The following is a 144,179-nucleotide window of genomic DNA, read 5'->3' on the forward strand; positions in this document are numbered from 1 at the left end:
GCTCAAGATCAAGCGCCTCCCGAAGCTTCAGTTTCGATGGATCTCTCCTTTCGCTCTGTTGGCTAAGTTAAGGGACGCATACGTCAATCTTCTCCTGGCTGCTTCGTCGAAACTCAGCTCCACAGACGCTCTAGTGATGGGCTCAACCTTTGGTGGAGGAATACCACATATGGGCTCGAGCTTTGGTCCGGTCATGAGCAAGGAGTATGAACAGAAGATACTGGTGGAGCTGTATAAGTCGATGGCACAAACGCAAATGATGCTACCCAGCAGCTCATGATGAACTTTTTTCATGAGTGTGCTAACTCTAGAAGATTTTCCAGATCAATCTCTTTACTATTATGTTGATGGAGGTGAAGTCAATCCATGATCGCAAATGATCAGACCTCCCGACGTTTTCTGTTCTTGGCGGTTGCCCTTGTTACACATCGTGCCAGACATCTACTCTCGAAAGGCCACATACTTCTTTCCTTCGGTTATTGCACATCGTGCTCAAAGGCTTCGAATAATTGATCTGTATAGGAGTTCCATTCTCAGCAACTGTCTCTCATGACTATTGTAGAGAATCTACTCAAATACTCATGGGTGTATTTGGTGTTTTCCTCTTTTTACTATGAAGTTTATGATTAATTGGCGTTTCTCTTTCGATTCATGGCATATGGAGTTTCAATTAGATAGCCAATATTCACTCGTTCAAGAACTCGTTGTACTAGCTCTCTTAGTGGCTTAGTTTCTTCAATTGTTCAACAAGACTAGAGCATGAATGGTTAATAAAATATTTTATGATAGTTAGCATTCAGCTTTAATGATAATTAGCACCTACTTTATCATTATGAGCATTCACTTTTAATGATAGTTAGCACCTATTTCATGATAGTTAGCATTCAGTTTTAAAGATAGTTTGCATCTATTTTATGGTTGTTAGCCTTCAGCTTTGTGATAGTTACTGCCTGTTTCGTGGTAGCTAGCACCAATTTTATGGTAGTTAGCCTTCACAGTGTTCATGATTTTTAGCACTTGTTTTATGATAGTGAACCTATCAGTTTTATGACAGTTAGTATTCCCACTACAAGATATAGGCTCTTTTTCGACGAAAATACTGACGCTTTTTATATTTTAAAAAAAATTTCTTACGAGCATAAACGTCGTCGTTATTAAAGTCGTTAAAAGCGTCAGAAAAGAACCATTGCTATAAAGCGTCGCTATATAGCGACATTGTTAAATGTCGCTATATAACGACACTGGTAAACGTCGCTATATAGCGACGATTAACAGAACTTTTAAAAAAGCATTAATGAGACTAAACAGGACCTTAACAAGCCTTGTTTTGTCCCACTAATGCTTTTTTTTATTTTGTAGTTACAAAAAAAAGTTTTTTATAACAAAATTTTCCTTGCAAAAAGGGTGATACAAAATCGCTCAAATGAAATGATCGAGGAACAAAAGCATATACATGTCGAACATATACAACATTGTTTGTTACAAAATTACCCTTTCAAAAGGGTGATACAAAATTGCTCAAACGAGCAGATATACAAAAATGACATACATGGCGAAGAAAATGCAAACTGCTACTACTACTCATTCGAATCGTCCTCGTCCGTGTCCTCGTCTTGTTGGCGTGATCCTTGGTCCTCGTGAGTTATACCTTCTCCCTAATCCTCGTCACGTGCATCTGATCCCTGGCCCTGGTGATCGCTCGCCTCCGGTGATGGGACGCTTGAGCTTTAACCCTAAGAGTGAACCATATAAATTAAAAATTAGATTGGAGCTTAAGGAATAAAACAATTTAAAAAGTGAGATTACAAGTAAGAGTAGACTTATATCATGCGAGCAGCCACCTCGGCCCAATTGACCATCGCTCCCATTGCCTCTTGCTCAATAAACCATGGCTTTGTTCATATGCGAAATGCGTGTCGCGTCTCTGCATCTGTAGGAAGATAACCCATCACAGCTTGCTATGGATCCAAATTACAAGAGTTAGAGTTATCTAAAGTGCATGTAATATATAGTAAAACAAATAGAACAATACATTAAATGAGAAGAAGTAGACTTACCATGATTGCCTCGAATGTCAATCGTCCGTCTACATCGAAGTGTGAAGTACCTACGATGTCCTTTGTAGCCCTCCTCCGACCCTCGAACATTTTGAGATGGTCCCTATTCTGCTTCTTGAAGAACTTCCAATTAGCTTTGTTTGCCCAGCTGGGTTTAGCTAATCCCTTTGTGATGGAAGTACACAAGGTTGATCTACGATGCTTCAAGACCAAACCCATGTGCTCTCATATAATTCTCATTAAACTCCCACTTTGGCGGGTTAGGGTATTTTTGTTTTAATTCATCGATGACTGCCTACTTCTTTTGGTCATCTTGATACCGCCAATCGGTAGCAATGCCGCTCTTGAAGTAATGGCTCATCAATTGCCTCATGGTGGCCATCACTGCTTTGCCATTTCTATCTTCTATTATCTCTCCGACAGCTGTGATTTGATAGGAGAGATCCCCTGATGATTAAGGAGGACTAATGGTAGCAGAGTCAGAAAGAGTGGAAGCTGTGCGTGCACTTCCCACTTCCCAAGCGAGGAGTAGCAGTGGGAGTAGGAGAGGGCAAGGGACCTAACTAATACTATGTCTTAAGACCAAGTGGTGACCTGTAGGAATGTGAGTGTGCTGACTCGTCTACATCTCCCGAGTCAGCACAACATAAGCTGCCCCTCCTACTCTTCCTTCCCTTACGAGAGGCACGCACAGGTGATGACCCCACAGTCGAAGGGGCATGAAGGGACGGCTGGGCAGTACATCCAACCATCAGTGTAGGGGAGGAAATTGTTGAGGTCCTTTGAGATAGCAGAGAGAAGAATCTCGCTGCCCCCTCATCGCTCATCTGTGCTACAAACTCGTTGAAACTCCCAACAAAGCCATGCGCGGCTAGCAAAGGAATTTCCCAAGGGGTAGTCGCAGTGCTACATCTGAGAGGAGTCGGACCAGGGGTAGTCACAGTGCTAGGTTCGAGAGGAGTCGGACTAGGGGTAGTCCCCTCAAGTGTCGCTTGAGAGGAATCAAAGTCCTCTTAAGCATATAGATCATGATGTCTCCTCATGCGAGGCTGTCCATACTTGTCGGACGTGTGACGTGATCCCATGTCTAACATAGACACAAACACGAAAACAAAAAACAAAAACCAAACATAAGCATAGGCATAAGCATAGGTATAGGTAAAGGAAAAGAGGAAGAAGAGGGAAAGGAAAAGAGATTAGAAGAAGGGAAAGAGAGAAAAAAAGGGAAAGGAAAGAAAGAAAGAAGAGAGAAGAAGAGGAAAAGAAGAGGGAAAGAAGAGGAGAGAAGAGGGAAAAGAGAGAGAGTGGAGGAGAAGAGGAAGAAGAAGGAAAGAAAAGAGGGAAAGAAGAGGAAGAAGAGGAAAAGAAGAGGAAGAAGAAAAGAGGAAGAAGAGGAAAAGAGGAGGGAAAAGAGGAGAAGAGGAGGGAAAAGAGGAGGGAATTAAAAGAGGAGAAGAGGAGGAAAAGAGGAGGGAAAAGAGGAGAAGAGAGAAGAAGAGGGAAAGGAAAGAGAGATTGGAAAAGGGGAAAGAGGGAAAGAAAGAGAGAAGAAGAGGGAAAGAAAGAAGAGGAGGGGGAAAGAGATTGAAAGAGGAAAGGAGAAGGAAAGGAGGGAAAGAAGAGGGGAAAGAGAGAAGAAGTTGGGAAAGAGGGGCGAAAAGAGGAAAGAGGGAAAAAGAGACATATGCTCATGTTTATGCATGAGCATATGTCTACTTCTCTTATGCTCATGATAAGCATAAGCATGAGCATATGTCTTCTTCTCTTATGCTCATGCTTATGCTTATGCATAAGAGGAGTCTTATGCATAAGCATAAGAGACATATGCTCATGCTTATGCTTATGTATGAGAGGAGTCTTATGCATAAGCATAAGAGACGGAGACATATGCTCATGCTTATACTTATGCATGAGCATAAGAACATGAGCATGAAAGAGGGAAAAGAGGAGAAGAGAGAAGAAGAGGGAAAGGAAAGAGAGATTGGAAAAGGGGAAAGAGGGAAAGAGAGAAGAAGAGGGAAAGTAAAGAGGGAAAAAGAGACATATGCTCATGCTTCTACATGAGCATATGTCTACTTCTCTTATGCTCATACATAAGCATAAGCATGAGCATATGTCTTCTTCTCTTATGCTCATGCTTATGCTTATGCATAAGAGTCTTATGCATAAGCATAAGCATGAGCATAAGAGAAGAAGACATATGCTCATGCTTATGCTTATGCATAAGCATGAGCATAAGAGAAGAAGACATATGCTCATGCTTATGCTTATGCATGAGCATAAGAACATGAGCATGAAAGAGGAAAAAGAGGGGGGGAAAGAGGAGAAGAGAGAAGAAGAGGGAAAGGAAAGAGAGATTGGAAAAAGAAAAAAAGATGGAAAGAAAGAGAGAAGAAGAGGGAAAGTAAAGAGAAGGAGACATATGCTCATGCTTATGCATGGACATATGTCTACTTCTCTTATGCTCATGCATAAGCATAAGCATGAGCATATGTCTGTTGAGATATCAAGCTCCACTTGTGATATGTAACGGTGACCGTTGTGCATTTATGTCACCCACTTGTTAGCTGTAGATGCGGTTGGTACACCACCCATGAATAATAGCTAGATGACAGCTATCCTTATGTACTCTAGTTCGTGGCTCAGTTAATATGCCACCTTAGTTAGCTGAGTTTGGTTTGAGACCCACATATAGGGTTCTTCTATTTCTTTATACCAGAGTTCTTTTGGCTTATACAGCTAAGAAGAGGAAAACTGTTTTAAGCCTCCACCTTTGTGTGTATTCCCCCATTGTGTATGTGAGAAAGCCGCAAGTGAGACTCCTTCCTTCTCTCCTACTATCTTCACGTGGTATCAAAGCCTGGTTCGTGGTAAGGAGCTCAAGAAAACAAACCAAATTCGCAGTGTCCTAGTAAGAGGACCAGTGTTGCTTTCCTTTTTCGAGTTTGGGAGCAAATCTCTACAGGTAGCACAGTCAGAAAGTGCAAGAGTGCATTGTCTCAGGTTGAGATGCCCTTCGGAGTGTGACTTTATTTTTCTAATTCGAGGCCATTTCGGGGTCCATTTTGGAGGTGGAAGTTCTCTGAAGCACTGAGAAAAAGGCCCTGTTTTTGCTGTGCAACCACTGCTCTACAGGTCGGTATAAAGTTGCCGTAGAAATTGCATCATATGCCTATGCATAGAGATACTGGGAGTTACAAAGTCATCCTTATTATTTGTTGATGCAAAATCATCACTAGGAAGTGATTGTGTGGTCAAATACCACTTTTGTCAGTTTTGCAGATTTGCCCGTGTGAGGCAGAAGCTGTGTTTTTTGCAGTGACAGAATATTTTGCAGTGTTTTGTAATGGCATCTGATTCTCTTTCACAGATTGTCACTGAAAAGCTTGACAAGAACAACTTCCAAGCATGGAAGTTTAGAATGATGAATTTCCTTATGGGAAAAGGCTATTGGGAGTTCATTACAGGAAATAAAGAAGAACCACTTCTTCCTAATGTTCCCAATCAACAGGAAATGCAGGCATTTAAAGGATGGCATGAGAGAGCCAGAAAAGTTATGTACTAGCTGTCTATTAGTATTTCAAATTCTATGATTGTGCATATTAAGGATGCAAGTATGCCAAAGGAGGCATGGGATACTTTGGCAAAAATGTACAGCACAAATACACAAGCCAGGAAAATGTAGCTCAAGCAGGAGTTGCACAATGTGCAGAAAGAAAATATGAGCATCAATGACTACCACATGAAGGTGAAGAAAATTGCAGATGCACTTGCTTCCATTGGGTCACCAGTGGAAGATGATGATCTAGTTTCTGTGACCTTGAATGGTCTAGAAAAGGATTATGCACAGTTCCGGACATCCATTGCCATCCGTGAGAAATTTCCTGATTTTGAGGAGTTGTTTACTCTTCTAATTTCTAAAGAGCAGAGAAATGGTGGTGCATCTTCTTCAAGAGGAACTTCAAAAGAAACTGTCTTCTACTCAAATGCTAGAAGAGGTAGAGGTAGAGGTAGAGGAGGCTGATCTGGAGGCCATGGTAGAAATCACAATATGCAGCAAACTCAAGAAAACCAGTCCTTTGGAGGAGGAGGTGGTACTCTAGAGGTAGGGGGAGCCAAAGAGGTCGTGGTGGATGGCAGAGAGGTCAAAATACAAACAGCAATGTTGAATGCTACTATTCTGGTAAAATGGGTCATATGGCTAAAGACTACTATAAAAAGCAGAATGACATCATGAATGGAAAATTGCAGCAACGGAATTATGCATCTTCTAGTAGATAGGGTGATGACAAAAATGAGCATCTGTTTATGATGCAGCACATGACGAATTCTGTGACAAGTGCAGAAGAAAGCAAAGATGTGTGGTATGTTGACTCAGGTGCGTCAAACCACATGACAGGTCATGCAAAATGAATGCAGGATGCAAGGAAAATGGAAAGACCAGGATTTGTGGAGACTAGTGATGATACTGCACATCCTATTGTGCAGATTGGTAAAATTCCTTTGTCTAAGGAGGATGGGAACAAGAAATACGTGTCTCATGTAATTCATGTCCCGAACATCACCAAGAACCTGGTTTCTATTGGTCAAATGGTTGAGCAAGGCTTGCAGGTCAGATTTAATCCTCATGGACGTGTTGTTGAGGATATGAAAAATAACAGTCGCTTGATAGCAAAAGGAAAGAAGAAGGGCAGGATGTTTACATTGGATGCGGACATGCCTGAATTGAGTGCAGCAATGTTTGCACATGGGACTGGTGTAGTTGCAGATATTGATATCTGGCATAAACATATTGGTCATGTTAATATACAACGACTTAAATCAATGTAGGCCCAAAACATTGCAGGATTGCCTAAATTCAAGGTTGCAGAAATGCATAAGGTATGTGAAGCTTGTCAATTTGGAAAACAGACAAGGAAACCATTTCCTAAACATGTTCAAGAGAGTAAGAAGCCATTGGAATTAATCCACTCTGATGTGTGGACTACTAAAGCTGCATCCATTGGAGGCTGTCATTATTTTGTCACTTTTATTGATGACTACAACAGAAAAGTTTGGGTGTATTTTATGAAAAAGAAAAGTGAAGTGTTTGGGCACTTCAAAGCTTTTAAAGCTATGGTTGAAAAAGAAACAAGCCTGCAAATAAAATGCCTAAGGTCAGATGGAGGGGCTACCTCTCAAATGAGTTTGCAAGGTTCCTGTTGGAGCATGGCATAAAGCAGCAATATTCATATAGTCATACCCCACAGCAAAATGGACTTGCAGAAAGGAAAAACAGGCATAGTAGAGAGGTATCTCGAGCCATGCTAAATGAAAAAGACCTACCAGATTATTATTGGGCTGAAGCAGTTGCTATAGTAGTTTACATAATGAACAGGACTCCCACTGCAGCAATACATGGCATGACGCCAGAGGAGATGTATACTGGTAGGAAACCAGATATTTCTCATCTGAAAATTTTTGGTTGCATTGCCTATGTTCATGTGCCAGATGAGTTGAGCTCCTAGTGTTGAGATATGGTGCCATGAGCACATAATTAAAGGCTAAGGTATGGTAGAGGAAAGAATTAAAGTAGCCACCCTAGGATGTGGACTACATGATGTGGAGATGTGGATTGAGGATATCCATAAGGAGAGATGTGGATGAAAGGATCCCACATGGTTTGACTATTCTAAAGGCTCTCTCTATATAAGAAGCCTATCATGTATTGTTGATCATATAGATTGAAATAGATTGAGTGTTTCCCATTTGGTTTCTCTTTCCTCATGCTTTTCATTATATGCTTTGAGCCTCCGTAGTCCTTACATCGATCTTATGTACACTAGGCTTAGCATGATCCCACTTTCTTGTCTTGGTATCAGAGCAGGTTTAGCTGAGTCTAGATTAGCTTTAGATAGAGTTGAGAATACTTTGTGAGAGTTCTTCAGTGATTTTCATTCATGTTGACTTGCTAGTTTCGGTCATTCTTACACTATGTTCTACATTGAGAGATGAGAGGTGTGAGAGTCTAGTTAGAGCTTTAACAAAAGCTTCTACAAGTTTATGAGATCCTGTGTGCCTCCACCTTCAACGTCTACTATGCCATGACTCCATCAATCGACTGTGACCTATACATAATAGGCAACGGTGCAGGGAGGGGCTTAGAAGATACAGAAGAAGGGTGATGAGAACCGGCAAAAACAGTCCAAACAAAGCTCAATGTAGCTCCAAGTTCCACGGCTCTCTATGGAGAATAAGGGCGCAATAAGAGCGAACGTAGGCATAGAGCGAAAGCCACCCAAAGAGATTTGAGCCGTTGAAGGCATGAAGTAGCTGAAGGCCAATTCTGAGTGCAGACACCCTCCTAGAGTCTTTGATCATTGGCAGCCTTGCACCATTGCTAGCTCACACAAGACACTCATGCCAAAGTCTGGGAAACTGCAACAAGCAAGAGCAGTGATAAAAGCTCCACTGTCGAGGATGAGGAGGAAGAAAGTGAATCAATGGGTGCTACAATACACGTGAAGGATGACAAGTTTGAGCGCAGCAAGCTGGTTTCCCGAGCTAGGAAGCCCATGAATTCTTTTCAAGGGTCTCGCATGAAAGTTTCATCGACGGAGCTCCCCATCATCAGAGAAGAATCGTTTTGGGCTCAAGAATCGCAATAGAACAACCTACAGCAATAGCTCTCCACTTGGGTCTTAAGTCCGAAGCTGCAAGGCAGCACTTGAAACTATGAACGTGAAGAAGTAAGCTAATAATCTGGCCAAGTCCTTCGACCTTCCTGACGCTGTCAATTGGAGGGCAGAAGGAGCAGTGACACCTACAAAAGACCAAGGCATGTGTAGTAGTTGTTGGGCCTTTCCTAGAACACCCCAATGAACTGCTCTCCAATGAGCTTCTACCATAGCCAACCAGCGATACCTTCCAACACGACCACCATCGTCGGTTAGTTAGATCTCCAATACTCCCATATTATTTTGCTTCAAGGACCCGCAACTACAATGACCGGCCTCCCTCACATCAAGCACCAACGCCTTCATACGGGAGGTTGCAGCCCGCACAACAACCTTTGTTGGCTATCAGCCTTTGTTTGCTAAGTCCCGCATAGTAGCTGCTATCACGATTGACCACCATGACTCCACCTGTAGGTAATCGCGACGGACTCCACTATGAGCAACCGATCACGTACCACGAGTGATGAACAGCCACAACAATAGCAACTTTGACAGAGACAAAGGATCAACGGAGAGGAGGATTTTGCGAGAGAAGCAGGCTCAGTATCATCCTCAGACGCCATAGCCATTCAATTTTCTTCAAAGCTTTCTTTTTCCTTCTAAGGTTAACCTTAGGCCACATGATATGCCAGGGTGACCGTTGTGCATTTATGTCACCGACTTGTTAGCTACAGATGTGGTTGGTACATCGCCCATGAATAATAGCTGGATGATAGCTATCCTTATGTACTCTAGTTCGTGGCTCAGTTAGTATGCCACCTTAGTTAGCTATGTTTGGTTTGAGACCCACATATAAGGTTCTTCTATTTCCTTGTACCAGAGTTTTTGTGGCATATACAACTAAGAAGAGGAAAACTATTTTCAACCTCCACCTTTGTGTGTATTCCCCCATTGTGTATGTGAGAAAGCCGCAAGTGAGACTCCTTCCTTCTCTCCCACTATTTTCACAAGGTCTTCTTCTCTTATGCTCATGCTTATGCTTATGCATAAGCATTGTGTGTATTCCCCCATTGTGTATGTGATAAAGCCGCAAGTGAGACTCCTTCCTTCTCTCCCACTATTTTCACAAGGTCTTCTTCTCTTATGCTCATGCTTATGCTTATGCATAAGAGGAGTTCCTATGCCCATCACTGCAACTAGCGCTTAAGGCACTAGCTGCAGGCCAATGCAAATAACAAAAATAACAAATGGAAAAAAGAGGAAGCACTTACTTGGAATAGTACGTCCCGCTCAGTGTTGTGGACTGGCCCTACAAAAGAGAGGTAACATACCATTTTTCAAATAAGATGTTAGAGGAAGGAGGAGATTATAAAAGCAAACTAGCACGTGCTAATGGACAAATGGACATGTGCTAACCAGCATGAAACAAATGCTACAAAGCATATGATAAATTTGCTAACTATTATATGTAAGAAAATTAATGATGTATTTACTTGCTATCCAAGCCACGTTGGAATGCGTAGTCTGTGGAATCACCATAGTACAATAGAAGAAAAGGTCTTTGAAACTTTTAAGAAAAGGAAAGATTCTGGCTAAGAATGAGATAGGAAAAAAGTTAAAGAATCGTAGATTAGATAATGGAGGTTAATACTACATCAAAGAATTTGATAGTTACTATTCATACCATGCAATTTTTAAAGAGAAGACAACTTCAAAAACACCACAAGAAAATCCTATGTCAAAAAGAATGATCAAAACAATCATGGAGCGTGCAAGGAGCATGAGACTACATGCAAGGGTGCCCTTATATCTTTGGGATGAAGAAGTGAATACAACTCTTTACTTGATAAACAAATTGCCTTCAAGTTCCTTGGATGGTGGCATCCGAGAAGAGTCATGGATAGGTAATAGGTTAACTATTCTTTTTGCCATGTTGATAAAGGTATAGAAAGAAGGTATAGACTTTAATAAAATATTATCTTCTGTTGCTAAAATGACTTCAATCAGAACTATTTTGAGCCTTGTGGCCGCAGACGACTTGCATCTTCAACAACTAGATGCGAAGATGACTTTTCTTCATGGAGATTTGGATGAAGAGATTTATATGCAGAAGCAACAGGGAAACGAGATAAAAGGAAAGGAGGAATTGATATGCAAGTTGAACAAAAGTTTGAATGGTTTAAAGCAAGCTCCAAGGTAGTGGTATTTGAAGTTTGACAGGTTTATCGCAGAATAGGATTTTAGTAGTAGATGTCATTCAAACCACTATGTTTATTCTCAGAAACTAGACAATGGCAAATATGTGATCTTGTTATTGTATGTTGATGACATGCTTATTGTAGGATCTAACATGCAGGATATAAATGTGTTCAAGAGGAAGCTGGCAAATACATTTGCAATGAAGGATTTAGGTGTTGCAAAGTAAATCCTTGACATGAAAATAACAAGAGACAAGAAAGATCACAAATTGGTATTGTCTCAATCTGAGTACATTGAGAAGGTATTGGAAAGATTTGAAATGAAGAAAGCAAACATGTTTCTACACATTTGGCTAATCATTTCAAATCATGAAAGGATATGTGCCCCAAGACACAAGAGGAGATAGACTATAGTCAAGGATTCCATATGCATCAGCAATTGGTAGCTCAATGTATGAAATGCCAAACATTGTACATGCAATGAGAGTTGTGAGAAAATTTATGAATAATCCAAGTAAAGAACATTGGATGGCTGTAAAGTGGATTCTCATATATTTGAGAGGTACAACTACTCATGCCAAGTTTCAAAGCTGGGCAGAGTTCGCTAGAGCTAGAGGCTGCGTAGGTTGGCATTAGAATCATCAGGACAACTAGCTAGGAGTGGGGTTAGCACAACATGATACACATGCATATCCAGATGCTTTCACAATCAAGGTATTCAAATGGAACACCTTCTCCCCTTGCAATACAACTTCAATGACCCGTTCCTCCGAATCTCACAAGATGAGATCAATCGTATCATACGGTTCGATCTACTCTAGCTCTATATATCACTGGCTTGAGGTGGGAACTAGGAGCTCCCCACCATGATCTAATTCTACCATGATCATTTCCTAAGAGTATCAAAGGATGATTTGATTACCAAGACCTAGTATCTAGTAGAAAAATAAGTCTTACACGCACTAAGGATTGCCATTGGACAGATGATGGTCTTGTCCCATTAGGTGAGGATCAAGCCAAGGAGAGCCAAAGGTGCACCTAGAGAACAACGGATTTTAAGGCTATGGACATTGTTGAAGGTGGAGACAAAGGAGCACTTTTTATATACTTGTCCCACCTACTATGAGATCCTAGGATGCTAGCACTGCTTCTTTCAAGAAGACACCCATTCGGGCCGCTCTTCTGGCTCATCCGCTTCCATGATGAGGTCTGCATTGGCCTCCTTTTACAAAGATGCCACAACATGCAGACACCCTATTACAGGACAACTAAGACAACAAGAGGTGACAGTACCACAAGAGGCTAATCGAGGATGACACGTCTTCGATTTCTATGCCTTTTTGTTAGTCCCAAGACATGTTGGGGTAGAGTGAAAGTTAGCATAGCATGGTACACACACATATCCAGATGGTTTGGCAATTAGGGTATTTAAATGGAACGCGTTCTCCCCTTGCGATACCACTTAAATGAATTGTTCCTACGAATCTCAAGAGATGAAATAAATCCTATCATGCGATTGGATCTTCTCCAACTTCATATATCACTAAATTGAGGTGGGAACTAGGAGCTCATCCACCATGATCTAATTCTACCATGATCACTTCCTATGAATATCTCTAGGCCCTAGTGTCTGCTAGACAAAAAGGTCCTACACGCACTAAGGATTGCCATTGGACAGATGCTAGTCTTGTCCCGTTGGCTGAGGATCAAGGCAAGGAGAGCCACAGGCACACCTAGACAACATTGAATTTGCAGGTTATGGACATTGGCAAAGGTGAAGACAAAAGAGAATAACTTATATAGTTGCCCCGCCTACTTTGAGATCCTAGGACGCTACCACTTCTCTCCGTAGGGACACACATTTGATCTCTTCTAGCTCATCCACTTCCATGACCAAGTTTGCATTGGCCTCGCTTTTAAGAAGGTGCGACAACATCCAAAGACCCTATTACAACACAACTAAGACAACAAGAGGTGCAGTTCCAAAGGAGGCACGACACGAATTCAACTTCTATGCCTTCGAGTCAAACCTAGGACACATTGGGGTAGAGGGGGAGGAGATAGCCAACATGAGGATAACATGGATCTACCGAAACCAACATGAAGGGGTGGCCAGCGATACAGAGAATGATCAGAGCACTCATGATAGACGTCCAACCCAACACTGCTCTACTCAAAGGAAACCGCCTGAATAAGGGTGTCACTTTTGATATGACCCACCGAATACAGAGACCAACGAGACCACGTCCCCCAACATACCAAGATGCTCAACAGACGCAAATACATGATGTCTTGGCATCTCAACAAAGAGCCACCATGGAAACCAGATGTGTATTAGCACTAGCTTTGCATGTAAGAGCTTTTGAGATTACTAACTTAGTACTCAAAAAGGACCTTTGCGAGCCCTTTGCTTCAACCCATAGTATCTTGTATAAGTCACTTTATTGTTTGTACTTTTGTCTCATAGGTCCGTAAGGTCTCTCGAAGAATTTAATAGCTCTCTCTCTCTCTCTCTCTCTCTCTCTCTCTCTCTCTCTCTCTCTCTCTCTCTCTCTCTCTCTCTTTGTGTGTGCGCTTGTGTGTGCGTGCGTGCATGCGTGCATGCATGAGAGTGTGCATGCATGCTTGTGTGAACGTGGACATGCGCGTGTGCATGTGCTCAACAAAAAAAAGAATGGCAACAAAAGTGAAGCTATTTTGTCAAATATCTTGCCCTAACATATTTCAATACACTCTAAACGGCTCCTCGGATGGCTTGTGTAAGAGGGGAGTCTTCTCAAGGATTGAGGCAAGGTATTGATGCCAGATCCACCATTGAGGAATACACCAATTGATTATTTGTGACACGGTTGCAACCATATTTAGATGGCTTCATTAGGAATACCACCAAGTAGATTGTCATTATAAAGGGAAAAAATAAGGTTTCATAAGAGATTCAATTGGAAAAGTCAAAATGTGAAAAAGGGATGATCAAGTAAAGATAATAAACAATTGAAATCTTCATGACAAACGATTGAACCTAAATAAGTTGCTTTAAAAGCAATCTTGACTTATCACATCTAGAGACAATTCAAGGGAAACCCCGAACCCTCATGTATTATTAAATCACCCCACTTACATACGATGTATTGCATGGTACTCAATACCTTAACAATGATTATTCTACCACAAGCTAATGACTTAACCTCATTATCAACCAATTCTTTATATTACATGGTCATTTCTAATAGATGAACTAAGATGCTCCTCAAATACCTTCTTGGAGTAGGTACAAAAGCAAGATCCCAACCACTTTGGACCAAATCTACTTTGAAGGGTGAACTCTATCTACACCACTTGCCTAAACTCTATCTACAGGCCTTTACTCAAGCCCTTGCACCACCTATTTATTCGATCACCTATATGTTGATCTTTGAGCTCTTGTGCCCAACTATGTGGGCGGTTGACACTCTAAGGCTCAAGAATTGGACCTTGTGTTCCTTTAAACTCAACAAGCTCTACTACTAAGTGTGATGTTTGCTATTTGCCTCTACGTCACCTTCACCCTTGGAACGACACCTAGTGTGGCCTTCAAGCTCTACATTAAGCTTTAGGTGATACCAACACTAAATTTCCTAAGTTCCCATAACGACAATTTCTTTTACGGTTATATCAATGCTTAGAGTACTTTTGAATACATATTTAAAAAGCCCATATTTGTAAAGAGTGGAAATCCACTCTAAAGGTGTCAATGCATGAAAGGTGCATTGAAGTTCCTCCATTCAAAGTTTCATCTTAACTAAATGTCATTAAGCCATCTTAAAAACATACCTTGTAAAACTTTTGGTGCTATGTGTGAATGTGATGTCGAGACTAAATGGTTATGAACGGCTAAATGGATTCCAATGGTGCGCTCCAATGGCAGTGGGCATTGCACCTACCACTATTTGTATGCGGCATTTATTTATGTCGAGAAGTAGTCCTTTTACCATATGGAAATCTTATGAGGAGAAAGTGACAAATGTCACATGGAACCATAGAATAATAATTTGTATGCTTCTAAGTTATCTCTGATACGAATAGGCAACCGAGCCTTGCAGTAGAGGGACTTGCACTACCATAGCCGCTCCTTTCAAGCATAGTCGATCCGAAAGAAAGATGCATGCAAAAATTGTAGTCATGCACCAATCTCCAAGAAAAACCCTTGCACATTTCTCTTATGCACCAAAATCTCCAAGAAAAACCCTTGCACATTTCAAGAGACTGTACACTCTTAACCCACACAAAGCTATCCAGCTTCTAAGTTCCACCCCTTAGGCGCCATGGCCAATCAAAGCAAAAGACTAGATTGGATGCGAGCATTTTCAAAGAAATTCACTACATAGAACGTGATGTTTCATATAGAGATCCGCCACGTAACTTTATCAAATAGGTTGCTTACCATGAAGGTATAAAATAAACAGGTTTTTATAAGAGATGCGATTAGGTAGAGAACGTAAAGCTTTCAGCAAGAACCGAACGCTACATAAGAAACTGAATTAGTTTTTGACAGGCCACCTCGCTTATCATGTCTAGAGACTCTCAAGAAAAGGATGTTAGAAAGGAAAGGCAACCAACCTTAAGAAAATGTATTACTTCCAAAAAGAAATAAGGGACAATAGGTCAGTTTAGACAAGGACAAGTTTGACAGGCCACCTCGCTTATCATGTCTAGATACCCTCTCAAAAAAAGAATGTTAGAAAGGAAAGGCAACCAACCCTAAGAAAATGCATTACTTCAAAAAGAAATAAGGGACAATAGGTCAGTTTAGTATGGGAAACTATAGGGGATTCAATACATAAAATATATCAAACATTGTAACATCGGGCATAGTGCTACCTATCTTCAGTACTTGTAAGTTGTGCCCGTGTATACATTACATACATGCTTTGTGGGCTATAACTTTGGGTTTGCCTGAATAGATGCCTGATTTGGATCTCTATAAATATCTCAGCAAAGAACATGTGATCCCGATGCATCTGGCATAGAGTTTTGAACAGTAAACTGGCTAACTAGCAAAGTCATAGTCAATGGCAATGTCTGCAATCTGTAGGGAAAATATTTGACGGTTCAACAAGACAGTCCAGGTGGACAAAGTACAGGTTTGAAAGTAGGGTTATAAGAGTCTCTTTTCCCCTTGGAGTAGCAGTGTGACTAGTATATCCCGGCACTGAAAACTAAGAGGAAACAGCAAACTTCAATTTGCCTGTTGTCCTTGAAACTCAGATTTTTTTTACACCTCATCGATGAGCATCTGAACGCATATACAGATATTGTTTAATCTTCCAAACCCTGGCTCAATCTTTGCTATCCTTGCATGAATGTTTTGCATCATGGTTAGGAGGCTTGGCGGCTGGCCCTCATAGTAAACTTGAACATCAGTTGGCGTTAGATCAAAAGGGTAGCTTCCCCTGCAATCATAACATCAAAAAACAGTATAGTCGGCTTCATTTCAACATATTGCATATAGAGTTCAATTATACAAAAGCTAAATCGATATATTACGAATGTAGAGTTGTTACCCAGTTACATAGTCCATCTTAAAAATGAGGATGACTTTCCACTCCGTTGAGCGTGAAAACATAGTCATGTGTAACTGGAGACCTCCATCTATGCAATCCACAAGACTAATATCATCTAGAGGAAAAACTATAAAACCTGAAGCTTAATAGTGTAAACCAGGGAGCCTGAGGAATCAAATGTATTTACATGGAAAGATGGGACACAGCAAAGCATTTGCTATTGAAAGTGGAGTAACGAAAAGTCGGTAAGGCTAGTACCTTTTTGCAATAAAAATTTCGAAAACATTGGAAAACTGTACCGACAATGCTTGATTTCTTTAAGCAAATCAACCAACGAGCCCACAAGCCAATTTGTATTCTGTAACAAAGAAAAAAATCTATAAACCTAAGAACTTAAAGGCATCCTCTCTCTCTCTCTCTCTCTCTCTCTCTCTCTCTCTCTCTCTGCCCCGCCTGGCTGACCCATTTTTTTCAAAAGAGATATTGCCACCACTTATGCAACTGAACATACCCTTATTAAATGCTTCACCTCTTGGATCGACAGTACACTGGCATATGATATTTCATTGATCATATGTTGAAAAGCTAGCTGAGCATCCAAAGAAGGGAATGCCTGCAGTAAAGACAGCACAACAGCCAAGTAAAACCAAAGATTCCAACCACACATTCTAAATGGTTGATGTTTATCCTATCAATTTATTGCCTCCAAACCCAAGCTTATCGAAGCATTATCATTTCATCAAGAGCACTGCATTTCCATACTCTAGACAAGAATAAGACACTGCATATAAGATAAGAAGTAGGTCTTAAAAACAATTATCACTTACCCTCTCAATTGCTTGCAAGTCCAAGCATCTAGTGATCTTCACTTGACCAAGTGCTCCAGATCGTTCATAGTCAAGCCTGACAGTACCAAATCAATGAACAGATTAGTTCAGAGAGGTATTTGACACCAAGCAAAGATCATCTATACATAACCATCCATTTATCTTTAAAACAACCTTTGTTGGTACATTTTCCCAAAACTGAACTCTGTTCGCGGTAGTGTTTCATCGCCCCTTCTCAAATCAATATGCATCAACTGTCACAGCCAGAATTCCTAGCATTAGGAGATTTCAAGAAAAGCCGTGCTACCTGTGCTCAGAGAGAGAGAAAGAAAGAAAGAAAGAAAGTGTATTATTGTCCACTAAAGGCCAAAATGGGCCCATGGGACATCAAGAACTCTGCATACAAGATAGCACAAAATCAACGTGCCACAAAGAAGAGGCATCGTCGAATATCATCTAAGTGCTACGCAATACAATGCAAGTGAAAGTACATAATGTCAAATCTGAGCCTAAATACAAAGTAAACTAGATGCAAGGAAACCGCCCCTGGGTGCAAAATGGGGGGATGAGTACAATATGCCAATGCAAAGATACAAGTCCAGGTGTCACGGAGTCTGAGAACCAAAATAATACTGGAAATCCTGTCCATCGACTCTGCCCCCTGCTACGAGAGTACAAATCTGAGCAAAGGTGAGGTGAGCGGCTGGTGGGGCGAGATCTCCATGAGTAAGTCTCCTCCGAAAAGCTGCCATCATCCTGGATCGTCTGGAGATGAAGCGACGAGTACGTCCCCTATGTAACAAGATCCTGCGGCGTCTACAAACCATCTCATATGTACATCCACAGGGTGGAGGCATGTGTCCTGTGTGAGCTCTGACCTCCTCGTGCTCCTCCTGGTCTCTGTCCTCTGGTATAGCGTGTGCCTGAGCTCTATCAGGCTGGGCTCTATCACGCTCCGGTCTGTGCTGATGGTCTCTGAGGTAGTCTCGTCGAAGCATAGTGGCCTCCCTGACATAAAGAGCTAGGCAATACTGATCCTCGTAGTCCATCACTCGTGAGAGAGGTCCAAAGCCATCCGTGAAGAGACACTAGAATCTACCTCTGAGCTCATAATATAGCGGGCATCTGCAAATGAAGTGCTCCTCTGACTCCACCTCTCCCATGGTGCAACAAGGGCAGATCCTGGTCTCTCGGCCTGGTCGCCGTCCATCCTCCATGCGTCGCATCCTACCAGCCTCTATCTCGAGCTGATGCGAAGAGACTCTAAGCTGGCCAAGGGCAATCCTCAGTGAGTGGGACATGTGGATACCTGTATAGCCTGGTGGAATGACAAATCCATCCTCTGAGATCCGAAGGAAGTGGTCACGATATGTGGCCATCTTCGTCGGAAGCTGCGTGGGATAAATCCAAGTGCGATACGTATGAAGCTGCAGCAAGTCTGCTCTCGTGACCTGGCTAAGCTCGTGGCGAGTCAACTCGAGATGAGGGGCATCTATGCTGTATCGGAAGGGAGGCAGTCTATCCATGTCTAGTCCAAGAGATGTGAGCCACCTAGTGAGTCTAAAGTACCAGCAGTATCGGGTCCCAGATCGTGCCAACTCCATAGAAGATGCAAGTGCTAACCATGGCAACCGAGCTCTGCCTGCTGCTGAGAGAGAGAGAGAGAGAGAGAGAGAGAGAGAGACGCGCTCGCACATTTCACACTGTCTGATTTGGCAAGCCATGCAAAACCAAAACGAAGCTTTAGAGAAGAGAGAAGATGGATTCACACATGCACACATGCACGTGCCAAAGTGTATGCTGTGGCAAGGATTTCAAGAGAAGCCGTGCTACCTGTGCTCAGAGAGAGAGAGAGAGAGAGAGACGCGCTTGCACATTTCACACTGTCTGATTTGGCAAGCCATGCAAAACTGAAACGAAGCTTTAGAGAAGAGAGAAGATGGATTCACACATGCACACATGCATGTGCCAAACTGTATGCTGTGGCAAGGATTTCAAGAGAAGCCGTGCTGCCTGTGCTCAGAGAGAGAGAGAGAGAGAGAGAGAGAGACGCGCTCGCACATTTCACACTGCCTGATTTGGCAAGCCATGCAAAACTGAAACGAAGCTTTAGAGAAGAGAGAAGATAGATTCACACATGCACACATGCACGTGCCAAACTGTATGCTGAGCAAAAGTGAAAATATTCTTCATAAAGGGCAAGGCTGCACAGTCCTCTAGTGTCAGGAGGGTGGACATCATATTCTATTTCCCAAAGCTTCTTAACAAGCACAACAAACGCAATTCACAGTGTTAGGATCTTGGTGAATTTTAAGGGGACTAAGCTCTTCAGAGACTCCTTAGTAGCCTTGTAGTGGGCTTTTAAGGGGTCGGGCGAAGCTTGGTACCTTGCTCTCTAGAAGTGAGACCTAGTTTTTCCCATGCATTTTTATTGAACTCTCTCTCTCTCTCTCTCTCTCTCTCTCTCTCTCTCTCTCTCTCTCTCTCTCTCTCTCTCTCTCTCTCTCTCTCTCTCTCTCTCTCTCTCTCTCTCCCCCCCCTTCCTTGGTTCGACGACGAGGACAGAGAGGCGCGAGCCCACCTAACACGGAAGCAAGCCTTGGGCCATCTAATGTCATCTGAGGCATAGCAGATCTTTCAACGATTGACACGCCGTAAGAGGCAGGCCTTCCTCACACACAAGATGGATGATATTGTCATATCTTTTCGAGGAGATCCGACCACTGGATGGGCATTTCTATCGAGATGAAGCCACCTATTCCCATCACCGACCCAGGTGTGCGACACGCGTATGCATGATCCCTCTATGATGCCCAAATAGATGCAAACACCACTGGACATGTCCTCTGTGCCCAAGTCCACCACCTCTCCCTTGTTCACTACACAAAATGTACGAGCTGCCTTATTTGGCTACACAATCGGAGAGCATAGGATCATGAGGGCCTACCGACTAAGCACTTTGCACATGGGCAAGACGTCTTAGCTTTCGTCCTAGCATAGATATTCAACCAGGCTGAATGCCATTGCTTCCCACCTGCTTGGGACACCACCAATACTGTGCTGATACAAGCGAGGGACGATATGGATACTCGGAATTACCGCACCCTCATGATTGGCCACAGTTTGGCCAAGCTTTATGGGTCGGTATTACAGACGGAGCTGAATAGTCATACAGAGGCTCGGGGGCACTGGGCAGTTTTTGCAAGGTGGAGGACAAGCTAGCTGATATGCGGGCGATCTGGATCACCAAGAGAGGGACGCGAGGTCCAAGCTAGCATAGCTTTCCTCGAGGGAGACCGTCTGAGACGAGGGGTCAATCTGAATATAGCCCAACGGGTTCAAAGATCGAGGAGACCATGCCCTCCCCCGCCACAACGTAAGACAAGCAAAAGGTGACCAAAGGTGCTGGTATACACATACTTGCAGATGGTTTAAGAGCCTTGGGCTCCATATAGACATGCTTCCAGCATAGCATTGAGGCCCTCTCTATCCCGCTCACATATCATAAGGTGAATCGGGTCCTCCGAGAGAATCTCCTACAGTTAAACACATTTAAGACTTGGTTGGCACCTCGTCAACTCCTTGTGACGCTCAATTTCTACAAAGACCACTACCTGCAGATTTTGATCTGATGAGATTAACCGTATCATACGGTTAGACCTTCTCTAGCTTCACACATCTCAGGCTAGGGAGGGGGATCAGGAGTTCCCCACCAAGACCCAGTTCTATCATCACCACTTTCTAAGGATATCGGAGCATGGTCTCATCATCAAGCCCTAGTACCTCGAGGATAGGAGAGTCTCACACGCCTTGTGGATTGCTATCGGATAGATATAAGTCTCGTCTCACTACCTGTGGATTGAGGTTGGGAGAGCAGCCAGCATACCTAGAGAGCAGTGGGTCTACAGACTATGCATGATGGGGAAGTCGAGACAAAGGAGCATTCTCTATGTGTTTATCCAGCCTACTATAGATCCGAGGGTGATACCACTGTCTCTTTTAGGAGGGGCTCAGCTTCGAACCACTCACTTGACTGATACATTTCCACGACCAGGTTTGCATTGGGCTCTACTTGATTGAGATGCGGAGACACAGAGATTCCCTTGTGCGGCAAGCTATAGATCAGCTACAATCGATGCCTCATAACACCGAGCTAGACAGAGCACAGACACGTATCACCGATTTTTATGCATTCGAGCCAGCACTACATGAGATTGAGGGGGAGGAGCTCGAGGAGCTATGGATCAGCAGTGAGGCCCATCACCACAGTGTGGCTGGACGAGAGACACAGAGACCACACACGACACGTGGGACGACCAAAGCACGCACGATTGAGGTTCGACCTATCTCATCCCTCCTCAGAGGAGACCGCCAAAGACGAGGCGTTACTCTCAATGTAGCACATCGGATTTAAAGATCTAGGAGAGCACGCCCCCCACCATCGCGGGAGACAACCCAACAGACACAGATACGTGAGCTCTTTGCATCACATCAGAGGACCATCAGGGAGCTGGGATATATAGAGAGCTCTAATTCTTAGCAATTGATTGCTCCTTTTTTTCTTCCTACTATATTTTGTACTAGCTTTTTGCATTTTTAGCACTTAGTACTCAATCAAGCTCATGTAGTAAAAGATCTAGAAAATAACAAAAGTTGACGTTGATAGTGCCATCTCAACACTTAGGGGGCTTCCCAGAAAAAAGAGGAACCCCTCCACTCTGTCAAGAAAACTTTCCTCTTGGTAGAGAAGCTCAAGGGAGAAGTACATCATGCAAAGCATGAAAGGACCAAATAAAATCAAGCTCCTATAGTAAAAGATCTAGAAAATAACCAAAATTGAGATTGATAGTGCCACCTCAACCGCTTGGGGGCTTCCAAGAAGAGAGGAGCTGCCCTACTCTGTCAAGAAAACTTTCCTCCTTGTAGAGAAGCTCAAGGGAGAAGTACATCATGCAAAGCATGAAAGGACCAAATAAAATCAAGCTCCTGCAGTAAAAGATCTGGAAAATAACCAAAATTGAGGTTGATAGTGCCACCTCAACCCTTTGGGGGCTTCCGAGAAGAAAGAGAGCCGCTCCACTCTCTCAAGAAAACTTTCCACCTGGTAGAGCCTGCTCATGAAGGCCCTGCATAGCCCCCCAAGTGGCTATCAAAGTGTATACAGTGCATGTGCACATGCTAGCCAATGTGTGTGCTTACATGGTCCCCCAAATGTCAATCAAAGTGTTATGGTGTCTATCTAGATGCTAGCTAATGTGTGGGCGGGGTGGACTTAGGAACCATCCAAAGCCTCTATAACTTTTCAAGGAGTCCTTCTAAGCTGCTACATGCTTGGTCAGGCTGCGCAACAAGTCCTCTAGTGTTGGGTTCATTGTATGAATCGCCATCTTCTCTAGTATATTCGGATTGCTTATATTGCATGTGAGAATCTCTTCATGTTATGTGTTAAGGTCAACTGTGAAGCCAGCAATCTACACATTCAAACCGAATTCACATTGTCAAATTCTCATTTTGTACCGAAGTGTCTTACTAACCATTATTGTTCCCTACAAGTGACTTGACAACCATATAGCTATCAAAATGTGAAACATGTAACCCATAAGATGCTTGAACAAGCATATACACCTTCCTACTCAAACAAGCACATAAGAGCAAACTAATATTGAGGACTAGCTTTCCAACTCCAAACCTGTCTTAGCCCACTTCACTTTCAATGGCCTTGCAGATGTTACCCAACTTGTTGCATCAGCATGTTTGAGATCTAAAAATATAAATACAATCTAACTCTGTTTTTTCACTTGTATTGGTGCACAATGAATGCTATTTGTTGCTTTATGCGTGTAGATTGTCCCACATGCAAGAGAAATATAATCCTTACGTTTAGAACTTGGTTAAACAAAGCAAAAACTGAAACAAACTTAGATATCAGAACTTCTTCCCAAAGTTTGGAACTGACTGCAATTGAGAAGCACCATGCAAATATCAAGTCCACGAGCTGTTGAATCTTCCATGAACATTAAACATTTTAACTCCCAAACCTTGCTTTTACTCCATCTATTACACCCAACTCGCGACTTAGGACTCAAACTTACAAAACTGGTCACACCATACAAGTATGACCGATCTACTTAGTCTCAATCATTAAGATAACTCTCGCCACGTAGAAGAAGCTATTGTCCTAGTTTACACCTCATGCTTTCATTGCCACTTGCTACTATGAGGGCTTCAAATACATCACATGTCTTCAATCACCCCAAAGAATTGCATTTACAATGAATCCACAAAGGTTTTGACATATAAAATCAATGCATAGATACAGAGGATTCATAGTCGACACTTTGGACACTCTAAATGTGCAATTCCAACAATTGATTCATCTGCATTCATGCAACATTCTTACTAGAACATAACATATACACAAAATTTACATGATCAGTAACAAATGATGAGATCCTACTAGCCATGAGTCTTCATTGACCAATTTTTTCCAAAGAAAACATCCAGCATTCAATATCTTCATCACCACCTACCTTTAAGAAAAGGCCTTGAAAACCACACAAGAAAAACATGAGAAAAGAGTGACATCCAAAGAGACAAGAACAATGAAAATCAAATAAAGCAACATATCGATTGATTTTAAGATAGATAAAGTGAAAACTCAAACTTTATTGGAATGCATCTTGAAGGCACTAAAAGACTCGATGAGTGAGACATATTGGCTCGCTTGTATAAGGAATTAGTCATTATTGTTGAACATTTTGCAAAGAAAGCTTACTTGTTGTTGTTGCAATAGCTTGTTTGTAAGAGACGACTCCCTTAGCAAGCCCTCAATCTTTTGAATGTAATCATTTATTTCTTGTCCATCATAAGAACATTGCGACTTTTGACTATAAATAGAAAGTAGGTTCTTAATTTTGCTCTGAACTGCCTTCATTTTTGCCTTTGTCAACATTTGTCGCTCAAGGGCATCCTATCACAAGTAAAATCCACACATATTTTACTAAGAGCAATGTGTATGATAGTCCCTTATTCCTTGTTCACATCCATCATTGTAAATAAAACCACATGCTAACCTTCAAAATTTGTAAATAAAACTCTCTCTCTCTCTCTCTCTCTCTCTCTCTCTCTCTCTCTCTCATGTCCATGGCAGGAGATCTTCACACTCATGGCAAGAGGCTCCAATGGATCATTTCTTTGGATCACAGACCCCTTAGGGAAGACGATGTTCCTCATATTTCATATTTTACATTTTGTATCTAGGCATTTTTGGTACTCTATTTCATTTCATTTTGTATCTAGGATTTTTGTAGCCATTTTTGGCATCTTAGCTGTATTACGATGAGGCCACCTAGTTGGAGCATCGTTGATGATGTATTTTCCTTTCGGATGATTTTGTGTCCCATAGGCCATGTATGGCCTTCCGTGGACCTTTAATAAAATTTCTTTCTTTCTTTCTTTCTTTCTCTCTCTCTCTCTCTCTCTCTCTCTCTCTCATACCCACCGCCTAGGAGATGAGGTATCGTTGTTGGCCGATTTGAGGATATACATATTGTTCTATACAGATGCCATAGTTCTTCTATACTCTTTAGCAACATGCGCCCAAAGAGAAATCGAGAGTCCCTAAAGTGTTTTGTAGAGACAGAGATGTGACATTCAACCTTGGAAAAACCAAAGTTATGATTTTAAATTCCTCACCGATAGTACTGACACAACAAAGGGGAGCCAGTGGAAATTGTAAAGTCATACACTTATCTAGGGGCGGTCTTCAAAGGGCCAATCTTGTTGATGACTCACGCAACCAGAGCATGACTCACACGAAGACAGGGAGCCTTACGCAGCACATCTACATGTATGGCTACCAGTTTCTTATGGTTAAGTGTTTTTATTTTCGGTCATGAAATCAAATTTTACGGCGTGCTTCAATATAAATTACTGTATTTTAAAAATGGGGGTGGTGTGCTTGAATATGATTTAAAGTACTTTATGTTTGCTTTTTTGGAAAGACATTGCTTTGATTGCTAGTCTATCCTATTTACTAAAAATAGCAAGAAACATTTCTAAAAATAAATTACTCTATATTCTACCCCAATCCCTTCTTGTTTAGTTCCTCTAACCACAATTTGGTGAGGGATCGAGGGCTTACTCCGAAAGATCCTGAATCTCATAATCACCTACAGGCTCCCGAAATGTTGCCACTCAACCTTGCTGAGGAGTAGCCTACACGCGATTATGGGATCAAGGATTATCTTGCTGATAGGCTACTCCTTCAGACTATCAACAAGAATGAGTGGCGGCGTTTTGAGAGGCTAGAGGTGGTTATGGGATCAAGAATTATTCACCAAATTGTGCAAGTTGCCATGATATAACTCTAGATTGATGCCATCTTTCAAACGGTCACTTATCTTCACAGGCTTAGGCTCTTATCGAGAGAGTGACTACTGAGACTGGTACTGAAGTCATCTATACGACTAGTTGAGAGTGGGTTCGCACGGCTTGGTACGCATGCATATCCAGATGGTTTGGCAACCAAGGTATTCACATGGACTGCCCACCTGCCCCCACACCTATTTCAATACAACATCTCCCGCAACCACTTCTTGGGAGTATCGAAGGATGAAGTGACTATCAAACCCCAGTATTTGGAGGACATGCAAGTCCTACACGCCCTGCAGATTTCCATCGGACAGATCCAGGTCTTGTCCCATCAGTTGAGGATTGAGGCAAAGAGAGTCACAGGTATAGCTACAGAGCAACGGATTTGCACAATATGCAAGTCGGATGAGCTGGAGACAAAGGAGCATTTCATGTGTACTTATCCAGTTTATTATGAGATCGAAGGACGGTACCATTGTCTCTTCCACAAGGGACACGGTTTTGGGCCGCTCTCTTGACTCATTCACATCAAAGATCAGCTCTGCGTTGGCCTTTAACTAATGAAGATGTGACAACATAGAGATATCCTATATGCCAGATCAAACAGTAGGATGAGGAGGTACCTTGGGAGCTAGGGATGGATCAAGCTCAACAGCACCTCAAAGATTTGTACGCCATGACATGGGAGGAGTAGAGAAGGAGGAGCAAATAGATGATATGAGAGCAGCATGGGTGCAACCAGAGATGCAAGGGCCATACATGATGCAGAGATGGACCAGAGCACACACGATGGAGGTTCAGCCCATCACATCTCTACTTGGAGGGGATCACTCGAGCGGAGGCGTCACTCTCAATATGTCTCGCCGGCAAATATAGAGATCACAGAGCTACCACAGTGAGAGACGACCCAACAGACACTGATACGAAATATTTTTGCAGCTTATAGGAGAGCTACCATGGCACCAGATTACTTGTTTCGATTCTGCAATTGAGTATTAGCTTTGAGCTTTGAGTTTTGAGCACACTTTAGTATAGTACTCAACAAAGGCCATAGTAAGTCCTTGCCTCAACCCACGAACGCTTATTTTGAACCTTTTCTCATAGGCCCACGACGCCTCCTGAAGATGGTAATACATCTTCCTTTCTTGAAAGGTACACAGATTTGAATATATAAGGAGCTCACTCCAACGCAACGAAACCTAGTAACCGTTGAACCCACTAAAGCAAGCAAGTGGGCGATTTACAGAGATGGACAAGCATTGATTCAAGATTTTGAATCTAAGCCCAAAGACTCTCAATTTTAAACTAATGTAATAAAGGTCATCTTAGAATGTAGCTATGCCTATAATAACTCGGAAGGATTTAATCATTGTACACTCTCTTGACTCTCTGATTATTAAGATGAAGTGGTCATTTTTGTCATTTTTTTCTTGGACTTCTAGATATCTCTCTCTCTCTCTCTTCTCTCTCTCTCTCCCTCTCTCTCTCTCTCTCTCTCTCTCTCTCTCTCTCTCTCTCTCTCTCTCTCTCTCTCTCTCTCTCTCTCTCTCTCTCAAGCACATGTCGTCGATACCCACAGATGACAAGGTATGGACGACATCCGCTTGAGCTGGAGGCAATCCACAACCTGATCATTTATAATGGCCTTCATAGATGCCCATCTTCCGGAAGACTCGCTTGCTACCCACATGGTGGTGGGTCTAGTACAGTGCACTATCTACTAGGCCCACTAAAGTTGTCTCACAAGTACACAACTTCGCCATACACCCCCTTCCCACTCTTAACTGACCACTCATACTCAGCCTTTCATATCTCTATTGTCATGCCAACCACAGAAAGAGCTCCCCCCATGCCTTTACACATTCAAATCCACTTAGACCATGCCCTTCACTCAGTGTACGTGAGTCACCTAGCCAAGGAGCTCTTGACCCTACTTGGAGATGATATAGATACCCTTGTCTCAGTGGTACAAGACGCTACAATCAGACCCTTTCTCACCACCCAATCTTTGTTCGACGAGAGTGCAAAGAGCCGAGAGCCCACTTTACATAGGGGCAGGCTTTGGGTCATCTGACCTCACCTGAGGCACAGAGGATCTATCGACAACTTGACACGACGTTGGATGGACAAAAGCAATAGAGCCTAATCCGCCTTCACAGCCACCCTCATCCACATTTAAAAAAAGTGAACAACTCAATCACCATGTAAAAAGCATTGAATTACTTCTCTCTACACACCTTCTGATACAACTCATACTCTGGCCACAATTTCTCCGGAAGCCAGACAACCTCAAACAAAAGCCCAATGGACTACACAGCCCAACACAAGCTCCTACTGATGACTCAGCTCAAGCTCACAAAGCATTTAGATTCTTACTGCATCCAATCCCACAACTCATCGGACAACCACCCACAAAGTGGCCACAAATAGAAATCTTGTTCATCTTTCCCATAGATCATCACAAGCACTCGAAATGATGCAGCCTGCCATCTCTTGGGGATTCTCAAAGAGCAACACCGAGTACCTGCCTGGCCAAAGCCTATCTTCTCTCAACACTAGAGTATTGGTGTGCATTCAACAACTTATCCACACAACGTAAGAGACGGGCCTTCCTCACATATAGGATGGATAAGATTGTCAGATATTTCGGGGGAGAAGACCCAACCACTGGATGGGTATTTCTATCGGAGGGAAGGCCACCTATCCCCATCAGTGACCCAGACGTGTGGCACACAAATGCATGTTCCCTCTATGATGCCCAGATGCAGGCATCGCCAGATATGACCTCTATGCCAAGGCCTACCACTTGCCATTTGTTCACCACACAGAATGTATGAGCTGCACTTCGTGGATTACACAATCAGAGAATGCAGTAGCATAAGGGCTGCGGACTGAGCACTTTGCACATAGACAGAAAGACCTAGCTCCAATCCAAGCACATATGTTCAACCAGGCTGTGTGTCATAGCTTCCCACCTGCTTGAAGCACCACCACTATTGTGACGATACACAAAGCCCGAGACCCTATGAAGACTCGGAACTATCGTACCCTCATGATTGGCCACACTGGGCAAGATTTTTGCATCAGCTTTAGAGAGGGAGCTCAATAGTCATACAGAGGCTCGGCGGCAGCGAGCGCTGACAAGTAGGAATCCGAAAACAACATTCTACCCTAGATCACATCTTTCACGATGAGGGCTATCATTAAGGAGACGAGATCTAGACACCAGAAGATCTTACGCATGCTTTGTAGACTTTCAGAAGGCTTTTGACACTGTCCCACGATCCCACATGATCAAGAGATTACAGAAGCAGTAGATTCCAGAGATACTAGTATGGGGGGTGATGAGCCTAAATGAGTCAGTCAAAGACACAGTTCATGCCCCAGGAGGCCTATCGGATTAAGTCGAGAGTATGATTGGAGTCAAGCAAGGAAGCCCCCTCTCTTGATGAGATCACTTCCTTCATAGACCGCCTAGGAGGCGAAGGATCATTATTGGCCTCAAGATACAGATATTGCTATACGCTGATGACATAGTCCTTATCTCATCCTCAACAGAGGGGTTGCAGAGACACTTGCAGGAATGATCTGCAGAAGAGACAGACAGACAAAAAGAAAAAAGATGTATTAACATCTACAAGAGGCCTCGCGGGCCTACGAGACAAATGCAAAGCCAAAAGGTAACTCATACAGCCACTAAGGGCTAAAGCAAAGGGCTCACTAAGGCCCTTGTTGAAAGCTAAAGTGCTAAGCTAGTGATATATCAAGAGAGTGTCAGGTGCTCAGAGCTAAAACTCCTAGTACATGTCCAAGTTCCATATATCCAAGTAACCTAGTGGCTCTCTCATGAGATGTGAGAAGCTCTCGTATATGTGTATGTCGAGCTATCTCTTGATGCGGTGGAGGGCGTGGTCTCCTCGATCTTTATATTGAAAGGACTACATCAAGGGTGACTCCTCGTTTGCGGCAAGGTTGCCTACATTCGACGTATGGAACATTCCATACGTTTCATACTGTGCCGTACGTCCCGTATGGTCGCTTGTTTTTTAGGGTTTCGATCGATTAGGGTTTTTGTTTTTTGACCGTTTTCTGCCCGTTTTCTACCCGTTGGGGCCAGCCTCTTCTCCAAACCTGCATATATACCCCTCTTACCCCTCCCCCTCTCCACCAAGCACTCTTGCCTCTCCATCTCCCTAGCCATCAACCAGCCTGATGCCCACCTCTCCCTCTCCCTCTCTCCCTCTCCCTCTCCCTCTCCTTCTCCCTCTCCCTCTCTCCTCTCCATCTCCATCTTTCTCTCCCTCTCCCCCTCCCTCTCAATCAAGCTCCCTCTTCATCCCCCTCCTCCATCACTTCTCCATCTCCATCAAGCTCCCTCTTCTTCAAGCTCTCTCTCTCCATCAAGCTCTCTCTCCATCTCCCTCGGGCCTCTCCATCAACCTCTCCTTCCATCTCCATCTCCCTGTCTGAAGACCGCTATATATGATCAAGTCATGGATAGCCCCCAACTCGAGTAGATGCCTCTCATATGCTATCATTGGTGCATCTACATCTGTCGACTGCCTCACGATCCCCAACTCTGCTGCATTCATCTCTGGTACTATGAGGGAATCCTCATTGAAATCTAACAGGCCAACTTGTATGTTCCCAGTACGTGCATTGAAGTCACCAAGGAGGTGAGTGTCCCCCTGTCTAGAGAGTTTTGTGATGTCATCATGAACAGTCTCATATGAGTTGTGCCCGTTAGTGGTGACCTCTCGTGCATAAGGTGATGTGTCTGGGGAAAAGTAACAAACTGCAATGAAGATAGGGTGTGTATCTATTAGTTGAACTCGCAGCCACATATGTCGTGCATGTTCCTCCCTCCGGATCATCGATATGAGTGGTCTCAGATGTGCTTTGAAAAGGACCGCCACACCTCTTGACCCCCATATTCCAAGGAGCATGTCATTTAAGTCGTATTGCAAGGGGAGAGGGCATTCCATTTGAATATCCTGATTGTCAAACCATCTGGATATGCGTGTGTACCATGATGTGCTAACCCTACTCCTAGCTAGTCGTCTGGATGACTTTAATGCCAACCTGCTTATCCTCCAACTGGGTAGGTTCCATACCTTGTGAAGAGTGAAGATACGTCATTGTGAGGAAGATGGCATCGATCATAATGATCTTCACACCTCATGCACAGTGCTTCATCGACATAGCTTCACTTACCGAGGTGAGCCAGTGGAGATAGTGCAATCCTATACATACTTGCTTCATAGGACCTGCTTTCAACAAGATCCAATTCTATCGCGACTACTAACTAAGAGTATCAAAGGAGGGTTTCATGATAAGATCGTCGGTATCTGAAGGACAAAGGAGTCTCACATGCACTCAAGATCGCCATTGGATAGATGCAGGTCTCGTCGCAACAGTTGAGGATTGAGGCAGGGAGAGCTGCATGCATATCGAGAGAGAGCAGTAGATATGTAGGTTATGCACGTTGCGGGTGGTGGAGACAGAGGAGCATTTGCTATGTGCCTGGCCAGTCTACTATCAGATCCAAGGACGATATCGATCCACTCTTACGACTGATCCACTTTCATGACCAAGTCTGCATTGGGCTCTATATGATGGCACTGGGCTCTATCTGATAAGATACAATGCCTCGAGAAGATGCTATTGCGACAAATCAAAGAGCAGCAAGAGGCGACCATGCCACAAGATACAAAGGTAGACCGTGCACAACGATGCGTCACATAGTTCCATGCATTCACATCAGCTCTAGGATGCAGTGGATGGAGGAGGATCTAGGTCATATGATGGCAGTTAGGATCAACAGAGAGAGCCTACATGGTGCTGTGTAGAGAGGAACACAGAGACCACATGTGACATGAAGGGCAACTGAATCACACACGATCGAGGTTGAGCCTATCTCTGCTTTCCTTAAAGGAGACCACCAGAGACGAGGAGCCACTTTGGACATTACCCCGACGGGTGCAGAGGTCGAGGAGACCACGCCCCCTGCTATGGCATGAGATAGCTTGACAGACGTAGATCCGACATATTTTCACAGCTCAACGAAGCTACCACGGTGCAAAGCTTTGGCGTTTGAGTCCCAACTCTCAGCTTGCTTCAACGTGTATTCCATTGTTGCTTAAGGTCCTGAGCTCTTTAGCTTAGCATGGCTTAGTACTCAGTAAAGGCCCTAGCGTACCCTTTGCTTCAGCCCATCGATTTGTTTGAGTTTTTTTTCTCTTGTCCCATGGCCCCAAGAAGCCTCCCGAGGGCATTAATCTCTGTGTGTGTGTGTGTGTGTGTGTGTGTGTGTGTGTGTGTGTGTGTGTGTGTGTGTGTGTGTGCTGATAATATGATCATGGATTTACCCAAAAAAAAAAAAAAATGTGTGTGTGTGTGTGTGTGTGTGTGTGTGTGTGTGTGTGTGTGTGTGCGCGCGCGAATTACACAATCCATTTTGATAGCATACATACAATTTTATCTGCCTCTTACTATGTTCACTAAGGCAGATTTGGTTTCATTTATGTCAGCTATCATGGAAATTTTCTGGCATTCAAAACATGGCAAGAAAGGTCTCAGATTACTCTCCATGCATCGTCTCTGTTCTCCAAAGATGCACGGGGGTCTGAACATTCCAAATATTCAAATGCATTTACTTGCTCATAGAGGGAAAATGATGATGCAGTTTCTACAAGGAGATCAGCCTTGGGCTTTTATGATTCGCTCTCTCTTATTACATCTTCATACATCTGCTTTTGGAAATTGGCAGCCTACTCAGTGGGAATTTTTATTTGGCTCTATCCAAGGCAAGATCAGAGGATGCCCTTTTGTCTCTTCTCTGCTTCTTGATTGGAAACACATTCTTTCCCACTTGGAATGGAAAGGCAGGGACTCTCTCTCAGGCAACTCTTTGAGGGAAGAGAATCTCTTTTGGTCTAAAGTATTCCACCCACCTTTGGTCATACAAGAATCCCGACGTTCATATTTTCTCTCCTTCAAAGGCATTTCATCTGTGGCGGATGTACTTCAAGATGATGGCACAATTCTATCTTTTTCTTTGGCTGCTCGCAAATATGGCTTGGGAGCTCATTATCGTCCTTTATGGCACAAAATTTCAGCAATGCTCCAACCGTACTTGCCGGTACCTCATTTAGAAATTCAGCATCGGCTTGAGGATTGGATTTTACGCTCTCCTTCCTCATATGTCCGTCCTTTGAAGCTTTCACATATCACAGTGTCATCATTGTATAGAGTGTTATTACCTCCACCTTGGATTTCCAACAGAGCAAATACTGTTTGGCATATGGATCGTCCAATGAAGTGGTGGAGAAAAAGGCTGCATCTCCTTTGGCATTACAAAGTCCCTCTTCGACAACAGCTTTTCCTATGGCGAGTTCTCCTTGGCATTTTTCCATCTGGACAGTTACTCGCACACAGACATATTGCTTCAGCTGTTTGTCACAGATGCTCGCACTCTACTGAATCAGTGCTCCACATCTTTTGGTCCTGTCCAAATACTTCTGATCTCATCGCTCTCATCAGACAGAGGCTTCGACAGCGATTTCCTACTGTTACTTTTGGCAGATTTTTCTAGTTGTTTGGATTTCATCCCCAGAGACAGGGTTTTGATTTATTTTTCATATGGGTGCGATATTGGACCCTATGGACTTTATGGCTGGATAGAAATCATAGAGTCTTTGGTGATCCACTATTTTCATCCTTCCTTTTTTTCAAACGATCTCTGCAACAATCATTCTACGATTGTTTTCAGACTCATTTGATTGACCAGGATGTGTATACAGCCTATACTGAGATCTTTTCTTGGGTAGTAGCTACTTCGCTTTTGAAGCAGCTATGAATGTAATTATTCTATAGAAATAAAGATTTCTTCTCACAAAAAAATGTGTGTGTGTGTGTGTGTGTGTGTGTGTGTGTGTGTGTGTGTGTCTGTGTCTGTGTCTGTGTCTGTGTCTGTGTCTGTGTCTGTGTCTGTGTCTGTGTCTGTGTCTGTGTGTCTGTGTGTCTGTGTGTGTGTGTGTGTGTGTGTGTGTGGAATTATGTGTGTGTGTGTATGTATGTGTGTGTATGTGTGTGTGTGTGTAGAGTTGAGAGAGACGGTGAGCGACGGTGAGACAAAGGTACCCGCTAGGATTCTCCCCCTCCGTCCGTACGTCTGTATGACGATCGTACGGACTCCCCTGGCATGCAGGCCCGTACACCCCGTGGTCTGTTCGTACATACTGTACGTCCTTGTCAGCCCTGTTGTACGACGTCACCATCTTCCGTACACCCAGCCTCCCCGTACCACCCTACTCTTTCCCGTACAATTCCGTACTTTTTTATGAGCACCATCTGTCCGTACAGAATCCCTGTATTTCTCTTCCCACTTTCCGTACAGGTTCCTCCGTACAGCTTTTCCCGTACAGTCAGTCTTCTTCCGTACAGTCACTTCCGTATATTTCCTCCCGTTTTTTCCTGCAGGCTATCCGTACAGGTCCTTCCGTACAGGCTTTTCCGCACAGGTCTTTCCGTACAGCTTACCCCTTCCGTACAGCCCCTCTGTGTAGCTTCTGCCGTACTAATCTGCATTTTCTCCCAGTGCCTCTCCGTTCGTTATCTCTGTTTGCTTTGTCTTTCACTCTTTTTCTCTCCTGCCTTGCCATACCTCAATCATGGCTTCAGGTCCCGATGTCTGTACATACGCTAGAAAAGAAAGAACTACAGATGCTAAGCGTCGTCCTTCTCAGCCTGCTTCACAAGATGATGAGCTTACCATGGAGGCTCAATATGTGTTTGAGACACTTAAGGATGACTTTCAGCAGTCACGACAGGAATGGGGCAAACCAGTTCCGGAGATCACATACAAATTGAAATTGCCCTTCCTTGTGAATCCTCTCAGAAAGCTATCTCAAACTGCGGTAATTATTTTCTTTCCAGGAAGAATTCCAGCCGCCAGTGATGTTGCGCAATGGATCAAGTCTATCCTTGGAGGATGCTTTGTTGAGGGTGTCTACTTTGCCTCCAGAGGATTTTATGAGGTGCATTTATCAGATGCTTTGTGCAAGCAGAGGCTCCTTGAGCTTTCTCCTCTTTTTTACGGGAAGCAGATGATACATGCCATGCCTTGGTCCCCAAACAAGGACTACCAAAGTCTGATACGTCATCATTGTCCTGTATGGGTTGAAGTTGTTAACTTCCCAGACTATATGCATGAAGAATTGCCTGGCCTAGCTGCTTCATTGGGACAGGTCATTTGTCCTCCATGTCCCATGGGAAATCGTAACAGATTTTGCATCCTTTGGGACACTGACACACCTACCCCTCCTTCTATTGCAGTGGAAGTTGAGGGTGTGCAATTGGGCAAAAAGTTCTTTGACTTGAAATGGGATGTATTTGCAGGTGCTTGCTTTGCCTGCCACAAGTTTGGGCATCTAGCCTCTGAATGCCCAATGGTGCTGCATCAACCCCCTCCTAATGCCTTGCCGCCTCAGACAAGGGAAAAGAATGAGAATTTGCAAGCCAAGGTAGCAAATCGAAATGGGGCAAAGAATGCTAAACCACTTAATCAGGTGCAATCACTTGTTGCAAAAGGGAAAGAAAAAGAAAAAGAGAAGATGAAGGAACCTGTGGGGACAGATTGGAATGGTTTTCAACAGCCTAAGAAGGTGGTTGTATTGAAGCAACTCCCCTTTCAATCTCGGCAATGGGATGCTTCCTCTCCCTTACCAGGACAGGCTTCCACTTCAGCTCCAGTCCTTCAAAATTGGGTGGGGGTTTTGAAGAAGGGTATTCCGATATGTGACTCTGAAGAAGGGGAGAATGCCATATCCTTTATGGATCATGAAAGCCTGCAACCCATGCAGGCAGAGGCTTTGCCTCTCTGATATCTTGTTTTATACTTATACTCTCCTGTACATATCTCTTTCATGCATCAAACACTTAAGTGCTTTACATACAATGTACAGAGCCTCTGCAATGTCTCAAAGTGGAGGCTTTTCTGGAATTATGTACATAAAATACAGCCAGATATTGTTTGTTTGCAAGAGCATAATCAACACTCTAAGGCTGGTCATAATGATCACTTTGGCGGCTATGATATATATTATGCTGGTACCACTACCTACTCAGGGGTATGCATGATGGTCAAACATGAGCTGGAGCCCCAGCTAGCATTCAATGACAGCAGTGGCCGATGGATAGTCATACAATGTAATGTCAATGGTGACATTTTTGAGCTTGCATCAGTTTATGCCCCCCAGACCTCTGCCATGAGGGCTTCTCTATGGGATTCTTTAAGCAAATATCCATGGAGATCCAATGCATTTATCTGTGGAGATTTTAACAATTCTCCTCTGCTGAGAGATCACACCACTTCAAGATCTCATATGCTTTCATCGGAAAGACAGAAATGGGATAGCATGCTTTTTTCTGTGCAGGCTGAAGATCTATGGCTGCTTCTACAAGGGTCAGCGCCCGGATATACTTTTCATCATAATGCATATACTACATACTGGGCTAGGCTTGACAGATGGTATTTGTTCTATCCACAACAATATGCAGATTTTATACTTCATCTCCACATTGATTTCTCTTTGGGCTTGTCAGATCATGCCCCATTATGGTTAAATCTGCAATTTGGTATGCCACTGGATGATTTGCTGACTTTCTCCAACAGATTATTGCATGTTAATCAGGCTTACCTTCGACATCAACATTTCCAGCAAATGATTAGATTTGCAATTCATCCCTTGCGTTTGCATGCTCAGGAGGACATGAATTATGCTTGGGACAGCTTTGTCTCTCGTATACAGAATGTCATTAGGGAGTATGGAAACTGGCACATGGCTACATGGAGGAACGAGGTCAAATGGGCAAAAAGGACAGCACAACAGTTGACTGAATTTTCACAGTTAAGGCCTCTTTCTGAATCAGAAAATGATTCCCTCTCACAAGCCCGGATCAAACTGACTGATAATGATCAGCGGAAATTGCACAAATGGCAGATTAGAGCAAGAATGAAGCCCCTTATGGATAAGGGCTGTTCATCCAAAGCCTTTTTCAAGGGACTGCATGCCTCTCGAAAGAAAAACTCATGTCTAAGGGTAAGGAAGCTAGATGGCTCTTGGACGCACTCCTTCTCTGATCTCCAAGATGAATGCCAAAATTACTTCCACACACTGTTCTCTGCCCCTGGCCCCCCATCAAATCAAATGACTGATGCGCGGATTGAATTTCTTCAATATGTTTCTGGGATAGTGAAAATGGGATGCTCTTTTATTTGAGAGACCTTTTACTGACACGGAACTTGATAATGCATTGTCCCATCTTGGCAAATACAAGTCCCCAGGCTGGGATGGTCTTACAGTGGAATTTTATATTTCTTTTTGGGATGATTTGAAAGATGTTCTTTTACAAATGATCAATGTTGCCTGGCAAGAAAATCAATTGCCACACCTTTGGAAGCATGGAATAATTAAACTTGTGCCCAAAAAAAATCTCTGTGATCGTATGTCAGATTGGAGGCCTATTACTTTGATGCCTGTAGTTTACAAACTCATTGCCAAAATGATTGTGTATAGGCTTCATGGGATACTGAATGCGGGCCTTCATCCTCATCAGTATGGGTTTGTGCCGCGAAGACAAATCTATGACAATATCTCCAATGCATTGACTGCAATTGAATATGCCAAGTACTCGAATCAAGATGTGCTCATATTGCAGGTAGATATTACTAAGTTATTTGACACTGTACACTGGGATTTTATCTCTCAAACCATGACAAAGCTGGGGTTTGGTCCCAAGATAGCAAATGCAATCTATTGGCTTTATTCTGGATCTACTTCCCAGTGCATTCTCGGAAGTCATCTATCTCGGTCATGGATATTGGGTAGATCAGTCCGACAGGGCTGCCCCCTTAGTGCTTTTTTCTATGCCATTGCGACTCATCCCCTATTGATGTATCTTGATCATCTTACAAACACAGGATAGATGACTGGTCTTAAAATCCCTGGGGCTGCATCTTTTTTGGCACAGGCATACGCTGATGATTCCTTCTTTATGCCACAGAATTCTCCTCGGGAAGTCAACATGCTTATGACCACATTATCTTTGTATGGATTCGCAGCGGGATTGCATGTCAACTTTGACAAATCCAAATTGCTTCCCCTGAAACAATGTGACTGGCATTCTATTCTCTGGCCTTGTCAGATGGCCTGGTCAGATAGTGCATTCCAAAGATGTAGTCAGGCATTTGGGATATCCTATAGGATGGCATATCACCAGAAAACAGCAGCTAAAATGGATATTCCAAAGACTTCAACACAAATTGCAATATTGGAAAATTTCTACTTGGCCACTTCATGTCAGGCTCAGAATAGTCCAGTCTATTGTTATGTCTTATGTTCAGTTCTTTTTGCCTTTGCTACATTGGTCCTCCAGAGATATCTCAGCTCTTATGTCTCAAGCTATGGAGTTGTTATGGAAGACAAAAACTGCAGTGAAAGCATTGAGACTGCTGAAAATGGAAATGGTATGTTCCCCTAGGATGCATGGAGGACTTAATGTATTAAATATCAGATATCATGTACTTGCAAGGAAGGCGACTATGCTCCATACCTTTTTCTGTCAAAAGCAGCCATGGACTTGTATGATAGCATCCATGTGTGTCAACATGAGGACAACTGCTTATGGCCATTGGACTACTGATCATTGGTAGGTTGTCATTGGGAGATTTGTCGGAAAGATTCCTGGATGCCCTTTTTCTACTGCTCTGATATTGGACTGGAAACAAGTGCTTTCTAAAGTCAAATGGGCTCCTGATAATCATTTGGGGACAAACTCAATGAGGAAAGAAAGTATTCATTGGAGTGCCATTTTTGACATTCCACTTGCTTTACAGGAACCGGTTCGGGCATATAATCTCATGAAATTGGGAATTAGATACATCAATGATGTGGTAAATGATCACGGCCATGTCTTATCTTTTCCTCAGGCCACTGCCCTTTATGCTTTGGGAATGCATCATAGATTGATATGGAAGAAAATTGCTGATCTCTTGCATCCATTTCTACCTATTCCCCCTGTGGCTGACACAGACAGGCTAATGGATTGGCAATTGTTCCCCGTTGCTACATGCTCTCGTCCTATACCTCTGCCTGTTTTGACCTCCATCAAAGTCTACAAGCTTCTTCAACCTGCCCCTTGGATTCATCAATATGCTAATACTCTATGGCATATCAGGCAGCCCCTTTCATGGTGGCGGAAGAATCTCCGACTATTATGGAGGTGTAAAATGCCTTTGAAACAAAGACTCTTTCTTTGGAGATGCATGACCGGCACATTGTCAGTGGGAATCACACTTGCCAAACGTCACATTGCACCACCCACCTGTTTACGGTGTCACGCTCCTTCAGAGACTGTCCCTCATTTGCTTTGGCATTGCTCGTCTACTCGCAATCTCCTTGGGAAAATTTCAGATCTTCTTCGCCTCCGTTTCCCGAGTCACATATTTGGGAAACATTTTTGGCTATTTGGCAGATTTAGAAGGCCTTTATCTCAATACTCCCTCTTTCTCTCATGGGTGAGATATTGGGCGCTTTGGACAATCTGGGAAGAGCACAATTTGGCATACTTGGGCCGCCAGTTTCAAAAGTCATATGAATATTTTAGAGCCTCATTGCGGCAATCTTTATATGATGCCTGCCATGAGGGTGATCTGCATGCATCTTGCATTGAGCTTTTCTTTTTATGCTTCTGATCTGTGGGATACTCTCCATTTTTTGGAGAGTTTTAGTCTTGTAAAGTTATGACAATATAAATACATTGCACTGGATTTTACCAAAAAAAAAGTGTGTGTGTGTGGAATAGTTTTTCTTTGCTTTTGATTTCCTGTTGAGGCTCTCTGCTTTTTTGAGACCCTCATGTAAATTTTGCTGATAATATAATCATGGATTTACCCAAAAAAAAAAAAAAAAAAAAAAGTATGTGTGTGTGTGTGTGTGTGTGTGTGTGTGTGTGTGTGTGTGTGTGTGTGTGTGTATGGCCTAGTAAAATTGATTCCCAAAAAAAGGTTGTGTGAGACGATGGCTGATTGGCGGCCTATTTCTCTCATGCCTGTCATTTACAAACTTATTGCTAAAATGATTGTCCTCAGGGTTCGCTTCCTTTTGCAAGCAGGACTTCATCCCAGGCAGTATGGGTTTGTCCCCAAAAGGCAGATCACTGACAATATCTCCAATGCCTTGCTTGCGATTGAGTATGCCAAATATTCTAAACAAGATGTTCTCATTCTGCAAGTAGAAATTGCGAAAGCATTTGATACTGTCCATTGGGATTTCATCTCTCAAACTATGCATAAATTGGGATTTGGGCCTCGGCTTGTCCATATCATCTACTGGCTTTATTCTCACGCCACGGCACAGTGCTTGCTTGGTGGTGGGTTGTCAAGAACCTGGACTATGACTCACTCAGTGAGACAGGGTTGCCCTCTTAGTTCCTTACTGTATGCCATTGCTACCCATCCGTTACTGTTCCACATGGACTATCTTGCAAATATAGGACAGCTTCATGGCTTGCAAATTCTAGGGGCACAGTCATTTCTTGCACAGGCATATGCTGATGAATTCTCAAAGTGACCTTTCTCACTTGATGCATACACTGAATGACTTTGGCATAGCTACTGTACTGCATATCAATTTTCAGAAATCAAAACTTCTAGCTTTGAAAGAAGCTGATTGGCATGCACTTCTCTGGCCAGGCCACATTATCTCTTCCCATACTATTGTCAGGCATCTAGGATACCCCATTGGCTGGAATATTACTCCGCAACAACAGCTCAAATGGGTGCTTCAAAAGATCAACAAGAAGCTGGAATACTGGCATTTGTCCACTTGGCCTCTACACGTTCGACTTCAGATAGTACAGTCCATCATTATGGCATATGTGCAATTTTATTTGCCTCTTCTTCCTTGGTCTTTCAAGCATTTGGCTTCCTATATGTCCTAGGCTATGGAGATATTTTGGAAAAGCAAATCTCATAAAAAGGCTTTGCGACTCCTATGCAGTCTATTTGATTGTGTGGGATATGTGCTTGTGCACTATGCAGCTTCTTTTGGTTGCAGTTGAGCTTTATGCGAGCATTTCAGCGACTCACTCTTGGCGTAGACTGTACCAATCGCCCGTAACCGGTACTGTAAGTAGGTGCTTCCTCTCATCATGATAATTCTTTTCGATTGGAAAGCATCCATTGGAGCAAGGTGTTTGCATCGCCTCTCGCTTTACAGGCACCTATTAAAGCATACAATCTCATGAAATTGGGCATAAGATTTGTTGGTGATGTTGTGGATCAACAAGGTTGTATGCTTTCATTTCCACAAGCCTGCAGGACATTCTCCTTGGGTCTGCATCATAGGTCCATTTGGAGAATACTTTCAACTATGTTGCAGCCATTTGTTCCGGTTCCGCCACTGTTTGCACAGGACAGATTAATGGACTGGAATTTGACTTCCTTACCTCCTGCTACCCATACGCTCTCAATGCACAATCTGACCTCCTCGAAGGTCTACAGATTTCTTCTTCCACATCCATGGATTGACAAGCATGCCAACACTCTTTGGAATTTGGATAGGCCTTTATCTTGGTGGCAATCTCCCTGAAGAAGAGGTTGCTGCTTTGCTGTCTACCTCTCAGGTGGCTACTTCTTCTCAGGGGCGAGGCCTCGACCCTGAGATAGAAATGCAGGACTGACCTCATAAATTTTGCTGCTGTACATAGTTGTTACATTGCTATAAATACCTGTGCATATGACTGCTCACATCAGCTATTTTACACTCAATGTCCAGGGCATGTGTGACAGTAGGAAATGGAAATCTGTGTGGCTGTACATTAACAGATTTCAGCCTGACATAGTGGCATTACAAGAGCACAACCAACATATTTATGCAGGCAAGACAAGACACTATTCTGGATATCATATTTTCTATGCTGGGGAGCACTCTTTCTCAGGGTTGTCCTTCTGATCAAACATGAGCTTCAACCAGTCATTGCATTAAATGACAACAAAGGCAAATGGCTTGTTCTCCAATGCATTATTAGAGGAGAGGTGTTTGAATTTGCTTCAGTTTATGCACCTCAGTCCTCTAGAGAAAGAACGACAATTTGGGATTCCATGCAACAATATCCGTGGAGATATCATGCCTACATATGTGGGGATTTCAATAATGCTCCACAACAGGGAGACAACACCTCCAGACATGACCATATGTTATCTCCTGAAAGGCATGCATGGTCTCAACTACTTTTGCATTTGGATCTGGTTGACCTTTGGAAGGAATTGCAGCCTTTGTCACCGGGCTACACTTTTCAACATAATGCTCTTTCCGCTTACCAGGCACGTCTGGATCGATGGTATAGTGTCGCTCCCCAACAAAATGGGGATCTCACATGCAAAATGTGGATTGACTATGCCTTTGAGCATTCAGACCATGCACCGCTATGGCTGCGGTTATCTTTTCATGATATGCCAGATGATAGATTGCCACAAAGGAGACATCTAATCATAAACAATAGTCATTTGCAACATGCTGAATTCAAGGCCATGGTTACTGAAGCAGCTCATTGTCTTTCCTCTAGCAACCATCTTCATGTTGATGGTGTCTGGGATTCTTTTAATTCTAAAATGCAAGTGGTGATTAGAGATTATGGCAAGTCTTACATGAAGACTCTGAGGGAAACCATTGCTCGGGCCAAATCTACTTGTCAAGATCTCACTGAACTCAGTCATCATCGTTCGTTGTCCATGCATGAGCAAACACTATGCCAGGCCAGACATTGTCTTAAACTAAATGATCACAGGAAAGTGGCAAAATGGGAGACTAGAGCAAGACAAAGAGCCTTCACAGATAAAGGTTGCTCTTCCAAAGAATTTTTCAAAAGTTTACATCAGAGAAGAATCAAAACAGAAATTTGCAGAGTGCTTATGCCCGATGGATCATGGACTACTTCACGGTCACAGCTTGCCTCTATTTGTGTGCATCATTTCTCTCAGCAATTTGGCTCTGCAGCTCCTCCCTCGCAACAGATTTTTCTTGCACGAAATTTACTGTTGCAACATGTTTCTCCTATCATTTCCCCTACTCAAGCTTTGGAAGTGGAGGACCCCTTTACTGAGAGGGAACTGTCAGATGCGATCAAATCATGTGGCAGATGGAAATCCCCAGAATGGGATGGTTTAACAGTCGAGTTTTTTCTAGCATACTGGCCTATTTTGAAGCATTCATTGCTATGTATGGTAAATGCTGCGTGGCAAAATCAGAAAATGCCAGACACATGGAAGAGAGGTCTTGTTAAACTCCTTCCCAAAAAACAAATTTGTGAGTCTTTGGCAGACTGGAGACCTATCACTCTTATGCCCGTAATTTACAAAGTCACTACCAAAATGATTGTTAATCGGCTAAAGGGTTTTTTACATGATGGGTTGCATCCTGCTCAATATGGCTTTGTCCCGCGTAGGCATATCGCGTAGGCATATCACAGATAACATTGCTAATGCCTACATTGAAATTGAATATGCCAAATACACACAACAGGATGTTTTGTTATTGCAAGTTGATATTGCCAAAGCCTTTGATACTGTTCAGTGGGATTTTATTTCATCAACTATGCAGGCATTGGGTTTTGGCACAAAAATGCAGCAACTCATCACCTGGCTATATCAAGATAGTGAAGCTGCTTGCATACTTTCAGGAGATATTTCTCCATCCTCGAATCTTGCTTGCTCTGTCAGGCAAGGATGCCCCTTGAGTGCTTTACTTTTTGCCATAGCCACTCATCCACTACTTCAATATCTGGATCACCTCTTGGACATTGACCAGTTGCATGGCTTGGAGATTCTTGGCAGTCGCAACATGATTGCTCGGGCATATGCTGATGATTCATTTTTTACTCCAAAAAATACTCGGGCTGATCTGTCCATGATTATGCATGCTCTTTCTACATATGGATTGGCTGCTGGCCTTCAGGTAAATTTTCAGAAATCAAAATTGCTGCCGTTACATGCACAGGAATGGCACAACCTTATGTGGCCTGGGGAAATTATCCCCGCATCTCAATTCATTCGACATCTTGGTTATCCTCTAGGCTGGGGACTCACCCATTCACAACAAACTGATTGGGTGCTAGTAAAGTTAAGAGCAAAACTTGAATATTGGAAGCTTGCAACTTGGCCATTACATGTTTGTCTGCGAATTACACAATCCATTTTGATAGCATACATACAATTTTATCTGCCTCTCACTATGTTCACTAAGGCAGATCTGATCTCTTTTATGTCAGCTATCATGGAAATTTTCTGGCGTTCAAAACATGGCAAGAAAAGTCTCAGATTACTCTCTATGCATCGTCTCTATTCTCCAAAGATGCATGGGGGTCTGAACATTCTCAATATTCAAATGCATTTACTTGCTCACAGAGGGAAAATGATGATACAGTTTATGCAAGGAGATCAGCCTTGGGCTTTCATAATCCGCTCTCTCTTATTACATCTTCATACATCTGCCTTTGGGAATTGGCAGCCTACTCAGTGGGATTTTTTATTTGGCTCTATCCAAGGCAAGATCAAAGGATGCCCTTTTGTCTCTCGTCTGCTTCTTGATTGGAAACACATTCTATCTCACTTGGAATGGCATGGCAGGGACTCTCTCTCGGGCAACTCTTTGAGGGCAGAGAATATTTTTTGGTCTAAAGTATTTCACCCTCCTTTGGCCATACAAGAACCCCGACGTTCTTATTTTCTCTCCTTCAAAGGCATATCATCTGTGGCGGACGTATTTCAGGATGATGGCACAATTTTATCTTTTTCTATGGCTGCTCGCAAATATGGCTTGGGAGCTCATTATCGTGCTTTATGGCATAGAATTTCAGCAATGCTCCAACCGTACTTGCCGGTACCTCATTTGGAACTTCAGAATCGGCTTGAGGATTGGATTTTAAGCTCTCCTTCCTTATATGCCCGTCCTTTGAAGCTTTCACATATCACAGTGTCATCACTATATAAAGTGTTATTACCTCCACCTTGGATTTCCCACAGAGCAAATACTGTTTGGCATATGGATCGTCCAATGAAGTGGTGGAGAAAAAGGCTGCGTCTCCTTTGGCATTACAAAGTCCCTCTTCGACAACAGCTTTTCCTGTGGCGAGTTCTCCTTGGCATTTTTCCATCCGGACAGTTACTCGCACACAGACGTATTGCTTCAGCTGTTTGTCACAGATGCCAGCACTCTACATAATCAGTTTTTCACATCTTTTGGTCCTGTCCAAATACTTCTGATCTCATTGCTCTCATCAGACAGAGGCTTCGACAGCGATTTCCTACTATTACTTTTGGCAGATTTTTTTGGTTGTTTGGCTTTCATCCACAGAGGATTTATTTTTTGTATGGGTGCGCTATTGGACACTATGGACTTTATGGATGGATCGAAATCATAGAGTCTTTGGTGATCCACTATTTTCATCCTTTCTTTTTTTCAAACGATCTCTGCAACAATCATTCTACGATTGTTTTCAGACTCGTTTGATTGATCAGGATGTGTATACAGCTTATACTCAGATCTTTAGTTGAGTAGTAGTTACTTCGTTTTTGAAGTAACTATGAATGTAATTACTCTACAAAAATAAAAGATTTCTTCCCACCAAAAAAAAAAAAAGTGTGTGTGTGTGTGTGTGTGTGTGTGTGTGTGTGTGTGTGTGTGTGTGTGTGTGTGTGTGTGTGAGAGGTGTGGTGGGAGCTCTGAGACGGTCGTGAGCGAAGGTGCTAGCTGAGCTGTGTGTGTGTGGAGGCGACGGTCGTGAGAGAAGCGCAGAGAAGTGCGCGCTGATCAACATCGCTGTCCGTACCACCGTACGGTCGTCGTACGATTTCCGTACGAAGCTACCGTAAGGAATCCGTTCCATCTTGCACGACAGCTTGTACCGGCACTCCTCAAATTTCCGTACAGTTCGTCCGTACTTTCCTGTGCAGTCCTCCTTCTCAAATTCCGTACACCTTGTCCGTACTTTCCCGTACAGTTTGTCCGTACTGTTCCCGTACTAATTCCCTTACAGTTGATTGAATCTTCCGTACACAGTCTGCTTTCCCGTACAGTCTGTCAACAGTCTCGTACAGTTTGACAGTTATTTCCTGCAATCTCTCCTTCTGTCCGTAAAATTCTGTCTTTTTCTTTGTGCCACCGTACAGTGCGTCAATTCAACCTCCGTACAGTCTGCCAGCCCTTCTTTGTGCTCAGTCCGATCTTTGCTGTTTCATATCTGTTGAATCCCTTAGCTGCCATGGCAGAATCAAACAAGTACTATGTCAAGAGAGCCCTCTCTCGTAAACCCAAGAGACAATTAAGGGAAACCTCTTCCCCCATAGCTCCTTTTTCTGAGGATGCTTCCTATGTGTTTGATATGCTGAATGATGATTTTCAACAAAGCAAAAGGGAATGGATTCTACAAAAAAAAAAAGTGTGTGTGAGTGATTGCTTCACATCCTTTGCTTCTTTATATGGATCACATGGTTGATACTGGACAGCTAGAGGGGCTTCAGATTTCTAGTTCACGAACCTTCATTGCTCAGGCCTATGCAGATGATTCATTCTTCATGCCAAAGAATAGCACTTTGGAGATTCGCCTTTTGATGGATACCCTATCAGATTTTGGGTTGGTGGCTGGTCTTAAAATCACCTTTCAAAAATCAAAACTCTTGCCTCTCAAGCATTGTGATTGGCATGCTACCCTGTGGCCAAGCCAGATTATTTATCCGGAAAATATAGTAAGACATTTGGGCTATCCCATTGGCTGGAAAATCAGCAATAAGCAACAAATGTCATGGGTGTTAAACAAAATTCAGGACAAATTAGAATATAGGAAGATCTCCACTTGGGCTCTGCATGTACGGCTTCGAATTTTGTCCAGTCTATTGTTCTAGCTTATGTCCAGTTCTACCTTCCTCTATTACATTGGTCATCCCGAGATCTCACCTCCTTTATGTCTCAAGCCATGGAGATTTTTTGGAAAACAAAGCTTCATAAAAAAGCTTTACGGCTGCTCAAAATGGATATGCTTTGTTCACCAAGAATGCATGGTGGTTTGAATATAATCAACATCCAATTTCATGTGTTGGCAAGAAAGATCACTATGCTTAAGACATTTTTTCAACAAGAGCAGCCTTGGTCCACTATGTTGGCTTTTTTGTGCGGACAGATGACCACAAATGCTTATGGACATTGGCTAGTTGATCCATCAGAAGTAGTACTGGGCAAATTTCAAGGTAAAATACCTCGCTGTCCATTTTCTAACTCCTTGATACAGGACTGGAAGCAAGTACTTTCGCACATCAAATGGTCTCCCCTTCCTACTTCTACTGTGTTCTCCTCTCCCCTTGCAGCTCAACAACCCATCAGAGCTTATAATCTTATGAAAATGGGTATCCGTTTCATTGATGATGTAGTAGATATGCAAGGAAATATCCTCACTTTTCCAATAGCATGTCGACAATACAATCTGGGGATGCATCATAGACCTATATGGAAAGCTATTGCTGATCTCTTACTCCCTCTGGTTCTAATACCGACATTGAATGTCAGAGACAGGCTTCAACATTGGCACCTTCAGTCTTCAAATATAAGCATCTCCTCTAAGCCTTTGCATTTATTGACTTCTATGCAGGCTTATCGATTGATATTACCCCCTCCTTGGATTGCCCATCATGCTAATTCTCTATGGCATTTGAACAAGTCATTAGCCTGGTGGAAGGGAAAATTGCAATTGATATGGAAGTTGAAAATGCCATTGAAGCAACGTCTATTTTTATGGAGATGTATTGTTGGTATTCTTCCGGTAGGGGTGAAATTGGCTCAAAGGCGGATCGCTTCACCTCTTTGTCCAAGATGTCACCCTACTTCTGAAAGTATTCCCCATCTACTATGGTCTTGTTCACATTCCAGAAACCTTCTAGACAGAATTTCCTATTTCTTATCTCTCAGATTTCCAGCACACAGGTTCTACAGGTTTTTCTGGATGTATGGCAAACTATCGGCATCTCTTCATAGTATTCTCTTTTCTTCCACTGGATCAGATACTGGGCCTTATGGACCCTCTGGTTGCAGCGTAATCAAGCATATCTGAATTCTCCCCTTCAGCATCCATATGAGTTCTTCCGAGCCTCATTGCGGCAATCATTATATGATGCCTTACATGAGGAAGATTTGGATGTCTCTTGTATTCAACTTTTTTTTTACTGCTTCTGATACATAGGGCTTTGGCTCTCTTTTGAGCACTGCCCCGATGTAAATGAAAGTTTTGTAATATAAGCATCTTGGTTTCACCAAAAAAAAAAAAAAAACTCTGTGTGTGTGTGTGTGTGTGTGTGCGCGCGCGCGTGCGTGTGCCCATGTGTGTGTGTTCCTCCTTATCACTTGGAAGCAGTCATGACCACATTTCAGGGAAAAATTCCTGGTTGCCCTATTTCTACTGCTTTTATTCATGATTGGAAGAGAATTCTTTCATATGCCAAATGGACAGGTGCTTCCTCTCATCATGGTAATTCTTTTCGCTTGGAAAGCATCCATTGGAGCAAGGTGTTTGAATCGCCTCTCGCTCTACAGGCACCTATTAAAGCATACAATCTCATGAAATTGGACATAAGATTTGTTGGCGATGTTGTGGATCAACAAGGATGTATCCTTTCATTTCCACAAGCTTGAAGGACATTCTCCTTGGGACTGCATCATAGGTCCATTTGGAAAACACTGTCAACTATGTTCCAGCCATTTATTCCGGTTCCTCCACTGTTTGTACAGGACAGATTACTGGACTGGAATTTGACTCTCTTACCTCCTGCTACGCATACGCTTTCAATGCATAATCTGACCTCCTCCAAGGTCTACAGATTTCTTCTTCCACCACCATGGATTGACAAGCATGCCAACACTCTCTGGAACTTGGATAGGCCTTTATCTTGGTGACAATCACGACTTATGAAAATCTGGAAAGCCAAATTGCCATTAAAACAAAGGCTTTTCTTTTGGAGATGTATAGTGGGAGCTTTTTCCATTGGGGTGAAATTGGCAACACGTCGCATTGCTCCCTCTTCCTGCCCCCGTTGCTCTCATCACCATGAGACAGTTCCTCACCTCTTATGGTCTTGCCAACACTCTCGCATATTGATCACTCATGTTTCCCATTTGCTGCGGCTTCGGTTTCCCTCTATCCGATTTGGGAAACTCTTCTGGATGTGTGGATGCTTCTCATCTCAGATGTCTCCATTCCTCCTCTTCTTTCACTGGACTCGCTTTTGGGTACTATGGACCATTTGGACACAGAGACTGCATTCCAGAATGGGTCAACAGTTTTCTCACACATATATTTTCTTCAGAATGTCTCCCAAGAAATCCTTATATGATAGTTTTGCTGCAAGAAACTGAATCTTTCCGAGCCTCATTGCGGCAATCCTTATATGATGCCTGCCATGAGGGTGATATACATGCTTCTTGCATAGAGCTTTTCTTTTTATGTTTATGATCTCTGAGATACTCTCCATTTTGGAGATTTCCCATCATGTAAATTTATGAGAATATAAATATACCGCACTGGATTTACAAAAAAAAAAAGTGTGTGTGTGTACTTACATCTCCGCCTACTTAGCTCTCCTATGCAACCCCTCTGTTCAAGTATTCACTTAGGTCCATGTTAAGTGCTCTGCTCTCTCACTCAACCTCTCTGCTCGGGTCTTTGCTTAGAGTCCTCACTCACCACCAGCTCTCTACCCTCCCGCACAGCCTCTCCACTCAAAGCAAAGAAGACGGAATCAAGGAGGAGCTTGTGCCTCACCTTTAGCTGCATTTCGCAGCAGCAAGGAGGTAAAGGTCGCATAGCAAGCACTGCCTTACAAGGGGCTATCAGGGGATCGATCGAAAAGTGAATGTGGATTGTAAGGTTAACTCAAGCTCTAGGAGAGCATGCTGGCCAAGGAGAACAGCTTTGTGTCCACACCTTGTCAACACTCCATTGATAGAGCATGAGACCCTAGACATATATTTTGTATTGCATCCAAATTGGAGAGAAATATATGTTTCTCGTTCTATATCTCTCTTTTGAGCATTGTCTTATCATTGTTTACACATTTATGCATAGTACACAGTAAGGAAGTTTGTTTCAATTTGAATATACCACTTTGTCACTTCCTAGGCTCTCCAACTCTACACTGAGGTAGTCTTCCGCTATGTATACCTTCAATTTGGTTCTCTAACATGGAGGTGTGGTTAGAGAGGACCTCTTCATTGCAGTGTGTTACTTGCCTCTCGAGACCTCACACTTTGCTCGAGACTTATGCAGGAGTCTAAGCCTTCACCATGTATATACCATCATATACACCGTGTCCTAGATTTTGGAGTGAGATCCAAAAGCTTCAAAGAAGATCACCAAGCAATCTCCATCTTTTTGCAAGGCTCGACCATCGCACATCTTCAACAACCTCACAAATCGAGGAATCCATTGGTTGTGTAGTCCTTCACACTAATTGGAACCTACTCCAATCTTCTACCACTCTCATCAACATTTGGCTACTATCATATACACCATGCACTAGAGATTTGGGAGCCAAAGAAGACCACCAAGCAATATCAATATTTTTGCAAGGCTCACCTTCACGCATCTTCTACATCCTCAAAAATTGAGGAACCCATCGGTTGTGAAGTCCTCCACACTAGTTGGAACCTACGCCCATATTACCATGGCAATGAGACGAACCTAGTGAAGCAAGCTAAAAGCCCACCTGTTAACTAGACAACTCAAAGATATTTGACTTCATTTTCAATGTCTTTAATAGAACATATGTTTTACCAAGGAAAAGGGTGAAAACCAACAATTTTCCAATAGTACGGTGTGGCTCTAAGTTCAATACTAGTTCTGTAAACAAATAAAACACACATTTTTTAAAAGATAAGGCACCTGATAATGATGTTGGTGCCTCTCCAATAGTTCCCGATTGTAACTTTTTGCTTTCTCCACATGCTCTCTCTAATTGCAGTAATGACTCAAATTCAGTACAAAAAACTTCCTATAAATTTTCTTTATTCAAGTAGAAACCACATTTTTACAAAGTTGATATACACGTAGCTATACATATAGTTGGTCAAAGTAACAAAGTTCTCTTTATTGAAAATGGTATATATGCGATTTGTCATGCAACAAAATTTCCCTTATTCAAGTAAAGGCCCGCAATCGTCTCCAACATCACCGTCATGAAGATAGAGGTTAAGGATGAAAGCACGGAATCTAAAAGTTCACAAACCCCATGCAATAGAAGATAACAATAGTATAATAAGAGTACAAGGCAAAGAAATCATACAAGGTGAAAATTATGCTATGTCTAACTCCAATGGATCCCACCCCACAATCTAACCCTTTCATTGAACTTGATCACAATAGGACACACATGTTCTCAAAATCAAGTGTACCTATGTGCATACATGCATCTTCATGTGTGTGTGTGTGTGTGTGTGTGTGTGTGTGTGTGTGTGTTTGTGCATGCACGTGCATGTGTGTGCTCATGCACGCGCAAGTGTGTGTGTGTGTGTTTGCTCTCAAAAGTGTGTATGTGTGTGTGTAAAGTTATAACAATATAAATACACTGCACTGGATTTTACCCAAAAAAAAATGTGTGTGTGTATGTGTGTGTGTGTGTGTGTGTGCGCGCGCGCGCAATGGATAAAGTCTATTCTTGGAGGATGCTTTGTAGAGGGTGTATATTTTGCCTCCAGAGGCTTTTATGAGGTGCATTTATCTGATGCTTTGTGCAAGCAAAAGCTCCTTGAGCTTTCTCCCCTCTTTTATGGGAAGCAGATGGTACATGCCATGCCTTGGTCCCCAAACAAGGATTACCAAAGTCTTATACGCCATCATTGTCATGTATGGGTGGAGGTTGTTAACTTCCCGGACTATATGCATGAAGAATTGCCTGGTCTGGCCGCTTCTTTGGGACAGGTCATTTGCCCTCCACGCCCCATGGGAAATCGTAACAGATTCTGCATCCTCTGGGACACTGACATACCTACCCCTCCTTCCATTGCAGTGGAAGTTGAGGGTGTGCAATTGGGGAAAAAGTTTTTTGACTTGAAATGGGGTGTATTTGCAGGCGCTTGCTTTGCCTGCCATAAGTTTGGGCATCTAGCCTCTGAATGCCCAATAGTTCTGCATCAATCCCCTCCTAATGCCTTGCCACCTCAGACAAGGGAAAAGAACGAGAATTTGCAAGTCAAGCCAGCAACCCGAAATGGAGCAAAGAATGCTAAACCAGTTAATCAGGTGCAATCACTTGTTGGAAAAGAGAAAGAAAAAGAAAAGGAGAAGATGAAGGAATCTGTGGGGACAGATCGGGATGGTTTTCAACAGCCAAAGAAGGTGATTGTATTGAAGCCACACCCCTTTCAATCTCGGCAATGGGATGCTTCTTCTCCCTTACCAGGACAGGCTTCTACTTCAGCTCCTGTCCTTCAAAATTGGGTGGGGGTTTTGAAGAGGGGTATCCCCATATGTGATTCTGAAGAAGGGGAAAATGCCATATCTTTCATGGATCATGAAAGCCTGCAACCCATGCAGGCAGAGGCATTGCCTCTTTGATGATCTTGTTTCATACTTATACTTTATTGTATATATCTCTTTCATGCATCAAACACTTAAATGCTTTACATACAATGTACAAAGCCTCTGCAATGTCTCAAAGTGGAGGCTTTTCTGGAATTATGTACATAAAATGCAGCCAGATATTGTTTGTTTGCAAGAGCATAATCAACACTCTAAGGCTGGTCATCATGATCACTTTGGTGGCTATGATATATATTATGCCGGTACCACAACCTACTCAGGTGTATGCATAATGGCCAGACATGAGTTGGACCCTCAGTTAGCATTCAATGACAGCAGTCGTAGATGGATAGTCATACAATGTAATGTCAATGGAGACTTTCTTGAGCTTGCATCAGTTTATGCCTCCCAGACTTCTGCCATGAGGGCCTCTCTATGGGAATCTTTAAGCAAATATCCATGGAGATCTAATGCATTTATCTGTGGAGATTTTAACAATTCTCCTCTGCTGAGAGATAATACCACTTCACGATCTCATATGCTTTCATCGGAAAGACAGAAATGGGATAGCATGCTTCTCTTTGTGCAGGCTGAAGATTTATGGCTTCTTCTACAAGGGTCAGTGCCCGGATATACTTTCCATCATAATGCATTTACCACATACTGGGCAAGGCTTGACAGATGGTATCTGTTCTTTCCACAACAATATGCAGATTTCAGCCTTCATCTCCTCATTGATTTCTCATTGGGATTGTCAGATCATGCCCCATTATGGTTAAATCTGCAATTTGGTATGCCACTGGATGATTTGCCGACTCTCTCCAGCAGATTACTGCATGTTAATCAGGCTTATTTTCGACATCAATATTTCCAGCAAATGATCAGAGTTGCAATTCATCCCTTGCTTTTGCATGCTCAGGAGGACATGAATTATGCTTGGGACAGCTTTGTCTCTCGTATACAGAATGTTATTAGGGACTATGGAAAATGGCACATGGCTACATGGAGGAATGAGGTCAAATGGGCAAAAAGGACAGCACAACAGCTGACTGAATTTTCATATTTAAGGCCTCTTTCTGAATCAGAAAATGATTCCCTCTCACAAGCCCGGATTAAACTGACTGACAATGATCAGCGGAAATTGCACAAATGGCAGATTAGAGCAAGAATGAAACCCCTCATGGATAAGGGCTGCTCATCAAAAGCCTTCTTCAAGGGCCTGCATGCCACTCGAAAGAAAAACTCAAGATGAATGCCAGAATTACTTCCAGACACTGTTCTCTACCCCTGGATCCCCATCAAATCAAATGACTGATGCAAGGACTGAAATTCTTCAATATGTTTCTGGGATAGTGAAAATGGATGATGCTCTATTACTTGACAGACCTTTTACTGACACGGAACTTGAGAATGCATTGTCCCATCTCGGCAAATACAAGTCCCCTGGCTGGGACGGTCTTACGGTGGAATTTTATATTTCTTTTTGGGATGATTTGAAAGATGTTCTCTTACAAATGATCAATGTTGCCTGGCAACAAAATCAATTGCCGCACTTCTCGAAGCATGGCATCATCAAACTTGTGCCAAAAAAAAATCTTTGTGATCATATGTCAGATTGGAGGCCTATTACTTTGATGCCTGTAGTTTACAAACTCATTGCCAAAATGATTGTATATAGGCTTCAAGGCACTCTGAATGCGGGCCTTCATCCTCATCAGTATGGATTTGTGCCGCGAAGACAAATTCATGACAATATCTCCAATGCATTGACTGCAATTGAATCAAGATGTGCTCATATTTCAGGTAGATATCTCTAAGGCATTGGATACTGTACAATGGGATTTTATCTCTCAAACCATGAAAAAGCTGGGATTTGGTCCCAAGATTGCAAATGCAATTTATTGGCTTTATTCTGGCTCTACTTCTCAGTGCATTCTCGGAAGCCATCTATCTCGGTCATGGACATTGGGTAGATCAGTCAGACAGGGCTGCCCCCTTAGTGCTCTTTTCTATGCCATTGCGACTCATCCCCTCCTGATGTATCTTGATCACCTTACAAGCACAGGACAGATGACTGGTCTTAAAATCCCTGGGACTGCATCCTTCTTGGCACAGGCATATGCTGATGATTCCTTTTTTATGCCACAGAACTCTCCTCGGGAAGTCCGCATGCTTATGGCCACATTATCATTGTATGGATTAGCAGCGGGATTGCATATCAATTTTGACAAATCCAAATTGCTTCCACTAAAACAATGTGACTGGCATTCTATTCTCTGGCCTGGTCAGATAGTGCATTCCAAAGAGGTTGTCAGGCATTTGGGATATCCTATAGGATGGCATATCACCAGGAAGCAGCAGCTAAAATGGATCTTCCAAAGACTTCAAAATAAATTGGACTATTGGAAAATTTCTACTTGGCCACTTCATGTTAGGCTCAGAATAGTCCAGTCTATTGTAATGTCTTATGTTCAGTTCTTCTTGCCTTTACTACATTGGTCCTCTAGAGATATCTCAGCTTTTATGTCTCAAGCGATGGAGCTATTATGGAAGACAAAAACTGCTGTGAAAGCATTGAGACTGCTGAAGATGGAAATGGTGTGCTCCCCTAAGATGCATGGAGGACTTAATGTTCTAAATATCAGATATCATGTACTTGCAAGGAAGGCGACTATGCTCAATACCTTTTTCCGTCAAAAACAGCCATGGACTTGTATGATAGCATCCATGTGTGTCAACATGAGGACAAATGCTTATGGCCATTGGACTACTGATCATTGGGAGGTTGTCATTGGGAGATTTGTAGGAAAGATTCCTAGATGCCCTTTCTCTACTGCTCTGATACTGGACTGGAAACAAGTGCTTTCTAAAGTCAAATGGACTCCTGATAATCATTCGGGGACAAACTCAATGCGGAAAGAAAGTATTCATTGGAGTGCCATCTTTGACACTCCACTTGCTTTACAGGAACCGGTTAGGGTATATAATCTCATGAAATTGGGAATCAGATACATCAATGACGTGGTAGATGATCATGGCCATATTTTATCTTTTCCTCAGGCCTCTGCCACTTATGCATTGGGAATGCACCACAGGTTGATATGGAAGAGAATTGCTGATCTCTTGCATCCTTTCCTTCCTATTCCCCCTGTAGCTGACACAGACAGGCTTATGGATTGGAAATTGTACCCCACTGCTACATGCTCTCGTCCCATTCCTCTGTCTGTTTTGACCTCCATCAAAGTCTACAAGCTTCTTCAGCCTGCCCCTTGGATTCATCAATATGCTAATACTCTGTGGCATATCAGGCGGCCTCTTTCATGGTGGCGGAAGAATCTCCGACTAATATGGAGGTGTAAAATGCCTTTGAAACAAAGACTCTTTCTTTGGAGATGCTTGCCTCCGTTTCCCGAGTCACATATTTGGGAAACATTTTTGGTTATTTGGCAGATTTAGGACGCCTTTATCTCAATACTCACTCTTTTTCTCATGGGTGAGATATTGGGCTCTTTGGACAATCTGGGAAGAGCATAATCTGGCATACTTGGGCCGTCAGTTTCAAAAGTCATATGAATCTTTTAGAGCCTCATTGCGGCAATCTTTATATGATGCCTGCCATGAGGGTGATATACATGCATCTTGCATTGAGCTTTTCTTTTTATGCTTCTGATCTGTGGGATACTCTCCATCTTGGAGACTTTCCCTCTTGTAAAGTTATGACAATATAAATACAATGCACTGGATTTTACCAAAAAAAAGTGTGTGTGTGTGAGAGAGAGAGAGAGGAGGAGAGGAGTGGATCTCTGCCATACAGCCCCCTTCGTCGTCCTACCAGCCTCCGTACTGCCCTTTGCTGATTCCATACAGCCTGTACAGAATCCGTACAGGTCCACTTGCAGGTCCGTACGCTTGACGATTGCTGTCCGTACCACTTCTCTGCAGGCTGCACGTCCGTACAGCTCAGGGCCTTCTATCCCCTTAAGGGTGCTCTCCCAGTGTTCTCCCTCAGGCTTTGCTCCCCTTTTTCTACTTGTAATTTTCGATTCTTTTCTGTTGCTGTTTTTCCTGTCTTTTGGACCCTCTTTTTGGCTTTTACTTCTTCTCCTCATCCCGTACATATTTCTGTACTGTCAGTCCGTACATATTTCCGTACTGTCAGTCCAAACTTCTTCCTGTACTGTCAGTCCTTAAATACCTGTCCTGTCAGTCCACTTTAATCTGTACTGTCAGCCCCTTGCTTCCGTACTGTTCAGCCCTCTTTATTATCTGTACTGTCAACCTTTGTTTCTGTACTGTCACTCTTTACTTCCGTACTGTTAAGATTTCTTCAATTCAGTACAGTTGTTGTTTCTTCTCTCTCTTTCATTTCCGTACTGTTTTTGCTTTTCCTATCTACCTTCTCCTTTGCTTTGCTTATATAGTCACTGCTAAGCAGGAGATCCCAGAATGTAGTCGACGACACTGGCTCCTCCGCCATGTGGGAAACATGTGAAACCAGAGAAGGCAGGCCACCGGTCTAGTCCATTGTAGATGACTAGATCATGTATACATCCAAGGTCCAAAAGATCTTGTCCATACCCAGTAACGGGAGCGCGACTATCAGCCGAGGAGCGGGGGAAGCCCGAGTCCTCTGTGTCTATCTCAGGTAATAGGACCGGATCTGAGTGGAAGTCCAGGAGTGATATCTGATGTGCACTTGTCCTTGCGTTGAAATCCCCAACTAGGAGGACCTCTCCGCGTCTGGAGAACTCCACAATGTCTGAGTAGAGATCTAGATAGGGGGATACCCCCGTATCCTCACGAAGCATCCGTGCGAAATGTGACGTCTCAGGAGGAAAGTAGCAGACTGCAATAAAGAGGTCGTGTGTGGAGGGGCGTCGAAATCGGAGCCATAGGTAACGGGCATGGACATCCCGTCTAACCACGGATATCAAGCTCGTGAGCGCTGAACGAAGGAGTACTGCAACTACGCCTGACCCTCAGACCCCCCCAGTATATCTGGTCTCTCACAGAATACTGACTCCCAGGTATAGCCACTGACCGGGGGGAGAGGGCGCTCGGGGCTCTGATGTGTCTCTGTATAGAAAGCGATGTCACGTCCAGTGTATGACTCTGAGAAGTTCCTAGGGTCAAACCATAGGGTATCATTACAGTTCCATATGGTGCATGCCAAGGGTACTGTGTGCCGAGTCTGAATCTCACATAGACCATGTCTCCCTATTTGGGGGGGGAGTCTAGTACCTGGTGGAGTTCGGCGGTGGGGGCCAGCTAATAGGCGGCCATCTCAGACGACAGCCCGCAACCCCTCCTGATGGGCTACATCTCGCTGCTGAAGCAAGGTGTGTCGCTCTTCCACCTGCATAGGTGTGAGATCCTCATCCATGAAGATAGTAGGGTGGTCTCGTAGTGTAGCACGCTGCCTGAGTGCTGCAAGTTGAGCCTGAGTATCCTTGAATCGGATGATGAGTGGCTGTGGGCGCGTGCGCCATGCATGCTCGATCCCATGCTCGGCGAGGCCGAGGGTAGAGGTCTCGAAAGCAGTCGCGTCTGCTAACAGGGTGAGTGAATCTGCGCGAGGGATACCTCGTAATCGGATGTTGAGAGCCTTACTGGCCCTCTGTTCCTGCTCGACGATGGTGGCTGAGACTGCTGCTTTGGGTGCCCGTCTCGCAACGTCCACCCATCTGGTAGTCTCCGCAATAGCAGTCTGGATGGTAGCGATCCGCTCCTCCACCTCTGGTGTAGTGCGCGGGGCCGCTGTGACTGTAGCAGTGAGAGAGACAACCTCCTGACGGAGGTGAGTGATCTCCTGGCGCATGCTCTGAATAAGCTGATCTTGTGCTACGGTATGATCCTGTAGTCAATGTAGCTCCGTAAAGATGTAATCTATCGTCTCAGGTGGAACCCGAGAGGGTGCGAACTAGGACATGGCGTATGGCTGAGGGGGCGTGGGCGATAGGCTGGCTGTATATCGCAGAGGAGTGGAGAAAGGCTGCTGGGCGAGGGGAAGGGGGGACATAAGAGCGGTGGAGACAGAAGGGAGCTGTGTGGGGGGTGTCCCTCTCCTATGGGGGGCCGGCTGAGTGGTACAGTGGTGGGGGAGGCAGTGATCGGGGTAGAGATGATGGCTGCGGGAGAAAGAACTGCATTGGTGCCCATTGCACCCGATGTTTTCAGGACTGATTGGCTATCAATTGCTAATCCACTCCTGGAGATCCGCTTTGTGATCTCTCCCACAATTGGCTTCGGAGACTGTTTGGGTTTGTGGGCCATTGTAGGACTTGTTCAGGTGCATGATTTCCTGCAGAGGCAGATCTTGTTCAGCATTGCTGTAGGGGTGCGCAAGCCTGCGCAAGGCCAGTGGCAAGCCAAGGCTTGCTGCAGACAAGGGCCCTCAGACCACGGGGCAGCAAGCCAAGCGCAAGCGAGGGTAGGCAGTAGGTCCCTACCTAGGCTGCGAGAGGGGGAGCAGGGCGGAGAGGCTACGAGAGGGGGGGGTGGCGCAGAGGCTACGGGAGGCGGAGCCAGAGCGGAGAGGCTACAGTAGGGGGGGGGCACAGTGGAGAGAGGGGGAGCGGGGAGAGGCTGCGAGAGGGGGAGGGAGAGCGGGGGGGGGGGTGGCCCAAAGGCTACGGGAGGGGGTGGGGTAGAGGCTACGGGAGGGGGGGGTGGCGCAGAGGTTACGAGAGGGGGTGGGCCAGAGGCTACAGGAGGGGGGGGTGGGGCAGAGGCTACGGGAAGGGGGGGGGTGGCGCAGAGGCTACGTGAGGGGGGGAGCAGAGTGGAGCTACGGGAGGGGGGAAGGGAGCGATTGCAGGAGGGGGAGGGGGGGAGCGGTTGCGGGAGGGGGAGGGAGAGCGGAGATACGGGAGGGGGGGCTGCGAGGGGCTACGGGAGCGGGGGCTGCGAGGGGGGGGGGGGAGCGGCTGCGAGAGGAGAGGGGAGACGGGGGCTGAGCCGTGGAGAGGGGAGGGGCTGAGCGACGGAGAGGGGGGGGGCTGAGCAACGGAGAGGGGGGGCTGAGCGACGAGGGGGGGGGCTCTGAGATAGAGAGAGAGAGAGAGAGAGAGAGAAGAAGAAGAATGTATTACCGTCCTCTGGGGGCCGAGAAACCGACCCATGGGACCCATGAAAATCACAATACAAGTGTCTCCCTTCTTTTATGGAAGGGGTAGGAAAACAACTATTCTGAAATACATTGAGTAATACAACATTCCCGATATTGAAGAATCTTGGCAATAAAATTGCCCAGAGTGGCTATATGGGTATGTGAAAGCAAGCTTGCGAGGGTGTCGTGTTCCTTTGAAATGTTGTTAAAGTCCCTCCTTATGCATGCATATCGTGGGCATGTAAGGAGGACATGTGCCTCTGTCTCTACTTGTTCTTGGTCACATAACTTGCAAAATCTTTGTTCCCTTGAGACATCTCCCCAAGCACCTTTCTCTACCTCCAAAGTGTGTGATCGGGTGCGGATGAGTGCAATACTTCTTCTTGCATTTGCAGGTATGGGTATAGTTATGTACTTTTGTGCATTATCTTCCTCCTTGGAGTAGGTGTCCCAATAGATGGGATTGATATGTGTACAATAGTACTCATACTTAGCCCTTTTCTCAGCTGATTGCCATTTTTGTTGCAATATTCCCAACAAAGCTTTATGAAATGCCTTCTCATCCATTTCCCCGGATGACATCTCAAGGTAGGATGTTACTCTCCATCTTTGGAACCATCTTTGAATGTCTTGCCACCAACCAGATGATAACATCTTGCTTTTGTTTGTCTTTTGAGGCCTTTTACTTGCTTCCCATGCTTTCATTGGTAATCTCTGCCACCCCATGTTCTTGACCTTCTTCACATATTTGAAAACCCTTCGTAGTGCTCTCAGTTCAATGGGCCTTGTACCAGTCTCAATAAGCATGATTGAGTACGGTGTAGTAATTTTGACTCCTAGATGCCGTCTTAGAAATGATTTCTGTATTTTTTCAATATCATTCCATTTTGATGCATTATTATTGTCCACTAAAGACCAAAATGGGCCCATGGGACATCAAGAACTCTGCATACAAGATAGCACAAAATCAACGTGCCACAAAGAAGAGGCATCGCCGAATATCATCTAAGAGAGAGAGAGAGAGAGAGAGAGAGAGAGAAGAAAGTTTATTAAAAGTCTTCGAAAGACCGAAGGGTCTATGAGATTGAAAAAACAGGATACAATGAGCTAAAACGGTGGATCCTCTAAGCAAGCATCATCACCCAAAACATCACCAAAAACATATCGGATCTAATACATGAGAAATATTTGAACCAATGGCCTAGGTGAAAGCCTAGGTGAAAGCTGTTATGTGGCATCACTATGATGATCCTGTGGAGATTGGTGGTAGTAGGAAACCACAGCGGACCACACACACAGATCGCCTTAGCGCCGTATCACAATTTTCATGCCGCCACAATCTCATTCATTGTCACGCTCCCCTTGAGCTCTCCCTCCACGAGGACAATGAAGGCCTCCAATTTTTGCCTTGCCCAAGTTGTTTAATCAAACTTTGTAGAAAGGGTTTCCTACAACCTAGACCATCAATGCCATAGTCTCAATCCACAAAGAAAAAGACCCTATGGACTTGGTAGCTATTGGGCCTTGGCAATAAAATCGATACGAGTTCATTTTATCCCCAACATTTGATTCGATTCGATGGGCTCGATGATTTCACACCTTCAAACATTGTGGATTGCAAATTATTTATTCTATATAGTTGCGGTACTAAAAGCAAAGTGTGCAACACAGAAGGCATGTCAATGGAATTGGGTAGCACCATTGGTATGAAGCAAGGATGCCCTTTGTCCTTCACATCTTCAAGCTTTCCATAGCTAAGCTGGATTTTTGCATGTACAAACTGGGAGGACAACATGCAACTCTCAAAAAGACATAGGTCCCTATCCAGCCTTATGTTGATGACATGGTACTGGTCTCTAACACATCGGCAATCCTTCAGAGTCACTTGGCAACATTAGAAACCCTTTGCAACAATCATGACAAGATCATTCTTGGAAACTTGAATAATTTACACTTGCAAAGGCACACGTCCACATTGTCATGTCTTTTATATATATAAACCTTAGATGCATTTTCTTAGGAATTTCCTTTTGGCAGCCCACAACAATACTCCTCAATCTGTTCGGACAGCTCCACATGCCTGTAAGAACTCACGGGCAGAAAGGCTTCCCAAAACTTTTTATTGTACTCTTCGAGGTTCTTACAGTTCGCGGCATCCAGCATATGTGTAACAAGGCATCAAAGCAAATCCCCAGAAGTGTTCAAATAGCCTCAAGGCATCAAACTGCAACCAATCTGTTCCTCTGGCACCCACCAAGCATACCCTCTGTGAATGGGTTTCTACCTACAACCTGTAATGCCCAGAAAGAACTCCAAACAACGAAATGCAAAGCAGCAAGCTTCCAAGATAGCAAAAGCAAAACAAAAGGAAGTCAGAATATCCATACCCACTGTCCATGGAAGAGGGGCAAGCTCTGTCTTGCACCTATCCTCTGCCCAAGCCCCCAGGGGTGTAAAAATGACTTCCAACCAAGGGGAAAGAGAGAGAAAGTGAGGATACAGATTCTGAGAGCTGAAAAGAGAAGGAAGAGCAAGGCTCACAGGTGTAGAAGCCAGAAATAGGAGAAAGAAAGAAAGTTTATTAAAGTCTTTGGAACACCAAAGGGTCTATGCGGACTGAAAAACCTCGTACAACGAGCTGTGGTAGTGGAGCTACTAAATGAGCATCCACACCAATGCAAAATGCAAAATGCAAAATGCAAAGAATGCAAAATGGTAGTACAACATAGTCATGTCAGTGGTCGACTATATATATCAATCTCATCATCATCAGAGAAAGGCTAAAATATATGCAGCAGGATCTCTGGAGGTGTAGAACGACCCATACAGCTTCAGAATGGGTTGTTCACTCAAGAAAACATGATGTACCAGCTGGAAATCAGGTCTTGGACTGTGTGCCAGCAATTCTGCTGCAAGAGCGCTGCCTTCGGATGCGTGCCAGCAGCAAAAACGGACTGAAATGCAGCAAAACAGGTCAAATTGCAGCAAATATGCTAGCAGCCTAGGGATGTGTGCCAGCCTTGGGCAGCTGTTCCATCTTTGAAATCTGAGCAGAAATCACCAAAAACAGCTTCCAGGAAGTGGGCAGCAGCAAAAACCAAGGTCCTTGTAACTTGAGAAAGATGAAAATCAGCCGTACAACAATGAAGTTACGTTGAAAAACGTGGAGGGTGAAAGGGGAGAAGAAGCTTGCATGGGCAGAGGGCATCCCACGTGAGAGAGAGATTTTCACTCTATGTGATATGCAAGAGACCGAGATAGAGGATCATCTTGCTACTATCTTATTCCTCGTATCACATTGCTTCTACAGCACTGAGGTGACTTTCTGACAAAATTCATGGGTGCATTCAGATGCCATCTACATTTACCATAAGATCCATGGGCTGCATCACTATCTTCCAACAATGGGTTTGGCCACTCAAAGATCATCTGATACAAGCTAAGAGGAGAGCACAAGAGGACCGTCAAAGCCCAAAAAAATAGATGATCACGAACCTTTTCTTCAATTATCTGAGCCAACTAAATCAGGAGACTAGACATATCAAAGAGTCAAAGTGCACGACACGATAGACTCAACCTCGGGTGGACACTCACATGAGGACTGCAAATATCTCCTCCCTACTCTTTGACATGGGGAGACAGGCCATGAGAGTGAGAATGGCACTTATCAAACGACGAGCTTCCTCTAGGAAGCTACAAAGGAGAAGGGACCTGAACAACCTAGACAACAGAAATCCGTCATTAAATTCATTCCTCCACGTCGCCAACCCTGCCCTTTGACGTGGTCCGATAGGCCATGAGAGTTATCAAACAGCGAGCTTCCTCTAGGAAGCTACAGAGGAGGAGGGAGGGACCCGGACAGCCTAGACAACAACCATCATTGCATTTCTCCCTTGATGTCGCCAGCCCTCATCAAATCCAAAGCCATTGTCAAATGAGATCATCTTGTCTACACTTAGATGACCGGTGGAGTTATTCCCAAAGACGACATACACAAGTCCAATCACCCAAATGGAAAGCTGATTGGGCAGTGTACAACCAAGGGCATCCCATCGTTTCCCTTTCTAGATTAGGCTCTCTATCTCATAGCAGCATCAGGATGTATATATTTATTGCATTGTTTCACACCCCAACCCTGGAGTATGAGTGCACGTTTTTGGTGGCCCACCCCTTAGCTATCATTGTATTTGGATTTTTTCCAATCTCATAGACCCTTTGTTGTTTGCTCTTGTATGCCTCATTGAAAGGTAACACAAACACGAAGCTTGCTCACAGCTATTACAGTCCATACAAGATCATCAGCAAAGTTGGAGAGGTGACATATGAGTTCCAGTACCTCCAAGATTCATAATGTCCAAGTTCTTCCTAAGCTACCACCTATGGATAAGGAGGGTCACATCTTGTATGTCCCGAAGCACCGCATCATGGGTTTCAGAGACCATGTGCTCCAAAACAAGGTCTACATAGATTATCTCATCAAGTGGCAAGGACTCCCTAAGGATGAGAACTCATGGCAGCTGGAAAGCATTGTCCAAGACTACCCCTATCTCCTAACAAGCTGAATTAGTAGTTGTTGTTTGCTGCACTTTTTTGGACAGCCAAGATGCAAAATTTAGAGGGCAAAATTCTATGGGAAGGGATGGTTGTAATGAAGGGGGGAAAAGGGTTATTTTAGAGGCCCTTTAGAGGCCTTTTAGGTTGGAAATGTGAAGGGACTAAATAAGTCCCCATCCACCACTCATTGTACACGTTTTGATGTGACATCTAATCCTATGTACTTCCCTTCTTCGTGCTACCTATTGCCTACGCCCTCCTATCACGCGAAGTCAACCAGGTTATCCGTAAGGATCTATTACAGCTACACATATTTCGGACATGGTTAGGACCGAGTGAACTCCCAGTGAAGCTTAGCTTCTACAGAGATCACTTCTTACATATCGCAGAGGAGGGTTTCATTGACCCACCATGATACACACACATCTACCACTAACTGAGGATCTCTCTTGGGCAGTTTCGAGTCTCTTCACATAGACTTCGTATCGAGAGCAACAGAGCAGAGCGACTACCCAGGGAGAGGCGCATATGCGCATTGTGTGACATGTAGGCGGTTGAGACAGAGGAGCACTTCATCTTTCGATGTCTTGTTTACTATGAGATCCGAGGGCGTTTCTACTGCCTCTTTAGAGATAGCTATGTAATTTTGGCCCCATTCTTCCCCTACCCAAACCAACGGTGTTTAGCAGGATTCATTCATGAGGTACTCAAACACCGTGAGAGGATACTCCGAGCGGAGATAGGAGTAACCTTTTCCTTGGCTGATCCCTCTCAGAGCTCTATCATGGAGTTCTTTCAGCCAGATCACATGGACCCCCACGAGATGAGGCCTCAACGTGACCGTGACCCGGAGCCTGTGACCCAACAGCTCAGACACAGGATTGACACACAAATCACACTTGGAGACATCCCCTCCCTGTGTAGAGTCGGAGCCCGACCCACAGGGGTCACAGTAGCCTTGGTTAGACGTAGAGCTACGACCAGGAGACGTGCTAGAACTGCACCTTTAAGTGGCCGACAGCAATCTATTGCCGATTTCATGGCCCCATTACCTCATCCACCCTGATGTCCTACTGGTGATGATGATGAGGATGTTAATGATGATGTTGAGATTGATTTATAGTCGACCATTGACATGACTATGGTGTACTTAGGACTTAGTACTACCATTCTGCATTTTTGCATTTTACATTTTGCATTGGTGTGCATGCTCATTTAGTAGCTCCACTACCACAGCTCATAACTTTCACATCCAATGTCCAAATATAGTCATGCAACCACTCAAATTGATCAGAAAACCCCACTTGAGCTCGCTTGCGAATGTTGCAATATGTTCTACTGGCCTATATTCAGTTCTATCTACCTTTGTTGATGTTTACTAAAAAGGCCATCAACTCTTTCATTTCTGATATCATAGAACTCTTTTGAAAGTTTCATAATCATCGTAAGCCTCTCATCTCAGGCTTCTTTCTATGGAACACTTATGGACTCCAAAAGTGCATGCGGTTTGAAGATTCTTAATACTCATCTATATAACTTGGCTCATAAGGAAAAATAATGTTCCAATTCATTCAGGCTGATTAGCCCTGGAAGTTGCATCATCATCGAAAGTCTCTCAGGCTTCTTTCTTGGAGCATTTATGCACTCCAAAAAAGCATGGGGGTTCGAAGATTCTTAATATTCAAATGTATAACTTAGCTCATAAGGAAAAAATGATGATCCAATTCATGCAGGCTGATCAGCCCTGGGCTGTTATGGTTTATCATTTGCTACGGCATATTAATACTACTGCCTTTGGCTTCTTTTTTTTTTGCAAAAAGAGACTTCTATTAAGTATTAAAGAAAAACCGTTAGAGCAAGCTCCATACGGGATACATCATGCAATGCACGAAAAGCTCAAGAGCCAAAAAGAAAGGATTGAGGCTAATAGTGCCATCTCAATCCGGTAGAAACCTCTGAGAAAAAGGGAGAACCTCTCCAAACTCGAAGAAATATAGTCCTTCCAGAAGAGGCTACCCGTGAAGGGCCCTGCATGCTAGCCCATATGGCTATCAAAGTGTGAACCGTGTCAGACCAAATACCTGTGAACACCTGTAATGGTGTATCTAGGTGCCATCCAAGGCCTCAGTACATCTGGCTCTCCAAATATGCCAAGAGGAAATGCTAGCCAAAATCTCCCAAGAGGTGTCCACTGAAACATGAGAAGCTCTAAAGGGAGTAAGTGGTACATCCTGTAGAGAGCAGGGCTCAATCACCTACCGGCGGACCGAGAGTGCCCAAGAAGAAGGCTCACCCTCATAAAACACCTGGGGCCCGATAAGAGATAACCATGCGACCGAGCCCCAAGTCATGAAGAAAGGGGAAGTGTGAAAGATTCTGAGTATCCGAGCAACCCCTTTCCAAACAATCCTCGCCTGACTGCAGTCCCAAAGGCAATGTCGCACTAACTCCTCTGCAAAATGGCATCGAGGACAAGTGGGATCAGCCCCACTGCCTTTGGCTTCTAGGAGCCAACACAATGGGATTTCCTCTTTGGGCACATTCAAGGCAAAATTTGTCCTTGTACTTTTGTCACTCCGATGTTTTTTGACTAGAAATCCATACTGTCACATCTCAAATGGATCGGACGGGTTTCTTCGCATGGTAACTCTTTGCGCACTCAAAGTATTCACTTTCACTAGTCGAAGGATTTTGATGCCCCTCTAGCTTTGCAAGAGTCCAGATACTCTTATTTTATATGGTCCAGGGGTATTCTGAAGGAACCAAGAATAGGGAGAGAGATAGGCAATCACATGATGGAGACGGGATGAGGCACAATTCACAACATTGAGATTGAGTGATTCATAAGCAAGTACAAGAGCCTCATTTCTAAGCTGGGTAGCCTTATCTTCTCACATCCCTAACACTAAGAGGTGGCACTAATAGAGCACCTACTAGACACATTCATACCCACACAATTGTAGGACACTCTAGGACTCTAGGACACACTCACACTTGACTTCGTGTTCTAACACCCCCCATGAAGGAAAGGTGAGAGACTATTGGAATGGAACCAAGAACAGAACATGACAATGACCGATTCTACTAATCTGTGCAATGTCAAAACTAGACATGGCTCCCATGCTAACTCAGAGGCTGAAGTTTGAGCATGGTTCAGAGGTCGGACTGAGCACTCTCATGGATTTAGGTCCCAACATAACTCAGAGGCTCATGTCTCAACATGGATGCATGACCAACTCAATCATTCAAATGTCCAACTCAATTCAAAGATGAAACAACGTACAAATGGTATCGATCGGCTAAACAACGTTCATCCCAAGTGCAAGAAAAAACAATGGGAGATCCTCCTCCAAATGAACACACCGATCTAAGCAATGGCAAAATCCTCAAGTGCAAGTTCAAGAGTGATGGTCTATCATCAATAGCAGGCAACACCATGTCGCACAACTCTAAACCCCCAAGGTGAGTCCTCATGTGATCTTCTAGCAAGTCAAGAACATTTTGCAACCGTTTCATAATCAATGGCTGTAGATTTTTTATTCAGCTCGTGACTAGAAGATCAGATCTGTGTGAGATAGAAGCGGCATAGATGTCCAACAACAACAGCGTCAGTCTTCAAGAAGCTGGCAATTTCATTGTCATGGAGGAAGAGACCAGCAAGAGGAGCAGATTCGTTCACCTCCAAGAATGTTGATGGGCAATGTGAAGGGCAGCTAGGGAGAGCCTCAGCTCTGATACCACACGAAGGAACCAAGAATAGGGAGGCAATCACATAATGGAGACGAAATGAGGCACAATTCACAAGATAGAGATTGAGTGATTCATAACCAAGTACAAGAGCCTCATTTATAAGCTGGGCAACCTTATCTTCTCAGACCCCTAACACTAGGAGGTGGCACTAACTGCTCACCTACTAGACACATTCACACCCACACAACTGTAGGACACCCTAGGACTCTAGGACACACTCACACTTGACTTCATGTTCTAACATATTCATCTTGTGGTGGCAGATGTATTGGATGACACAGGTACAATGATGCCCTTTCCAGTGTGGCGGCTTGTCGTTTTGCTCTAGGGATGCATTATCACCCCTACTAGCATTTTCTTGTTCACATGATTCAAGATTTTCAGCCAGTACCTCCCTTCAGCTTCAAGATCACCTCTTTTGCCTCTCCCCTGGATTACAGCCTGGGCAAACCATGTGTTGTCTATGAGGCACAATGCAAGGTGGTGGAGGAGTAGACTATGTCAAGTCTAGAATTGCAAACTCCCTCTTCACCAACAATTTGTTCTTTGGAGAATAGTTCTGGGTGTTTCCTTATGGTATACTTCTAGCTCGAAGACATATTGGGCCAACTACTTGTCATCGATGCTTAGCTTCTCGGGAATCCGTGGCTCGTATATTTTGCCATTGTCAAGATTCATTAGGTTTTCTTATACTTTTGAAAACGATCTTCACAGGCTCGTTTTTCGACACGGCTGTCTTTGCCAAGCTGTTTTGGTTGTTTGGGTTGCACCCTAACCGGCAAGGATATGATCTTTTCTTTCCCTGGGTTCGTTATTGGGCCCTATGGACTCTTTGGAAGGACAAAAACCATTGGGTTTTTGCTGACCTTTCTCTAAACAAGATGTCTTTTTTCCAAGCGTCCCTCAAGCAGTCCTTTTCTGACTTCTGCATGAGGGCATGTTGGATTACTCTCAATGCTTGGCATATATGAAAGATTTCTAAAGATGTATTTGCTCTCCTTCTTGGAGACAACTTCTGCTAATATAATTATCTGGATTTCACCACACACAAAATGTGTGTGTGCGTGCGTGCATGCGTGCGTGTGACAGACACACAGAGAGAGAGAGAGAGAGAGAGAGAGAGAGAGAGAGATACGAGCCACAAAGGGCTGAGGCAAAGGGCTCGCTAAGACCCTTTGTAGTGTACTATACTAGACTAAAAACAGAAATACAAGAATACAAAATATAAACTAAAGCCCAAAACTAGGGACTAATAGCTAGACTCAGTGTTAGAGTAGAAGTCATAAGAGAGTAAGAAAGCGAGCGAGTGAGTGAGTGAGAGAGAGAGAGAGAGAGAGAGAGAGCGCATCTTTCAGAGCATAATTTACATTTTGGCCACCTCCAGATGTATGGACATCATCACGCTTGCGGTTCAACCTATTACACATGGTGGAAAACAAACATCATGTCCAGTGATCCTACAAATGATGTCTTGTCTCCATAACCTTTGCAATGTATGCACCCATAGCTAAGGTATGGCCACGTGGGGGAGAAACTAGCAATTCTCAAATCCCCCCCCAACACTCCAATACATAATAGGTCATATGACCGATTATGCATGGTGGAAAACAAAAAGCATGTCTAGTGATCCAACAAACGACGCCTTGTCTCCATAACCTTTGCAATGTATGCTCCCATAGCTAACGCCTTGTCTCCAAAACCTTTGCAATGTATGCTCCAAAAAGCATGTCTAGTGATCCACCTTGTCTCCATAACCTTTGCAATGTATGCTCCCATAGCTAACGTCTAGCCACGTTGGGAGAGAAACTGGCAATGCTCAAATGCCCCCCCCCCCCCCCTCCCCGAACACACACACACACACACACTTTTGTGGTAATACTTTATATTACTGCTTGGAAAACCTGGAAACAAGGTAAAAAGTACAAAGCAACACCTATCTAGAAGAGACAAGAGATGGCCATAACAAGAACCCAAAAGGAAAATAAGGAAAATATGAATTTATACGCCTCCACGTGGCGACATAAAGACAATATCCTCCAACATGTTCCCCTAGTATACTAGAAAACCATTGAGTGATGCAGTAGTGCCATTAATAAAATGCGATTTCTTTTGACCCTTGTGATTCTTCTTGACATAAGTTGGAAGATGAAACCGTTGTATGACCAGGTCAAAAGCTTATTGCAGCAGACGATGCATATTCCCAAGAGAAAAAGTGTTGTTAGATTGATGAGAAGCTACCCGAGTATCTTGCTCTCTCAAATCCGCATATTCTTCCAGAGAACCAGCATCAACCACATACACACACAAAGCAGCTAAGACAAATAAGTAGGACTGAGCAAAGGTTTCTTTCCAATTCCATTGGCAATTTCAAAACAATGATCCTCACTCCTAGAAGGAAAGCATCTAGAGCAGAGGGCTTGATTGTACCAATAGATTTCGGAAAGACTTACCAATTTGGATAAGTGATAAGACAAGATATTAAATTAGCATCAGGAATATTCATATACAAACTACTGCTGAAAAGGACTGAGCTCCAAACTGGATATGTGAAAATCAAACAGCATAATGCACTTTCAAAATTTTAATGCTGCTGATAAGAATGATCAATAAAGCTTACCAAAACCTTAATTTCTCCTTGCAAAGTTGTGGCAGGTGCAAGCATGGCATGACCTAGGTTGCTGGAAGTAGAACTAGTCGCATTAGACTCGCTTGAGAGAACTCTTGAATATAATTGTGTCGCATCTTCATTGAATTGTAAAAGTTCTTGATGCTTGCTGTGGACTGCGTCTAGCTCTTCCTACAAAAAAATTTATTTATGCACTATTTAATAACTGCGGCATGCTGTAACTGCTATACTTTTCAATAAATGCACAAGACACAGAAATTCCCTACAATGAGATTATCCTTGCTCCCTCGAAGATCTGCAAGCTTCTCCTCATTGAATTGAATTCTCCACAACAGCCATTCTTTAGTTGCTAATCTGCAATTGATTCCCAAAGGCACGCAATCAGAAGTGACATTATACCAACTGCCCTTTAGACTTTGTCAATGAGAAATCATTAAAAAAAACGTTTATCCCAAAGATGCAAAGACAAAGCAATCAAAACATAGGACCTCAGCTTCTCCTTAAACTTTGACTTTAACTTGCATGGTGGCTCCTCCATCAGCTTCTGCAATGCACACAAATGACATTAATACTTGTTTAAAATAAAAGTCTTCAGATTCCTTGCACAACAAACACATCAGACATAGCAGAATTTTTAACTATAAGGCCTTTTTGCTTCTAGGTTTCTATTTCAAAGGTTGTGCTAGATATTTTTCTTACGAAGTTATGAAAAATTGCACATCATGCACTTACACTTTTTTTTGTAAAAGAAATTTTGCATTAACAAAGCATTTACATTCATAACTGCATCCCAGTGTGTGTGTGTGTGTGTGTGTGTAAAGAAAGAAAGAAAGAACCGCAAGGGTCAAAAGAAATTGCATTTTATTGATGGCACTGTTACATCGCTCAATAGCTTTCTAGTTAAACAAGGGATCAAGCTGGAGGATATTGTCTTTACGTCACCACCTGCTCGCACATAATTTCATATTTTCCTCATCCTTTTTAGTCTTTTATCTTGGCTTCCTGTCTTTTTACATGTGTTGCTTTTATACTTTTATTTTTTATACTTCATGGTGGGATTTTACCTCATTTTGAGGTTTCCCACACAATAATATACAGTATTACCCCCAAAAAGAAAAAAAAGGTGTGGAGAGGGACAGTAGCTGTCCCACTCGAGGACAGCTATGAATATAAATGCTTTCTTAATGCGAGATTTCTCTTACAAAAAATAATGTGGAGAGAGGTAGAGGGGGAGAGAGAGAGAGATGTATTAACGTCCACGACAGGCCTTATAGGCCTATGGGACAAAGTACACAAAAGAGAAACTCATACAAGCCTGAATGGGCTCGAGAAAGGGCGCGCTAAGGCCCTTGCTAAATACTAATCTATACTGATCTAATGAGCTCGGTAAAAGCAGACTAACAACTAGGACTCAAAAGCTAGAGCCCGGCACCGTGCTGGCTCTCCAGTGAGCTGTGAAAATATATCGAATCTAAGTTTGTTGGGCTGTCTTTTGCTGTGGCGAGAGGGTCAGTCTCCTCGATCTCTAAACCCGATGAGCTATGTCCAGAGTGATCCCTCATCTCTAGAGGTCTCCGCTGAGGAAAGCTGTGATAGGACGGACCTCAATAGAGTGTGATCTAGCCGCTCTCCGTGTCGCAAGTCGTCTCTGTGTCCCTCTTTCGACAACATCGACTCGGCTCCCTTCGCTAATCCAGGCTATGCCCTCATATCAGCTAACTCCTCCTGCTCTATCCCGTTGTGCCCTGGAGCTGACTCAAATGCATAGAAGTCGGAGACGTGTCACTGTGCTCAGTTAGCCTATGTGTCCTGTAGCCTAGTCGCCTTCTACTGCTCTCTGATCTGCCGTTGGGGTTTCTCCCTATGTCGCCTAGTGTGTCCCTATGTCGACGCATCTCCATCAAATAGAGCCCAATGCCGACGTACTTATGGAAGTGGATCAGTCATGAAAGTGGACCGAAGCCTCTCCCCTCCAAAAAGATGATAGATGCAATTGTATTATCCTCGGATCTCATAGTAGGCTGGGTAAACACAAAGAAAATGCCCCTCTGTCTCAACAATACCCAGTGTGCATAACATATAGATCCGTTGATCTCTCGGTATACCTGCAACTCTCTCGGCCTCAATCCTCAACTAATGGGACAAAACTCGCATATGTCCAATGGCGATCCTCAATGCATGCGAGACTCCTCTATCCTCAAGGTACTGGGGTCTAATGATGAAACCTCCTCCGATACTCTCAGAAAGTGGTCACGATAGAACTGGATCTTGGTAGGAGCTCTTGGACCATCTCCAAGTCCGAGATGTATGAAGCTGGAGGATATTTAACCGTATGATAAGGTTAATCTCATCCCATGGGATCAACTCAAGTGGCGTGTCCATGTTGTACTGAAAGGGAGGAAGCATGTCCTTCTAAATACCCTATCTGGCAAACCATGTCGAGATACGTGCATACCATAGATCTGCTCCACTCTTTGCTAGTCATATGGATGACCTCTAAGGCCAGCCTCGGTAGTCTCCAATGAGATAAGTCCCAAACTATGTTGGCTGAATGTCACTCTCTGAAAGAGGGCCTCAACCTAGAGAGCTGTCATGGTGAACTCTGCCTGTACTATCTCATGTGGGACTAACGGCTTACTCTGAATCATCCTAGACCCCATAGTCCCCTGTAGACCGTCCAAATCTCTTCCACTCTGCGAACGGGAGATCACTCCCCTAAAAGGGTGTTGCATACATGCCTGTCGGTCACACTAAAGTGTCAAAAAGCCAACCCTTTGTTGATGGATCGTAAAAGTGCGCCTAGAAGCACTGTCTTGCTAGTTGGGCCAAAGCACACTTCCCACATGTAAGTCATGCCTGGGCTGCATGATTCATTGTTAGGATGGGTCCTGTGAAGATTGCTCCCAAGTATGTGTAGGACTACACTTTCTCCATTGGCTCGGCTCGATAGATGAAGCACTACGCACGAGGTGTTGAAAATCATAACCTTGGTTCTCCCAAGGTTGACTATCAAATCTCTCTATCTCTCTGCAAAACACATCCAGAGCCTCCATATGTCTCGGCATCCCCTCTGCTAAAGATGATATGAGAACGATGTCACCAACTTATAGCAATATCTGTATCATGAGGTCGGTAAGTGATGATTCCTCACCCGCTAGGCGATCTATAAAGGATGTAATCTCATCAGTGTAGAGTCCAAAGATGGTCGGTGAGAGGAGGCAACCCTGCTTCACCCCTATCGTGGTCTCAACCCAATCCGATAAATCTCACAAGGAGCTCATGGGGCACGATCTCTCCGTCTGACAGACTCATATAAGCCCATTACCCCCAAATCAATGTCTCTGGGATCTGCATCCCCTGTAATCTCCAAGTCGTGCACGATCATGGGACAGTGTCAAAAGGCCTTCCAAAAGTCTACAAAGCAAGCGTAGACTTTTTGGCGTTTGGATCTCACCTCCTCAGTGATATCCCTCAAAGTGTAAATGTGATCTAGAGTGGGAATTCTGCCTCCGGAATCTTGCCTGTCCTAGTGCCCATTGCGCCCAAGCCTCTATGCGACTGTCGAACAATCATGAGGGTGCGATAGTTCCCAATATCCATGGGGTCTCCTGCCTTGTGTATCGGTACAATAGTGGTAGTGCTCCATGCAGGTGGGAAGCTATGGCATACAGCATGGTTGAACACATGTGCTCCGACTGGAGCTAATACCTCCTGCCCATGTGCAAAATGCTCAAACTATAGGTCCTCATGACCCTGCAAGAGAGAGAGAACTGTAGAGACTCACCTTCCCCTGCGTGCAATTAGGCTACATGCCCCCTTCCTGGGGTTCTCCAACCCCCGAATTCCTTCTTCTCGGTCCCTACATCAATCACAAGACAATCTACATGCTCTTGTCTCTTGTACCGCCTCTCCCGTCTAGATTCCATGCTGTGTGCAAGTCGCATTTCCTTCTGCCACATTCTCAACCCTTCTCTCGGCCTCTGCTCACCATCTGTCGCCCTCTTTTGATGTTTTTGCTGTTATCTACAAAGTGTGTGGGTGAGTGTTTGTTTGTGTGGATGGAGCCCTCCTCCCCTACCTTACCTGCTTCGTCTCCCTCCCCGCTCCTGTCCATGCAGCCTGTTTCGTCATCCATTCTGCCTTCCGTACAGTTGCCGTCAACTGTACGAAATTCCGTACCGGTCGTGTGCAACTCGCTGCCCCTCGTCCAGAGACCCGTACAATCTTTCGTCCAACCTCCGTACCCTCTGCAGCATCCCGTACAGACTTTCGTACCTGCTGTACGGTCGTCCGTACAGGATGTACGGTCCACCGTACAGTCCATCAACACTTTTCCTGTGCAGCCTCTCTACCCCTTGCAATCCCCCATATGGCCTTCCGTACCCCCTGTACGGCCAATTGTACAGCATCCTTCTTCCTCTTTTCGCTTCTCTACCTCTGCGCCTCCTTCTGCCTCTGCCTCTCCTACTCGTGTCTTTCTTCGGTGGAAGCATTGTGGTTTGTCTGCCTCGCCTTTGATCAAATCGGCAAAGCTGGATATTTCTGATGGCCCTTCTTTCTCCCTCCAGCTAGATCTTCTTCGCCAATTGTGCTCTACCTCCGTCGCAGAAGTTCCTTCATCAACTTCTCCACTTGTTTGTTCTTTGGATTCTACTCTTTTGGTCTCTGGTCTTTGACAGGCTCAACAACTTGGCGTCTGCCTCTACTTCATGGGCAGGGTTTTATCTTCGGTTCAGCTTCGTCATTGGGCTGATGTTGCAGTGGGTCTGGATTCTATTTCTTCCTTTGTCTTTCTGGGAAAAGGATTTTATTATGCCCACTGCTCATCGACTGAGGTGGTAGAGCGCCTTGTCAGTCATGCTAGTGTTCTCGGGGCTGGTTTTTTCGCCTATGTTATGTCCTGCGATCCTTGTGCAACCCTTCTGACTCATTGTTCAGTTTGGATTACTCTCAAAGCACTGCATGTGCATCTCTTTCAGCATCTTCCAACTCTTGCAGCTTTTTTGGAAAGACCTGTTCATGTTCTGAGACAGGAGTTCTTGCAAGCCTCCCGTGACGTTTGTCTTTGCATTTTGAGGGACATGACGCAACCTGTACCATCTACTTTGGATCTTGATTTGGGATTTGCCCATCCACTGCGCATTAGACTACACTTTGCATCTTTTCCCACTGCATGTTATCAGTGCCAAGAGGTTGGCCATTTTGCGCGTGCTTGCCCTTCTACATCTAGGCCCAGTCCTCCTACTCCTTCTTCAACTGTCAAGGTTACTCTCCCTTCTCCTCCTGTTTCTACTAAGGCTTCTTTGGTAAAGCCCTTTACTGCACTGAAGCACTACTGGAGGAAGGTTGATAAATTACAGGCAAATCCTCCTCTTGCTGAAGAACCTGAGGATTGCACCCTTGTTGAGTACCATTAGTTTCTTTCCACTCAGGATATGGAGGTACCCCTTGCAGAGGGCATTTTACAAGGTGATTTACAAGCTTTCTGTCAGGATGTTGCTTCTGCTCTTATTCAGATTGATCCTCCAAATGAAGATCAAATGTTGATCCCTGTTTTATCAGCAGCAGCCTCTTCATCGAAAGACACGGATGTTGATTTAGCTTCTCAGCCTGTGCAAGAGTCCTCTTCTGTCAGGGATGCAGAATTACCTTTTTTACTGGAATCCTTTCATCCCATGTTACAACAGGTTTTTGACCCTTTGATTCAAAAGTTTCACCTACCAGCCTACATCAAGAAGAATCACAAGGGCAAAAAACAGCTTGTTTTTATTGATGGTGTGGTTTCATCACTACATCAGTTTTTACAGAACAACAACTTGAAGCTGGAGGATGCTGTGTTTGATCCTCCTCCAGCTTAATATGTCACTTTTACTTGGCTACCTCATGACTTTTGCTCTGAGGTTTTACTTGTAAAAATTTTTCTTGTACTTATTGGTGGGTTTTTACCTCTTTTGAGGTTTCCCACACAGAAATATAAAGATTTCACCAAAAAAAAAAGAGTGTTTGTTTGTGTGGGTTTTATGTGGGTTTTCTCTCCATACCTTGATAGTTCTGGTCGAGTTTCATCCTCCTTTCTCTGGGTGTTTGCTTCATCAATTCTGATGCTTTCTGCCTTCCGCCTCAAATAGATTCATTTGTACAGCTCTTATAAGCTCTGGTTCTTTTATTTTTCTTATGTTCGCCTTCTTTTTTGTCTCTTCTCTAACCCTGGTTCTAGGTCTGTCTTTGAGTGTATAAGCCTTGATTCTACTAGTTCCTTTTGCTGTCTATAACTATCTATGTTTGTTCCCTAAACTCTGATATCTTAGCCTTTTTGTTCTCTACAAAATCTCAGAAGTGCTGCTGCATATATTCTGCTTCTCTTGCTGGGTTTTTCTACGTCTCTGCTGGGCACTTCTGCCTACTGCTCATATACCCTGGTGTGACTTACACAGCTCAGTTTTCGAGGCTCATCTGCTGTGAAAAGATGGCTGCATATCAGTATGACACAAGTTACAATAAAGACAGGTTGGCTCAAAACAAGAAAATGAAGCATGCTATGGATCAGGATGACCCTCTAGTCTCTCTCATGAGGCTCAGTTGGTTTATGAAGTTATGCATGAGGGATTTGAGGACAGCCGAAAGGATTCGAAAGAGCCTGCTCCTACGGTTGGCATAACTGTAGTGGTGGATGATATTGTTGATCCAGTCAGGATATATGCTAGGAATGCTAGGATTATCTTTTGCCCGGGACACATGCAGATGTGGAAAATTGGCTAACACATATGTTGGGTGGATGCTTTGTTAAAAAAGTCCATTATGCAGCCCAGGGGTTCGGCCTTTGCTTCCTGGTTACACTTGTCAACATAATGTGTGGTCATCTTACCGGGCCTGTTTGGATTGTTGGTATACGTCTAAATGCGCAACAATATGATGCTTTCACTTGCTCTATTTGGGCTGATTATGCTTTTCCGTATTCGGATCATGCTCCTTTCTGGTTTGAAGCTCTGTTTTTATGAAATACAGAATGACAAGCTGCTTATTATAAAGAATAGTTACTTGCAACATGAGGCATTCAAAGACAGTGCATGATGCCATTGCTCCTCTTTGGGCACATTCTCGTGTTGATGTTGATTATGTATGGTCTACTTTTGTCACCTGCAGCATGTCATACATGACTATGGTAAGACCTATATGCATATGCTTAGGGAGGATGTTGGAAAGGATCACTTGTCAGACTTGACAGAACTCAGCCACATTCGGGAATTGTTTAATGCTAAGGCTGATTCTTCATGAGGCTAGACATGGTTTTGCAGTGCAATGATCGTAGAAAGGTGAAGAAATGGGAAACTAGGACCAGCAGAGGGCTCTTACTAATACAGGCTGCTTCTTCAAGGCCTTTTTTAAAGGACTGCACTATAAGAGGCAAAGTGAGCCAGGTGAAATATGTGGATGGTGGCTAGACATCTTCAAGAGAACAACTTGCTCATGCTATGAAAGTACGGCAATTCAAGAGAACAACTTGCTCATGCTATGAAAGTACGGCAAATTTTGAACATGAAACTGAGAGCAAAACGGCAAACTTACATGTACAAAAAGATGCGATGGAGGTGGAGAGATGCAGAACCAAATCAAGAGGAAAGTCCCTCTGTTGCTAGACAAAAACCTTGAGAGCAAGTGATGAAAGAGGGTAGAAGAGCAAGGGCTATATATAGCCCCTATCCCCTACAATCGGCCTGCTTATGCAAGCCAACCTTGGCCGACCTAGAAGTTCTGACCCAACCCAATGGGGTTGGGTTTGGCCGAGGTAACTAACTAGGTGGGTGGCTTGGTTGGCCCACAACCTGGCCTTGGTCATGGCACCTACATGATGGCGGCTGAAGCCGATTGCCAAGGCAGGCCACAAGGACCTCGAACAGAGCCATACCAGCTCCCAAATCTGGCAATACCAATCTGTTCCTCCCTTTGTACCATGGCACAGTTCCCATAAGTGGTTGTATCTATGGTGACACCAAGGCTGTACACCTCCTAATCTATCCTCATATAGGGCAGCACACCCACAAAGAAGAACTCATTCATGATGTACGTCACATTGCACCACCCACCTGTTAACGGTGTCACGCTCCTTCAAAGATTGTCCCTCATTTGCTTTGGCATTGCCCGTCTACTCGGAATCTCCTTGGGAAAATTTCAGATCATCTTTGCCTCCGTTTCCCGAGTCACATATTTGGGAAACATTTTTGGCTATTTGGCAGATTTAGGAGGCCTTTATCTCAATACTCACTCTCTCTCTCATGGGTGAGATATTGGGCTCTTTGGACAATCTGGGAAGAGCACAATTTGGCATACTTGGGCCGCCAGTTTCAAAAGTCATATGAATCTTTTAGAGCCTCATTGCGGCAATCTTTATATGATGCCTGCCATGAGGGTGATATGCATGCATCTTGCATTGAGCTTTTCTTTTTATGCTTATGATCTGTGGTGGGTCTCAAAAAAAAAGTGTGTGTGTGTGTGGTGTGTGTGAGAGACACACACAGAGAGAGAGAGAGAGAGAGAGAGAGAGAGAGAGAGAGAGCTCTAGCCTTCCGCAACAGCTCTAGACCCTCCCCCAACCAGCCCGTGAGCCTCAGCTTGCTGTTGCGCTGTATCAGAGCTCAAAATACAGTGATTTGGAGCAGCTACTATCTGCCGTACAGCCCGCCACAGCCCCGTACAGATTTCGTGCAGGTGTATGGCCTGTACGGACTGTTTCGCCTGCTGGAAGTTGCTGCTGCCAGTTCATCTCCGGCTCCAAAATCGATTTATACAGGGATTTGCTTGTGGACTACATCTATACACTGATTTTGAAGGCTCTTTGCTCCCGTTTCTCTCCTCTTGGGTCTCTGGGTCCGGTGCACCTTCTCCATCGCCAAAATCTTCCCTCTTCCTCTAAGATATAGTTCATCTGGGAATTTTTACTGGTTTTTTCTGTCCTTTTCCTCTATAAAACTGTTTTTAATCTTCTCTCGACCTCTACATCTCTCTTTCCCCTTTTTCTCCTTACAAATACACTCTTTTTCTCTTCTCTGTGGGCTGTTTTTTTTGGACTGTTTTTCTCTCTACTATCACTTTACAGGTACCTCCTTTCTGGGTTCCACCTTCTTCCAAAGCTATGGCTGAATATTCCTATGAAAAAACTTTTCAAAAGGATCATTCAGTTCATTGCAAGAAGCAAAAGCAGGCTAAGGGTCAGCATTACCCGGTACATGATTCTGTTGAGGCACAACTGGTCTATGATGTCATGCATGAAGGATTTGCAGACACAAGGAAAGAGTGGAAAGACTCGGTTCCATCGGTTGGCCTCATGGTTGAAGTGGATGAAATTGTGGATCCACTTAGAGAATATGCCAAAAATGCAGTCATTTTATTTTTCCCAAGCCGGATGCCACCTGCTGCAGAGGTAGGCAACTGGTTGACTCGCACACTGGCTGGCTCATTTGTTCGCAAGGTACACTATGCAGCCAGGGGTTTTTTTGAGGTCATTATGGTCGATGAGATACACAGGCAAATGCTTTTGGAACATTCGCCCCTATTTTTTGGGCAGCAAATGGTGCACGTATTGCCATGGTCTCCCACAAGGGATTTTCAGGCTTTGATCCGACACCGATGTCCGGTCTGGGTTGAAGTTGTAGACTTCCCGCAATGCATGGCTTCACTCTTGCCTCAAATTGCAGCGACTTTAGGCAAAGTGGTCTGCCCACCACAGCCTACTGGCAACTCAAATCGATTTTGCATTCTCTGGGATACTGATAATCCCACACCAGACTCTCATTCAGTCATGGTGAACAATGTCGACATGGGAAGTGCTTTTTATAAATTGAAATGGGGATTATTTGCAGGGGCTTGCTTTGAGTGCAAAAAATTTGGACACATGGCTTCACAGTGTCCAATGAATCAGCATAAAATGCCTCCTGCTACTTTGTCTGTTCAAATGCCTACTAAAGATGCTCCTACCTCCATTGGAAATAAAAACAAAGGTAGCAAACAGTTTTTTGGAACTCAGGATAAAGGCAAAGCTCCAATGGTTTCGAATGGGAATGTTTCTTCACATTCACCTCCTGCTATTCAACCCTTAACAAAAGGACCAAAACCTCCAATTGATGGATGACAAAGTCCAAGAAAAGTTATTTCTGCTCGAAGACTTCCACCCCCTCGCACTTGGAATGGTGCGTCTTCTAGTGGAAACTCCCCAGAGGTCAATACAAGAATTGGGATCACATGGGCTGCAGTGACAACTAGCAAAACACTCTTCCCTGAAGAAGAGGTTGCTGCTTTGCTGACTACTCCTAAGGTGCATATTTCTTCTCAGGGAAGAGGCCTTGACCCTGAGATAGAAATGCAGGGCTGACATCATGAAGTTTGTTGTTGTACATAGCTGTTATTTTACTATAAATATCTGTAAATATGACTGCTCATATCAAATGTTTTACACTTAATGTCCAGAGGATGTGTGACAGAAGGAAATGGAAATCTATGTGGCTGTATATAAATAGATTTTAGCCTGACATAGTGGCATTACAAGAACACAACCAACATGTCTATGTAGGAAAGACAGGTCACTACTGTGGCTATGTTATTTTCTATGCTGGGGAGCACTCTTTCTCAAGGGTAGTCTTTCTGATCAAACATGAGCTTCAACCAGTTATTGCTTTAAATGACAATAAAGGCAAATGGCTTATTCTTCAATGCATCATTCAAGGAGAGGTGTTTGAATTTGCTTCTGTCTATGCACCTCAATCCTCTCGAGAAAGAATTGCAATTTGGGATGCCATGCAGCAATATCCATGGAGATATCATGCCTTTATATGTGGGGATTTAATAATGCTTCACAACAGGGTGACAATACCTCCAGACATACTCATATGTTAACCCCTGAAAGGCATGCATGGTCTCAATTACTGATGCATCTTGATTTGGTTGATCTTTGGAAGGAATTCCAGCCTTTGTCACCCGGATACACCTTCCAACATAATGCCCTTTCTTCTTATCAGGCACGTCTGGATCGATGGTATAGTGTACCTCCGCAACAAAATGGTGATGTTACATGCAAAATGTGGATTGACTATAACTTGTGATTTAATCGCTCTCATCCGACAGAGGCTTCGAGCGAGATTTCCTACTGTTACTTTTGGCAGGTTTTTCTGGTTGTTTGGTTTTCATCCAGCTAGACAAGATTTTGACTTATTTTTTGTATGGGTACACTACTGGGCACTGTGGACTTTATGGATGGACAGAAATCATAGTCTTTGGTGATCCCCTATTTTCATCTTTTGTTTTTTTCAAACAATCTCTGCAGCAATCATTCTATGATTGCGTTCAGACTCGTTTAATTGATCAAGATGTATATACAGCTTATACTGAGATTTTCAGTTGAGTAGTAGTTGCTCCACTTTCGAAGTAACTATGAATGTAATTATTTTACAGCAATAAAAGATTTCTTCCCACAAAAAAAAAAAGTGTGTGTGTGTGTGTGTGTGTGAGAGAGAGAGAGAGAGAGAAAATTTCATCTCTATCTCTCATAGATATTTTGAGTTTCATGTCTCTTCAGATATTTCTATTTTCTCTTTCTAATACATACACACATATAAATACGCATGTATGTATGCATGTGTTGTTATAGCATGACCTCGAAACGCATATGTCCATTTTACCTGGATTAGGAGCTTGGATGACTTCAGCTTTATGTTCCTTTTCTTTGAATATGCAAGCTTTCCTTCCAGCTTCTCCACATATTCCTTGAGCCAGACAATCTGTCCCACAGAGAAGGAATAGCAGAATACAGTTAATCTTGGAAAAGAATGCCTTTCAGATAACATGACTTCATCAATTGTTGAAAATATTCAAAATAATGATCAGGTTGTAACATTGAAAAATCCCAAACCAAACTGAAATGCAAACAATGTGTTACAATCTTGGAAAAGAATGCCTTTCAGACAACACGACTTCATCAATATGTTGAAAATATTCAAAATAATGGTCAGGTTGTAACATTGAAAAATCCCAAACCAAACTGAAAATGCAAACAATGTGTTGCTAGCTTTCAATACTGAAAACAAAGAGTCAAAAAATAAACACAACACGTAGCATTACTCAAGTACAAAGATAACACCACTCTATGGGATTAATAAGCACTGAACGGGGGCTGCTGTGCTGTAGCAGAAAATCACATGTGGTCATGTGCCAACTTGCACATATCAATAATAAAAGACTGGACAAACAGCTCAATTTGTCTGCAGATGTGCACACAATGTAAAAATCAAGCTATTGAATGCTATTGAGGCTAGAAATGCGCTAGTTAAGCTGAATTTTACAGATTATACTGTCTACACAGCTCCTTGGTCATACATGTGGGTTAGCAACTGCAATATAGACTTGATTTGAAGGACACGGCTGTAAAAGAGACTGGTTCATGGTGTCTAGCACTGCTTGGACCCATAGTTAGGGTTTGCACACTATAATAATTTTTTAATGCCCCAAAAATGTTGGTATAAGATTGGAATCAGCTAAATATCATGCAAAACCCCATAATAATCTCCAAATTGAATATTTAGCAAGGTTACAATGTTATATTTCATTTTAACTTTTTTATACAAGAGTTGGAACTGAAACAAATAAAAAAGAGAAGTGACCAATTGTTAGGCCCTATTTTCCACCTTAAATATAGTGTTTTGGTGATATGTAACACTGTGACTTACTTTGGTATGTCTAGACTGAAGGGACATAGCATGGAGGAACGGAATGGAAAGCAAAGGAAAGCAAATGAAAGTACAAAATGGAAAGTACAAGTGCAAGGCAATGTGACCAAAATACTCACAATGATATAAATCTTGATGTTGACAACTATTAAAATACTCAAGACTAGTACAAGACTATATAGTGTGAGCCTCTAGACTCTAGAAAGTCACAATGCATATGGGATAATCTCCCATATGACACGTGTCACTGTCTAGGACTCACTAGACTAAAAAATAAGTCCTAGGGATCTAGGACACACAAATACACTCACTTTGTCTTCATATTCCAACATCCCCCCATGAAAGAAAAGTGAGGGGGTATTGGTTATGAAACGGAACCAAGAGCTGAACACGGTAGTGAGGGAGTCGATCGAACCAAGAGCAAAACATGGTCACCTACAACATGATGGAGTCTACGCATCTGTGCATCCCAAGTAGCATAGAGGCTCGGAGTGAAGCATGGCTACTTGACCCAACAAATCGGTATGGGAAATGCACCAGCATCCTGGAACTCAGCCAAGCCTGATAACTCGAAACATCTATCCATCAAGACCAATACATGGTTCATCTATCCATCAAGACCAATACATGGTTCCCCAATACATCCCCCCCCGGCTTCATACCGGGAAACCGGGATGAAGTCACACACCACTCATAAAAGAAATAACATCAGTTTAGGAGGACTATCCAAGGCTGAGTACCTTATAGACTCAATGAAAACAAAATACTCAATACATATCATTTTAGGGGGACTACCCAAGGCAGGACCCAAAATAACATCAAGCATGTAGTAATAAAAAATAAATCCTTATGATAAGAGATGTCCACCAAGTAGCCACTGCACATGCGTGCACATCCCTGCGAGACGATGATGATGTCGATGAAGCACTAGGCAGGAATGCCCCAAAAGATGTGTCGGTGAAGTCCATGGGGTAGCTAAATGAAGCACTCACATAGTGACTCGCAAAATGGCTAAGGGAGAGTCACCGATGTCAAAGTAGAGGCTAGAGGTGTCACGAGCACTCGGAGAGTCGGTCAAAAGTGGAGCTCGGGCACCAAGGACAATTGGAGAAGTCGGGAAGTGTTTGGAGCTCACATAATGCTATTTTCCCTTCTTTTTTTGCTGTAAATCACTGTGCCACTTTTACCTTGCTTGATTTTGTCGGATTGGAGGTCTTGATGCCGCTATTAAAGGTCGAAGGTGTGCACTACACCCCTGCCAAGATTTCATTCGATTCTGCCTTGCCATTAGGGAGAACGGAGAGGCTAGATTTCCCCATGGTCTCACGACTTAAGGGCACATTCACACCGGGGGGGGTTTTCCTAAGGACACCCCGTTCCCCATTGTGAACCAAGAAGAGGGGCTCGAAATACAGCCCTCGAAACCCCTCGTGCAGGCAGCTCAATGGCGGGTTGCAAAACACGGCCACTATCGGGCAAAACAGTGGAATTGACATTGGATGGACAAAAGCAGTAGAGCCCAATCCGCCTTCACAGCCACCCTCATCCACGTTTAAAACACCCGAACAACACAATCACAAGGCAAAAGGCATTCATACATCATCATTGCTCTACACATGCCTTCTGATACAACTCACACTTTAGCCACATTTTCTCCAAAAGCCAGACAACCTCAGAAAGAACCTAGTGGACCACACAGCCCAACACAAGCTCCTACTGATGACTGAGCTCAAGCTCACAAGGCCTTCAGATCATAATGCATCCAATCCCACAACTCACCGGACAACCATCCACAAGTTCCTTATGGACTAAAGGAAATCTGACATGCACTACGCTCCCGTATCACAGCTCACCACCCTTGGAGATCTTGATATACTGCCTGGAAAGGCCTCTCTGCCGTCAACCCACAACTAATGCAAGCCCATGCTCTCTTTACAACACTCCTGGCACCTTCTTCATGCAATTCCATCAAGAAAAAGACGACCTCTTCCAAAATCCTACTAAGGTGTTCCTATAGTAGTCCTCTTCTTCTCTCAAAATTCAAAATCATGATCGAGGCTATGGCTTCTCTTGCTCTGACTGGTCCGTTTGCTTCTCAGAAACCCAAAGAGCTCATGCGTAGCTTCCTCCATTTAAAAACTTCATGGTACGCAATAGACACACCGGCTGAGTAACTCCTTGCCCATATACTTTGCATGCGCCATCACCTTGCCACCGATAGTTGGCTCCTCCATCAGCTCGCAGTCTCCTGATCTCTTCTACTAGTAGCCAACGAGCTCTCCTGTGACGTAGTCCTTCAGCAAGCCTCCCTCTCTTGAGCTTTTTACCGCCACACAGCTCTCTTTCCTCTGGCGACGCCCCCTATAGGCCTTTCCTTCTGAGATTTCCGAGGCACCCTTCGCTCTCCCTAGTTTTTCGGCTTTCTTCCCAAGCTCTATGGAGCAAGCTCACAGAGCTCCAATCTCCTACAGAGACGCCACCCTTGTCCCCCTGACTTGTAGAGATGTGTGGAGAAAAATGAAAAAATGTTTTTCACTTGTTGCATGTTGCTGGGTGAGTGCATAGATATGTATATAGCTAGTTGGTTGTGGAAATGAGCTATGGATACTCTCATGAAGGACTCCACACTGATGATATATTGTCTTGAGATGGAAGACACTTCTACAGGGACTCTGGGAGATAATGAAGTGCAGTGTGGTTGCAGCAGGCAATTCAGAGCAGTGTGACGGGGTTTTGTTGTGGGAGGACATCTACTCTTCATGGTTGTCCAATGCCATATGTGCATGAAAGCACAAGTTTTTTGTTGAGAATGCCTTGCTTCCACTGTGTCAGGATTGGCTTCATGGTTGTGTGATAGTCTGTGGGGAACTGAGCATTACATGTTGGTTAGCAGGTTATGTGCATTGGTGCCTAAGGTAGGAGTATAGGCACTAATTGCCTTGGTATAGTTTGAAGGAAAGAGTGGGAGAGTGGTGAAAAAGTAAAAGGTGACGTGGCTATAATCAAAAAAGCATGCATGCAGGTGGCTACGTGATGAGGAAGAGCAAGCTTCTCGACGATGAGCTGGCATGCTACGTGATGGTTGCTGAAAGGGGAGGTTCATGGTTGCTTATGGAGGGAAGAGGATTCGATGCGACTCGATAAGAGATGGCAAGCAACTGTCGTGGGAGCACACAGAAGAAGGAGTTCCTTCGATAACTAGAAAGGAGGACCTTAGACGATAGAGGCTCGTAGGGGTGGTGAGAGAACCGTGAGCGACTGAAGGTCTTGAGAAGGAGCATGTTAGGTGAGCAAGAGAGGCTCGTGTGGAAGGGAGGACGCGTGAGCTGAGGATGAGTTGTTGCTTGTCGAGGGGGTTGCAACGACTACAGGAGGGAGCCTGTGAGTTCGTGAAGGGTAGTGGACACCCGGAGGATCTCAGACGACAGGGAGAGCACTGGGGGCAGAATTCGACGGGTTGGTAGGGAGATAGAGGAGGAGACCTCTGTGAGCGACAAGAAGGCGGCAGCTCTGTTGAAGAGGAGAGCTTCTGAAGCTCGGGGATCGCAAAGATGAGTGTTAGCAGAAGGATGGGAGTCGGAGATTGACTGTTGCTTTGGGGAGCTTCTGGGGTTCGGTGGTTGCCATGATGCAGCCTGGAGAGAACGATTGACGTATGGAAGAACTTTGCAGCAGTGGCGTCGCTACTGTGTCGTGAGGAGCCCCATGATGACGGGAGAAGCCGCGCTACTAGCTATCTTCGCGGGATGGGTTGCTCTACAAGTCAGGGGGACAAGGGTGGCGTCTCTGTAGGAGATTGGAGCTCTGTGAGCTTGCTCCATAGAGCTTGGGAAGAAAGCCGAAAGACTAGGGAGAGCAAAGGGTGCCTCGGAAGTCTCAGAAGGAAAGGCCTATAGGGGGCGTCACCAGAAGAAAGAGAGCTGCATGGCAGTAAAAAGCTCAAGAGAGGGAGGCTTGCTGAAGGATACGTCACAGGAGAGCTCGTTGGCTACTAGTAGAAGAGATCAAGAGACTGCGAGCTGATGGAGGAGCCAACTATCAGTGGCAAGGTGATGGCACATGCAAAGTATATGGGCAGGGAGTTACTCAACCGGTGTGTCTATTGCGTACCATGAAGTTTTTAAATGGAGGAAGCTACGCATGAGCTCTTTGGGTTTCTAAGAAGCAAACGGACTAGTCAGAGCAAGAGAAGCCATAGCCTCGATCATGATTTTGAATTTTGAGAGAAGAAGAGGACTACTATAGGAACACCTTAGTAGGATTTTGGAAGAGGTCATCTTTTTCTTGATGGAATTGCATGAAGAAGGTGCCAGGAGTGTTGTAAAGAGAGCATGGGCTTGCATTAGTTGTGGGTTGAAGGCAGAGAGGCCTTGCCAGGCAGTATATCAAGATCTCCAAGGGTGGCGAGCTGTGATACGGGAGCGTAGTGCATGTCAGATTTCCTTTAGTCCATAAGGAACTTGTGGATGGTTGTCCGGTGAGTTGTGGGATTGGATGCATTATGATCTGAAGGCCTTGTGAGCTTGAGCTCAGTCATCAGTAGGAGCTTGTGTTGGGCTGTGTGGTCCACTAGGTTCTTTCTAAGGTTGTCTGGCTTTTGGAGAAAATGTGGCTAAAGTGTGAGTTGTATCAGAAGGTATGTGTAGAGCAATGATGATGTATGAATGCCTTTTGCCTTGTGATTGTGTTGTTCGGGTGTTTTAAACGTGGATGAGGGTGGCTGTGAAGGCGGATTGGGCTCTACTGCTTTTGTCCATCCAACGTGCCAGGCCTGCAGTCACTTCGGTGGGCTTCCCTGCCTGCAGTGTGGCGAGATCAAAGTCAAAGCAGAGGCGACCACACACCCCACGGATAGACAAAGCTATGTGCCAGGTTTGCACCGCCAAATCAGTCCCATGGCGGCCAGGAACATGTGTCCCGATGGTGGCGGTGGTGGCCCTACGTGGTGGCAACAGTGCTGCTGATCATAGGTAGCGATATGTGCTGAATACTGCCAGGCATATGGTGCTCCTCCATATCATCATCTCAGCACTCTTCATGGTCAGCAAGTCCTTCAGGGAAGGCTCGGGGCAGCTCACTCTTCATGTCGGTGGAGAGGCAACGGAAAGGAGGAGGAGAGCTCATGGTGGGAAGTGGGGAGCTAGTCCCTCCATGTGAGAAGAGAGGACCTTCCCAATGAGGAGGGAAGGCGGTTTCGTGGGTACCCTCTGACCTCAACCTCATGGAGGTGGCTCTAATACCACGTGAAGGGACATAGCATGGAGTAACAGAATGGAAAGCAAAGGAAAGCAAATGAAAGTGCAAAATGGAAAGTACAAGTGCAAGGCAATGTAACCAAAATACTCACAATAATATAAAGCTTGATGTTGACAACTATTAAAATACTCAAGACTAGTACAAGACTATATAGTGTGAGCCTCTAGACTCCAGAAAATCACAATGCATATGGGATAATCTCCCATATGACACGTGCCACTCTCTAGGACTCACTAGACTATAAAATAAGTCCTAGGGACCTAGGAGACACAAAGACACTCACTTTGACTTCATATTCCAACATAGACTCGGGTAAAGTCCCTGGTTTGGACATGCCTTTCAAAGTTACTATGCAACGGTTGGAGGTGGGACTTTCTTGAAAGAAGCAAGCTTCAAACACAATCAAATTTCCTACCCTGATTTATTCAGACATAAATCACTTCTTGGGAGAGAGATTATCTTCGAACACTTGAGATAGAATTGAGGCCAGATCATCCAAGATCCAATTACTCCAATGTAACAACCCACAATTGAGACTAAGGCTAGTATTAGGTGAGTTAGAATCCCCAAAAGTGGGCTATTAAGGGCATACTACTTGCAATTAGGTTGTATGATCTAAATATAGCCAAGCGAGACTTAAATATATAAGCAGAGGGCCCATTGTAAAGGATCATTATCTTCACATCTCCAACAATGGCACAATGACCTGAAATCCCCCTAGAAAGGTGACAAACACTCATTTGGACTCAATGACTAGATAAAAAGGCGAGAGCTATGTGAGTGTGGGTGGGTGAGGGTGCATATGGGTGCGTGCGTGTGTGAATGCGTGCACGCGAGAGAGAGAGAGAGAGAGAGAGAGAGAGAGAGAGAGAGAGAGAGAGAAGGCCGGGGGGGGGGGGGTAGTATTTACAACCTACAAGGAGAGAGCCATAGCCATAGCCCAACGAGGGGGGAGCATAGAAGGCAAAACAACTCAAGAAGCAAAAGAAATAGCTATGCACAAAGGAGTGGCGAGAACATAGATCCATAACAAAGAGAAGAAAGAGACGGGGTCAAGAGAAAGAAAGAGTACATACAATTGAGAGCCCCAAAATAGGCTCCTCATGTCAAAGGTGATGTTTATTATTTGGCAGGCTTTCGTTTGATAAGATGCCATATGTAGACCATGTTCCAGTAGACCCACATCTCTACACCCTTGATTTAACCAAAAAATGGATGATATGTACATCCAAGTTGCAACTCTAAGAAAACATGTTCATTCTAACCTACCAAAAGAGACACGGCACGACATAATGGATGTTAAAAGTGGGGGAGGTTATTCCAACCGATATAGGCTATAGCCCCAAGACCCTTGGAGTTACCTTCAAAGGGCACAAAGACCATTGGACAAACTTGGTGTTGGTGTTACCTTCAAGTAGGTAGGGGTATTAGTGCATAACCATAGATGTACGTAATCCCCTACACCATTATGCATGTTCTTCAAGTAGGTAGGGGTATTAGTGCATGCAGCATAACCATACCTTCAAGTAGGTAAGGGGTATTAGTGCATAACCATACCTAATACCCCTACCTTCAAATAGGTAGGGGCATTAGTAACCATAGATGTATGTAATCCCCTACACCATTATGCATGTTCTTTGTTGCCACTTGAAAAGAGGCTCCCTTTCCTCAAAGTCATTGCTTCGTTGTTGCTGATCTTTTATAGCTACATCTACCCCTGCTGAAGGCATCCAACATTGAATCCATATATGACCTCAAAGAGGCTCATTCGATACACAATTTTGGAATGGTTGGTGCTATAAACAAGTTTTTGCAATGCCCAAATCCGATTTCAGCAAGATTCATGCGTTTGAACTGCTGCAAATAAAGCTCCACCCGCCCATTTATTTCTCACTCGTAATGCCCATATGTCTGAGCATGATATGATATACTTCAGTGAATGCAATATGACAACCAAGAGTGCCCCCTAAACTTGGCACCATTCTCACTGATAATCCCTTGTAGAAGCCCATGGTGCTTACAACATATCAACAAATTGCCAAGGAACCTGAGATGCTGAGGATCGAGTCTTCATGACAATGAAACGGGCTTGCTTAATAAGCTCATCAACACGCACATGAATACAATGGGTGGGGAACACTCCCCCTATGCACGCTGCTGTTAAATTACACAGTGCAACGGAACAGAAACTGAACAAAGAATAGAAAGTACACAACAAACTGGAGACTAACAAATTTTTCCTTCACTACTGATGTAGTACAGATGATGGCTCTGTCTACCTGTGCGCTCCCACAGTGGAGCTTAGATGGCGATCTAGACAGATACTAGGTGAAGAGCTACTAGCTGGAAGATCTCTGCTAGAAGATCTGGGAATGATACAATGGACTGGAAAGGTCGCCTCTTTACAGCTATGAGGACGGTAGTCGGATCAACGTAGTCGATGGAGCCAACCAGTCAACCTAGTCAACCTAGTCGGTGGAACCGACTAGTCATCCATGAAATATTCAAGGAATATTCCCTATACCTTCGCCTCAAGGGCTCTCATCCCCAAACCCCCACCAAGGGGGCCGCTGGCCCCCCTAGGAACCCCCAGACCCCAGCACGAGCAAGGAGCTCCCACACAATCAAGACAATGTGCCTCGTTGTGCTACCAACTTACCTACCCTGCCTAGCCCATAGGCTAGACTCACATAGATCACCTTTCTACCATCAACGGTCTCATTGATAGACCTCATCTGACATGCAAGTCAGGATCCATCCAGTGTCCCGGGCTCACACGTGGCTTCTCCTCGTATGGGGGCCTTACAACTTGAGCACCTTAGACCACTGGTGGTTACCAGGAGGGTGGGGCATTGAGCATATCTAACAGCCGCTTTAGCCCTTTCCAGCCCAAACACCCCCTAGCATTCTTATTGCTAACCCTCCTAACTCTGCTAGATTTCCAAGCTTTATTGCACGTAGAGAAGACTCTCTGTGTACATACTCAAGATAGAGACTGCATATATGTTACAAAACTTCCTAGTGACAAAATAGCATGAGATATCCAACGTTCTTAAGTGAGACGCATGCAATCCAAATACGCACAATATCACAGAACCCCATGATGCATAGTACCAGTAACAGTACGCAATCTATCATCAACTTTTATCTGCAATGCGTTCAAATCAAATACCACTTCAAATGTGGACTTCGAACCTGCAAATGTACTTCAGTTGTAAATAGTCTCATATTGACCATTTACCAAAATCAGAGCATTCAAGGCTTTGCATACTCTAAACAAGGAAAAAATATCTGTTTGTCTTTAAGGCTACCAATGAAGTGAATTCAATCATCAAAAGCATGCTAGAGTGTAAATTTGTGGATGGATGCATCACCTGTTGACGAACAAGGCATGAAAAGCGCAAGCAATCGCTTAGGGTTTTTTTAAGCTTCAAAGGAGATAATGGTGATATCACATCCTCTTCGCCACAGTGAAATTCCACTGTGAGGCTCTCCCCCTAACAAACCAGCCATTGTAGAGAACTTGGATCAGAAGTGGTACGTTCAAAAACCCATGCTCTTGAAAGTCTTCATACTTGCAGACTAAACTGGAGAAACTAGACACAAACAGATGATGTATATGAGCTAGCTTTCTTTAGAAATCAGCAGGAAAGGAGCATATGGAGAAGCTAACCTCTATAGCCTGAAGGAAGTCATCCACAGAAACCATAGCAGTTTTTGTGAATCGTATAGGCTTCAACAAAGAGCTTCGCATAGACTTCAGTGCACTGTCATACTTACCAACTGTGTTTGCATGTGTGCCTGGTACAGCCAAGCTTTGAATGGAGAAATCATCATCAGGACTACCATTCGAGATTCCCCCCGATTTCTCATGCATCTCAATTGTACCAACTTCTCTATCCTTTTTGGTCCCACCACCCTTTCTTTCAACCGGTTTGAGTTTTACAGAACAGATGCTTCCAAAGCCACCACTGACTTGAGATGGTTGTGCCTACGCACGCCATAAACGACAATCACACATGACCAAAGTGTGACGTGGCATCAGCAAAATTTCAAAAAGGACAGTACTAACGAGGCAGAAATATTAAAGAAGCAGCAAGCCGTTTACAGACAGCTATGGAATACAAAGGCATTCTTATGTCAAATAAGGTTAAGTATTGAACGTTTCAAAAGAGAATGGACCTGCTCAGTGCATGCCTCAGATATAGTATCTGTTGCAATGAGTTCCTTGAACTCGGAGAAAGGCTTTCTATCCTGATCAGCTTCTCCAGGGTCTAGATTTGCAACACATTCGAGTTCTAGATGCGTTCTTTGGGGATCTTTACCATATACTTCTTTGGGTACGGTTAGCCCCAACTGCTGTACATCCTCGAGGCTCCTTTCAGGTCTACTCTCTGCCCCATCAAGTTCCGTACCTCCAACAGACGAACAACATCCGTCACTTTGATCAGAACTAGGAAGATGATCATCATTTGACCTAAAAGCGTCACCCTCCCCTGTGCCTACATTGGAGATCTTGCCAAAAGGCAAAGTAGTCTCTTTAGAGCCAGTAGCGGACATTGTGTCACCAACAGGAAGAGTGTAAGCTGCAAGGGTGTCACTTGTTCGAGGGAAATCCATAGGGTTACCGATCTCGCCTTTAACGGACGTTGCGACGTGCTTCTGATTACTTATTCTAGGCGTTGATATTGGTGTACGAACGTTCCCATCAATGTCCACCAGCACATCAGTCCTCTTCATGGACTGTGTGCAGCTTTGTTGCAGAAAACCTTCGACGGTGTTGCATAAAGCCATGGTATCCCCTGAATCGCTACGATCATGAGCCAATGTTTGAACCTTTCTGGGCGAGGGCGACGCAATTTGCAGAGTCTGAGGAGGCAAGTTTTCCTTGTCCGTGTGCAAGCGCGGGCGGGACGTTGCTTGATCTTGGGAAGGCAAAATCAGCGAACTACCTTGTACGGGCGATAGTTTGTCTTTCCCTGGCCACAGGTCGTTTCGGAACTCTGTTACCAAGCTCATAGAGCTTTGGTTATCATCCGGGTGCGATAAATCCTGGTATGGTCTAGGCAGTCTCCAACTAGGAGAAGCAAATTTTGTGAGGCTCATTCCATCAGTTTCCAGATCAGCGTCATCCACCACCCCAATTCCCCGGCCTTGCTGTGCATCAAAAGTCCTTTCTTCAGTACTGGACTCCAGGACTCCCGATAAATGTAGCGAAAAAGTGGCAGCGTCCATGGTCATGTCTTCATTCACGATCGAATTATCTTCTGCAGCCTGCGAGATGTGCCAGAGATCGACCGGGCAGACATCCTCTTCTTCAAAGCTGCGACATGCATTTTGTGAAGCGTCAGCCTATCCTGGAGCCTCAAGAGGTTGTATATTCTGTAGTTATAGGTGGCAAAGGTTTCAGAGGATGCCTGAAAAGATGTTGAGCACTCACCTCGCACGTCGCGGCATAGGGAGGCCTGCCGTCCAGCTCCCCTGACTCGTGTCCATATCAGATGGCTGATCAGACTCCGCGCCTTCTCCGTTGAGACTTGAAGCTGGCGAGGTTGCACAAAGAGGTGACGGCCGATGATTGGAGGCGCTGGCTCTGGCTTGTAGCCTGGGCGACTTCCTCGAAGACGGATTGGAGACCTTGGGCAAGGTAGCGCCATTGTCGGAGTCGGGAGGGGTTTCAAACTCATCATTCCGGGGAATGAAATGCACAGTTTGCGTCTGAGCGAAGCTCACGCGTCTCCGTCGCTTTTTGACCAGGATAGCGCTTCCGTCGTCGTCGGCAGCGAGGAAAGCGACGGTGATGTCCAACTGCTTGGTCTCGACGAGGGAGGGATCCATGGGAGATGATCGGGGGGGGGGGGGGGGGATTTCTCGCAAACAAGAAGAAAACGAGACGAAATTGATGGATGAGAAGAGCAGAGGAGCGGGATAATCCGGGAAGAAATCTGAGGAGAAATCTGCGAGAGAGAGATCTGAGGAGAAATCTGTGAGAGGAGATACGAGGCAAAGCTGAAACCCTAGATTGGTGAAGGATCAAAAATGGAGGAGACGACGGAAAAATGCAATGCGACGCAGCTCACAAGAAGAAGAAGAATCGCAACGTTTGTGAAAGAGACGATCGTTGTAGCATTTGAATTTAAACCAGCGGGAGAATACCCCCTATGTTCAAAACATTCCGGAAATGGCGTATTAACAAACTTAACGCTTTTCGGAAAATTTTAAGATAAGGTGGCACGACATAGGCCCCCAACATATGAGTTTTATTCATTAATTAGTGACTCTTGCAATAGGCCCCCAACGTGAGTTTTATTCATTAATTAGTGAATCTTGTAATATAAGTGTGGTCGCAGGTCGTCACGAGGAGAGTCTGCATGGGTCCAAAGTCTCACTACCATGCAAAGTCTCACTAACTAGATCTGGGCAAGAAGCTCTTAGATTGTTTGGATTAGATGTATTCACTATAGACCATAGATGCATTTTTTGCCTGCGGACCTATTTCATCTTTGGTACATGACTGATCTTTGTGGAGATGCATGCTTCTTGCTTGCGTGCTTGCTATGGCGGAAGGTATTCGACTTTCTCTACCTCTCACAACTATTGAGGCTTCCAAATCATTTACAACGGAACAATCTTTCTAACAACAAAATGATGGCTATCGAGGCTTCCAATGCATTAACAATGGGAGAGTCTTTTTTACAAAATAGAACAATGGCTATGATTGAGGAGACATGGATTTGCAATGGAGTTTTTAGTCAACAATGGCAGGGTCATGATACAGAGGTGGATTATCCATAATCCCGTAGCGAGCGTTGTCATGATACAGAGGCAGATTACCCATATTCCCATAGCGACTGTGAGATAAGGTTTGGCAATGCTAGATGAGGCCGAGTGCCCTTGGTTGAGGCAATGGATGTCGTAGAGCTATTCATCTCAACAGAATTGATAACTTCTATGTTCCGAAATTGGATTTACTTATTAAACCCATAGGCATCCTGCAGAAGTTTTGTTTGCATCTTTTGGATCCTGTCACTTGGCTTGGCCTTCTTCCGCACATACTAGGTAAATGAAGCAACTAATTGGAAGGGCATATGGTACTATCTAGGCTATACGAGTCGCAAGTCACGATTTACAATTCTCTCTCACACAAATGCGTGATTCTCCCCGTGTTGTGGAGAAACCGAATTACAAATTTGGTGCATGGACAACTTGTTAGGTAGGTAGCATTGTGGGATGAAGCAAAATGCTTCCTTTTCCTTAAGGCACGTGTCATGATTTGAAATTCCATTTTAAATATCAATATTGACAAGAAACTACCTCTATTTCCTTGCATGTCTTCTGCGTTTCAATCAAACTGTTGCATAGCTGTTCTTGGTTGGCTATGATTGATGAGTCTCGTTCTCCATCCCTTCAATCCTCTTCTGCCTATGCCTCTTTTGCCTCCCAAACTCAGCATATCTTAGCAATGCCTATCGCATCTCGAAGTTCTCTCCCTCCCAAACTGACTTCCTCTATGCTCCATGGTCAATTCAGCGGTTCCTGCCTCTGCAGGAATCGCACGCATTCCTGGCCTCAGGCACCAGTAAATTTTTGGGCCGAGATGAGCATTGGCGAGGAGCATGCGGGTGAGCCCGTGAAGGCGGGAATGAGCCAGTCATGGCGGAGAAGCGAGGAGAGCATTCATCAATTTGTAAGTCAATGATTGTGCAATTCGCCAAATTGAAAGCACGCACACTATGGAGTCATTACTTTGAGGGAGAAGGTTAGGGTATCTATCCATCTACTTGCAAGTCATGGATCCACGCGGCTTGTCTTCATCTAAGCAAGATTGCTTTGCTAGCTATAGATATTATGTGTGGTCAATCGATCCAGAGGGATTTGTGGCATCGCTTCTCAGGGAAGAAGGAGTATCATAGATGGTGCGACTTCATGCCATCATCCACAAGTTTCAATCCTAAAGGCTAGATTTTTTATGAACAAGGCTGTCTTGATTACCACAAAGATCCTGTTGCTATACGAGTTCGTCTCACAGAAGAGCTAGTGATGGGTCCAATGTTGAGCAGGGAAGTCATCTTGAAAGTCTACAATTTGTCCCTTTTCAAAGAGATGATCAAGACAAAACTTAGAAGATTATGAGTCTGCTCAATGTTTATCTCAGTCATGCATGATTTCTACATTGCAGGAGAAAGCTACACAGGTGATGTCTTCTTTAACCTTTAAGCAGTCTGCAAGAAAGACAGTCAAAACAATTTACGTCTTTCATGTGTGTCAATCCAAAAACAGTCAAAAAATTTTACGTCTTTCATGTGTGTCAATCCAAAAACAGAAGCCATTTTCGATCGTGGAAATCTTCAAGTCTAAGCAGCTCTAAAACGCTTCTAATGCCATTCTTTTGTGGGTTGTATTGTCGACCTCATTTTGACTTGAAAATGTCGCATAAATGAGGCCATTACATGCCCCAACTTGCAAAATTTATTGTCAATCAAAACCACACCAGTGGCCCTGCGATCCTTCTGAAAGGGATTTTGGTACATAATTTACTGATACGTTTTCACTACTCAACCGCAGCCTTCCCAAAATCAAGGCCATTGCGTAGAAGTTGGCAGCAATTACAGTATGGATATTTTATGATCATTGAATGTGCTCAGAATAGGCATGGCAAGGAAGCCATACAAATTATCTTGGTCAAGGGTTCTAAGATATACAAAATAACCTTCATCTGCATTGGATACAGTTGCTACTGTGTTAGCTTTAGTAGAGGTCCACTGATCCATGCCACTCTGGCAATGGCAGAATCTGTTATTGGTGGGACAACCCTTCTCAATATGTATGGAAATGTATAAGCCTAGATGATGCTAGGGCAGGGTTCACAAAAATGCTAGAAAGAATTGAACCTCCCGGAATGCCATGATTGTTGTATATGCCCAGTCTGGGCATAGTAAGGGGGGCCCTAAAACTGTTTGGTTAGATGTAAAGAAATACTTTTGTTTGCAATGTAGGATGATGTGCCAGAACGGGTCACATCGTCCTACAGGCACGCATTGTTCCAATGTTCCTATGTACTTAGTGTTCTAGTATTCCTATTCCTAAGTTGTCTGAGCCTTTGGAGCAGCGCTCCCCTGAGCTAGAACAGGTCACAACTTACTACAAGCATGCAATCATTTTGTAGCAAGTTTTATTTAGCTGATGTAGCAAGTTTGCAAGCAAGTGGCTTGAGGCCATAGGCTTCAAAGATGGATAGTTTGCACTGCTTCTCTTTCCTTCGCAAGTGACTCTAGAGAGCTTCTACTATAGCATTTGCCTTGAACTCCCGTCTGGTGATGAATTCACTAGCTTTTCTCTCCCTCACCCCCTTCTTCTGATCGATCCCACTCCTTCGATTGCCATGATTGTGGAGGTCACTCTTGAGAATGGAGTTGGCTTTTCTCTCCCTCACCTCCTTCTTCCAATCGATCCCACTCCTTCGGTTGCCATGATTGTGGAGGTCACTCTTGAGAATGGAGTGAACGTGGGAAGAATTGGCTATTACAATAAAGAGATCATGTAGCAATTCATAGCTTCATTGTATCAATTTCTTTTTTAGTCTCATAGACCCTTTGGTCTTCAGAAGTCTAATAAAAACCTTTCTTTCTTTCGTTCAAATAGAATGTGAAAATTTGGGGCTTTATCAATTTCAGGTATATTTGTATGTAAAATTTACGGTTTTGCCTGAAATTTGCATTTTGCAGATAAACAAGTTGACATCTGCGAGAAATTAAAGTTTTGCAGATTCGTCTACAAGCATTTAGGGGCTTAAGCTACTGTTGTAACTTTTTGAGGATTCAGATTTTTAGACTTAGTGTGAGTCAGCTGTTTGGGGCAGATTGCAAGCATTTTCTTAACTTTCGTTTGCATAATGATGGTCACTAAGGAGGAGATGCATTTGGGGTTTTGGCACATGAGGACAAGTTGGATACTACTGGTGGAGTTTTATGGTCAAAAGACTGTTGCTTGCAAAGAATTTACAGGGACATGTTAGGGCTGAATCTGAAACACATCTGGGGTCTGTTGCTATTGTCCTTATTCCAAAGTGTAGGATGGACTCAAGGTCATCATGAGGTGGGCTAACATTGTGATGCTTCAAGGATGATGCCATGAATCAGGCATGTACTTGCTGGTCTTGAACCCTTCCTCATGCAAGTCTAACCACTCTAGAGGGCAAGCTCAAGATTTCAAGCCCTACGATGGCTGCTACTCATAGTCCTACAAAGAAGTGTAAGCATGTGCCTTGTGTCCTCTGACATAAAGAGAGCAATACAACTAGCTTCTAATAGTCAATGCTTGGCTCACGTCCTCTAGACAGAGGCATCTCGATAGCACATGCTCACTATCCTCAACTAACAGTGATGCCATGTGGCCTCAACTCCTCCCCCCGTCTCAAAACAAAACCTGTGGGATGATCTCCAAAGCTATCCCCTAGCCATATGTACAAAGTGCAATAGGTATATCTATGTGTATCTTGGTACTTGGATAGGCTTACCCCTGCTACCTTTCCATTTGCAAGGAAGGCCTTGTCGCCACCATTTCCATTGGGCAGCTTCTCTTGGGCTTCATCTTGGAGTAGTAAAGGACGAAGCTCCTCAAACGTCATCAAACTAGTCCATTGCCCTACTTCACATTTGTGACAAACCCCTTGAAGCCTTTGGGAAGACAGCCAAGTACTAGCATGGCCAACTAGCTTGTGTCCACCTTGTGACCAATTGCAGCCAGCTGGTCATGTGTCTGATCCCCATCCTACATCCTCATATTGAATAGTTGATTCTCAAGGAAAAGGATGTGTGATGTATTGTTTGCCTCTTAAAGATCCTTCATCCAGTCCTCTGCCACCCATATCTGCAAGCTAGATGTGAGGTTTGACCACGTTTGTAGTGGTGCCAATTATCATGGAGAGTGCCCCCACATCTCTCTGTGTCCAATCTCGCACTAGTACTAGATCTGCTGGTGTTATAACTCTTGTTGTCAAATACGTCGTGCCCTTGGGCTTCACCTCGATCCTTCGGTGATCTCCCAGATCACCAAGCGACTACGTATCTTTACCTTCCACATGAGATAGTTGCACCCATCCAATTTCCCACTTTCTCCAAACTTGGGAATAGAATGTGTGAAGCCATTTGCATGCGCCTGTGAAAGACTTCACAATCTCTGAACTGAGTGCAACACTAAAACAAAAAACTGAATTTACAGCACCTCACTCAAATGGAGTCTCCTTGCTAGAGGGATGCCTTCAATCAATTTGTTCGAGCAAATCAAGAGGGTACCTCCTTTGGCTCTGATACCATGTTAGAGTTAAAGGGTCTACTAAATAGTAACCCTATGCAGCAGAATGTTTTTCAAACTCTCACTCATCTCTCACACAAAGTAGGTGCACACAGATGCTGAAACCTCACTCAGAGAAGTATAGCAGGAAAGAGAGGAAGAAGAACTCAGACCAGCCTGGTTGCCGTGTCCAATCTGAACCTGATGTTGTCCTACTGCCAGACCTTTAAATAGGCCCTAGAAGTGCTCTTATGGCCTATTACCATGCTGTCACACAGTCATGATATGTTGCTCCATAGTGTTGCTGCTCAATATAGTTCTGGATGCATCTCCAGCTTGCTCTCCACTCCAGGTAAGCCTACCTACCCAGGATCACAAACCCGTTCTCCACCTCATATGGGGGCTCATAGTTGGAGTATTGACCATTCCTCTAACAGTCTCACACACAAATATTAATAAAGTTAATTTGGATATTCAAGGATATAAAAATACTCTTAAATTTCAAATTATGCATCTTCACAGGACTGATGCCACTATCCTCAACTAATAGTGATGCCATGTGGCCTTAACTCTCCCCTCGTCTCAAAACAAAACCTATAGGATGATCCCCAAAGCTATCCCCTAGCTATATGTACAAAGTGCAATAGGTATATCTATGTGTATCTCGGTACCTAGATAGGCTTACCCCTACTACCTTTCCATTTGCAAGGAAGGCCTTGTCGCCACCATTTCCATTGGGCAGGTTCTCTTGGCCTTCATCTTAGAGTAGTAAAGGATGAAGCTCCTCAAACGTCATCAAACTAGTCCATTGCCCTGCTTCACAATTGTCACAAACCCCTTGAAGCCTTGGGAAGAGAGCCGAGTACTAGCGTGGCCAACTGGCTTGTGTCCACCTTGTGACCAATTGTAGCCAGTTGGTCATGTGTCTGATCCCCATCCTACATCCTCATAGTGAATAGTTGATTCTCGAGAAAAAGGATGTGTGATGTATTGTTTGCCTCTTAAAGATCCTTCATCCAGGCCTCTGCAGCCCATATCTGCAAGCTAGATGTGGGGTTTGACCACGTTTGTAGTGGTGTCAATTATCATGGAGAGTGCCCCCACATCTTTTTGTGTCCAATCTCGCACTGGTACTACATCTACTGGTGTTACAACTCTTGTTGTCAAATACGTCGTGCCCTTGGGCTTCACCTCGATCCTTCGGTGATCTCTGTTGAGATATCGAGCTCCACTCGTGATATGCCAGGGTGACCGTTGTGCATTTATGTCACCGACTTGTTAGCTGTAGATGTGGTTGGTACACCGCCCATGAATAATAGCTGGATGACAGCTATCCTTATGTACTCTAGTTCGTGGCTCAGTTAGTATGCCACCTTAGTTAGCTAAAATTTGTTTGAGACCCACATATAGGGTTCTTCTATTTCTTTATACTAGAGTTCTTTTGGCTTTCACAACTAAGAAGAGGAAAACTGTTTTCAGCCTCCACCTTTGTGTGTATTCCCCCATTGTGTATGTGAGAAAGCTGCAAGTGAGACTCCTTCCTTCTCTCCCATTATCTTCACATGGTATCAGAGCCTGGTTCATGGTAAGGACCTCAAGAAAGCAAACCAAGTTCGCGGTGTCCTAGTAAGAGGACTAGTGTTGCTTTCCTTTTTCGAGTTTGGGAGCAAATCTCTTCAGGTAACACAGCCGAAAAGTGCAAGAGTGCATGGTCTCAGATTGAGATGCCCTTCGCGGTGTGGCGAGAGGGCAATATATGCTGCGGCGGGGGCAAAGCCCACAGTGACTTTATTTTTCTGATTCGAGGCCATTTCGTTTTGGAGGCGGAAGTTCTCCGCAAGCACCGAGAAAAAGGCCCTATTTTTGCTATGCGACCACTACTCTGTAGGTCGGTGAAAAGTTGCCGCAAAAATTGCATCGTACGCCTGTGCGCAGAGATACTGGGAGTTACAGAATCATCCTTATTGCGTGTTGATGCAAAATCGTCACTAAGAAGTGACTGTGTGGTCAAATACCACTTTCATCAGTTTTGCAAATTTGCCTGTGTGAGGCAGAAGCTGTGTTTTTTGCAGTGATAGAATATTTTGCAATGTTCTATAATGGCATCTGATTCTCTTTCACAGATTGTCATTGAAAAGCTTGACAAGAGCAACTTCCAAGCATGGAAGTTTAGAATGACGAATTTCCTTATGGGAAAAGGCTATTGGGAGTTCATTACAGGAAATGAAGAAGAACCAGTTCTTCCTAATGTTCCCAATCAACAGGAAATGCAGGCATTTAAAGGATGGCATGAGAGAGCCAGAAAAGTTATGTACTGGGTGTCTATCAGTATTTCGGATTCTATGATTGTGCATATTCAGGATGCAAGTATGCCAAAGGAGGCATGGGATACTTTGGCAAAAATGTACAGCACAAATACGCAAGCTAGGAAAATGCAGCTCAAGCAGGAGTTGCACAATATGCAGAGAGAAAATATGAGCATCAATGACTACCACATGAAGGTGAAGAAAATTGCAGATGCACTTGCTTCCATTAGGTCGCTAGTGGAAGATGATGATCTAGTTTCTATGACCTTGAATGGTCTAGGAAAGGATTATGCATAGTTCCGAACATCCATTGCCGTCCGTGAAAAATTTCTTGATTTTGAGGAGTTATTTGCTCTTCTAATTTCTGAAGAGCAGAGAAATGGTGGTGCATCTTCTTCAGGAGGAACTTCAAAAGAAACTATCTTCTACTCAAATGCTGAAAGAGGTAGAGGAGGCCGTGGTAGAAATTAGAATATGCAGCAAACTCAAGAAAACCAGTCCTTTGGAGGAGGACATGGTAACTCTAGAGGCAGGGGGAGCCAAAGAGGTCATGGTGGATGGCAGAGAGGGCAAAATGCAAACAGCAATGTTGAATGCTACTATTGTGGTAAAATGGGTCATATGGCTAAAGACTGCTACAAAAAGCAGAATGACATTATGAATGGAAAATTGGAGCAAGGCAATTATGCATCCTCTAGTAGACAGGGTGATGACAGAAATGAGAATTTATTTATGGTGCAATACATGACCAATTCTATGACAAGTGCAGAAGAAAGCAATGATGTGTGGTATCTTGACTCAGGTGCATCAAACCACATGACAGGTCATACAGAATGGATGCAGGATGCAAGGAAAATGGAAAAACCAGGATTTGTGGAGACTAGTGATGATACTGCACATCCTATTATGTAGATTGGTAAAATTCCTTTGTCTATGCAGGATGGGAAAAAGAAATACCTATCTGATGTATTTCATGTCCCAAATATCACCAAGAACCTGGTTTCTATTGGTCAAATGGTTGAGCAGGGCTTGCAGGTCAGATTTAATCCTCATGGATGCTTTGTTGAGGATATGAAAAATAACGGTCGCTTGATAGCAAAAGGAAAGAAGAAGGGCAGGATGTTTATGTTGGATGCAGACATGCCTAAATTGAGTGCAACAATGTTTGCACATGGCACCGGTGTAGTTGCAAATATTGATATCTGGCATAAACGCATTGGTCATGTTAATGTACGACGACTTAAATCAATGCAGGCCCAAAATATTGTTGCAGGATTGCCTAAATTCAAGGTTGTAGAAATGCATCAGGTATGTGAGGCCTGTCAATTTGGAAAATAGGCAAGGAAACCATTTCCTAGACATGTTCAAGAGAGTAAGAAGCCATTGGAATTAATCCACTCTGATGTGTGGACTACTAAAGCTGCATCTATTGGAGGCTATCATTATTTTATCACTTTTATTGATGACTACAACAGAAAAGTTTGGGTGTATTTTATGAAAAAGAAAAGTGAAGTGTTTGGGCATTTCAAAGCTTTTAAAGCTATGGTTAAAAAAGAAACAGGCCTGCAAATAAAATGCCTAAGGTCAGATGGAGGGGGAGAGTACCTCTCAAATGAGTTTGCAAGGTTCCTGCAGGAGCATGGCATAAAGCAACAATATTCATGCAGTCATACCCCACAGCAAAATGGACTTGTAGAAAGGAAAAACAGGCATATTGGAGAGGTATCTCGGGCCATGCTAAATGAAAAAGACCTACCAGATTATTATTGGGCTAAAGCAATTGCTAGAGCAGTTTACATAATGAATAGGACTCCCACTGCAGCAATACATGGCATGATGCCAGAGGAGATGTATACTGGTAGGAAACCAAATATTTCTCATTAAAAAATTTTTGGTTGCATTGCCTATGTTCATGTGCCAGATGAGTTGAGGTCCAAGTTGGATCCAAAAGCTAAGAAGTGCATCTTTATTGGTTATTCTCTGTAGCAGAAAGGATATAGATGCTATAACCCTTCTATGCGTAAGTTTACAGTGAGCATAGATGTTGTTTTTTATGAGATGAGTAGCTAGTATAAACCAGTAAATGTGATTGATGATGTAGATGCACAAAATGGTAATGCTGCACAGAATTCATAGCAGCAATCTGAAAATATTAGTGGACTTGTAGTGTCCTCTAGCAATGGTTCACATACTTCACCATGGATAGGCAGATTGAGATCAGGGGAATCTACTCAAAGCAATGTAGATAGTGCTATGCAGGTATCACGAAAAGGAAAAGAGATGTGGATGGTGAATCCAGTGGCTCTGAACAGAGCATTGATGATGAGTTCGGTATTCCTTCTGTTATTATTCCTGGAGTAAGGAAGACTAGGGATGTTTTCAAAGTACCTAGAAGTGAGCCTACTTTGCGCAGGTCTACCAGGGCTAGGTATCCTATGGATAGGCTGAAATATGATGGATTTACAGCCACTCACTATGCCTATATGGTCAAAGTGATACAGGAATCAGAACCCACTTCTTTTCAGCAAGCCATTTTTTCACTCAAACTTTATAACGTCTCTAGTTTATCTTGATACCAATTTGAATATAGCATATAGGAATTTGAATGTAGCATATAGCATTTCGAATATAAAACATGGTAAATAGCTCTTTCTTTTTGCACATAGGACTTTGTGTTTAGCATATATTTTGTAGCTATTTGAATTTGGGATATTGCAGATTTCATTTATCACTTTGTATATATTTGGTGGCAATTTGAATTTGAGATATAGGACTCTGAATTTCGTACATAGCATTTTTCATTTAGAATTAGCACTTAGCATTGATCGACTAGCATTTTTGCATTTAGCATATAGTACTTTGTATCCAACACATAAACAAATAAACTTAACCACACATTTGTGTGGGGGAGAGTCGGCACATTTCCTCTCCAAAAATTATAAGACCAAGGAACGTGCCCTTCCTTGGGTTCATATCATTTTGCATTTTGCACATAGTATTTTGCATATGGTATGTAGCAATTTGAGTTTGGGATATAGAACATATCACTTTGCATTTTACACATGGTACTTTGTTTTTAGAATTGTATGATTTTGTATTTTGTACAAAGTAATTTGCATTTAGCACATAGCATTGAGCAACTAGCATTTTTGAATTTAGCACATAGCACTTTTTATTGAACACATAATTAATAAACTTAACCACACATTCGTGTGAGGGAAGAGTCGGCACATTTCCTCTCCAAAAATTATAAGACCAAGGAACGTGCCCTTCCTTGGTTTCATATCATTTTACATTTTGCACTTAGTATTTTGCATTTTGCACTTAGTGAGTTTGTGATATAGAACATTGCATTTTGCATTTTGCACATGGTACTTTGCATTTAGGAATGTATGATTTTGTATCTTGCACATAGTATTTTGCATATAGCATGTAGCAATTTGAGCTTGGGATATAGAACTTTGCATTTAGTATATAGCAATTTTCATTTAGGTATTAGTGTTAAAATGGCTAACACGCCATATCAACATCTTGGGTGGTCATTGTTCTAGGTATATGTGCATTGAGCTATATGGTGCATTGACTTTGTATGGTTTCAAGCTTGTAGATTAGTAGCTAGGAATGAGGAGGAGCTTTCCTACACCTAGGTTAGATGGGCACCATAAGAGTGGGCTTGTTGGAAAGCATTGCTACTCTGACCAACATTTGGTGCTTGTTGAGCAATGCTAACTATTGGTGTTGAAACTATAGGATGGTCATCATCAACGATGAAACCTCAACTAGGCCCCTTTCTGTCAAGATGCATAATTTGAAAATTTAGAGTATTTTTATATCCTTGAATATCCAAATTAACTTTATTAACATTTGTGTGTGAGACTATTAGAGGAATGGTCACTAATCCAACTGTGAGCCCCCATATGAGGTGGAGAACAGCTTCATGATCCTGGGTGGGTAGGCTTACCTGGAGTGGAGAGTAGAGATGCATCCAGAACTATACTGAGCAGCAACACTGTGGAGCAGCATATCACGACTGTGTGATAGCATGGTAATAGGCCATAAGAGCACTTCCAGAGCCTATTTATAGGTTTGGCAGTAGGACAACAGCAGGTACAGATTGGACATGGCAACCAGGCTAGTCTGAGTTCTTCTTCCTCTCTTTCCTACTGTACTTCTCTGAGTGAGGTTTCAGCATGTGTGAGCACCTACTTTGTGTGAGAGATTAGTGAGAGTTTGAAAAACATTCTACTGCATAGGGTTACTATTTAGTAGACCCTTTAACTCTAACATGGTATCAGAGCCAAAGGAGGTACCCTCTTGATGTGCTCAAACAAACTGATTGAAGGCATCCCTCCAGCAAGGAGACTCCATTTCAGTAAGGAGCTGTAAATTCAGTTTTTTGTTTCAGTGTTGCAGAGATTGTCAAGTCTTTCACAGGCATGTGCAAATGGCTTCACACATTCCTATTCCCAAGTTTGGAGAAAGTGGGAAATTGGATGGGCAACTATCCCATTTGGAAGGTAAAGATATGCAGTCCCTTGGTGATCTAGGAGATCACCAAAGGGTTGAGGTGAAGCCCAAGGGCACGACGTATTTGACAACAAGAGTTGTAACACGAGTAGATCTAGTACTAGTGTGAGATTGGACACAAAAAGATGTGGGGGCACTCTCCATGATAATTAGCACCACTACAGATGTGGTTAGCTTGCAGATACGGGCACAGAGGCCTAAATGAATTTCTTTAAGAGGCAAACAATACATCACACATCCTTTTCCTTGAGAATCAACTATTCACTATGAGGATGTAGGATGGGGATCAGACACATGATCAACTGGCTGCAATTGGTCACAAGGTGGACACAAGCCAATTGGCCATGCTAGTACTCGGCTCTCTTCCCAAAGGCTTCAAGGGGTTTGTCACAATTGTGAAGCAGGGCAATGGACTAGTTTGATGATGTTTGAGGAACTTCGTCCTTTACTACTCCAAGATGAAGCCCAAGAGAAGCTGCCCAATGCAAATGGCGGTGACAAGGCCTTCCTTGCAAATGGAAAGGTAGTAGGGGTAAGCCTATCGAGGTACTGAGATACACATAGATATACCTATTGCACTTTGTACATATAGCTAGGGGATAGCTTTGGGGATCATCCTACAGGTTTTGTTTTGATACGGGGGAGAGTTGAGGCCACATGGCATCACTATTAGTTGAGGATAGTGGCATCAGTCCTGTCAAGATGCATAATTTGAAATTTAAGAGTATTTTTATATCCTTGAATATCCAAATTAACTTTATTAACATTTGTGTGTGAGATTGTTAGAGGAATGGTCAATACTCCAAGTGTGAGCCCCCATATGAGGTGGAGAATGGCTTCATGACCAAGTAGGTAGGCTTTGTGAAGATAGTGGGAGAGAAGGAAGGAAACTCACTTATGACTTTCTCACATACACAATGGGGGAATACACACAAAGGTGGAGGATGAAAACAGTTTTCCTCTTCTTAGTTGTGAAAGCCAAAAGAACTCTAGTACAAAGAAATAGAAGAACCCTATATGTCGGTCTCAAACCAAAATCAGCTAACTAAGGTGGCATACTAACTGAGCTAGGACCTAGAGTATATAAGGATAGCTGTCATCCAGCTATTATTCATGGGCGGTGTACCAACCGCATTTGCAGCTAACAAGTCGATGACATAAACGCACAATAGTCACCCTAGCATATCACGAGTGGAGCTCGATATCTCAACACTCCCCCTCGAGCTCAATCCCAATTCCTGCACACCAAGCAGGTCTCTAAACTTGTGCAGCTTCTCTGCACTCAATGCCTTCGTGAATATGTCAGCTACCTGATCCTCTGTGCTGACATAAACTAGATCAATAAGACCTAGTAAAACCTTCTCCCGCACATAGTGATAATGCACCTCAATGTGCTTTGTTCTAGCATGATAGACTGGGTTATTTGCCAAGTGTATACTGCTCATGTTGTCATAATAAATGACAACTGGCCCATCTGTAGACTGATGCATATCATAGAGTAGCTTATGCAACCAAGCTACCTCACATGCAGCCATTGCTGCACCCTTGTACTCAGCCTTTGTGCTCGATAAGGCAATTGTAGGCTGTTTCTTACTGCTCCAAGTGACTGCAGCACTCCCAAAAGAGAACACATATCCACTGGTAGATCGTTTATCAGAAATACTATCAGCCCAATCAGCATTAGTGTATCCATGCCACTGTATCTGAACCCCAGCCCCATAAAATAGTCCTTACTATAATGTGGACTTTACATACCTGACTATGTATCTAGCCGCATCCAAATGCAGTTTCCTTGGAGCCTGCATAAATGGACTTACCAATCCAACAGCATAGCTCAAATCTAGCCTAGTAATAGTCATATAAATAAAACTTCCTACTATGCGCCTATACATAGTAGGGTCTTCCAAAAGCTCACTTGCATCTGTGCTCAGCTTCACATTCTACTCCAAAGGAACTGAAATAGGCTTACAGTCTGTCATCCCATATTTGGATAGCACGTCCAATCCATACTACCTCTACAAGAGCCATATCCCACTTGGTGATCTAATCACCTCAATGCCCAAGAAATAATGCAGCTCTCCCAAATCCTTCATCTCAAACTTCTACTTCAATAGCATTTTCACATGAAGGATATCTTCATCACTATCACCTGTGATGATCAAATCATCAACATAAATGACAAGCAGCATAATACCTTTCTCCGTTTTTCTCACATAAAGTGAGAAATCTGCCTTGGAAATCTAAAAGCCAATAATGACAAGATACTGTCCTATCTTGTCACACCATGCTCTAGGTGCTTGCTTCAAGCCATACAAGGCTTTCTTCAACCTGCAAACAAACTCAGGATGAACAGCATGAATATAACCTGGTGGCTGCTCCATAAAGACCTCTTCTGGCAAATCACCATGCAAGAAGGCATTCTTTACATCCATCTGATGTAAAGACCATCCCTTTGATGCAGCCATAGCAATGACTACTCTTACGGTTGCCATCCTTGCAACCGGACTGAATGTTTCTTCATAATCAATGCCATATGTCTGTACATACCCCTTGACAACTAATATTGCCTTGTATCTATTCATAGAACCATCTACATTGTGTTTGACCTTATAAACCCACTTACAGCCAATTGCATTCTTGTCTTTAGGCAAAGGCACCAATTCCCATGTAGCATTTGCTTCTAAGGCATCCATTTCTTCATCCATGGGCTTCTCCCATTTTTCTTTTCCCATGGCTTACTCAAAAGAAGTGGGTTCTAATTCCTGTATCACTTTGACCATATAGGCATAGTGAATGGCTATAAATCCATCATATTTCAGCCTATCCACAGGATATCTAGCTCTGGTAGACGTGTGCAAAATAGGCTAGATTCACCATCCACATAAGAGTGACCTGCATTCACATCAAACATGGGCTGATCTACCTTCTCTTTTCCTTTTCGTGATACCTGCATACCACTATCTGCATTGCTTTGAGGAGATTCTCTTGATCTCAATCTACCTGTCCATGGTGAAGTATGTGAACCACTGCTAGAGGACACTACAGGTCCACTAATATTTTGTGATTGCTGTAGTGAATTCTGTGCAGCATTACCATTTTGTGCATCTACATCAATCATCACATTTACTGGTTTATACCAGCTGCTCATCTCATAAAAAACAACATCTCTGCTCACTGTAAACTTACAAGTAGAAGGGTTATAGCATCTATATCCTTTCTACTACAGAGAATAACCAATAAAGATGCACTCCTCAGCTTTTGGATCCAACTTGGACCTCAACTCACGTGGCACATGAACATAGGCAATGCAACCAAAAACTTTCAAATGAGAAATATTTGGTTTCCTACCAGTATACACCTCCTCTGGCATCATGCCATGTATTGCTGCAGTGGGAGTCCTGTTCATTATGTAAACTACTGTAGCAACTGCTTCAGCCCAATAATAATCTGGTAGGTCTTTTTCATTTAGAATGGCCTGAGATACCTCTCCAATATGCCTCTTTTTCCTTTTTGCAAGTCCATTTTGCTGTGGTGTATGACTAGATGAATATTGCTGCTTTAGGCCATGCTCCTGCAGGAACCTTGCAAACTCATTTGAGAGGTACTCTCCCCCTCCATCTGGCCTTAGGCATTTTATTTGCAGGCCTGTTTCTTTTTCCACCATAGCTTTAAAAGCTTTGAAATGCCCAAACACTTCACTTTTCTTTTTCATAAAATGCACCCAAACTTTTTTGCTGTAGTCATCAATAAAAGTGACAAAATAATGACAGCCTCCAATAGATGCAGCTTTAGTAGTCCACACATCAGAGTGGATTAATTCCAATGGCTTCTTACTCTCTTGAACATGTCTAGGAAATGGTTTCCTTGCCTGTTTTCCAAATTGACAGGCTTCACATACCTTATGCATTTCTGCAACCTTGAATTTAGGCCATCTAGCAACAATATTTTGAGCCTGCATTGATTTAAGTCACTGTGCATTAACATGACCAATGCGTTTATGCCAGATATCAATATCTGCAACTACACCCGTCCCGTGTGCAAACATTGCTGCACTCAATTCAGGCATGTCTGCATCCAATGTAAACATCCTGCCCTTCTTCTTTCCTTTTGCTATCAAGCGACCGTTATTTTTAATATCCTCAACAAAGCATCCATGAGGATTAAATCTAACCTGCAAGCCCTGCTCAACCATTTGACCAACAGAAACCAGGTTCTTGGTGATGTTCGGGACATGAAATACATCAGACAAGTATTTCTTTTTCCCATCTTGCATAGACAAAGAAATTTTACCAATCTACAAAATACGATGTGCAGTATCATCACTAGTCTCCACAAATCCTGGTTTTTCAATTTTCCTTGCATCCTGCATCCATTTTGTATGACCTGTCATGTGGTTTGATGCACCTGAGTCAACATACCACACATCATTTCTTTCTTTTGCACTTGTCACAGAATTGGTCATGTGCTACACCATAAACAGATGCTCATTTCTGTCATCACCCTGTCTACTAGAAGATGCATAATTGCCTTGCTGCAGTTTTCCATTCATAATGTCATTCTGCTTTTTGTAGCAGTCTTTAGCCATCTGACCCATTTTACCACAATAGTAGCATTCGACATTGCTGTTTGCATTTTGGCCTCTTTGCCATCCACCATGACCTCTTTGGCTCCCCCTGCCTCTAGAGTTACCACGTCCTCCTCCAAAGGACTGGTTTTCTTGATTTTGCTACATATTCTGATTTCTACCATGGCCTCCAGATCGGCCTCCTCTACCTCCGCCTCTACCTCTTCTAGCATTTGAGTAGAAGACAGTTTCTTTTGAAGTTCCTCCTGAAGAAGATCCACCACCATTTCTCTGCTCTTCAGAAATTAGAAGAGCGAACAACTCCTCAAAATCAAGAAATTTTTCACAGATGGGAATGGATGTCTTGAATTGTGCATAATCCTTTCCTAGACCATTCAAGGTCACAGAGACCAGATCATCATCTTCCACTAGCGACCCAATGGAAGCAAGTGCATCTGCAATTTTCTTCATCTTCATGTGGTAGTCATTGATGCTCATATTTTCTCTCTGCACATTGTGCAACTCCTGCTTGAGCTGCATTTTTTCTAGCTTGCGTATTTGTACTGTACATTTTTGCCAAAGTATCCCATGCCTCCTTTGGCATACTTGCATCCTGAATATGCACAATCATAAAATCCGAAATATTGATAGACAGCCACTACATAACTTTTCTAGCTCTCTCATGCCATCCTTTAAATGCCTGCATTTCGTGTTGATTGGGAACATTAGGAAGAATTGGTTCTTCTTCATTTCCTGTAATGAACTCCCAATAGCCTTTTCCCATAAGGAAATTCGTCATTCTAAACTTCCATGCTTGGAAGTTGTTCTTGTCAAGCTTTTCAGTGACAATCTGTGAAAGAGAATCAGACGCCATTACAGAACACTACAAAATATTCTATCACTGCAAAAAACATAGCTTCTGCCTCAACAGGCAAATCTGCAAAACTGACGAAAGTGGTATTTGACCACAATGTCACTTCCTAGTGACGATTTTGCATCAATAGGTAGAAAGGATGATTTTATAACTCCCAGTATCTCAGTGCACAGGCATATGATGCAATTTTTAAGGCAACTTTTCATCGACCTATAGAGCAGTGGTCGCACAGCAAAAATAGGGCCTTTTTCTGAGCGCCTGCGAAGAACTTCTACCTTCAAAACGGGCCCCGAAATGGCCTCGAATCAGAAAAATAAAGTCACCAAGGGGTTGGCCCATCCTGCAGCATATACTGCCCTCTCGCCACACCATGAAGGGCATCTCAATCTGAGACAGTGCACTCTTGGACTTTCGGTTGTGCTACCTGCAGAGATTTTCTCCCAAACTCGAAAAAGGAAAGCAACATTGGTCCTCTTACCAGGACACCGCGAACTTGGTTTGCTTTCTTGAGCTCCTTACCACGAACCAAGCTCTGATACCATGTGAAGATAGTGGGAGAGAAGGAAGGAAGCTCACTTGCAACATTCTCACATACACAATGGGGGAATACACACAAAGGTGGAGGCTGAAAACAGTTTTTCTCTTCTTAGTTGTGAAAGCCAAAAGAACTCTAGTACAAAGAAATAGAAGAACCCTATATGTGGGTCTCAAACCAAACTCAGCTAACTAAGGTGGCATACTAACTGAGCCACAAACTAGAGTACATAAGGATAGCTATCATCCAGCTATTATTTGTGGGCGGTGTACCAACCACATCTGCAGCTAACAAGTTGGTGACATAAATGCACAACGGTCACCCTGGCATATCACAAGTTGAGCTCGATATCTCAACAGGCTTATCTGGAGTGGAGAGCAGGCTGGAGATGCATCCAGAACTGTACTAAGCAGCAACACTGTGGAGCAGCATATCAGGACTATGTGACAGCATGGTAATAGGCCATAAGATCACTTCCAGGGCCTATTTATAGGTCTGGCACTAGGACAACAGTAGGCTCGGATTGGACACAGTAACCAGGCTGGTCTGAGTTCTTCTTCCTCTCTTTCTTGCTGTACTTCTCTGAGTGAGGTTTCAGCATGTGTGTGCACCTAGTTTGTGTGAGAGATCAGTGAGTTTGAAAAACATTCTTCTGCATAAGGTTACTGTTTAGTAGACCCTTTAACTCTAACATGGTATCAAATCCAAAGGAGGTACCCTCTTGATCTGCTCGAACAAATTGATTGAAGGCATCCCTCCAGCAAGGAGACTCCATTTCAGTGAGGTGGTCAAAATTCAGTTTTTTGTTTTAGTGTTGCACTCAGTTCAGAGATTGTCAAGTCTTTCACAGGCACATGCAAATGGCTTCACACATTTCTATTCCCAAGTTTGGAGAAAGTGGGAAATTGGATGGGCACCACTATCCCATCTAGAAGGTAAAGATACACAGTTGCTTGGTGATCTGGGAGTGTGAAGATAGTGGGAGAGAAGGAAGGAGTCTCACTTGCGGCTTTCTCACATACACAATGGGGGAATACACACAAAGGTGGAGGCTGAAAACAGTTTTCCTCTTCTTAGTTGTGAAAGCCAAAAGAACTCTAGTACAAAGAAATAGAAGAACCCTATATGGGGGTCTCAAACCAAACTCAGCTAAGTAAGGTGGCATACTAACTGAGCCACGAACTAGAGTACATAAGGATAGCTGTCATCCAGCTATTATTCATGGGTGGTGTACCAACCGTATCTGCAGCTAACAAGTCGGTGACATAAATGCACAACGGTCACCCTGGCATATCACGAGTGGAGCTCGATATCTCAACACTCCCCCTCGAGCTCAATCCCAATTCCTACACTCAAGCAAGTCTCTAAACTTGCATAGCTTCTCTGCACCTAATGCCTTGTGAATATGTCAGCTACCTGATCCTCTGTGTTGACATAAACTAGATCAATAAGACCTAGTAAAACGTTCTCTCGCACATAGTGATAATGCACCTCAATGTGCTTTGTTCTAGCATGATAGACTAGGTTATTTGCCATGTGTATACTACTCATGTTGTCATAATAAATGACAACTGGCCCATCTGTAGACTAATGCATATCATAAAGTAGCTTATGCAACCAAGCTACCTCACATGCAGCCAGTGTTAACAACCTCATCCACAACGGGAAAATAAAGTGTTTGCAGATTATTCGAATTGGTGAATTTCAAGTCATTTTTAACACTCTCATCCACAACGAGAAAATAAAGTAGGTGCTTCTACTTCAACATATAATTTACTTTACAAATATGAAAAGGTTAATTATTGAAAGGAGAGAACTTGCTTCCTACATTAGCATAGAAAACAAAAAAAGACGATTACAACCAAATTTCTCTCCATGGCTATTCATTGATAAATTTCTAAAAGAATGGAACCAAATCACTTCTCAATATATTTCAAAGATGCAATATTGTGTATATTGTGGTAGATGTTAGATATCAATGCTCCACTCTCATGTAACTACGCGAGAACCAACTAACTCTATTTGTAAGCCCCCCATATGAGGAGAAGGCATTTGAGTAGCTCGGTTATCTGGTAGGTCCTGGTTTGGACACCAGATGGGGGCCATGTCTGGCTTGATGGCTGGATGGCTTCAGATAGAGTTGGCACACCGCCAACTAGGCTGCATGCAAGTGCGGGAAGGCATCCCTTGATTGGCGCATTGAGGGTAAATGGAGCATTTCTCGAGGCAGCCCACTCTCGAGTTGCAGGGCCCGTTTGGAGCCTCAGATGATCCCGGATGGCTCTGGGCCGAACAGATACCATAGGTTAGTTGCTCTGTTTTGCGCACCGGTTCTATCGTATGGTCGGTGGCCTATTTCGAGACCGACCCTCGATCGACCATTTTGGGTGGACTAGGTCGGACACCCAATTGAGCCTAACCAACTACGACTGGTGGCTATATAAGAGCAAGCCCATGAAGCCCATTTAATCACTGGCTATAACAACCCTGATTCCTTAGCATCCAGCCTCCATATTCTATTATTTTTAGCATGCCATTTAAGCTTCTTTCACAGGAGTGCACAGTTGGGAGGTAGCGCCATCTATTGTATCAGTTCTATAGTAATCAAATTTTTGATTCTCCATACTATCTTGTTTTCTCTCGTGCGTACGAGATCCTCTTATCTGTTGAGCATAGACGTTGTATTATTTTCTTACATGGTATCAGAGAGCTTGGACTCTAGTAAGAAGATTTGGTAGTGTGTTTCTGTTTAGGAGCAGTGTGAGAGATGGCCCGCTTGCAAGACAGCGAATCCCACCGTTCGGCGAAAGTGAAAAGTTGGATGGCTCTGACTATCCACTCTAGAAGTTCAAAATGAAGACCATCCTAAGCGCATACGAGCTTTTGGACACTGCTACTGGGGTGGACGTGAGGCCAGTTACGAGACCGGATCCAGCCAATGCAGGACAATAGATAGTACCAACTGCGGATGAGATTCTCGTGTGGACAAGAAGAAATGCAGATGCATTGTGTTCTATTGTCTGCAGTGTTAGCGATTCCATCATGGCATTAATTCAACATGTCACCACAGCGGAGGAGGCATGGACGGTCTTGAAAAATCAGTACGAGACCACAAATCAGATGCGGATTCAAAATCTGGAAACTCAACTCACGAACGAGAAGTTGTCTGAGTCTGAAGCGGCAGAGAAGTTCATCACCAGGGTGAAGAATCTGTGCGATCAGATGACTGCGATTGGCATCACCATCACCAGCGAGAATCTAGCACGAAGGTGCATATAAATTCTCCCACCAAAGTACGATGGTCTTGTTATGGTGCTGAATACGTAGAACATAAATCCGCCCCTCAACTTCGAGTATTTGCGCGCGATGCTTCTGGAGGAGGAGATGCATCAAAAGATGAGGACTTGAGAAGATTCGGCTTTCTGGATCAAAGAAAGGTAAGGGTAAGGACTTTGGTAACCCATCTTCTTCTAATGATAAAAAGAGAAAGAAGAAGATCAAGTGCTTCTATTGCAACAAGGCAGGGCACAAGCAGAATGAGTGCTGAAAGAAGATTGCAAATGAGAAGAACGGAGTAAAGAAAGAGTCCAGCAATAGCACGCAGGCAGTACTAGTAGAGTTGTTCATCACCATTGAGGAGATTTGCATGGAGGCAGTTCATGTAACTACGAATGAACCGTGGATGATTGACAGTGGTGCATCATGCCACATGACCAATCGGAAGGATTGGTATACCTCTCTATAGCCGGTAGGGAATGACATCCTGGTAGCAGTTGACAATGATGCAAAATGTCCAGCAAAACAAAAAGGTATGGTTGCTCTCAAGTTAGATGGAGTTGTAAAACAGTTGTCCGATGTTCTTTATGTGCCAGATATCAAGAGGAACTTGTTGTCCATTTCCGTGATCACGGATCAGGACCTCAAAGTTCAATTTGATAAGAATGGTGCACAGATTCTGGATCTTCAAGGGAAGGTCGTTGGTAAAGGTACATGGCGCAATAACATTTACGAACTCTCAGCTTTCAGTGCTCGAGCGGATGTGAAGAACACTAAGCTGTGGCATGAGAGGTTTGGTCATCTAAACCTTAGTTCTTTGAAGGAGATGCATAAAAGTGGAATGATTGCAGACCTACCAGAAATTTCATATCTGCCCGATGTATGTGAAGCTTGCATGATGGGCAAACAGCATCGGCATTCCTTTCCTAAAGAGGCCAGAAGGGCAAAGGCTCCTCTAGAGCTCGTACACACGAACCTCTACGAAAAGATGGAGATGGAAGCTTTGGGTGGTTCCTACTACTTCATGACGCTGATCGATGACTACAGTAGAAGGATATGCATATACTTCCTAAAGACGAAAGATGAGGCTTTCAGTAGGTTCAAGGAATGGCAACTTCAAGGGATCCACCAGTAAGAGCAAGATGAAGTGCAACTTTTGTGGAAAACCTGGACATTTTGAGAAAGAGTGCTATGCAAAGAAGAAACGTTCAACAAACCTTGTGGAAGAAATAGAGAAAGAAGAAGAAGAAGAAGAAGAACCAAAGGATGTTAAAGCTTTGACAGCTTTCACCACCCAAGTCAATCTTGATGAGGGTGATGGCCCATATATCATTTAAGTTGCTTGTGTGTGTGGTCAATAAGGGTTCTTTGCCCTGGGATGTCCCACTTAAATGATTTAGTCCTTTGTTTAAGGTTTGACATTGTTAGACCCATGGGGATTTCCATACATAGTCATTGTCCAATCTTCCAATTGTAAACCAAGAGCCATAACTAGAGTGAGTCACAGGTTGGGGTCATGAGTGTTGTTACTAGGTGTGGACAAACCATGAAGCTTCCCATGTACTACTGCTAGGGAGAGGTCATCAATTTGTGGGGGGGGTATGAAGGACAAATTGATGTAATGGGGTGTACGAAAGGGTACAAGGTTTGTGTGTCACTACATGGTGGTTAGTGTGACCAAGTTATGTGGTAGAAGGTTCTATTAGGTGTGATTGAGAGATTCATGGGCTTGATTGAGAGATCAGTGGAGTGATTTGTGGATCTAGAGATGCTCTTTTTGGGGCACATGCATTGTATCAGTTGCCCTTATAAGGGCCTCTCCTCTTTTGAATAAACATCTCTTTTGTTCCATTTGCTAAAACCTTCATGCTGTTCCATCAACTTTATGCATCTATAACCTAGCATGCTAGGTCCATGCTAGATACAACTTTTATATAGCATTCCTTTTAATTTTGGGCAAATATCTCGTTTCATTTTCCATTTAAAGTCTCTTTTCTTGCATCTCTAACATACACTTTTTTTTTTTAGTGAAAGATATCTCCCACACACACACACACACACACACACACACACTATTATGGATAAAATTGTCTAAGAAAAAAGGCATTAATATGTATGTGTGTTTGTATATGTGGCAGTAGTATAATAAAATATGGTGTGCATAGCGCCCAAGGTTGAGGTGGCAGGGCATGACCATGTGCCACCCTTCCATGTAAGAGGACCCATAAGGTGTGTTGTACATAATCCATGATAGTAATATTATAAAATGTAAGGTGGCATGGCTCCTCCATGTGCCACCCCTCCACCTAGGCTGCATTTAGTGAGATATGGCTCAAAGTCCATGGGAGAAGCAATATAAAATAGGTGGAGATGGCTATTATATTGAGTTATTCCCTCCATATGGGATAGGCCCATGTGGGGGAGGTATAGAAGGTCCAAGAGAGCAAGTTAAATAATGGGGAAAGTAGGATGAGGTGGCAAGATTCCTTGTGCCAACCCTCCACTTGTCCTCCTAGAGGTTTGAACATATTATAAAATTGGAAAGAGACCAAGGGAGTGTCATAGACTTGAGATATGGGCTTGATTTATGTGGAAAATTGAGGCAAAGGGTTGTCGCACACAATTGAGAGTGCGTAACCGCCTAGCCCACATGGGAGACTTTTCCACACACACCATGCATGTGGGAGGATACATTAATGGGGAGAGACCCCCTCTTTTGGCTATAAAAGGAAGGGGCTATTCCTTGATGAGACACGCTCATTCTTGTAAAGCCACCTAGCTAGTATTTTGATTTTTCCCTCTCATCCCTTCTTTCAAATAAAGTATGGTGCTCTTCCCTTGATGTCTCCATCTCTACATTCCTCCTCCTATCATGTACATGCTTCTCTTCCCCCTCTCCTTTTCCCCTTGTGTCATAGTCTCCCACTTCCTTCCCTCCACTTCTAATTCCTTTTTCCCTCCTATGATAACTGTTCGCCCTCATGATCTCCTTTTCTCTATGGCCCTTGAGCGTCACCATGCTTAGCCTCTAGCCTCTGGTCTCGATTTCTTTTTCGGCTAATAGAATTGGTGTGGCTGCTGGGATATGAATCTCCACGGCTAGTGGTGAATCTTCTACTCATACTGGTTGCATCTACAAAACTATACCATCTATGCTCCTTCTAAGCTACTGTGCACGCATTCGATTCGCGCGTCTCCTGTGTTTGACCGTGCGGTTTGACCGTGCGACAGTTTTCTGGGCTGCACAACTTCTGGTCGCGGACAGTTTCTCACTTCACTCGTCTACTGCGTTCACTCGTGCGACAGTTCTCTGGGTTGTCGCAACTTCTGGTTGCGGACAGTTTTCTCACTTCGCCTGTCTACTGCGTTCACCCGCGCGACAGTTCTCTAGATTGCTGCGGCTTCTGGTCACGGACAGTTTTCTGAGTCCCTGCAAAACTGTAACAGCAGATCCTGTGCCCCCCCTCTCTCTTCTCTACTTCTCCTTCTCTTTCTCTTCTCCTTCTCCTCTCCTCTCCTCTCTTATTATTAAAGAGTAGGATTTGAACCCAAGACCTCCCCCTTTACAAAAGAAAGACTTATCATTGGACCAACAAGTTGGACGTGGTAAAATGTAATGATTTTTGTTCATATATTGAAATCACGGGAACTGTAACTCTCTAACCGTAGGGAGTTTGCTCTTGCTGTAAAAAGCAAAAATACTTCATTTTATGTGCTCAACCCACATCTCCTACTAGATCACCGATTCAGAACTTCTCCAAGCTCACTTCACGGATGCACGCCACACGAGGAGGGTGGACATTTATGTCACTTCTCGATGCGTTTAAGGAATTGGTGCCTGGTCCTCCGCACCTTACAGCTACCAATGCACGAGATGTCTTCCTTGATCTTCATGTCGACCTTCAATGGCTGATTGTCCCAGTGCATTGTTGAAGGAGATGATGGGTGGAATGATACACCGTGGATGATTCATGGTGAAGAACTACTGATACGCTGGGAGAATTTTGATTTTACTTCTACTCATTGTGCGGTGATCGAACTACTTGCTGCTTCAGAGGTAATTAAAACGGTGTCCTTCATCTAACAGTGGGATGCTCCCCAAGCTTGGGGGGAGATTTGGCGCATCTGCTTGTTGATTCCTGTGGATAAGCTCATCCTGAATGGTTTATTCACAATCTCACTACAAAGGTTTCTAGGCCTCGGCTATGGTTGGTAATGTTTCGACCAAGGAATCCATTTGTACCTAATCAACCTTTTGTGCCTCATTTCGAGCTTCAAATTGTAATTCTAAGAGCAAGAAAAAGGGAAAGGTACGAGAGGTATCTTCTATCTTTGAAGAAATTGATCGGCACCCACATATAGTAGATGTCATCATAGATAATTGCCGTGTCAAAAATGTGTGTGTTGATGGGGGAGCTGCATGTAATATCATGGTGCCCCGAATCATGAAGAAATTGAATTTGAAATGTACAAGGCATTCCTCCACTCGAATCAAGGTAGCAGATGGTTGATGACTCACCACCATGGGAGTCATTGAGGATTTGCCCATCACTGTCAATGGGTTGACCACCATTATCAATTTCTATGTAGTGGACATTGAAGATATAGGCAAAAGTTACCCAGCCATACTCGAGATACCATGGTTGAGAAAAAGTGATGCAGTCAGCTATTGGAAGACAGGACACATGTCTTTTGGTGCTTCCAAGGAGAAGATCCCGGTGCAACCTGGTGCCATGGAACCCGAAGAAGAAGAGGAGCATGACAGTGATACTCTCTCATCCTCAGTGTCTGAGTCCATGGAAGAATCAGACGGGGGGGAGGAATTCTTAGAGGAGGAAGTTTACATGATGGGGGTGTCTCTGACCCTGCCACCTACAGAAAAGATAACAGCTAGTCCTCAATAGCTTGAATCTATGCTTTCCCCAGATCTCACTCCAAGTGAGAAAGATGAGTTTCTAGAAATGTTCAAAGATTTCCCTGACCTCTTTGCAACTAGCTACCACCACCTTCGCCATGTGACTGCCATAGAGCACAAGATAGAGCTGAAGCCTGATGCGAAGCCTGTGGCTCAGAAGTATTGGAGATTAGGGCCCCTGTAGACCGATGCTTTGCGCTCAGAGTTGCAGAAGCTTGTAGAGGCTGGGTTTATTGTTCCGGTTCACAATACTGAATGGGTTTCACCAGTGGTAGTCATCCCAAAGAAAAACAACAAGTGGTAGGTCTGCATCGACTATAAGAAGCTCAATGCTACCACCAAGAGGGATCATCATCCTCTGCCCTTTCAAGACCTCATTCTTGAGAAGGTAAGTGGTCATGAGATGTATACTTTCTGTGATGGTTACTCTGGGTTTTATCAAATTAGAATTGCCGAGGAAGATGTGCTTAAAACCACATTTACCACACCCTGGGGGACATTTGCATTCAAAGTAATGCCATTTGGCCTCACCAATGCTCCTGCTACCTTTCAAAGATTTATGCAGATGGTGTTTGCTCCTTATTTGGGGGATTTCTTGGAGGTTTTTTAGATGATTTATGTATATTCTCGTCACGTAAGGAGCACATCATGAAGGTTAGATTGGCCTTCCAAAGGGTCAATGATGCAAATGGCAGTCTCAACCCTGAGAAATGCACCATTGGAGCCACTAAAGGGAGGTTATTGGGACATGTTGTCTCATATGAGGGCATCAAGCCTGACCCCGAGAAGGTAGAAGCCATCCTCAAGCTCTCGCCACCTACAACCAAACATCAGGTACACTCATTTGTCAATCTAGCAGGATACTATCGTCGCTTCATTGATCAATATGCTGCTTTGACACGGCCCATGACTATGCTATTAAAAGATGGGGTTGATTTCTCTTGGGATGAGGATTGTGATCATGGGTTTGCACAAATCAAGAATGCTCTGGCTTCAGAACCCATTCTACGCAATCCAGACTGGTCAAAGACCTTCTATATCAATCTTGGGTTTGGTGAGCACACTTTGGCAGGTATTCTTCTCCAGCAAGGGGAGGATCGGTTCATGTATCCTGTTCAATTGGCTTCTCGACAATTGCTCGACACTGAGCGATGCTATTCAGAGGCCGACAAGCATGCCTTGTCTTTGGTGTTTTGCATTGAGAAATTTAAGCATTATGTGGCTGGAAAGTCCTTCTTTATACTCACTGGCACTGGTCTTGCAAAGCAGGTTCTTCAATCACCAAATCCCATGGGCCGGTTGGCCAAATGGTTGGCAGTTCTACAAGAATATGATTTTTCTTTCAAAATTGTAAAAGGGGGTTGTTCCAACTTGAAGAATGCTTTGATTGATTTAGAGGAGTGCCTTGATGTAACCCTTGTAGCAGCCATAGAAGTTGGGGATCCTTGGTATGGTGGTATCTACAAGTTTTTGACTGCTTTCTCCTTTCCTTCAGAAAGTACTAGCTATGAGAGAAAGAAGATCCGCAGAGATAGTAGGCGCTACACCCTCCTTGATGGGGTGTTGTACCGTCAAGGCATGGATGGGGTACTCAGACGGGCCATTGATGCAGATGAAGTGCCTAAGGTATTGAAGCATTATCATTATGGATTTTATGGAGGCCACTATGCCAGTGACTATACAGCTAAGAAGATTTTACATGCTGGATACTATTGGCCAACCTTGTTCAAGGATGTCACTTTGTATTGCAAAACCTATGAACCATGTCAATTCTTTGGTAGGAAGGATTTGCGTCCTGGGCAACATCACCCAGTGATGTCCATCCATCCGTTTCAGAAGTGGGGAATAGATTTTGTCGGGCCCTTGCCCATGACTGCAGCAAAAAGAAGTATCTTTTGGTAGCCACTCAGTATGTCACTAAGTGGGCTGAAGCTATCACCCTCTCTGCTACAAATGGCAAGGCAGTTTCAAATTTCATATTTGAACATATCTGCACAAGGTTTGGGACACCCATGGAGATAGTCTCTGACCATGGGAGTCCATTCTTAAATGAAGCAGTGGAGCTACTCATGGATCGCATGGGTATTGATCATCACACTTCTAGCATCTATTATCTAGCATCCATGGGTCAAACAGAGCGGACCAATGGCCTCCTTTGTAAAACCATGGGAAAAATGGCCGCAGGGAACAGGAGCCAATGGGATCAGAAGGTCACTGAAGCCGTGTGGGCTTACAACATCACTCATAAAACATCTACAGGTCACACTCCTTTTGAGTTGGTGTATGGTACTGAGGCAGTTTTACCACTAGAGATAGAGATTCCGGCCTTGAGATTGGCACAGGAACAGAGGATGACAGAAGATGAACATGTAGAGGCCAGATTGGTACAACTTGAGAAGTTAGATAAAACCCGACGCCTTGCACTACACCAAACAGAGATCCAAAAGAATCGACAAAAGGCCCGATTGGATGCTAAGATTCGCAAGGGATGGAAAAGACACTTTGCTGAGGGGGATGTTGTGCTATGCTTTGATAACAGATTGGACCACTAAATGGATAAGAAGTTTCTGCCACTGTGGGTTGGTCCATACAAAGTCATCAAAGGCAAACTATAGTTGTTGCATTTTCCAACTTAAAATGTCTCAAAAATTTTTTCCTTATATGTTTCCCTTTTGTTACTTTTTATCTAATTGATGGAATTAATTGTATGGCTCAATTATGGATGGGACTTCTTAATCTAACACACACACACACACACACACGCACACACACACACACACACACACATACCCCCTAACCCCTCTCCATACAATCATACAATTTAGTTTTTTCCAATTTTATTCTTTATTAATTTTTATAATTAGTATTTTTAAAGCATTATATGGAGCCTCGAACGCTCCACCATTGGCTTGGCACTCTATCACACTCCCAAGTGAACTTTAATCCACTTTGCTAACTCCCCTTTAATATAATGTGGTTAATAATGTGGTATGGTTATTTAATAACTCACCTTTAAAAATTATTTTTAAAATTTACTTATATATAGATATATAATATAGTTTGCACTTCAATTTCTATACATAGTCTAATTAATTAATATGTTTGTTTATATCTCTTTTTATATATATTGCTCTATTTTTAAGATATTTTTCTCATGCTTTATTGTTCTTTATTTATAGATAACACACACACACACGCATGCACACATGTGCATGCACGCACATACACACTCATAACCCTTCCACTATTTCCATGCACACATACCTCTCACTCCCTTACCTTACTCACCTTGCATCTATATGTTATAACTGCACCTTTGCTTTTCCGTTGAGCCTATAAAAACACTACTTTGCTTGTATTAGCTCATCATTTTTCTAGCTCATCCACTCATGGATGTTGACTGACCTATCTTTACCTAGTTACTTTCATCTACATTGGTGGTTTCCTAAATTCATTTGTTTTATTTATAAAATTTGATAACAAGAGTATTAATCATTACACTCACACACAATCTTAGTATTTAACATTTAGTTGCCTCTTGTACTTTTTCTAACCTCTCTTTAATTTTTATATCCCTTTTCTTTTTTTACTTATATTTCATGTATGGACTTATTGATTTAATAGTATGAAAAAAAATATGCATACATATAAAATTTTGTATATATAATCAAATATATACGTCTTCAAATTTATTCAATTTAGTATTTTACTTGTTTTGCCCACTTTCTCTATTTTTCTCTTCTTTAAGCATTTTATTTCATATTTTTATATTTTTTCTTTTGATAAATATATGTGTGTGTGTATGTAACATAACTTATTTCTTTTCATGGATAGCTTTGTATGCTTTCATAGATCTACACGTTCATTTATCTATTTTTGTAAATTTTCTTTCTTTATTTAAAGTGAAATGCTTTCCTTTTAAAATTTTCAATATATATATATATATATAAAGTCATATATATAGTATTGTTGCCTTTAAGTGTGGTCATATAAGAACAATTATATCCTTTTTTATTTACATTACCTGATATGCAATGTATAAAAAAAGAATTTTCTTTTAGTTTATAGGGACATTATTCAAAATATGTTATTGTAATGGTAGCAAGGTTAATCGTTTCCTTGGTAGCATCAATGTATATGCCATTAAGCCTAAGTATCATTTATGAATGGATCTATGTGATTCCTTTTATGCTAAAGTTGATGAAATCACCGTACTTTCAAGTTCCTTTTAAACATTATGGTGAAATGAGCCTTGGGTGTGGAGGACCCCCCATGGGAATTTTCTAATTTACAAGGGTGTGGACTACCCCCTTTTGTGAATAAAATCTAGATGTTCAATGTCTCATCATTGAATCATAAATATTTCTTTGTGTTTCAACATGTGTATGCTATTCTTTCTCATAATTACAATCTCTTTAGAAAGTATAGATTATGTTACCTTGCCTACTCTTGGTTGAACATCTCTAAATGTACCTGAATCTTTGATATCATGTATGTGTTAGAAGTTATAGGCCTCTATGTTTGATGACAGTTTGCAAAGTGTTTTGAGCTACTTGTAGAGGTATCTATGAAGGAGGTGCAATGTTTCCTTGAAACCTATCTATATCACTTAATCAACCCCTTCAAACCCCTTGATATATATCAGTTCATGTCATATTGAGCCACAATATCTTCTGTCAACAACATATCACTCTTCTCTTTGGTGCAGACTGGCTTGGTGAGATTATGGTCTCTGTTGACCCTTTCCTTCTCCTTATGCTAGACTACAACATCACTTGGATGTTACCATCTTCATTCTCATCTAAAGAAGAAGGGGGAGAATGTGTGGTGTGGTCTCTTAGCATGAAAGTTTTTGTTTTATTTCCCCTTTCCTAGTGATAAAGATCTCTATCACTAAGTTTGGAAGCAATAGCTCCAGCTAAGACCCCCAATTTCATGTCACAGCAGCTTTGCTAACCACTATTTTGAAATTGAATTCTTGAAGCAAGTGAAGCCATCTGGTTATTCTTCTTGTCATACATGGATGATTCACAAGATATAGTAGTACGTGATGGTCTGTGTAGAATACAAAATCATTTGTGTATAAATAGTGTCAAAATTTCTTGACACCATAAACCATTGCTAGTGCTTCTCTTTCAATGGTTGTGTAGTTGATTTTGGCATCATTGAGTTGGCGACTAGCAAAGTAATTTGGGTAATCCTTCATGTGATCCCGAAGTTGGTAGAGTACACTCCCAATTGCATCCTTAGGGCCATCAATGTGGATAAGAAAATGAATATCCCAAGTGGGAGCTATGAGGATTGGTGCTATGATTAGGCGCCATTTTAGAAGCTCAAAGGCTTGGTCACACTCCTCCATCCAAAAGAATTCTACCAACAACTTGTATAGAGGGTGGGCTATCATGGCATACTGCAAGATGAATCTTCTGTAGTAGCCGGCATGTCCCATAAAGACATGCCTTTCTTTTGAATTGTGTAGGGGTGGTGATTCCATGATGATTTTGATTTTGTCCATGTCGGTTGTAATTCCATGATGAGAGATGATGTGTCCCAAAACCACTTCGTGGGTGACCATGAACTAGCATTTTGTTGGATTTAAGGAGATAGGATACTCCCTGCATTTGATGAGAATTGCTTCAAGGCATTGTAGGTGGTCTTGCTTGTTGGAATGAATGCACAAGTCATCCAAGAAGACCTATAGAAACTTATAGAGAAAAGACTTGAAGGAGGTCAACATGACATGTACATGCACACACACGTGTGTGCATGATATATCACATATTATACTACGTAATATAATGTATGTTGTAAATAATTTAATATATAATAAACATAAATATTTTTTTTAAAAGCATACGTAGCTAGCATATAGATAGACACACACATGCATACATATATACATAGGCACAAACATAGACACAGATATAGACACTGACATAGACACAAGCACAAACACAAACACACACACACTCACACATACACACACATGCATGCATGCATGCACACACGCACGCAAGTGCATGCATGCACATGTATACATGCACGTGCATGTGTGCATGCATAAATACATATACATGTATGGTTATAGCATATTATATATTACATATTATACTACATATTAATATAATGGATGTTATAAATAATTTAGAATATAGTAAACACAAATATATAAATTTATATGTATAAGTAACGAAGCATATAGATATATACACATTTATATAATTTAGCATTATAGTGATAGTGCACAAGGAGCATGTGGTAACTTGGTAGAAGAGGGGGAGGAATATGAAGATGCAAAGAAAAAGGAGAAATTGTGGCAAGATTAGAAATATGCAACTTCTTAGATGGATATCTAGTGGCTACAATCAAGTGTAAATAGACCCTAAGGATCAATCTAAAATTGCATTTGCAATAGAATGGGGAATTTTTGCCTATAGAGTCATGCTGTTGTCGGATTATGCAATGCCCAGGCCACATTCGTGCATGCATGAATGTGTATGTGCTTGTGATTGTGTCTATGTTTGTGTCTGTGTCTATGTCAGTGTCAATGTCAGTGTTAGTATGTATGTACGTATGTATGTCCGTGTGTATGTATGTATGTATGTTATGTGTATGTATCTATGTATCTATAAGCTAATACATAATAGTTCTATATGTATGTATGTATGTTATGTGTATGTATCTATGTATCTATTAGCTAATACATAATAGTTCTCAAACTAGGGAGGCTATCCAAAGGATATGGTGGGCAACAAATTATTGCCCTTTCTCCATCGAGATTGCCCTATGGCTAAAAAGAATTTCCTACATTTAAAAGGGAGGCACCATAGTTTAGCCCATTTATTGCCTTTTGTACAAAAGCATAGCCGTGGGATGCCCTATTTCTTGCATCATTGTGAAAGGTGACCATGTGGCTACCCTGCTTCTTGCCTTCTATATGTAGAGAAGTTGTATATAGCGTGCAAGGTTGTAGAAGCATTAACTCATGGGCAAGTCACAACTAATATTGTTTTTAATACTTCTAATCAACTTGTAACCAAAGATGTAAATGATTATCCATACCAAATTGAAGCTCCGTAATCAACAAGTAAGCACAAGACCCTCTTTGAAGAAATCTAACAAGAGTTCTAATCAAGACTCACTTAAAGCATTCATGGTGTCCCCTTGATCCTCTCAAAGGGATATTTCACATAGCAAGGGTTAAAAGCAAAAGTTACATATGCTAAAATGTTTTTCTTATTGTTAACTATGTGTCAACATGGACTCAAGTAACACAGAATGTGTGTGTGGAGTAGCCGCAAAGCTCCACTATTACTTGCATAAGGCTAGGAATAATCTCTCTTAGGAATCTAACATGCATATTCTACATGCAAGTTCTACATGTGATTCCTACATGCAAGTTCTACATGCAACTCTTACATGCAAGTTCTACATATGATTCCTACATGCAGTTTCTACATGCAATTCCTACATCCAACTCCTACATGCAACTTCTACATGAGCCTCCTAGATTCAAGTTCTACATGTAGAGAGAGAAATTCTTACATCTTGTACATGCAAAGAGAGAAGCTCTCCAACTTGTATAAATATTAATGGAATGAAGCCCACAATCTTTGGGGCATTGTTTGAGTTCTATTTTGGTGTTCTATGCAATTTTCTCCAAGTGTCCATGATACTTTGCACTCCACGTCCAAAAGCTGTCCTAGCCTTGATTCCTTCTTCCCTCTCCTCCAGCCTTGCAACTCCTCCCCTCCCTCTCCTCCTCCCTTCTCCTCTCTCTCCCCTATCTTTCTCTCCCACTCCTATGATTCCCCTAAACCCTTACCCTCTTAGATTATTTCCTAAAGCCTTGAACTCCATGATCTATGAGGGAGATGAGTTCTCCACCATGTACTCTATTCTGAACCTCGGATCCCCCTTCTAACCTTGAACTTACTTTTGGACCCTGGAACCAAACCTAGAATCTCCTTCTAACCCTAAATCCCCTTCTAAACCCTAAAACTCTTTCTAAACCTTAAAACCTCCAATGGAGGTGAAAGCCTTCATTACCCCCCCACCCATGTTGATGAATGTTCCTTTCCCCATACTTGAGTCTACATCTCTCACCAGAATACAAATTGAGGTCTTAAGTTACACTGATACTACAAACGATGACACTGATATATCTGTAGGTGATAAAAAGCCTTGAAACCTTGCACACCTTGCTCATCCTATGGAAGACATGGGATAGAGCCAAGATTTGGACCATTGCCGAGGAGACTAGCATCTTAAGTAAAAAGAAGACATATGCAAGTATGTGTGAAAAACAAACCACCACGAACTATCATGCAAATATCCAGGGCTCAAGGGCTAGGAGATGTTACAAAAATTCCAACTCGCAAAAAATAAGTTACCCAAGCAAAAACCTTGGGTTACTAGCTCAAGCTTAGAAGTATGGAAGGGTGGTTTGTAGGGGTGCGTGTGTTGGTGGGGGGGAGTGAGTTTGGGGTTGCTAGTGTGTATGCCCCTAATATCTGCTTGGATAGAATGGAATGTTGGTGGAGTCTGTGCAAGAACTTGGTAGGGGACAATTGGTTGCTTGGAGGAGACTGGAATGCAATGGGAGACCCTATGGACAAGTCTCACGGTGGAGTTGTAATTTTCGATGAAGAACGGGAGACGTGGGAGGAACTATGCCTATAGATGGGGTTGATTGATCCTAGGGAAATAGCTTTGGATGGGCTATCCATCTTTACCTAGAACAACAGAAGGAAGGGCGATGAGTTTAGAGCTGGGAGACTAGATCGAGTGTACCTCTCAGTGATGTGTGGCAGATGCGAGGCCCAGTTGAGGGGAAACTAATCACCATCACAGCCCTCTCCGATCACTCCCCCATCCTCTTAAAATTCCATATCCTTGCCAAGATGGAGATATCTAAAGATACTCCCTTCAAGTTCGACAAGCGACACCTGGACTCCAAGCTGTTTTGCAGAATAGTCTAGAACTTTGGCGACAAGCAATAGACGACGTGAGAGACCCCTACCAGAGGTGGGACGTGACACTCAGATTAGTGCTGTGACATATTAAAGAGGTTGACTATGATGCTAGGGCAAGAAGAAGATGCGACGGACAGGCTCTGCTGACCCTGGCCAGAGAGTCACTCCGAGCCGCCGTCGCCATAACACCAAAGGACCCCCTCCTTAGTACCCTTCTAGTAGAAGCGGATGTGGCCTGGCATGATTGGGAGCTACAGGAAGCACAACAGGCTCTCATCAAGAGCAGGCAGCTATGGCTTGCTTAAGGGGACTGTCCCTCTAAAGTCTTCTTTCAGGCCCTGAAGAAGAACCAGTATAGAGAGACCTGATCGATAAAGTGGAGGATGCATAAGGTAATATCCAGATTGAGTTCTAGCACATTGCAGCAGTATTCCAGTAGGAGCTGAGCACGATTGTGGGTGAGGCAGAGGTGCAAGGCAATGAGTGGGAGAACACAATGAATGAAGCATTGGTTGGTGTAAAGATTCGAGTTTCGAACTACCACAAAAGCCGCCTAGATAGGCTATTCGACTGTGAAGAGCTAGAGGAAGCACTAAATGCGCTAGCGGATGATAAATCCTTGGGACTGGACGGGCTGACAGCAGAGTTCTTCAAGAAGTTCTAGGATAGACTAGGGCAGGATCTCACAGAGATGGCAAATGTGATGGTGGTTGTTGGCTCTTTGTCAGAGGATGTTAATGCCAGACTCATGAAGCTTTTCCCAAAATGACAAAGCAGAGTGAAAGTGGTGACTGGAGGTCGATAACAATGTTGAATACCTTGTACAAAGTCATCGCCAAGGCTATGGCACTTAGGATCACATACCTATGTGGGAGCATGGTAGACGAGGAGCAGAATGGGTTTGTTAGAGGGAGGGATATCTATGACAATATCCTCAATGTTGACCTTGCCCTAGATCATGCTACAACCTCTCGCCAAAAAATGCTGGTGTTTGGCCTGGACATGGACAAAGCTTACGACAAAGTCTGGTGGGACTACATCCTCACAGTGATGGACAAGGTAGGATTTGGACATGGTTTCTTGCAGAAGGTTTGCTGCCTATTTGGCAATGTGTCGACAGTTCTTTGCCTTAACGGGAGTGTGGTTGGCAACTTCAAGTTGAGGAAGTCCATCCACCAAGGTTGCCTGCAAGCGCCCCTGCAAGCTAGCTAAGAGAGTAGTCATGGACCCAAGATGTGGGCTCTGTGGCAAGGCGATGGAAGACGTGAGGCACCTTTTTTGCAAATGCCAGATAGCTAGGGAAGTGTGGCACACAATCCAATCGGTCGTCCGTAGCTCGAGGCTCATGTCCAAGTTCACCCTAGGTCATCAATGGTAGATTCCATTCCTAGGGGATTCTTCTAGAATGCCATCCACGCTAGCTGCTAGTTGGCTTTACATAAGGGGGGCAGTTCTGCTGGCAATCTAAGAAGTCTGCAACGAAAACATCTTTAAGCACAAGGTACAAGTGGGGTTCAAATCTACAAGAGTTGCTGTGGCAACCAAGGTATTCCTTAGGGATTTTGGTTGCATCCTAGGTACCTCAGACCTAGTGGTTAGCCACGCACTTCTCTCCGTCGAAGTCAACCTTAAGGTAGGATAGCCTAGACTAGCTAGTTCTAGCGTAGGCCATGGCGTGAGCCTCTCTAGGCCAAATTTTGTATCGGTCCCCCTGTTTTTTGTTTTGAGGACTGACCATCCTCCTTAATACACCCAGCATTTCTTTGTTTAGAGGAAAAAAAAAAACCGTGTCAAATGTGGATCGCTAGGGTGCATAGAGGGTGGAAGCACTAGGTAGGGCCCATGATGGTCATCTTACTATTTCTTAAGGAGACAAATCCCATAGCAGCCACGTGGCAAGGATTAGGAGGTTCGAGGATTAATTCTAGAGGTTCGAGGGGGAGGAGGGAGGTCTGGGGGGAGAGGAGGAGGAGAGAACACTAAAACACCACGTGGTGGGAGGTGGAAAGAGGGGACAGACTGTCACAGACTCATGAAAATGCCATGTGGCATGACGGTGTGGGCTTGCATGCGAGGGAGACGATGTGGTCGATTGTGAGCAAATGACATGGATGTTCTACAAAAAGTAGGCTAAAGGGGTGCCACATGGCACACCGTGCAACGGCATGACAGAGTGCGTAGTGTGCAGCAGAGTGCATGGCGCATGCCACATGGTGCGCTGCCATTATTTCCTTGGTATGTAGTATAAATGCTGGCTGCTGCTGGTGCCACATGGTAGGGCACCATGCGCGCGGACAGACAGGGACGCTGAAGCCTCGCCAGAAGTCATGCGGTGCTCGCAGCCCGAGAGAAAGGCCCGAGAGAAAGCGAGAAGAGAGAGAGTGCGAGGAGGGGGGAGAACGCACGTGCGAGGGGGACGGAGAGAGAGAGAGAGAGGAATGTTGACAAAGTCAAATTGTCTTTCCTTTCCTTGAGTCGTCCTGCAATATGATTTCAGCTATAGATCATGCATAAATGTGGGGATTGTAATAGCCATTTCACTAATTTTTCGAAGTGCGATAGGCATGGCTCATCTCAGTGATGGAGGTTTAGAGGCATTTCAAGATGTGGCACTACAGATTTTCTTTTTTGAGGAAAGATTGGGCAGGGAGCAGCGGAAGGCTCAATCGATGGCAATGGTGGAGGTTGTTCCTTTATGGCAACGGATGATGAAGTCCTAAACACCAGATTTCAAGAGAGCAAGTATTGTATTGTACTGAGCACTTGGTGGTGACGGTAAACTAGGTTGATGCAATATTGCAAATTAGTTCAAATTGAAGTTTTTGTGATGGTTATGAAGGTGTAGGAATGATTCTCAAGACATCATGGCATGCCCTGAAGAAAATATGAATTGAAGAAAGTCACTTGATTACAATTGTTCAAGCAAAAGATGAAACTAGGGACAGATCTTCAAGAGGGTCTTGCAGGGATTGGGGTCGATTGAATAGCCGCATGGGTGTCAAGCTTATTTTTGTGCTTTTGCCAGTCAAATAAAGGCAAGTTGAAACTTTGCCTATTTGAAAAAAACTTCAAGATTTGAGACGCGAAGAATGTACCAAAGTAGATCAACACACACACACACCACCTTTTTGTTTTATGGTTAAAAAGATCAACACACACACACACACGAAGATGGAGCATGTGGGTAAGGTTGAGGAGGAGCCTAGGTGTTATGGTCTCTATGAGATGCTGGGCTAATGAGTGGTCTAAAGGAGAGGCAATGCCATAGCTCATTGTAGAGCAAAATCTTTATTACAAAGGTTGGATTTTTCATTTTGGAGGTGCAAATAGCGGTACATAGTCGATTGAGGTTGTTTGAAATGGCTCGGTTTTCCATGTATCACTTGATTGGAGACGTGAAGAACATATCGAAGTACATCAAAACACACACACAAGATATAAGATTCCTAACAATAATTGAATAGATGTTCTACAAACTCACTTTGTAACAATATGCTTCTTACTTAACTTGCTACAAACCTACACAACCTCTTCCTAACAATAGAATCATAATTGAATAGATTTTGCACAAACTTGCAAAGGGAGCCCCCTTGGGTAGAATCTTTGAATGTCACTACATATGGTGCTAACACGAAGGCATGTGATCCACAATGGATCCAAAAACATCCCTATATAGTGTGGATATTTCCATGGCATGAACCTTCTTACAAATGTCCCTAAACAAAACTTCTTCTCTCTCCACAAAGGACCTTTGAGAGAGAGAAAAAATACAATCATCTGCATCCATGTCCTAGCCAAAGGGATGTTTGTCTTGCCTTTCTACCAGTCACCTTGCAATATTAGATCATGCATAAATGTGAGGATTGTAATAGCCATTTCACCAATTTTTTGAAGTAGTGTGTGATAGGCATGGCAATTCTATTCATCCCTCAACTCATCTCAATGATGGAGGTCTAAAGGCATTTCAAGATGTGGCACTAGGGATTCTCTCATCCTTCTACACAGAAGATATAAGATATTTATTATATATATATATATATATATATACATAAAACCTTTTATGTAATTTTCATTTCTTTTTGTAGGCGAGAGAGAGAGAGAGAGAGAGAGAGAGAGAGAGAGAGAGAGAGAGAGAGAGAGGTGATTGTGTCTCTACACACACACACACACACACACAATACTTTTATGTTGGGTGACCTAAGCTACAACATAAGGTTGGAACTTGAATGTAAAGCCCTGTGATACATGCCTTGGGTTTCTTGGCAACAGCCTTTGATCATTATCTTTGAATTCTCTGCAAGTCTCTAGATCTTATCACGTTGGGAAGTTACCTAGTAATCATGTGTAAGTTGGTGGGAGATCATGTGCCTTAACTTTCAGAGGAGGTTAATCTTGAGAGAGAGAGAGTTTTGTATGTGTGTGCACAATATGTATATGTTTTTCGTAAATTTTATTAAAATTCCTCAACATTTGAGATTTATAAATGCTTTACCTTAAATTTCATTAAACACAATCTATGATCGCAACCTTGAGACCCAACGAAGTGGGTCTCTAGCCCGTTGTAGATGGGTCAGGTTACTCATTCGGTACAAGAGGTTTAGAAAAACACTTCACGATTGGTTAAAATGATGAGTGGTGTAAGTTTGAGCTCGTTGAAACATTAAAGCTTGCATTTATTTATAAGAAAGGGGACAAGGACGTGGTACGTATTCAAGAGAGGTGTACCGTGTACTATATATGAAAAAATATATAAATTACACACTGATATATATCTGTGTTATTATATATACATATATGTATATGTTATTATATTGGTTCTATAATTATACATACATACGTATCCACTTTATACAACGTACGTATATAGGTCACTAAAGCCGTGGGCGATAGTCATTGAGGAAAATTGTGTCGTTTTGACGTGTTTTCAACGACGATTTCAACGACTACTTTAAAACGTGGAACGTTCTGCTGTCGTGTTCGGTATCCATTGGAAATTTTGGACTTGTTTTTGATCGCGACTGCGTCACCTCCGCTCTGGTTCGGCTTGTCGCCTCAGCGTTGGGAACAGTGTGGAGTGTGCATTCTGGACGTCTTGTTGGGAGCTCTAAAATGGGTTGATACGTATCGATCCCGCAATGCTCAATAATCGTACGCTTGAGACGAACTGAACGCTTGCGCAAAACGAAAATAGCATCGTATCGGACTAAGTTCCGACCAACGCATGCACAATACCAAAGAAGAAGTGTCCGACAGAAGAAGCTGCCGACCGCCTGCTGAGAACGTTGACAAAACCACGACAATCTCCGGAGAAAGATCTGCACAAAAAACTAATGTCGATCGAGTCCGAAGTTTGCCTCATCAAATTTGCGATTGCAGCAAAAGAAAGTCACGTATTAGTTTCTATCAGTTTACAGTCACTTGTTGATCGCTGAAGGAAGATGTGGGAGAGAAGCGTTTCGTTTTGGAAACGAGAAACCGTTCGGTTTCTGATGAGCCTGATTCGGAGCTATGACTCTTACTTCCGATACAACAAACGGAACCGTCGGTGTGAGCTGACCCGATGCAACAAACAGAATTCGTATCGATCCGGCTAGAGAGCTCCTCAACTCTCTCTCGAGGAGTCCTCGATCCTCTGATAAGCAGCAGCTCCTCAAGAACCTCAGCCATGGATGGACGTGCATCCTTATCGAACGCCAAACACCGGAAAGCCAACTCTGCCACCCTCTGCACCATCGCTCTGATACTTGGTTGTTCATTGACTTCCAAGGATTTATCGATGATGTCGTCCAAACTCCCGCTCCCAATCTTGGCCACCGCCAATGCCGCCAGATTTACTTCCTTCTTCTCCCGGGAGAAATCTACCGGTTTTAGCGCCGTTATAATCTCTATCAGCACCACCCCAAAGCTGTACACATCACTCTTGTCGGAGAGGTGATAATTCTGATGGTACTCCGGATCGAGGTAGCCAGGCGTGCCCTGCGGTGTCGTGGATATGTGAGATGCATCGGACAGGCTCAGCCCCATGCGCGATAAGCCAAAATCCGCAACCTTGGTATTGAAGTCTTCGTCCAGCAGAATGTTTCGCGACTTCACATCGCGATGGAAGATCGGAGGATTCATAGCGTGGAGGTAAGCTAAAGCATCTGCAGTTTCGGCAGCTATAGTCAATCGGGTGAACCAATCTAACCCATCTCCGCGCTCCCTTTGCAGATGCTCTGCCAGAGTACCGTTCGAAACGAACTCGAAAACGAGAAGAGGCTCGTTGGATTCGACACAGCAACCCAACAGGCGCACCAGATTTCGGTGTTGCACCGTGGAGAGCACGTTCACTTCATTCACAATCTGCTGAATGCCTTGCGAGTTGAAGTAGTGAATCCGCTTCACTGCAACTCTGCGCTTATCCTCCAGTGTTCCTGCGTACACTGTTCCGTAAGCTCCATTTCCGAGCTTCTCGCTGGACGCGAAGCCTTTGGTGGCCATGTCCACCTGTCTGTAAGAGAAAACCTCTGACCTCCCCTGAGACAAGAAAGCAGCGAGCCCACGAGATTCTGCTTTCCTGTCTCGTGCTAGAGCGAACGACCTACGGCTCCTCAGTACCGCGCTTGCCACTACAAGGCCTGCTATAATTGTAGCGATAGCAATAATCCCTGCAATTATCAGTGAATGGGCTCATTTCCAGTCGTCAGAGGATCACAGAGCCCTCACAATGTAGAGAGAATCATGTTAGATGCTGGGCAGTGGGCTGTTCAGCTACATGTTAAACGATCGTGCACTTAAGGTTCCTCTTTGGAGATTCAAAGCTATGCAGAGGATTCAGGAAATTACCTGCTGTCATCGCTGCCCATTTTATGGTACTGTTAAAGCTTGATGTCGTTCCTGGAGACAGTCGGGAAAATTAGATGCGATCAGTCAGAGGTTTTCATAGCAAGGAACATGGCTCAAAACCCACTCTGCGCGCACGTCCAGAGCATTGCCCGCGAGCTCTCATTGCATGCAGATGGAACTGAGTTATTGCTAAACTAATTCGGCGAACATACACATGTTCTTTCACCATCAGGATTATCTCTCTCGACATCAAGCTAAACACACACAACTCACAAAGGGCGAGCAAGTAAATAAATCGATATACCTAGTGCTGTACAGCCACGACCAGCAAAATATCCGTCGCCCGTATAGCCAGGCTCACATGTGCAAAAGTGTCCAATCTCCGTCTGGTTGCAATTAGCATACTGTGCGCATGAATTTTGAGAACAGTCTCCTGGGAGTGACCACTTCAGACGTAGTCCATACTCAGCACGAACCGATGTATTAAGATCAGTCAAACTGTATGCCCAGCTCGTGAAAGTGGAGCAATTGAAGCGAGTGAAATTGCGGAGGCTTCGGTATCCTCCAGTAAAAGCTGGCATCGACGTCGACGTACCAAACACATCGCTAGAGTTGGGATAGAGATTTTGACAACAGGAAGGTTGGGAAGCGTTGCAATCGCCGAGCACGGGAAGGGGAATGCTGCAGTTGTTAGAGCAAGAATTGTTGCAGTGCCGAAGCTGCAACATGTTCATCTGAGAGATGAGGAAATTAGGGGAGGCTGTGAGGTCGAAGGACGAATTGAAATTATCGTTGCAAGTCTGCTTGGATGGAACCGGGTTAATGGTCATTGAGCCATTGCTAAGGGCGATAACTTCATAGGATGCATGGTTGAGGTGGATCAGAGGGGTACTCGTGTTGGGATGGCAGGAGAGATTAAAACCCGTGAAACCGCACTGGTGCTGGCTGTGGAGGTAGAAGGGGTAGACGATGCTGAAACTCCCGCAGTTGTGGTCGCAAGGTTGGGAGAGACTTATGGAGGAAGAGGATGCTAAGAGGAGAAGGGTAAAGGTGATGGAGTAAATATGCATAGCTGCAAGCAGCTGGTGAGCATGAAAGGAAGTAACGACTGAAGGACGTGAGAAAGCAGCAGAAGCAAGAAGCAACAACGGATGGACATGAGAAAGCAGAAGCATCAGAAACTGAAGAGTAGAAGAAGCAGACTTGAGAGAGCAGAAGAAGCAACAACGGGATGGACGTCAGAAAGAAGAAGTAACAACCGACAGACGTGAGAAAGAAGAAGCAACAGTTGATGGACGTGAGAGTCGAGACAGCAGAAGAAGCAACAACAAATGATAGACTTAAGAAAGAAAACCAACTGATGGACTTGAGCAACCACGGATCGAAGCAAACACCAGCAACGATATGGACTTTAATTAAACGATAACTCACAAGGATGATGAGGAGTATGATCACCGGTTGTGCTGTTGAAGTTCGTCAAAATGATTGTGCAGAGAAACAGTCAGAGTTGAGCACTTTCACGATCGTCTTTCTCCTTCCTTTCGTGCACAAATTCTAAGCTCTTCTTCGACTCTGTTTCAAGCTCTCGCGTTTCTATACATAGCAGCATCCCATTAGCCCGCATAAACTTACTCTACGGATGATCCTGCTCAGTTGAGCACTTGGAATCATCAGCTTCATCGCTCACCCTGCGCCCTGAGTCCGCGTCTTCGTTCATCATCTACCTGTGAGTCCATCTTACACCGGAGCATGATAAGAAGCTCACAATCCCCCCCCCCCCTCTTTCTCTCTCTCTCTCTCTCTCTGTCTCTGTCTCTGTGCTCTCTCTCACACATACAGCTCTGATGCTAGCGGCTGCTCTAGTCCTGTTGAGGAGGAAGCCTCGTATAGCGCGAGCTACGACCACCGACGCGCTGCTGGCGTCGCCCAAAGCTCGGGTTTCCAACCGGGAAGGTGGCAGGCCACCACCAGGCAGGGGCACCGTATGGGAGAGGGAAGAGATGAAAGACTTTTGAATCAGGCAGATTGACTGTGGATGAGGAGGGTCTGACTCCGGAGGCAATGCAGACGCCTATGCCGATGGCAAAGACAGAGAGAGCCAGAAGGACCCGTGAAGGCTTTGGCAGTAGGACGGCTGGCTCATCTGTCTTCAACCTACACACAGTCAAATGTACACACACACACGCGCATAAAACAAATCCATATCCTACTACCGTCTACGTAGTCAAACTTGTTGCTTACCGTCAAGGGATGCTGGAAAGACAGCCTCTCCCGGGTTGGTTGATGGGGCTCTCTCGATTGTCGTCGATCATGTGCTTGCCTCCCGATTCACCTTCCCTACTCCTTCTGCTCACTATTCTCCGTTGCTCCAGCACAACATCCAAAATCTCTTGTCAATTGTTCCTAAAAACCTCAACAAGAGAAAAAATTTCAGCAAATTTGGGCTGATGATTGACAAACTTGAGGTCCTAGAAATCAACGATGAGGAGGGAAGAGAAAAAATTTCAGCAAATTTGGGCTGATGATTGACAAACTTGAGGTCCTAGAAAACAACGATGAGGAGGGAAGAAGGCATTCACTGGCAAAGTCAACAACACTTTGTTGCTGTTGCTCAACCTTTATGGTGCATTCAATGGGAGGCCCAATCCAAGTTGCAAAGAGGGGGAAAATGGAATCCAATGGAGGCCAAGAGAAGATGCAAGGTTGCACTGGAGGGAAGCCATGAATGTCTATGAGGGCGGCTCTCCCTAGAACCTTCACTTCAATCACACCACTTCTTAGCTTTTTTTAAACCTAGCTTTGTGAAGGTGAAATGTGTAAAGAGAGAGCATCAAGTTTGGAGAGAGGACAACATCAAATATATATGATATAGATTTTGACCTAATCTAACTAGCACCACTCATTCACAATTTGGTCACCATTCCTTCTCCCTACCTATCTACCATCACATTACACCCCATCATAGCCACTAGCACTAACCGTTGGATCAACCTCCTCTATATCCAAGCAAATGATGGACACTTCAAGATAATTGTTGTGTTAAAAACTTTGGCAATCACACATCACATCATGGTAATTCTGCTATATGGACTGTGACTTGTCCAAAGCTTTGGCACTCACCCATCACATCATGGTAAGCTTTGACAAAAATTACCTCGTAGCCCCTTAAACTTTAACAGCCAGTAGAGGCCATGAGCCAGCCTTACCTCAAATAACGGTGACTCGGAGATTCACTACTTGGCATGCTATCTGAGGTAAAGGCCTCTGCATGGCCTCTACCTACTCTATCAAATGCTCAAGCTTGCAAAAATTGCATCTTAGTCATTAAATCAAACCCCTTTCACCATGGTAGTTTTGAGGGGTTATTGCAGGTTTTGGTAAATGGGTGAAAGCATGTTAATGTGTACAAAAAAGCGTGTCCTTGGACAATGCTAATTAGCACACTTTTGGATGTGCTAACTAGATCCTAACATGACCCACAATGAAAATTTTCTTATCATTCTATATATTATTGGAAAAATCTTGAAACAAATAATCTTAATGTGTAATCTCCTCCAAATTATGATTTGATTTGCTTCCATTTTATGAGAGCCCCATTTTTTTAAACTACTACTACTAACTAGCATAAAAATTGTAGCGTGTTAACGTGCTTCTACCCAAATGTCACACAAGCTGTCTCCACATCAAACCTATAATTTGACTTGTCATGTGGTTATGGCTGCCTCCTTGACAGCCAAAAATTTACTAAAGTCCACCTTTCACCTTAAGTAAGAACAGGTTGCAAAATTCATCTCTCACGATTTCCCCCTTGGTGAATGGTATCCTCCAGCGGATCCCATACTCCTTCACATCTAACTCTTGCACTCCTACAACATTTTACTATCTCGTATTGATGAAAGGATGTCACTATTCATGTACTTAACACACAGATAGATACATATCGATTAAACAGGATGCTTACTAATGATAGCCACACACAACATCTTGCAAATCATCATTCCACTTAATCTTTCACCTCTAATGGGGTAGCACAATAAAAGGGAAATTCTAGTATTGGTTTTGGCTAGTGGGCATTCATTTCGAGTTCATTTCCACCTGCCTATCCAAATAAGTCATCCACTAAAATTTTCAATCTAGAGAGAGTGCATATACATTTCATATAGCAACAAAGATCACAAAATGAACACGTGATGAGAACCTCCCCTTAGTAAGCATATTACTATTGAACCTCTCCTTCATCATGCTTTGATTATTTCCCTAGATTTATGACAAGTAGATGCTTAGTGACCATCTTTTTCACCACATATTATGTTGCATTATTTTAACGCACGCACTCAATGACCCACCTGTAGGCGCTATCAAGGGGTACCCACATTGTGCCTACGTAAGCACGTTGTTGGAACTCAAACGAGGGCGGCCACCTTGGTAGGCAGGTAGAGTAGCAATATCCTAAGGGCCTATTTTATTTAAAAGGTTGAGTACACATGTTATATACCAAACATGCTCTTCTATGTGTGTGTGTGTGTGTGTGTGTGTGTGTCAGTCTATGTTTGCAAAAGCTTAAGATTGCTTACTAACAAACTCCACGATCTTGAATACAAATCATTTAACAACAAAATCGAACATTGAAAAGAATGGAGAAGATGAAGTTTTATTTTTAGAGATGGGTAGTGAAACCCTTCTTGGAGTCCCACCCCTAGTGTGGAAGCATATTTGTAGCAACAACCCTTGTTTATAGCACCTTGTGCAAAGTTTTAGTTTACATGTAGCACATAACCCAGCTACATAGCTTGCAATATGCATCCTTGTCTATCATAACCAACCTCAAGACATGCATAAATAATAGTTGCATCTTGTGGGACTAAATCTCACTAATTGAGGTACTAGATAGGGCAATGACACATGTATGGGTAGAGTGACAATGCCTACCCTATGACCATGAGATTGAAGAGACCAAGCAACACACTATTTGGAATTGTGCTACATAGACACAAGAGCAAGATACATTGCAATGCATTCTCTTCAAACATGATAGTAGTGCATAAATGGAACACATTAATGCCATGGGCATATAATTGGCTGAAAGCTGAAACCATGTGCAAAGTAAGTTCATACCAGAGGGTCCTCCATGTGTAACTGTCAAAAGGGGTTTCCTTATTTGGCGATTATAGTCTTTTTACAAAATTATACACAAATTTAGAAAAATATGAAAAGTTTATGAGGCTTAGGGTCTCCTTAGGGTAAAATAGTTATGTGAGATAAGGGAAGTAGGTTGGTACTTTGAACCAACGTGCTATATAGGGTTTTAACATAGTGAATCCCTGAGGGGTGCATGGAAAAAATGTGTAACTATATGACATGGGTTCAACATAAGGGGTTTTTGATCCACAATTTACAAAAACATACATAAGGGGGGGTTTTCATTCATACACCCTAAAAATTTAGATTTTTATATAGGGAAAGGAATGTGGGACCCATATGAAATAAGGATTCTAATATTACTCTTGAATTCACAAGTCTATAGCTAATTCTAGTAGTGCTCTGCTTGGGCAGATACTAGTGTAGGGCCATCACTATCCACTTGCACATGCCTATTGTGCATCTCTTGTAGATATCTTGTTCCTAGTCACGTGTTTTATTGGGTCTCTAGAGGACGTTAATAGAATCATCATCATTCTCTCTCTCTCTCTCTCTCTCTCTCTCTCTCTCTTTGTGACTTTGATGTGCTTATATTACGGGTCTCATTAATGAATTCATACTTACGAAAAAGTCATCTATGACCTCTAGTCTCCCCATAGTTACGAGTTGTGGTCAGCTTGCATAGTCTCTCTCTCTCTCTCTCTCACACACACACACACACACACACACACACACTCTCTCTCTCTCTCTCTCTCTCTCTCTCTCTCTCTCTCTCTCTCTCTTCTCTCTCTCTCTCTCTCTCTCTCTCTCTCTCTCTCTCTCTCTCTCTCTCTCTCTCCCCCCCCTTGAATTTGCCTCACTCGTTGGCTCGGGTGTGTCATTATGTTTAAACCCTCTATATCACGTGCGTTTAAAGCTTATTTGTAAAATCCCTTATCTATGAATTTTTTGTTAATAAATTGAACCCTTTTTCTATAAATTGAACCCTTTTTCTATATAGATCTGTAAATTTTTTCCAAAATTATTTAAAATACTCCCTAATGTAAATTAATTTTTGTAAAATATTTAAATACAAAATATCTTTGTTTTAAACTAACGTAGAAGGTTACAGTGACCCCCCCCCCCCCCCCCCCCCCGAGCTCGCTGGCTCACAAACTCTATAAATTCCACTTGATTAATGCACTAGTTCACACTATTATAACTTGCTATAGCTCTCACATGAATGTACTTATCAAGAATACTCACATCAACTATTAAATCTATGACCTAGCTTTGCTTTTTATAGCTTGAATGAGGATTTCATTTTGGTCTTGAAAGACCTTGAAATTTTGGTGACCCCACTTTCTACTTTTAATCAAGTTTATGTCTTGTCTTTTACTATGCTTGGAGAATCAATCCAATTTGTTACAAAGCAACTACAAATCAAATAATATAGGATAACGCAACTATATTACTTATACAATCCTTAGCTATCAATTCCATTAACACTTCCACAAGAAAAGCCAATGATCCAAGCAATAAAATAGAGGGACCCATATACTTTTATTGTTACACGCAAATGTGTGCATTGTTCTATATGATGTTTGACTTGGACCAGCATTGCTAACTAGGATAATGCAACTATATTACTTATACAACCCCTAGCTATCAAGTCCATTAACACTTTCACAAGAAAAGCCAATATCCAAGCAATAAAATAGAGGGACCCATATACTTTTATTGTGACACGCAAATGTGTGCATTGTTCTACAATATGTAAGGAAGAACCTTTGACTTGGACCACCATCGCTAAAGAGCCATAGTGACCTCAAACTAGTTTGAAACGAAGAGTTCTTGCATTCGTAGAAAGAGCCTTATGATATGCACTATTGCTAAAGTGACAGTGTGAACTCCAATTGTTTGAAAGAAGGACTTCTTGTATTCACACAGAGCCAAATTACATGTTTGAATTCAAATTGATTATAATGCACAAGCATCCATCCAAATAACCACAAAACATATGCACCATGAATTTTCCAAAGGCACACTCTAAAATTAATGCACGCACATAGACACGTATGATGTATATGCATAGTTATGAATGCATTGCACATGTACACATAGGTATGCATACATGTGTACACATAAGTATGAATACATTGCACCTGTGCTACCTAGGGGTTCGCAAATAGCATGTGAAATCTTCAAAAAAGGTCTCTAATTAGGTAATTTACATTTTGTTGTACAAAATATACTTATAGAAGGGATTTTGAAAATGTTATTTTAGAAAAAGCCTAAGAACTCATGAAACATTATGATAAAATACATTTGTAGCATAAGGTTATTTATGTTTGAGTCTTTAATACACATGATATCTATGGTTTCTATGTTGTCAATCCCCCCATTTATATTCCATATTTTTAGATATGAAACAGATGTGTGCACACATGCATACACAAATATACATGAATGGATAGATGGAATCAGTAGATGGATGGATGGATGGATGGGTGGATGGAGAGAGAGAGAGAGAGAGAGCTTTGTGGGTAGATATATAGTTGTACACACACACACACACACACACACACACACACACACACACACACACACACACACACACACACACACACACAATGTACATGCACGGACATGTGCACACGTGCACACACACACACACATGCGCACGCACACACAC

General features: G+C 43.3%; 3 protein-coding genes across 5 annotated transcripts in view; 1 reads left to right on the forward strand and 2 right to left on the reverse strand.

Moving 5' to 3' along the window:
* Positions 1-630, forward strand: part of LOC147894181 (uncharacterized) — a 1,044-nt gene extending 414 nt beyond the window's left edge. Inside the window, exon 1 of the mRNA XM_087384851.1 lies at positions 1-630. This exon is cut by the window's left edge and continues 414 nt beyond it. Within this exon, the coding sequence (XP_087240977.1) occupies positions 1-280 (280 nt within the window). The 3' untranslated portion in view covers positions 281-630.
* Positions 631-15,687: 15,057 nt separating this feature from the next.
* LOC147894182 (uncharacterized) lies at positions 15,688-94,324 on the reverse strand. 2 transcript variants are annotated; one of them, XM_087384347.1, is made up of 16 exons: positions 93,718-94,324; positions 92,460-93,600; positions 91,951-92,268; positions 91,652-91,774; positions 81,978-82,076; positions 70,797-70,852; positions 70,575-70,662; positions 70,300-70,479; positions 50,636-50,704; positions 24,054-24,248; positions 17,453-17,532; positions 17,279-17,354; positions 16,963-17,064; positions 16,710-16,809; positions 16,452-16,539; positions 15,688-16,340 (listed from the first exon to the last, which is right to left on the reverse strand). In XM_087384347.1, exons 1-16 carry the CDS (start codon positions 94,113-94,115, stop codon positions 16,163-16,165), a joined length of 3,291 nt encoding a protein of 1,096 aa, XP_087240473.1. In that variant the 5' UTR covers positions 94,116-94,324; the 3' UTR covers positions 15,688-16,162. The 2 variants fall into 2 exon arrangements, with proteins under 2 accessions (XP_087240473.1, XP_087240474.1); XM_087384348.1 differs by lacking the exon at positions 24,054-24,248.
* Positions 94,325-134,886: 40,562 nt separating this feature from the next.
* Positions 134,887-138,470, reverse strand: LOC147894183 (wall-associated receptor kinase-like 14). Of its 2 annotated transcripts, none has more exons than XM_087384795.1 (3): positions 136,671-138,470; positions 136,367-136,417; positions 134,887-136,188 (listed from the first exon to the last, which is right to left on the reverse strand). In XM_087384795.1, the coding sequence occupies exons 1-3, from the start codon at positions 137,539-137,541 to the stop codon at positions 134,945-134,947; spliced, it is 2,166 nt and encodes a 721-aa protein (XP_087240921.1). In that variant the 5' UTR covers positions 137,542-138,470; the 3' UTR covers positions 134,887-134,944. The 2 variants fall into 2 exon arrangements, with proteins under 2 accessions (XP_087240921.1, XP_087240922.1); XM_087384796.1 differs by having other exon boundaries at positions 137,798-138,469.
* Positions 138,471-144,179: the final 5,709 nt, after the last annotated feature.

The sequence above is a fragment of the Dipteris shenzhenensis genome, chromosome 14 (assembly GCF_047967505.1).
Source record: "Dipteris shenzhenensis isolate YYH24624 ecotype China chromosome 14, Dip_SZ_1.0, whole genome shotgun sequence".
NCBI classification, from domain to species: Eukaryota; Viridiplantae; Streptophyta; class Polypodiopsida; order Gleicheniales; family Dipteridaceae; genus Dipteris; species Dipteris shenzhenensis.

Excerpts from the sequence above, each read along its gene's own strand:
- LOC147894182 (XM_087384347.1), bottom strand. The coding sequence starts at position 94,115 with ATGGATCCCTCCCTCGTCGAGACCAAGCAGTTGGACATCACCGTCGCT. Across the intron at positions 91,775-91,950 it reads ACTTCCTTCAGGCTATAGAG|GGGGAGAGCCTCACAGTGGA; the intron begins GTTAGCTTCTCC and ends CTGGTTTGTTAG. Across the intron at positions 70,663-70,796 it reads AAGTTTAAGGAGAAGCTGAG|ATTAGCAACTAAAGAATGGC; the intron begins GTCCTATGTTTT and ends AATCAATTGCAG.
- LOC147894183 (XM_087384795.1), bottom strand. The coding sequence starts at position 137,541 with ATGCTTCTGCTTTCTCATGTCCATCCGTTGTTGCTTCTTGCTTCTGCT. Across the intron at positions 136,418-136,670 it reads TCGTGGCTGTACAGCACTAG|GAACGACATCAAGCTTTAAC; the intron begins GTATATCGATTT and ends GACTGTCTCCAG. Across the intron at positions 136,189-136,366 it reads ATGGGCAGCGATGACAGCAG|GGATTATTGCTATCGCTACA; the intron begins GTAATTTCCTGA and ends TGATAATTGCAG.